The 144,179-nt window shown below is 48.8% G+C and overlaps 1 protein-coding gene and 1 long non-coding RNA gene across 2 annotated transcripts; both read right to left on the bottom strand.

Moving 5' to 3' along the window:
- Nucleotides 1-37,333: 37,333 nt before the first annotated feature.
- On the bottom strand, nucleotides 37,334-44,070 carry LOC123928331. The gene is made up of 2 exons (XR_006815666.1): nucleotides 44,016-44,070; nucleotides 37,334-37,914 (listed from the first exon to the last, which is right to left on the bottom strand). It is a non-coding gene; the product is annotated as an uncharacterized LOC123928331 (long non-coding RNA).
- A 6,737-nt stretch (nucleotides 44,071-50,807) lies between these two features.
- UCK2 (uridine-cytidine kinase 2) lies at nucleotides 50,808-125,394 on the bottom strand. Its single transcript, XM_045983151.1, has 7 exons — nucleotides 125,071-125,394; nucleotides 70,531-70,690; nucleotides 69,416-69,512; nucleotides 64,657-64,799; nucleotides 58,391-58,488; nucleotides 56,189-56,237; nucleotides 50,808-54,627 (listed from the first exon to the last, which is right to left on the bottom strand). Exons 1-7 carry the CDS (start codon nucleotides 125,167-125,169, stop codon nucleotides 54,488-54,490), a joined length of 786 nt encoding a protein of 261 aa, XP_045839107.1. The 5' UTR covers nucleotides 125,170-125,394; the 3' UTR covers nucleotides 50,808-54,487.
- Between the last annotated feature and the right edge of the window lie 18,785 nt (nucleotides 125,395-144,179).

Raw genomic sequence — 144,179 nt, 5'->3', positions numbered from 1 at the left:
TTCTTCTATGCAAAGCTATATATCTGAGCTCATGCAGGACCCCTCTGTGGGGTCTTTTTGCCCCCAAGTCTCCCCCTGGCTATACCTGCACTTTTGCTTCCTCATCAAGTTTCTGTATCTGAGATATTCTGTGATCTTTTTTTGTTAAAATGCTAGAGTTTCTTTATTGATTCTCTGTACCCTGCATATCACTAGATCTGTACATGAGATCATAGTTACTGTCCATGTCACACCTCCCCATTTCTGCCTCCTTAGAACAGCTGTACATGGGGTGCCCGGGTGGCTCAGTGGGTTAAAGCCTCTGCCTTCGGCTCGGGTCATGATCTCGGGGTCCTGGGATCAAGCCCCACATCAGGCTCTCAGCTCAGCGGGGAGCCTGCTTCCTCCTTTCTCTGCCTACCTATGATCTCTCTCTGTCAAAAAAAAAAAAAAAAAAAAAGAACAGCTGTACACTTCCACTCTTCTTCCTTCAGGGTCAGGACCCTTATTCTCTACAGTTAACAATTGGTAGTCTGGTATTTTGCTCTTTATCCCCAAGTTTTTAAAGCCTCCTTAGTCAGGTGAACAATTGTCTTGCAAAACACGTTCTTCCTCACCCTCCAAGCGTCTTCAGCTGCTGAGTAAGTGGTGAGCAGGTGGGATGCTCGGAGCATGCACAATGGGTCAGCTGTCCATGTGGACAACCCTTGTAAAATCCCCTCACCCCTCCAAAGACCTCAGGTTCATTGTCTGTAACATGCGCAACTACCTACTTCCTACTTCTTGTCATTTTGTGACAATTAAATCAGGAGAAATCTATAACCATCTATACAAATGTTCCCACGAGTCCATCTGTCTCTCTCTGCCATTCACCCCAGGCCTGTCAGTTCTTGCTTCATCCTACTTCGTGGATTTCTAAACTGCCCTCTTCTCTCTGACACTGTATCTACACAGCTAGAATTTCATACAGGTCTGGGCTTCTAGGCCTGCTTTGTTACTGTTATACTGAGGGAGAAGGAAACAGGCAGGAATAAAGGGCTGCCCCAGGGCCTGGATTTTTTCTCAGAGTTCCAAATTCTGATGTCAGCTGCTCTTGCAGGAAGTCCCAGGGACCTTCCTCATGGGCGAAAAGGGAAAGCCGGTCTTTCCTAGATGAACGTCATCTAGGGACACGGGTTCTTCAGAGAGCAGGCACCTGACCTGGGGCCAAAAGTCTCGGGGCATAGTCTCCACTCAGACCCTTAAAAACTACTATAATGCTGTAGGGAGATGCCAAAGGCAAACACGTCACCTGCAGAGATGTCTAGGAGGATACAGGGTTTGCTCATGGCCATCGTGGAAGAGAGAGGCCAACCTTCCACCCTTTGTGTTTTTGTGCCATTTGAGATCTATGTGTCAGGGCAAGCACATGGAGATCAGGGTTCTGCGACGACTGGCTGTGACCCTTGGCAGGGAGGTCCCTCTCAGCCCAATGCAGTGGTGGCTGGGATCAGAATGGCAGTTTATAAACTCTCCTGTGAGAACTGAGCTGATATTTCTGCAAAACCACTCACTGAATACTTAGGTACTGTGCTTAGGGCCTCACCTCAGTCGGCTTTCATGACAAGTGTGAGAAGACGGTGGCGGCACTCCAGGTTTACAGATGAAGAAGCCTCTGCTTGGTGAGGTTAAGTAACAGCGTGTGGCAAGACACAGGTTTGAACAGACACCTCTCCACTTCCAGAACGGATTGTGTTAGCCACTTCTCTAGCTATGCTGCCTCCTCCCCAGCCCGAATCCTTACCCCCTATACACACATATACATAAACACACACACACACACACACACACACACACGTACCATCACCAACACCATCATCAGCCCTCCATCTCAAAGTGATGTTTGAGAGTGATTGCAGGTGACCAGGGAGTGGCTTAAACACCGTAGACACTCGTCCACAGGTGGAAAAACAGCTGCCCCCAGCCCAACTAATGTCTCTGGAGGGTGAGAGGAGTTTGGTGAAGATGTCTAACCAAAGGGCTGTCTTTCAAGAGACTGGTTTCCACACCGCCCTGCTGCTCAGCGGGGGATGCTGCTGGGGTCGAAGTCCTGCCCTGGTGTGGCGCCTTCTCAAGCTTCTTACCCTGTTTGTCTGCTTCCCAAACACATGCTGTGTGATTTTTCAGAGGCCACCTCCTCTGAGCCAGCATTCCATCAGTTGTAAAACAAGAAGTGTCATACCACGTGACCACTAAGAACCTTCCAGAGCTCCCCAGCTCCTCTTTTCTAAATTCGAGCCTTCATCCTGAGGAAGGACAATGGCTATCTGAGCACCCAGGTCCTTTGGTTTTCTCTTCAGGAGCCACCTTGGGGGGCATCTGCCCAGGTAACAACCCCTCTCTGAGAAGCCGGTCTGAGGCACAGTGTCTCTCTGTGGGCAAGGACCAAGGCTTGGAATACTTTAGTATCAAGGAGGCAGAGTGGTCAAGGGGGAGGACGCTGGAGTCAGAAAGACCTGCATGCAAGTCCCAGTGCTGCCTCTTCCTAGCTGGGTGACCTTGAACACATTATTCAAACTCTCTGAGCTTCAGCTTCCTCATCAGTAAATTGGGCATAACATCCCTATTCCACAGAACTGTGAAAATTAAGTGAGAATATGCATGTAGTTAATTAACTGACATGCTTAGAGCCTGGCATGTGCATACACAAATACATACAGACACTCAATGAACTGAGCTATTCTTCCTCAGGTTCCTTGCTGGGAGGGAAGCAGAGTAGATGGGTAATTCTGCTTCTTTGGTCCATTCTTGTGCTTCAGGCTCTAGGTCCAGCAGAGAAAGTGTGGTTGAATGCCCCTCCCCCAACATTGTTACTCTAGTGAGATTTGGCCAACACTGATGGGTCCAGACGGGAAGGTGGAGGTGGTGGGAAGGAAAGAGGGAAGCTCTCACTAGTCACAGACACCTCTTGGTCAAAAGACAAACACAGAGAAATCCTAAAATGGTCATCCTCTCACACCCCGCCCCAAAAGCAGAAATGGTCAGTTCAGCAAGTTGACCAAGAGGAGGCCCAACAGGCACACTATTACACAAGTGAAATAGTGAGCGATCTCAGCATGTCCACCTTTTCCATTACTGGAGGCCTCAGGGTCTCGGCTAAGCCAACATTTCCCGGCATTGTGGTCATTATACAGAACGTGGGGATAGAAAGGGTGCCATGAGTTTGTATCAACTGAAAGGTCAGTTCAGTGAAACTCCATGTGCTGTCCTCCACTCATGCACGGTCCACATCAGAAGCCCCTGTTCTGTTATTTTCCTCTAGTTTATGAGACAAGCCTTGGCCTTAAATTCAGTCAGAGTGAGGAATGGCTCTGCAGAGAATATATTGTTTGAATCCAGGTGCTGAAATGTGGCAGTTTGCAAATAATGAGTTGATTTGCTCTAGAGAATACACTGAAATTTGCCCAGGATGAAAGCCCAGGCTCCACCAGCTACATGGAGTTCGAACACCTTTCCTCTTCCAAGTTGTAAATGATTGTAACAAAATTCCAGGAAACACCACAAACTGGGTGTTTCTTTGTCACATGTGGTGGTCCCAATCATCTCTGACCATCACCTTCCCATTCCCAGAAGAGTCCCCATGTTCCCCACTGACTGGCTCTATGGTCCTGTCCCACATGATCTAAGAAGGCTGACAGTCTGCCTTCATGTTGTCCCATTCCTTCCTTCCCTTAGTTCAAACTGGCAGTGTCTTTGCTGGCATAATCCCAGCGCTATTCCTGGCTTCTGCCGAAATGGCTGATTAAGTCTGTGAGTCACACCCATGACTTGTTATCAAATGGTTGTTCAGCCACACTCTTCTCTTCACAAACTTTCTCAGTTTCTGCAAGATCGATAGGCTGAGAATTTTCCAAATCTCCAAGTTCCAGCTCCCTTTTGTTGAAAAGTTCCTTCTTTAATTCACCTCTTTCCTCTCCCTTTCACTCTAGGCATTCAGGGGGAACAAAGCTGTTTCTTGAGCACTTTGCAAAGTAATCTCAGCTAAATATCCAGTTCCATTGCTCCCCAGATCTACCTTCCACAAAACACTAGGACATCATTCAGCCAAGTTCTTTAACACTTCATAACAAGGATTGCTTTTCCTCCAATTTCCAACATGTTCCTCTTTTCTGAGAAGCCACTAGAATCACCTTTAACATTTCTACAGTACACCTCTAGGGCACCTGGATGGCTCAGGAGTCAAGTGTCTGACTTTGGCTCAGGCTCTGAACTCAGGGTCCTGGGATCAAGCCCCACATCAAGCCTTACATCAGGCTCCACACTGAGTGGGGAATTTGCTTCTCCCTCTCCCTCTGCCCCGCTCCTGCTCATACGTATTCTTTCTCTCAAATAAATAAATAAAATCTTTTTTAAAAAATGTCTATAGCAGGGGCACCTGGGTGGCTCAGTGGGTTAAAGCCTCTGCCTTCAACTCAGGTCATGATCTCAGGGTCCTGGGGTTGAGCCCCAAATCGGGCTCTCTGCTAAGCAGGGAGCCTGCTTCCTCCTCTCTCTCTGCCTGCCTCTCTGCCTACTCGTGATCTCTATCTCTCAAATAAATAAAATCTATAAAAATAATAATAATAATAAAAATGTCTATAGCATGCCTCAGAACTCTTCTAGCCTCTACCTGATACCCCATTCCAAATCTGCTTCCATAGGTTTAGGTGTTCGTTACAAGAGCACCCATCTTTTTGGTACCGAAGTCTGTACTAGTCAGATAGGGATGCTATAACAAAACACCACAGGTCAGGTGGTTTAAATAGCAGACATTTACTTCTCATAGTTCTGGATACTGGAAGTCCAAGATCAAGATGCTGCCAATTTCAGCTCCTGGTAAAAGCCCTCTTCCTGGCTTGTAGATGACCACTTTCTTGCTGCGTCCTCACATGGTAGAATAATATCTCCTTCTTTCTTCCACTGCTAATAAAGCTATTAATCCCATCATGAGGGCCCCATCCTTAGGACCTTGTCTGATCTTAACTTCTTCCCAGAGGCCCCATCTCCCAATACCATCACATTGGGGGTTGGGGCTTCTGCATAGGAAATTTAGGGATGGGGGCAACAATTTAGCCCATGGCAATAATTTAACAGCTATTTTTTAATAAATCTTCACCTGGTCTTAGGACCCTCTCCCCATACTATTTGATACCCATGAGTATTCTTAAGGAAAAGCAAGAATAGCTGTGCCTCCCACTCTCCCCCATCCCTCTTTCTCTAATTCCTAAATATTCAGTCAAATGATAACCGCTAGCATTTGTTGAGGACTTACCATGTGCCAGGCACTGCTTTAAGGAACTTACAGATATCACCCATCCTCATAACAACCCTGAGATACATATTATTAATAATCACATTTGACTTGAGGAAACTGAGGCAGAGAAAGTTACGTATCCTGAGCTGTCTATCTTCAGATTCAGGACCCTTAACCATCACGTCGTATGTCTCTGTGCCTGTTAGATGCTGCCACACTTCTGTGCCTTTGTCCGTGTTGTTCTGTCTGAACTTTTCTTGCTCCCGTTGCCCATTTAGCAAGTGACTCCTGCTCCACTGTGAATGTAGCTCACATGTCTGTCCTCCGCAACCAGGAGAGACCAAAGATCCACAGCCACAGGCCTAAGTAGTCTTCATCTCTGCAACCCGAAACCGAGCACCTGGGGTTTAGCATCTTACTGCCATTTTAAAAACTGCTGAAATTAAATTTAAAGAGGAATATGTAGTAATAACTGTTTGAATTCAGCAAACGTAGACTATTTGAGTTCAAGATCTGACTGTCGTAATGAAACAGCAGGCATCTAACGTTTCTGCGGCAAATTTGCCAAGGATGAAATAGGATCCGGGGTCCTGTCAACTACTGGAAAATATCTGTCCCTCCCCTTTGCCACCACCTTCCTCAGCTCTTTTTTTTTTTTTAAGATTTTATCCATTTATTTGACAGAGAGATCACAGGTAGGCAGAGAGGCAGGCAGAGAGGCAGGCTCCCTGCTGAGCAGAGGGCACAATGTGGGGCTCGATCCCAGGACCCCAAGATCGTGACGCGAGCCAAGGGTAGAGGCCCAACCCACTGAGCCACCCAGTCACCCCCTTCCTCAGCTCATGACTGAAGAATTGCAACGTGCTCCTCCTGGGCTTCTGGTGTCTTGTCTTAGCCTTTCCAGTTCCCCCTCAGCAACACCAGAATGATTTGCATCAACAGATCCAATCATGTCATTTCCTACCATCCCTTCAACATCCCCTCCTTGCCTTCCACTTCCACACACCCATGGGTAACCATCACACTCTGCTGTGGGAAAGTGTGGTCCACTCATGCAGCTACAGAGATGAGTTTTGAAATATTTAAATTATATCACATTTCAACACTGGAATGCAGGGTTGAGGGAAGATGCTGAGGTCATCTTGTGGGCTCAGAGTGGAGAAATTTTTAAACTCATTGGTTTTCCATGCTGATCAAGTTCTATTCAGCTGGAAGCAAACAAATCAATCGCATCATTTTTTACTTAATTAGCCTTGAAGCTGCTGGCCTGGGCATTCTCCCTGCCAAGACAGCACAGGCCATGCCTGCATCATTCCCCTCCCCATTAGTCAGCAGGAGGCGTCACCCCTCTACAGTTAGCTCCCAGCCCTGCAGCACATCGCCATGACTCCTGTAGCTCTTTGCTCGTGTCTATAACAGGAAGCTTCTCTCAGTCTGCTTCCTGGACTCGCTGTCTGTCTCTCCACCAGGTTCTGAATTCTGAAGGGGCAAGGACAATGCTCACTCATGATATATCCCCAGGACCTGGCATAGAGCTGGGGCCCAATTAATTTTCAACAAAGGATATCACATCCTGAAGTGAAATTCCCAAGAGGCATGCTTAAGAATTAAATTTAGATTTCTCATTCCACTAGAAGAACTTGATAAGGGTCTTGCTGGTCAACAGCGCAGGTACTCTCTCAAGCTTTTCTCTTTCAGTAGGTACACATACTCTCTCTGTGTCTAGCTACCCAAAGTTATAGCCACACCCTAGCATCTGACTGGTATGTCCTCCTCAGTCCATGTGGATAAACTCCTCCTTGGGTTGTTAAAAAAAATTAGTAACCAGTCCAAGACCTTTCTGGTCTTAGGGGCAGTCAGAGAGTTAGAGGACAATTATAATAGGTATCATGCAGGATATGAATACTCTTTTTATGGTCAGAGGTTTTGGATGTTCCAAGAAGAATGCAACTCAGAGCTCCTCCTTGATCCTAGTCTGCACATGAACCCATGGTTGCCAACAATAAGTCAATTTGCACTCCTAATCTAAAGCCAAGCTTCCATTTTTGCAGTGGATCCTATTCCTTGTCACTTATGGAAGGACATCGCTCTAGCAATTTTCCTTATTCTCTCCTGTATCATTATATTTTTCTCTTTACTGGATCATTCTCATCATTATATAAAAGCACTGTAATAGCTCCTATATTTAAAAAAGAAAATCCTCCCCTCACCCCATGTCTCCTTCTAGCTTTATTGTCATCACAAAGCAAGACTTGAAAGAGTTATCTATATGCATGGTCTCTACTTCTTTTCATCCTCTTATATTCAACCCATTCTGATTGAGTTAATACCCAACATCACACCAAAACTGTACTAATCAAAATCACTAAAGACCTCCATATTGTCCAAAGCAATGCCACTTCTCAGTCTTCGCTGACAAGACCCACCAGCAGCACTCAACCTAGTTGATTACTCCCTCCTTCCTGAAATTTTTCTCACTTCACTTTTGGGATACTTGGCTTTCCTCCCCCATCACTAGTCACTTCTTAGTGACCTCCCAGCCTCATTTGCTACTCCTCCTCACCTCCCTACTTGTGCATATTCCACAGCCTCAAGGATCAGTCCTTAGACCCCTCATCTGCCTTATCTACATGCATTCCCTTAATGATCCCATTCTGTCCCATGGTTTTAAGTACCATGTAGTACTGATTAATGTATCTCGTATTCTATATCCTCCTTAAGCTTCAGACCCATCTAACCAGCTGACTACTAGACATCTCCCCTTGAATATCCAAATAGAACATTCCAAACCTCATATGATATTGGTAACTGACTTAAGCCTATTTAGTCACATACAACACTCTGTTTCTCTTTGGAAAAAAAAAATTACACATCAGCATGAAATGATAGGAAATTCGGGGGTACCTGGGTGGCTCAGTGGGTTAAAGCCTCTGCTTTCAGCTCAGGTCATGATCCCGGGGTCCTGGAATCAAGCCCTGCATTGGGCTCCCTGCACAGCAAGGAGCCTGCTTCTCCATCTCCCTCTGCCTGGTGCTCTGCCTACTTGTGCTCTCTATCTCTCTAGTAAATAAATAAAATCTTGAAAGAAAGAAAGAGACTATCAGGAAAGAAGAAACAACTTTAGGAGAAAAATAAAGGGAACCATTTAAAATTTTTTTTAAAAATTACATAAAGGGGCACATGGGTGGCTCAGTAAGTTAAGCATCTGACTCTGGATTTCAGTTCAGGTCATGGTCTCAAGGTTGTGGGATCAAGCCCTGCGTCAGGCTCCATGCTCAGCACAGCATCTGCTTGCACCTATCCCTCTGCTCCTCCCTGAGTTCTCACTCTCTCTAAAATAAATAAAGAAGATCTTTTTTAAAAATAAGAAACTACTGCAGCAACCTCTTCGACCTCAGCCGCAGCAACATCTTCCTAGGAACATCGGCAAAGGCAAGGGAAGCAAGGGCAAAAATGAACTATTGGGATTTCATCAAGATCAAAAGCTTTTGCACAGCAAAGGAAACAGTTAACAAAACCAACAGACAACTGACAGAATGGGAGAAGATATTTGCAAACGACATATCAGATAAAGGGCTAGTATCCAAAATTTATAAGGAACTTAGCAAACTCAACACCCAAAGAACAAATAATCCAGTCAAGAAATGGGCAGAGGACATGAATAGACATTTCTGCAAAGAAGACATCCAGATGGCCAACAGACACATGAAAAAGTGCTCCACGTCACTCGACATCAGGGAAATACAAATCAAAACCACAATGAGATATCACCTCACACCAGTCAGAATGGCTAAAATTAACAAGTCAGGAAATGACAGATGCTGGCGAGGATGTGGAGAAAGGGGAACCCTCCTCCACTGTTGGTGGGAATGCAAGCTGGTGCAACCACTCTGGAAAACAGCATGGAGGTTCCTCAAAATGTTGAAAATAGAACTACCCTATGACCCAGCAATTGCACTACTGGGTATTTACCCTAAAGATACAAATGCAGTGATCCGAAGGGGCACGTGTACCCGAATGTTTATAGCAGCAATGTCTACAATAGCCAAACTATGGAAAGAACCTAGATGTCCATCAACAGATGAATGGATAAAGAAGATGTGGTATATATACACAATGGAATACTATGCAGCCATCAAAAGAAATGAAATCTTGCCATTTGCGAAGACGTGGATGGAACTAGAGGGTATCATGCTTAGTGAAATAAGTCAATCGGAGAAAGACAACTGTCATATGATCTCCCTGATATGAGGACATGGAGATGCAACATGGGGGGTTAGGGGGAATAGGAGAAGAATAAATGAAACAAGATGGGATTGGGAGGGAGACAAACCATAAATGACTCTTAATCTCACAAAACAAACTGGGGGTTACTGGGGGGAGGGTGGGGTTGGGAGAGGGGGAGGGGGTTATGGACATTGGGGAGGGTATGTGCTATCGTGAGTGCTGTGAAGTGTGTAAACCTGGTGATTCACAGACCTGTACCCCTGGGGATAAAAATACATTATATGTTTATAAAAAAAAAAAATTGGAAGGGGAGGTGAACCATAAGAGACTATGGACTCTGAAAAACAACGTGAGGGTTTTGAAGGGGCGGGGGTGGGAGGTTGGGGGAACCAGGTGGTGGGTAATAGGGAGGGCACGTATTGCATGGAGCACTGGGTGTTGTGCAAAAACAATGAATACTGTTACGCTGAAAAAAAAATAAATTTAATTAAAAAAATAAGAAACTATTAGGAAAGAAGAAACAACTTTAAGGGGGGGAGAACAAATGGAGCCACTTAAAAATTTTAAAAATACATAAAGGGGCATCTGTGTGGCTCAGTCAGTTGGGCGTCTGCCTTCAGCTTGGGTCATGGTCCCAGCATCCTGGGGTTGAGCCCTGCACAGGGCTGAGCAGGGGGCCTATTTCTCCCTCTCCCTCTGCCATTCCCTCTGTTTGTGTTCTCTCTCTGTTTGTCAAATAAATAAACAAAATCTCTTTTAAAAATACATAAAATCAAAATCTCAGAAGACTGGTGAAAACAGCAGTTTAGATGCAATTTGGGAGAGACTTAGTGAAGAGGAAGATATCCAAAGAAATGCCAGAATATGGAAAAGATAAATGAAGAGGAAGAAAATATGAAAGAGGACCTCGGAGGCATTGAGAATAGAATGAGAAAGTCTAACTGGTGTGCAATTGAAATTCCAGGAGGAGAGAATGAAGGAGGGCAATATTTAAATTGACGATGACTCCACAAATTTGAGCTAATGATAAGTATTGATCCCAAAATTCAGGAAGCAAAACATCCGAATTATGATAAATAAAAGGAAATCCACTCCTAGCATAGCAGTAAAACTGCATAACACAAAAGGCAAAGACAAGATCTTGAAAGCAGCCTGGCAATGAGCTGACTTACAAGGAAGTGGTCATGAGAAAGACAGCTGACTTCTCCATGGCAACAAAAGAAATGAGAAACAGTGGAGTCACAACTTAAAGAGGTTGAGAGGAAACAGCAGACAATTTAAAGTATATACTCAGGGGCACCTGGGTGGCTTAGTCAATTAAGTGTCCAACTCTTGATTTTGGCTCAGGTCATGAGATCTAACCCCACGTAAGGTATGGAGCCTGCTTAAGATTCTCTCTCTTGGGGCACCTGGGTGGCTCAGTGGGTTAAGCCTCTGCTTTCGGCTCAGGTCATGATCTCAGGGTCCTGGGATCGAGCCCCACATCGGGCTCTCTTCTCAGTGGGGAGCCTGCTTCCCCTACTCTCTCTGCCTGCCTCTCTGCCTACTTGTGACCTCTCTCTTTCTGTCAAATAAATAAAAACAAAATCTTAAAAAAAAAAAATTCTCTCTCTCCCTCTGCCCTTCACTACCCTCCCACTCACACTCTTTATCTATCTCTAAAAAAAAAAAAAAAAAGTATGCACCCAGAAAAATTATCTTTAAAGAAAGAGAATAAAAGAATAACACAGAGAAACAAACTGGGAGAGTTTACTACTAAAAAACTAAAGGACATTCTTCAAAAAAAAAAAGAGAGAAAGAAAGAAAGAAAAGAAGGAAAACTTAGATGCAAAAAAGAATGGAGAGCAAAGAAAACAATAGACATAGACAAATTAAAACAAATACTGTCTAAGTAAAATAACAATCATGTCTAATTTGTAAGATTAAAAAGGTTAGAACTTTTTAAAAAATGAACAATAATAATATATAAGTTGATGGGCAAAGGTTAGAAATCCTTACAATATTTGGAAACTGGGATCAAGATATTATTCAATTTGTTTTAATGATGCAAGAGCGGCAAGATTGGAAGAGGGGAGACGTGGGAAGAGGTCATTGCAGAGGTCCAGAAGAGAAATAAGGGTTTCCTGGACTAAGACATGACAGTGAAGATGAAAGGAAACAATTTCAAGATATATTTTTAAAAGAAAAGGAGAAGGAGAACCCAAGGATAACTTGTAAATTTGCGCTGAGTCACTGGGTGGATGGTGATACTGAGTGAGATGGAGAACCTGGGGTCAGCAGGGTAGGTGAGGGAGAGGAAGTCAAGTGTCCCCCTCAAACATGATTAAAGACATCTGTGTCATGGGGGCACCTGGGTGGCTCAGTGGGTTGGGTGTCTGCCTTCGGCTCAGGTCATGGTCTCAGGGTCCTGGGATCGAGCCCTGCATTGGGCTCTCTGCTCAGCAGGGAGTCTGCTTCCCCCCTCCCCGCCTGCTTGTGATCTCTCTCTCTGCATCAAATGAATAAATAAAATCTTTTTTAAAAAAAGAAATCTGTGAGATGATCAAGAAAGTGGGTAATGGGAAATTATGAAGTTTTAAGCAGAATTCTGAGCTGGGGAGGCCAATTTGGTCATCGTCGGCATAGAGATGTCTTTTTATTTTTATTTTTACTTTTTTTGAGAGTGAGAGAGTGCATAAGCAGGGGAGGGGGCAGAAGGAGAGGGGGAGAGAGAGAATCTAAAGCAGGCTCCATGCTCATTGTGGGGCCCAACATGAGGCCCAATCTTACAACGATGAGATCATGACCTGAGCCGAAATCAAGAGTTGGACACTTTACCAATTGAGCCTCCCAGGTGCCCTAAGATGTCTTTTTAAATATATGGAACTGGACAAAATTATTTAGAGAAAGAATTTAGAGAGAGATTGGGAAATAACCCAAGGCATGTCCTAAAGTTCACTGGCATCTAGAGGTCAGGTAGAGCAGAAAGAGTCAGAAAATAGACAGGTGGGGAACAAGTATGGGAAGAGGAAAAGGGAAGAGAGTGGATGACAGCACCTGTTTTCTCAATTTGGCATGAGGTCCATGATCACCTGGGGTGAGGAGGAAGAAGCTACAAGTAGTTAGGGGGGGAAAGGTTCCCTTCTATATCTCAGCCCTCCATTTATACTCTTTGTGGTAGTTATAACAATCTCCAAGAATTTTGTTTATTTTGGCATTTACTCCCTTATTATCTGCCTCCTCTACTAAAACAGAAGCTCCCAGAAGGGCAGGAACCAGAAATGCCTTGTCCAATCAGGCCCAATGCCTAGCAAAGCGCCCAGCACACAGTGCATCCTGGAATATTAGCTGAGAGCTGAGTGAATAAACGTATTTGTGTATCCATGCTCAGTGACTACTAGAGAATAAAACACTGCCTCATGGGGGCTGTCGTTCTGCTGAGCCCTTAACCACAGCAGCTTTGCTACCAGGCAGAACAGCTGGGATCCTGCTCAGGCTGCCAAGAAGCAGACAGTGACATGGACCGTGACATGGGCACCCCAAGCAGGACAACTGCCTTGACTGAAACCAAATTACCCTCCCCGGGAGCCAGAGAGGGGATTCATACCCCTGTCTCCACCTGACCCTGCCCGGCAGCCTCTGCCTGCCCTGAGTGGGAAGGAAGAGAAGCCACTAATTGCATCAGGACCCTTTAATCCAGTCACAATCTAATCAGGCTTGGGATGTCAGCAACAATGCAGCTTTCAAAAGACACTTTGATCTCCTGAGCTGTCCCTGCCAGAGCTGCCCCCATCAATCTCTCCAGAGCCAGAAGCTAGCAGACTCATGTACCCATTAGACCAGGGACTGGCAAGGAGGCCAGCATTCCAGACACACCAGACCAGATGGGAAGAGTCCCCAGATGATGAAATTGGGTGTAGGCCCCTTCGGGAAGCGCCTGATGAGAGGAGCAAGCAGCTCTCTTCTGCCTCCAGGAAACAATTATTTTGCTTGATTTCTAACTATTAGCATGGCCATATACACTAGAAATGACAAAATGTTTCCCAATAAAAAGGCAGGACAATTCTAAGGAAGAATGTCTTCCTTTCTTTAAACTTAAACAGGACAAGTACAGTGACTCACCTCCCCAGGCTTCAATTTACCCTCTCTCTAATCTATCCTTCAAAAAATAAATTAACTTGTCTACCTAACAAATCCCGTTTGAGCATCCATGGACCATTGAGGGACAAGATGAATAAGACCCGTAAACCAACATGGAGCAGACCATTCAGTGTAATATGGGCAACAATGGGCATGAGAACTTCGGACACCCAGGAAGTTCAGACGGTCATGACACCTCCCTGTCCAAAAGGTTACAAGCACATCCCATGTCCTCCCTAACTCCCTTCTCTTCACCACGGGGCACCAGGGTGACTCAGTCTTGTGTCTGGCTTCGGCTCGGGTCATGATCTTGGGGTCCTGGGATTGAGCCCTGCATTGAGCTCTCTGCTCAGCAGGGAGCCAGCTTCTCCCTTTCCCACTCCCGCTGCTTGTATTCCTTCTGTGACTCTCTCTCTCTCTCTCTCTCTCTCTCTCTCTGTGTGTCAAATAAATAAGATTCTCTTCACCAATATCCCTGTTCTCTTCTTTCCATGTCCACAGTGACATTGTTCCTCCCTGCCCTCTCCATGACCATACGACTTCCTCGGATCAATAAAATGTGAGTGGAAGTAACAGGTTACTTTTGAGTGGAAGCCTTTAAGCAATGATGTACAAATTTCCATGTTCCCATGTACAACGACAAGGCTAAATGGTGGGAGCTCTATCACCATCACGAGCCAGAGTGAGGAGGACAGGGAGCAGGTTCCCTGATGACTTGAGATCATTTGTAGCATGAGTTAAAATGAAGCTTTGTTGATTCAAAGTCTCCACAATTTTAGCCTGTTTATCCCTGCAGCAGAGTGCAGTCCATCCAAACTCCTTAGGCTGGCATCGAAGGCCTCCCTGTGTGTCAGAGCACCTACCCTTCCAGGCTTTTCTTTCACAATATTTACATGAATTCTATACTCCAGCCAAACTGGTCTATTTATGACTCTCCAAACCTATCCAGCAGCATCTGACAAGCAGGCCATTTCTCATACTCATCACCTTGCCTGAAATGTCATCTTCCCATCTCAATCCTACCAGCTTATAAAATCCAAATAGCAACTCCTTCATCGAGAGGCCCTCCTGGATGAGCAGAGTTAGAAATGAGTCCTCCTGTGGATTCCTGTAACCCCTTCGGTGTCCTGTTCATGGATATTTATTTTATGGAGTTTTCTAGAATCTTTGGTCATTTGTTGACTGTGTTCCTGCTAGACTGTGAACTCCTTAAGAACAGGGCTTTGGGTCTCATTGATCTTTTGGACCCACACTCTGTGTAACCCGCACTTTGAGTGCCTTCCCCATCACCTGCACAGGCTGTCTGTGTGTATGTATAGAAAACATGGTGAGCTCTCTCAGTCCCATTATAAATCTAAGCCACTACTAAACTCTACCATCCAGTCTTTATCTCAAAGTTCTATTGTCTGGTCCACTGTCTTAACCTTTACTTTTGCCTCCATCCTCAACACTAGGTGTTGCTTTCTCTCAAAGAGACCATTTTTCATCAAGACGCCAAGCATTATCATTTAATGATTAGGACTCCTTGCTGGGTGGAGGTGTGGGCACAGAGCAGTGAGAGAGCCTCCCTCACTGGCTGAGGGACTCCCTCCGCACCCAGCCTCACAGACTCTGCCTCCACAACACCATAGATTGCCACACCCCATGGACCTCCAGGTTGTTCCAGAATTGCTAAACTGTAAGTGATAAATACTGTAATTCTCACCTTGCAGGGTTCTTGTGAGGATCAGAAAATAGTCTGAGCCATTCCTAGTACACAACAGGTACTCAAGTGACAAGTGATAGCCATTATTGTTACAAGGTAGGCTCCATCAGGCCACAGGTGGACACACAGGTACTCTAACCTAGTGACAATGATGGGATGTAAGGATGATCAGTAAGGCCTCTCTGCCTTCTCACCATGCCCCTCTAGCACTGGCGCTCTCTCACTCTCGCTCTCTCTCTCTCTCTCTCTCACACACACACACACACACATGCTAGTTGCCCGCATTCCCTGTATAGTATCTGCAATTCCAACACTAGAAATTCTATCCCTATGTTTGGAAACATTCTATCTCTCCAAGAAAGGCCAGAAGCAAACCTAGGAAATGGGGCATAGGATTAGGCCCACATGCCATTGTTGGGATAATGGGGAGAGAGACCCAGAAATATGGAAAGAGAATCATTAGACCTCAAAGAGGACAGCTGACCTTAGAAGTCCTTTCAGTCAACCTCTCATCACATCTGTGAGGACCCTGAGTCCCAGAGATGTGAAGGAATTTGTCCACAGTCCATTAACAAGAATGTGGATTCCCCGTCCAAGACCTCCTGACCCCATTTTGTTTTTTAAGATTTTGCTTATCTGACAGGGAGAGAGAGCGCACAAGCAGGGGGAGCAGCAGCAGAGGGAGAGGGAGAAGTAGACTCCCCACTGAGCAAGGAGCCCAATGTGGAACTCGATCCCAGGACCCTGGGATCATGACCTGAGCCAAAGGCAGATGCTTAACTGTCTGAGCCACCAGGCGCGCCTGCTCCCCACCCCCCCCCTTTTATTGCTCTTCCTATACCGTGCATCTCCCAGAGACTGAGATGGAAGGCCTCAAAGGCCGTTTTGCGGGGCCCATCTTGCACCACCATCCAATCTCCCTCCCCTTGCCCTCGGTGTCCTCATCCTACAAAAGTTCACACTCCCACAGCAATCTCCTTTCCTATCTTATCATCATTGTCAGAAAATTCCAGTAATTCAGAACGGAAAGAAAGTTGGGAGGGAGTGGGGAGAAATGAAGAAGGGGCATCACACATGTACAAAGCCCTGGCAGACCCCCAGGAATATACGGCAGCTCTCACTTTCTGATCTGAGCTATTAGCAGGAATTCCAGAAATTCAGCTGCTAACAGCAGCAGCGGAAGTCTTGTCTGCTCAGCCTCCCACATCTGCTCCCCGGCTCCAGAAGGGGGAGAGGAGCCCAGCCCGGGAGGCCTCCGAGCAGATGGCAGCTCTGCACCCTGCGGATGACTTCACCGGGGTAATTACGGCTGATGAGGGTGTTGGGGAGCCTCCTTGCTGAGGATAATTAGTCAGGATAAATAAACTGAGCTCTGCTCAGAAGTCTGGGAGAGCATAAACTATTAATGGTAGTAGCTGCTGGTCATGGAGCACCTACTAAGCACAGGCATTTTACAGACCTTTTTATGGTTAATCCTCCCTGCAACCCCATGAGGTGTAGGTTTTGCAACCCCCATTTTACATGGGAAAAAAAATGAAAGCCCAGAAAATACTAAATCGACATACCTGAGACCACACAAGCAGTAGATAGCAGCATCAAGATTCAAACCTTAGTCTGACCAAAGGGAGAACCCATGGGTTTTCTGGGGACATACACCATGTTGTCATGATGGTCTAATAATGTCTCTTTAACCAACACAAATCTAGTCTCTGTCCTGTGACGGACACTAAGATGGCCCTGAGCATCCAAAGACAAATAAGACACCATCCCTCTCCCAGGGGCTCACAGTCTAGAGGAAAAATTAAAAAAAGGCATCAAGAGTAATTAGGAAAAAAAAAAAGAATAATTGTACCAGCAGGTGGGAAATTCCTTCACAGAGGTGGGTGGTCACCTGAATGACTTTTTTTTAGTTTGCTTCTTTTCCAATGTCCCCAAGATCCTAAAGCACCATTAGGGCAATGGATAACTAATAAAATGTTTTGTGAGATAAAGGAAGAAATTCATAATAAATGCAGGAAAGAAAAAAGAGAAAAGGAAATACTATATGTGTGAGCACAGGAATTCCCAAACTAAGCTCAGAAGATATAAGAGGGCACTAGTCACAGCCACTCAGGTCCTGGGAAAACTGGCTACAATAACCAATGGTTCCTGCCCAGCTCAAAAACACTCATGGCATGTAAAACATAACTTGGGTCAGATATTTGCCTCCCTAATTTGACAACAGACCCTACGGCTTAACTCGTGTCTTCCTACCATTAGTCTCAGAAAGTCCTCGCTCTTCCCATTGCAATATTCTTTCCTGCTGAAGAGTTAGAAAGGAAGTAGAGCAATTTCATACACTTGTCAGCTCCTAGAAAGATCTGCAAAGGTGGGACGGTCATCTTCCAGGATGGAACAGCAAGCTTCCTACACTGAACATGTCCAAGGATTAAATAATCTATAAGGTCCCGTTACACTCTGAAGGTCTTGTGCTATGTAAAGTGATCCCAGTCAAAGGAAAAGATGACAAGAAAACCAGTCAAGGCTTTGCAGTTATTGAAAGATGACAATGGACTAAAAGAGAAAAGGTCAAGAATACAATAGGCCACCTGCACCTGTGAATCTATTGACTGAGTGCCCATCATTTGCCAGTCAGCAGTTCCTAGGAGCAGTGACCAGTACAGATCAGAAATATTCACTGTCAAGGCACACACATTTTAGTGGGAGGAGACAGACAATCAGCACATAAACAAACAAAAAATGCAATAAAGTCATTTCAGACACTACTAAATTCCAAGAAGAAAATAAAGTAGAAGGATATAGAGGAACTGAGAAGCTGCCTAGCCAGAAAGCTCAGGAATCCATTCTCTAAGAAGGTTACGTTTGAGTTGGATTATGACTGATGAGAAAGATGTAGCTCAGAAGAAATTTGGGGGAAGAATATGGCCCAGGACAGAGAAATATTAGCATGTTTAAAACCAGTGCTGCTGGGGCACCTAGGTGGCTCAGTTGGTTAAGCATCTGCCTTCAGCTCAGGTCATGATCTCAGAGTTCCTGTATTAAGCCTCACATCCAGCTCCCAGCTCAGTGGGGAGTCTGCTTCTCCCTCTCACTCTGCCTCTCCCCCTGCTTGTGCTCTCTCTCTCCTCCTCTTTAAAAAACAAAAACAAAAACAAAACAACACTGCTGAACTAGGAAACAAGGGGGAACGTGGAGAGAGAGTTAGGTGGGAATTAAACAATAAGTGGTCTTACAGGTTAAGATAAAGAGTTTTATTTTAGGGGCACCTGGGTGGCTCAGTGGGTTAAAGCCTCTGCCTTCAGTTCCGGTCATGATCCCAGGGTCCTGGGATCGAGCCCTGCACCGGGCTCTCTGCTCAGCAGGAAGCCTGCTTCCCTTCCTCTCTCTCTCCCTGCCTCTCTGCCTGCTTGTGATCTCCATCTGTCAAATAAATAAATAAAAATCTTTTTTAAAAAGGAGTTTTATTTTATTCCCATTACAATGGAATGCTAGAAGTGTTTAAGAAGGAGAGCAACATGATGTGACTTATGCTATACAAAGATAATTCTGGCTGTTTTGTGCAGTTTGGACCTCAAGAGTAGAGGCAGGAGGACAAATTAAAATATTACAAAGGGAATTTAGTACATTAAAAAATAATCCTCAGTAATAAAGCAAAGCTTATCCCATAAACATAAGGATAGTCCAACATTAACAAATCTATGAGTATATCATATCGCCAGTTACATATGACAAAAGGTGTGAAAAAGGCATTTGATAAAATTTGGATACATTCTAAATAAACATTTTAAAATGTGAGACTAGATGTGTTGTTTCACAATAGGATAAAAAGATCCTATTTCCACCATCTGTACCCCAATGTTTATTGCAGCAATGGCTACGGTCGCCAAACTGTGGAAAGAACCAAGATGCCCTTCAACGGATGAATGGATAAGGAAGATGTGGTACATATACACAATGGAGTATTATGCCTCCATCAGAAAGGATGAATACCCAACTTTTGTAGCAACATGGATGAGACTGGAAGAGATTATGCTGAGCGAAATAAGTCAAGCAGAGAGAGTCAAGTATCATATGGTCTCACTTATTTGTGGAGCATAACAAATAACATGGAGGACATGGGGAGATGGAGAGGAGAGGGAGTTGAGGGAAACTGGAAGGGGAGATGAACCATGAGAGACTATGGACTCTGAAAAACAACCAGAGGGTTTTGAAGGGGCGGGGGTGGGGGGTGGGAGGTTGAGGAACCAGGTGGTGGGTAATAGGGAGGGCACGTACTGCATGGAGCACTGGGTGTGATGCCAAAACAATGAACACTGTTATGCTGTAAATAAACAAATAAAAAAAATAATAAAATTTTTTTAAAAGATCCTATTTCCAACTGACATAATTGTTGTGTATAAATACTAGAAGCCCTAAACAAAGATGCCCACCATTTTCATTATAGTTTATTATTTTGTTCATAAAGTTCTAGAAAATTCAATAAGCATGAAACAGAAATAAAAAGCATCCATTTGAGAAGAAATTCATCATTATTGATAGAGAGTATATTTATTCTCCTGCTGAGAATCTAGCTCTTGACAGAAGCCTGTGTTCCAGGTGCTTTTGATATGCAAGCTCTCTGACTCCCACAACATGGTAGGGGTGACATCTTTCTTCACATAGGTAAAGATAAGTAATCTTCCTCACTATAAAGCAGGGAAACTGAGATTTGAAAATAAGTTTATGATTACAAGGTTCTCACACCATGTTGTTCTTACACCATGTTGCCAAAACATAAAAAGATAAAGCGAGAAGCTGCCAGCACTTTCTCTTTCCTGTGGTCCCAGAGCTGTGGAAATTTCAGCTCACCTGCAGGATCAAGGTAGGAGCTACAGCCCACCAGCATCACAGAAGTCTTAGTGCCAGAGGAAGATGATATAGCTGGCAGTTGCTTCCTCCCCTGCAACCCATGGGACATTCCAACTGGGAAGAGGCCCCAGAACTTCAGCTGCTCAGGATAAATAATGCTGAGGAACTTCATTCAAGTGTGAGTCTTGGCCCTTCCAGGAAAATATTTAAATTTTAAAGGAAGAACATTTTTTACCCAGATAAATCTATAATCGGTTGAGTTGTGGGAAAAATATTTTAATGGGGGTGGGCTTAGGGTGGGGGCAGGTTTCTGGGGTCTTTGCAGTTTCTACTGCCTCTTCCAAGTGGCTGCCAAAGTCACTTCCTTTCTACACTAGAAGAGGGTATAATCTTGCCCCCATCTTTGGATGTGTGCCAACCCTGCCCAGAAGTCACACGTTGCTGCATAAGGTGACTTGAAGAAAGAGCCCAGACCCGTAAGCTATGACTGCACAACCTGCTTGGTCTCTTCAGACCCCACAGAGGCTCAGCCCAACTCTTAGAAACCCAGGGATCCTAAGAGTTGTCCTAAACCAAGGAAGTCTGCTGCCCAAAACTCTAAGTTCCAGCCATGACCACAGAATTAACTTTATCTTTCCATTTCTGATGACATCAGAGTAAAGAATATCTCTTCCCATTTTCAAATTAAAACCTCAGTTTAAGGAAGTGAGGCCTATTGAATGGACTGACAGGTCTACATTTTCCTTATTTCTAATAAAATGCCAGTGTCAGGGGCAACAGGCATTCCACCCACTTCCTCATATCTGCCTGAGTTCAAAGTTGGCAAGCCCAAACTGGCCTCTTCCCAGTTGCCAGTCACTTTGAAGATTTTCTATTTCTCTTGGATCTTTTCTTTCCTCCCACCCTGAACAACACAATACCCACCTGCAGGCAGCTGCCTGGCCCTTCTCCTATTTTAGCCCTCCAGCATGTAGCCAGTGTGAAGCTTGGGTATGGTAAAAAGATGGGAGGGACAGATAGAGCATGGGGAGGGAAAGGGAAAAAAGAGGAGAAAGGGGAAGGAGGAGCATCTGGAGAAGGGCCAAGAGGGCACCAACAGAAACCTCTGAATCCACCGGGTGGCACGCAGCACCAGCTGTGTCTTAGAAACACAGGTTGTATAAGTTTCTCTGTCAGAGCCTAAAGCACCTGTTGCTGCACCATAAGGGCCAAACTGTTGCCAGTTGCCTCAATTCAAATTCCAACCAAGCAGCTGAGCACTGAGGAATGTGGTACTCTACCCTCCTGGAACTTAAGGAAATCTGCCCTCCAGGAGGGCTCCCATTTCCTCCTGAACAAATCTTGCCGAGCACCCTGGAAGGGAGGCCCACAGCACCTGAGCAGCCCCTGGCCGCTACATCCAGTACCATGGACAGCTCCCAACCGCCATGCCTCCCATTCTTTCAGATTTTCAACAAAGCTAGGCAGTTTGCTTCTCTTGGAGTCCAGCCACATAAACAATAAAGACAGACAGACTTTAGAAAATAAATTTGGGGCCACCTAACCCACAGGCAGGGTTGGTTATTCTGCAGAAGAAGTCTTTAAACATGGCTCCCACGTCCCCCTCGAGTTGCCCCGTTTATCATTTATGACAAGATATTTATTAGCAGCAGAGCAGTAAACGGTGAGTGAACATCTGAAAACAGGGCTATAAAATCCTGTAAATCACAAGTGTGTGCAGGCAGCCAGCAGCACTGAGACAATCCCTCCCTGACTCTGGAAACCATGGCAGACCTCCATCTGTACTGGAGTCATTTACCCTGCTCAGATGCTGTGTGGTATGATGTGGATGGTTTTTTCCTAGGTGGATTCACTTTGTCTCCTCACTTTTGTCTACAGAGCCCCTACTCTGCGTCAGATGCTGCACTCAGGGTCAGGACCTGGAAAGGGCCTCAGCTTTCCAGGAGCTAATAAGCCATAAGCAAGAGGGAGAGAGCCAATACCACAGCTGTATGCTTTGCTCTCAGAGGGACCCTATCCCTGCTTCTTTCTGTCTCCCATTAACCACCAGGTCCTCTTCATCAGCACGGGCAACTGGACTCACTGCTGCAGCTGCTTCTGGTCTCCCATGTTGCTCCAGGCTTGATAGGGCAGTGTCACTCATGTCTTACGTGTCATGTCCCATGCCTCATGCATCCCAACCCCCACATGCAGCACTCACTGAGTCTCCCTGAGCCACTGTGCATACACACTGGCTGGCTCACAGCCTTTTGCTATAGGCAGGCAGGGAGGGAGGTGTGCTGCTGACTCACACCACAACCACTTATGTCATGGGCTCTGGCTTCCCCAGCAGCTGCCCACAGGGGCAGGTAACACAGCCTGAGAGTACAAAGGAATTAAGGCCTCATGGGAGAATTTTGACTGGTCAGAGCAGGAAGACAGGAAGGAGACAGTGGATCAATTCTTCTCCTTTCTTCCTCCCAACTACTACTAGATTCAGTATTTCTTTTTCATCACTATCATCATCATTATTATTATTTAAAATATTTATTTATTTAATAGAGGGGAGGGGAGGGGCAGGTGGGAGAGAGGAGGACAAGTAGACTCCTTGCTAAACACAGAGCCTGACACAGGGCTCAATCCTGTGAGATCATGACCTGAGCCAAAATCAAGGGTCAGATGTTCAACTGACTGAGCCATCCCAGTGCCCCAGACTCAGAATTTCTGTACAACTCATCCAGGGGCCTCCCATTTGATGAATCAATAGTAATGCTTCTTGGTTAAACTCTAACCAGTTTGGTAACACTCCTCCTCATATTTGCTTTCCCTCCCTCCTTGCATCATTTTGTTTCCCCTCACTCTAACTTCCCTGGAGTTGCATTCCTGCACCCCGTGAGCATTAGCTCATAAGTTTTGCCTCAGGCTCTGTTTCCTAGGGAACTCAGGCCAAAATCCTTCTCAATCATAAATGACCAAAAATAACTTCCTGACAACCTCCTAGCTGCCCTGTTCAACCTGTCTCCACAAAGCCTGCTTCAGACTTTGCCTCAGAGCCAGTTCCCAGCTACAGGGTAGAGAGGAAACCAGGAACTTTCCCAACGGAGTCACAATGGAAGGTGAAGAAAGTTTACTCTTTGATAAATAGAGTAAAAGGCTTTCTCAGCCAGGCTGAGACGCCAGGCTCCTCGCGTCCCAAGTTAGGAAAGCTAGCTTATGACTTACACACAAACTGCTACCTTAAGTTCTCAGGGAAGATGATGGTGTCTGTGGGGGGAGAAGACAGGGAAGCTATGAGGTTCCCTTCAATTTAGACCACCAGGAGAAGCCACTTCTGAGCTGGCCTCTGCTGGAACAGTGCTTACATCAGGGGGTCCTTATGACACACTGGGCCCTCTACTGAAGATACAACAATAAGATTGTTCCTGACTTTTAGGAGCTTACATTTCAGTAGAGTGCATCGAACTTCAAAATCAGCTATCCTTTGCATACACTCCCCAAAACTTATCAAACTGATTCAGACCATTGTCTTGTCAAGCTCCTCTTGTGATAAATGGCATGCGCTTGCAGTACAACTGCCCAAGATACAAGGTGAGGAGTTCGTCCGTGAAATGGCCCACTGACCGAGGTAAGGTAAAGGTCACATTTGCAACATGAACCTATTTTTAAAACATGTATTCTGTGCTTACTCTATACCAGCACTCTAGAGGCTAAAAAATACCATGATAAATAAGACCAGGATCCTGACTTCAAAAGTTTAAGTCTGGGGACACCTGCGTGGCTCATTTGGCTAAGCATCAGCCTTCGGCTCAGGTCATGATCCCAGGGTCCTGGGATCAAGCCCTACAATGGGCTCCCTGCTCTTTAAAAAAAAAAAAAGTTTAAGTCTGTTCCAGGGTACCAACACATTCAGTTTCAGTATGATAGGCTATCATAATGGAAATTCATAGTGGGAATAAAAAAGGAGGCTCTCTGGTGTAATCAGAAATGCTGAACTAAGTCTTGAGGGATATGTAAGAGGCAGTCTGATAAGAGGTGACACAGAACAAGGGAATGGTCTATAAAAAGACTTGGAAGAATTAAGCCTTTCCAGAATCTCCTACCAAACACTGCTCCCCGTGTTCCCCATTTAGGAGCCCCTTGCTGCAGCTGGCAGTGTTGTTACTACCCTACCACCAGTCACAATCTACCATTACATCATCTATCAAATCTATTAGGGACACCACTTATTTCTGGCCATTTCTCCCAAAGCCTTCATGAGGATTTACTCTACCCGTACACGGACTAGCGGACGGATCAGGCAGATACATAAGCAGCCTCCCACATTCCTGTCTGCAGCCCTGGCTCCTCGCGCAATGACTGCCAGCCTTGGGGGGAGAGGGGTGGCACAGGGGACAAGGCAAGATATTGGACCATGTGAAGTATTAAAAGAAAATCTGAGGGGGTTTACTAGAAGGCTGTGGGACTTGCTGAGAAGATAGAAAAGTTCTATATGATAAGGCTCTATATGATATGTTCTATATCTAATGATAAAGTTCTATATGATAATGATAAGGTTGGGGGCCACAGGGGTTTATCTATCTGTCAAAATTGAACAGATAAAATTGATGCATTTCAATGTATATAAGTCTTATGACTGTAAAAAGATAAAAATGAAGTGTAACTTGAGGAGCAGGTAGAGGAATGGATGAAACAAGGGTGACAAAATGTCGATAATTTTTGACACTGGATGATGGGCGCACATAGACTATTTTGTTCACTGTGTATACGTCAAGACTGTATTCTCTGTCATGTGACCACTGATGTCTGTTCTGTTGGCTTAGTGCTTAGCTAGTGATCTGACAGAGATGTCCTTAAACACCTGGAGGCAAAAAAGTAAAGTAAAAAAAAAAAAACTGCAGGGCATCAGTCAGTTAAATGGCTCAGTCGGTTAAATGTCCAACTCTTGATTTCAGCTCAGGTTGTGATCTCAGAGCTATGAGACTGAGCACCATGTTGGGGCTCGGTGAGGAGTCTGCTTGAGATTCTCTCCTGTTCCCTCTGCCCCTCCCCCCACTGTGTGTGTGTGTGTGCGTGTGCGCGCGTGTGTGTGTGCGTGTGTGTGCATGCGCGTGCACATTCACATGCTCTCTCACTCTCTCTCTCTAAAAAATAAATAAATAAAATATTTTTTAAATGATCCTGATTTTTGCATATTGGCTGTGTGTTACTCCTTCCATTCTTAGCCAGGCATTTACAACTCTGCCTTAGCCTTCTCTTCCTGTAGGAGGGAACCTAAAGGTTATGCAGAGGTGAAAGCTTACGGTCTTCTCAGGTCTTCTCTGACCATGTGTCCAGCCACGGGCATGCGTGTGGCCTTCTAGGTGCCCTGGTTTACAGGAGCTTTTCAAAGCCTTTATTTTGTATCTCCTTCCCCAGCTTTTTCCTTTCTGGGATTTCCTGTCTGTCCCTGCCTGTCTTCATGGTCACCTCTTGCAGCAGGTGGCTGCAGCTAGTGTATTTGCCTTTCAGTGCTTTCAACAAACACCACCTAGGGAAACTGCTTCAGTCCTGAGAAAGCTCGAAAGCAGAAAAAACAAAGCAAGCCATTCAGCCTATCTTCAGGAGGCCACCACCAGACAGGTCAAAACACACACCATGACACTTTGAAAATAAGGTCCGCAGGAGCGCCAGGATGGCATAGTCGGTTGAGTGTCCAACTCGTAGCTTCATCTCAGCTCATGATCTCAGAGTCGTGAGACTGAGCCCCGGGTCAGGCTCTGCACTCAGCAGGGATCCTGCTTGAGATTCTCTCTCCCTTGCCCTCTGGCCCTCCTGCTCATGTATGCTCTCTCTCCCACTCTCTATAAAATAAACAAATCTTAAAGAAAGAAAAGAAGGAAGGAAGGAAGGAAGGAAGGAGGGGGGAGGGAAGAAAGAGAGAAAAAGGAAGGAAGAAAGAAGGTCTGCGCTGCTCCCTCTAGTACCAGCAGACCAGTTGAGGAGTGGGGGTTGGGAAGTGGTTAACTCTTCCCAAAATTCAGCAGTTTCTTTCTTCATTAAGGCCTCCCCTAGTCATTGTCAGTTTTTTATTAAGTTTCCAGAATTCTGAAAAAGTTGATCCTGACAGTTTTTGCCTACTTGGTCATTGCTTTCATAAAGAAACAGTGTTTGGGTTCTCTATTCTGTCATTTTGGATGACATCACTCCTGTTCATCCTGTAGGTATTTCCATTTTTCTATAATAAAAAGGTTTTTTGTAAAACCTTCAGGTAACTGATGAATTATAACCACTTTCCCTCATCCAAGCTTCCAAAACTCACAGTTTATTTTTTTCTTTCTTTTTCTTTTTTATTTCTTTTCAGTGTTCCAGAAATCATTGTTTATGCACCACACCCAGTGCTCCATGCAATACGTGCCCTCCATAATACCCACCACCAGGCTCACCCAACCCCCCATCCCCCTCCCCTCCCAAACCCTCAGTTTGTTTCTCAGAGTCCACAGTCTCAAAACTCACTAGATTAAATGAATTCTGCCTTTCTCTTTTTTGGTTTGAGAAACTTTAACTCACTGCCCCACTTGGTTGTTTGGGGCTACTGAACCCTAGAACCGCTAGTCATCAGTGCCCCCTCCCAAGTGTCCAGGCACCTCATGTTACCCTCTGGGTGGACCAGGACACCCTAGGTCAGTCAGCTCTGCTGGCTCATCCGCAGTACAGAGGATCAGAAGTGACGAGGCATTACACAGAGCACATGCACCGGGACTGATGGCCCAGTTTTCTTCCCTCCCAGTGCTGAGCACCCCAGATGCAGCCTTCCTCTGCCCTCTGTCTTTCTTCTCTTGGGAGAAGCAGCACACAAGAGGAAAATGAGGAAACTGTCCTACGGTAGCACATCTATAATCCCAAGGACTATTCATTGCTAAACAGGGTTTAGTTGTGTTGTTATGTTGTTTTGGTTTGCATCAGTATGGATGTTACTCACTCCAACTTCCCAGAAACCCCACCAGACCTTTGGCAGATAGGCACCGAAGGGATTGGGCATTTCTCCTCTTGAACACACTCAGCAGAAATCTTTTCTAACAGCCACAAACACTCCCAAGCAGCTAAGCACTTTTGAATGCTTTCTTTGGCTTTTTCTTTCTTTCTTTCTTTCTTTTTTTAAAGATTTTATTTATTTATTTGACAGACAGAGATCACAAGTAGGCAGAGAGGCAGGCAGAGAGAGAGGAGGAAGCAGGCTCCCCGCCGAGCAGAGAGCCCGATGAAGGGCTCGATCCCAGGACCCTGAGATCATGACCCAAGCTGAAAGCAGAGGCTTTAACCCACTGAGCCACCCAGGCACTCCTCTTTCTTTCTTTCTTTTTTTTTTTCTCTTTTTCATTTAACCATTACAGGGGCTGTTTCTGACCACCTAGAGGAACTCAGGAACAAACAGTTCTCCATGTGCTTGGTTTTCCTAAGCCAGATGCACGCAGCACCTGGCAGTTGAGTGAATTGGGGAAAACAGCTTCTCGTCACACCTCTCTGCACTCCACAGCCCAGGGAATCACGAGGGATTTCAGAAATGGCGGCGCGGAGCTTGACTTGGCCACTTCCTCCTTTTCACAGAAATATGAGGAATGTGAGACACCGCCATCCTTTTCCTTGCGTACAGCTTCTTGGTTTCGTCTCAGAATGAGATGGGAGTCCATTCCTTCTCACTTGTTAATTAACGTATAACCCTATACATCATGCGACTCTGTGCCTAGAAGAAACTTCCGATGCTGCCCCATTGCCAGCAAACTCAATCCAACATCTTTTCAGGTCTCACACAAGCTGAACTTGACTTATTTTTCTAATTCCATTTCATTTTGCATAGGGTGCTGTAATCCAGACACCCAGATCACTCATTTTCTGAACTTGTCCTTCATTATTCCTCCTGAGCAATTTCACTCGGGCCAGCCCTGCGCCCCCGGTACCTTCAAGCACCCTTTGCCTACTGAGCATCCAGCCATCTCGTTCTGGAGGCGGAGCTAACCCCCGGCCAAGCCAGAGCTCCCTCTGCCTGACTTGCACAGCACTCGAGGTGAGGGGTGGGGGTGCTCGCTGACTTCCACATCCCATCTCAAGTGCGGTTCCTACACCCTAATCCATCTGGATCCTTCCCTGGGTTAAACATTTCCACCAGTTAGGGAAGGCACTAGAGCCCCTTTCGTTAGTGACCTCACCTTGTGTGAACTAGGCACTCAAAACTGCCCTTGCGAATGAAGAAATGTTCACTGGAGGGAGAACGAAAGAGCATGTCCGTTGTCTCTCTTGGGCATCAAGCAGCCCCCAAGTAAAACTACACCAGCATCTGCCTCCTTGCAGTAATCTACTTAGTGCCTGCGAAGCTGCTGATTTTAGTTCCCCATCGAAGTCCTGACCAGCCGGCACAGCACTCGTGGGATGGACTGATCAATGCCTAAGGGACTAGAAAAACTCCTTCCCAGATGCACGGCCTCCTCTCTTGCTAATTATCTTCAGTGTCTCCTGAGCAAATTGGCTTCCTAATCAGTAACTTCATCGTCTGCAGGGAGGGAGCCTGGGTCTAACTTAAGATGTCTGAAAGCAAGCTCTGTCCTCTCCCACCTCCACCAGGGACAGGGGGGCAATCGACAGCCCCGAGAACAGGGCCCTGGCTCTGTGGGCTGGGCACACAGAAAGGAAGGCTGTAGGAGCCCACAAGGAACTCTGAGACTCTCCGGCCCAGTGCTCTCCTTTAGGCACCAGGAAAGCGAAGGTGGAGGCTAGGGGTGGAGGGGCCCTTTCCCAAGGTCATATGACTCTGTAAGGGTGGAAATGGGACCAACAGCACCCTGGAGTCCCAATTCCTGGGACTCCTCTTGCCAATCACTATGCCAGTGTTCTCCCAAATCTGTATGGCACACAAATCACCCAGCATTTTTTTTAAGAAGAAAGAATCACCAAAACTTGGTTACCACTGAGTTATGGATGATGAAGAATGCAGGCCGAAAAGTGACTGAGGTTTCACGCTTAGGGGACTGGAAAGGAAGAGGGCTTTAAACAGAACAAGAAACCACAGGCTGATGCTGAATTAGAGGGGAGAAGAGAGGAGCTCAGTGTTGGACACGTTGGCAGTTGCCAACCAAGCCCCAAGCTGGACACTGCAGGCAACCCAGAAGGGCTGCAAAATGTTTTATGATCTAATTGTCAAAAATTAGATGACGGCACGCCATGCCAGTGGCTCGGAGCAGAGCACCTCTGACATTTGGAGGAGAAAAAACGAGCACGCTTACTGAATGATTAGCAAAGGCTTCTTGGAGGAGGAGGCAATGCTTGAGCGAAACCTTGAAGGAAGAGCACATTTCTGGGGTGTGGCAGGAGTGAGGAGCTGGAGCAGTGGGCATCTGAGAGAAGCCATTTCCCACCAGCAGTCAGGGAGACTTGAGAAAAATGTTAGAATGTTTCTCTTCCAGTTGTCTCATCCCTCCCCTCCTCCTCGTACTGCTTACATGGTTCTGCACGCCAGCTTTCCCCACCCACGTCACCCAGTGCCTGCTCTCAATACCGCCCCATTTGTACCTGTCCTGCTCTAGACAACACCTGTATTCCCGACCTTCTTAGTCCCTCTCCCGCATAAACCAGACCCACTCCACTTCTGATCACCAATGTGGGGTGCCTGGGTGGCTCAGTGGGTTAAGCCTCTGCCTTTAGCTTGGGTCATGATCCCAGGGTTCTGGGATCGAACCCCGCATCAGGCTCTCTGCTCAGCAGAGAGCCCGCTTCCCCATCTCTCTCTGCCTACTTGTGATCTCTGTCTGTCAAATAAATAAATAAAATCTTTAAAAAAAATACTAATACCAATGTGTTGGCGAAGAGAGTACCTCAGCATTCCAGTGGTAACTAGTTAGCAATTACCGAGGGCTTCCCATGCCCATGCCAGGCCAGCGCGGGGCCCAAACAAAAGACACACATGATCTAGCAGTTTAGAGCTCATGATTTAGGGGGCACCTGAATGGCCCAGTCAGTTAAGTGTCCAACTCTTGATTTCAGCTCAGGTCATGACCTCAGGGTCCTGAGATCCAGCCCTGTGTCAGGCTCCATGCTGGGCATGGAACCTGCCTGAGATTCTCTCTACCCCGCTCTGGCCCTCCCACCTCCCTCTGTAAAGAAAGAAAGAAAGAAAGAACTCACAATTTGGTGCCTATAGTAGATATTATTATCATTATCACTGCTGTTAAACAGAAGACTAAATCAGATGTGGTAACCCAAAGAATGCCCCAAAGATGCCCACATCCCAATTCCCAGCACATATCGATCTGCCTCCTCGCCTGGCAGAAAGGACTCTGCAGATGTGACTAGGCACCTTGGGGTGGGGGGATTCTCCTGGATTCGTTGAGTGGGCCCAGAGGAATCACAAGTGTCCTTCCAAGAATGAGGTAGAAACATCCGAGTCAGGGAGGAGAAGTGACGGCAGAAACAGGGGCTGGAAGAGTGTCCCTTGAAAGGGAAGAAAGGGGCTGTGAGCCAACGAAGGCAGGCCGCCCTGGACGCTGAAAAGGCAAGGGATTTGATTCTCCTTGAACCACCAGCAGGATCAAAGCCCCACTGACACCCCGATTTGGCCCCAAGAGACCCATTTCAGCTTCTGACCCTCAGACTGTAAGGATAATAAATTCGCATAACTGTAAGCAATGAGGTGTGTGCGACCTCACTATGCAGCCACAGAAAACTGATACACTGAGTTCATACAACACCGGCACTTGAACAGAAATCTTTACTATCTTAACTCAGTGCCCTTTCTTCCAACAGAGGACATTTTTGTCAAATCTGTCGGGCCAGTAGGGGAGACGAGTGTGTCTGGGGCCTGTCTTGTGGGTGTGAGCAGGAGCGTGTTGTAAGGAGGGGCTGGTGGAGTGCTTGGATATGCGTTGAAATGCCAACAGTCTGTTCTACTGCAGAGAATTCCCCAGGGCGGTTCACACGGCACCCGGGACGCAATTCCGACCCGCGTGCCTAAGGAGACCTCACTCTCCACGGGGCTTTCTGGTCCTCTCACCCCCTTTCCACAGGAACCCACCGCTGCCGCCTTTGCTCTGCAGGAGCCTGTGGTCAACCTGCCTAATCAGGATGGGGCAGTGATCAGAAACGGGAACCTGAAAGGGGAACAGCCAAGCGGCTGGCTGCTCATTAGAGAAGGGCCGTGCCCATCGCTCCCCACGAATGAGGGAAAGGTGGGACTGGGTCAAGCCTCAGCCCTAACGGGGCATGGCTGCTCTCACTGGCCGTGGGAGCCTCTGGGCAGAAGATGCTGGAACACCGCGAGAGCACGTTAACATACAAGACATGCTTTGCATCAACAAGGCAAAGTCAAGTCGCTCCGCTGGTGGGTAGCAGGCGGGCGGGGAGGGGGTGCGGTGTTGCAGGTACATGAGCATTTTGCTTTTTGGAAAATATAATCAGTTATTGGGAAAAAGAAGTAAAATCTACCCTCTGACATGATGAGAGGTAAGTGACTCTTTACCCTGTGGTTTCCCCCCAAGCCATATCCCAGTCTCATAAGAAAAACATCAGACAAATCCCAACTGAGGGACGACAGTGTACAAAATATCGAACCCGATCTCAAAATCGCTATATATACCAGCCACTACGGACAGTGCTGTGACGAAGATCTGGTCACAGCTAGAGGTGCCTCTGCGCCCAGAGCCTCCAAAATCTGTGGCCTCAGGATCCAGGTGGTCCATTCTCCTAACTTCAGAAATAACCAAAGAAAATCAGCACCTAGTCATGATCTTGGATCACGAGGAGGTCATTTCCTTTAGAGTGCCGTGTCCCCATCTGTCACACGAGGCAGTGAGTTCAGGTCAGCGTCTGTCAATCTCCAACTGCAGACGAGTCACCTGAGGACCTTGTTCGGGGCAGATTCCGATTCAGGATATGTGGGGTGGGGCCTGCGTCTTCGTTTCTACTGCGTTCCTAGGTGAGGCCAATGCTACAGGACCACTGGCCACATTTTGAGAAGCAAGGATCTGGGTCCATAGTTCTCAAAGGGACCATTCTGGCTCAGAGGGCACATTTGACAATATCTGGGGACACTTTTGGTCTTCACAGCTGGAGGGGGGGTACTATCGGCCTCGAGTGGGGAGAAGCCAGGGATGTTGTGAAACGTCCTACAGCGCACAGAACAGCCCCCACGACAAAGAACTGTCTAGCCCAGAAAGTCAGTGGTGCTGATGTTGAGAGACACTGGTGTGGATGAGTGTGGTCCAGGCCAAGCTTCGGTGCGTAAATCCTGCTTATGACACGGAGGACTTGTCCACACAGAGAGAGCGGGGCCCTCCCCAGAGCTTCAGATTTGGCAAGCCGGGGGTGGGACCTGAGGCTCTGCTTCTAGAACAAGTTCCCGGGGGGGGGGGGGTGTTGGCGCAGCCGGTCTCAGCGAACGCTCCGGGAACCATGGCCCATGCTCTACCCTCCAGCAATGCCATGCCTTGCTTCTCCCCGGCCTCACACTGGAGGCCGCGAGCCCCAATCTACAACGCCCCAGCGCCCGCAGAATGTGCCGGTTCCCAGGCAGGAACGGCCTGGTGACCCGAGACAGCGTTCGCTCCAAAGGGAAGGCCAAATTCAGAGGCTGGAGGGGCTCCGCTCCATCTTGAAGAATATTCCAGATGGATCCGGCCTCGTGCTTAGGGAGGTCCACTTTTGAGAGAAACCGAGGACAGTGCTGCTCCTCAGGCTACAGCCAAAGTGTCAGGAGGCCAGTGTACCCCCACTTCCTGCTCGCTCCAGCTGTGTTCCCCCCAGGGTGTGCAGGGACTCGGCTCCCCGGCAGAGGTGGCTGACCTCGGCGTCCCGCCTGCGACAGGGAACGGTACAGATACTTCGTGGGGCCCTGGTGGGGGCTGGCATCTGGGGGGGCACGTTCTGGATCCCCTCCTGTGTGCCACCACCGTCGCCAGCATTGGGGCCACAGCCAGGAACAAATCAGACAAAAATTCCTGCCGGGCTGGCCCAGCGGAGGCCCTCCAAGTTTTCTGGTGAATTTACCCAAGGAAGATGAATGGGGGCAGTAAGAGAGCCATCAAACACGGCCTCCGATCCACGCACAAAGTAAAGCTCTGACAGGCGAGGCAGCTAAGACAGAGACCACGGAGCCCAGCGAGGCCTTCTCCGGGATGGTTTATCTTTAGCTCCATATGGTACAGCGTTGTGGCTCTCGGAGCTCAAACATTCAGGGTTCCGTTATGACTACTTCATTACCCCAAGCAGTCCACTGTAAGAGACAAGTGGCTCGGTGTGACCAAGGCAGGAGGTGCGGCTGGCTGGGGTCGGAGGGCTGGACCTGCCGGGACCTGTCGAGAGCACCTGGAGGGCAGGGCCGAGTCTCCGGTGGAGCGGGTCCCGCTTTGTGCCGGGCACTGCCAGCTCTGTGATCACAGGACACTCTGGGAATGGAGCGGCCCCAGGACCACGGAGAGCCTTAGTCTTTTCTGGATAAAGTCTTCTAGAAGATGGCCGTGAGCTTCTGGCCAGTCAACGTAGCCGATCGCTCCCTGGCCTCTGCAGGTCCCATATCACAGGTTCAGTTCATGGGGCCAGGAGCCCAGCCTTGTCTGCCTCTGGTTCTCCACCACCACGCCCCTTCCAGGGCTTCACCCGGCCCCGCCACGCGGCTTCTCCCTTACCTCTTTCTTCTAAGACTTCTAAGACTTCTCCTGTGTTCCAGGCCTTTCTAGCCAGATCTTTTGACGCTTACTCAGTCCGTGTCTTGCTCTCTGTCCACTCCCTGCTGTCTGTAGCTAACTAGGTGGGCTCAGCTACCCTAGTGTGGGGTCGGGGACGCAGGTGACCAGTGCGGCCCCTCCTTGCAATGCTGACTCAGAAAACATGGCTAGAACTCATCGAGAGATCCTCTGGAGACCATTTCTGAAGCCAAGGAAACAACAAATGTGAAAATCTACAGCATCATGTAAAAAATGTAGGGGGAATGAAGGCAGGTTATATGGGGGTGGGGGGGCTGGAGATGCAGGATATGGGGGTGGAGAGCTGGAGATGCAGGACATGAGGGTCGGGGGCTGGAGATGCAGGATATGGGGAAGGTCTGGCGATGTAGGATGTGGCAGGAGGCCTGGAGACACAAGGCTGCCCCAACTCCACTCCTGAATTCACTTTTGCCCCTAAACCCCGAGGCCGTATTCTGTGGCATGGAGCTGAAGTAATCAGAGGAAGAGAAGCAGGGAAGCAGGTTCTCTGCCAGGAACCACAGCCCGCATCCAGGGAACGACCCCATCTGAGAGCTCGCGGGGTCCAAACCAGCCCCACCTAGGACAGCTGGCCCTCTGGAGTGCCCCCCCGTCCCGCGCCGCCCTGGGCAGGGGTGAGGGGGGCCTGCCGAAGCTCTCCTGGCCGAGTGAAGCCTGTTTCAGCAGCACAGCGGGCCATGGCTGGAAATGTCAGCCCTCCTGGGCCACAGCGGCAGCCTGGCAGCCATCCTCTCGCTGCCACACTGGGGAAATGGGGACGCATCTGAGAGAGAAGCAGGGCCTCTCCTACGCCCAGCAAAGTTTTTGATGCCCCAAGTGCTCTTTTTCTGTTTCTTCCACAAGACTTCCCATTAAGGCTGCCTCTCATTTCTTGCCTGTTGGCGGTGGGACGGACTGGCTGGCTTCAGGGCCCCCTGCCTGTCTCTTTTCAGCCAGGCAGCTTAGCCTCAGCTGGGGCTCCGGCTAATGGGCTCCCCTGGCTCTTTCCCCAGCCTGGGCTGAAAGGCTGGGAGGTGCCCCTAGTGTCCTTTCTGCTGCCTCCCTCCCCCCAACTCTGGCCACCCTCCTCCACCCCAGCGCCGTGTCACTCCTCCGCAAACTGGATTTCTGCCTCTCGGACCCGATACCTTTGACGACTGCGCCCCAGACTGAGCACACGTGTGAAGCGCCCTCCTCTGTGCCCTCCCCGGATGCATGGGATGACGTATCACCCACACGTGTCCGTGACAAAATGGAAACGGCCTTGGGCTCAGAGCCAGCTGGTTCAGTGTGGCTCCAGCTCTGCCGTTTGTAAACCGTGTGGCCTGACCCAGGACGCGCCATCCCCAAGCCTCACCTGAGAAAGGGGTAGGAAACGAACAGCTCCCTCTCTCGTGGAGTTGCTGGGAAGGTCAAACAGGATCATGCACTGGGGGGCAAGTAAATAACACCCCTCCTAAGTTCAGAACTAATGAGAAAAAAAAAAGACAAAGATGAAACAGTTTTGTTTTTAAGTCAGATTTACTGGCAGAGCTGAGTTGGAGAGTAAGACTGAATTTACGGCCAACAGTGGGGGCCTGACTACATCCCGACTGTGTCCCTCCTGAAGGAGACGCGGAGGTGCAAGGAACCCATTAGTGGCCGGGGCTGGGCTGCTTCTGTCTCCTAGCGTCCCTGACCGGCCCCGAGGCAGGCAGGACTGGCGCTGAGCTACTGATGAGGGGACAAAGGCCCCGAGACCTGGTAGCTTCTCTAAGCTCACCTAGGGAGCAAGTCGCAGAGCTGGGGGCCCTGGCCCACACTTCCACCGCTGCCCGGGAGAAACCAGGGCCCAATCTGCAGGGCACAGCACTAGCCCCGGAGGTAGAGGCACAGACAACAACCCCCAGCGAGGGGTGATGCTTCACCTTTCGGGGCGACTCACACGCAGTCTCCATGCGCGCCTTCACCCGCTCAGGAAATGCGTACCGAGCGTGGCAGTGGGCCAGACAGTCTCCCCGACTCAGAGGATACAGCAGGAAACCCTACAAAGTCCCTGAACGCAAAACTTCCGTGCGAGTGAGGAGACGGACCCCACAGAATTAGCCGCGCAGAAGGAAAGGTAGGCAGACGGAGCGAGAGCTGCGCGTCGAGACAATCTCGGTTTTAAAATGAGAGCAGGGCTGGAGACAGGCTGAGCGGTCAGGGATGGCTGCTCGGGGTATCACCTCCGGCAGAGAGCCAAATGAGGCCAGAAAACGGGACTCTCGGGGAAGAACGTTCCAGGCAGAGGGAAGAGCCAGGGCCAAGTTCCCAAGAAGGGAGCAGTGCAGGGATGTAGCAGGAGCAAGTAAGCCACGGCTGAAAACTAGCAAGAAGGCGGGTGGCCGAGGATGAGGTCTTAGAGCTGGGCGCTGTCGGAGGGGGGCCAGGGTGAGCCGCGGGATAGTCACAGAACACATCTGAGGTTTTATTCTTAAGTGTGTCGAGAACTGGAGGATTATGGGACCAGTGAGTGGTTTGATTTGACATATACTCTTTTTAAAAAATATTTTCTTTATTTGAGAGAGCGAGAGCAGGAGCAGGGGCAGGGCAGAGAGAGAGGGAGAAGCCGACTCCCCACTGAGCAGGGAGCCCGATGTGGGGCTCAATCCCAGGACCTGGAGATCATGACCTGAGCTGAAGGCAGACTCTAAACCAACTGAGCCACCCAAGCACCCCTTGACTTATATTCTTAAAATATGGAGCTGGCTATTACGGAGGGACAGGCTGTAAAGGGCAAGAATGGGAGCAGGGAGCCCAGTCCGGCGACGAAGCTGCGGGAGTGCCGCACCTGCCCTGGGCTCCCCAGCCCTCCCCGTCAAGATGGCAGGCCAGATGCACCATCTAGCACTTGCTGTGTGTTTCAGATGACATTTCCCCAGCAGTGAAAACACAGCATGCCACTTGAATGCAAGACGTGGAACAAAGGCATGACTCCAGGGGAGGCTCCTCAAATCCCTCCCATTCGGGAGCCGGGCCTTATGTCCCACTGGGAAGCTGATGACGCTGCATTTCACTACACTCCCCCGAGGGCACCTGCTCGCCAGGGCTGGCTGCGGCGCCAAGCAGTGCCTCACCGGGCGCTGGGCTCTGAAGTCCGTGGCTTCAGGCGGGGAGGCCTGGCAGGGCCCCAGGAGAAAAAGCAAGGATGGATCCAGGGCGGAGGGAAAGGGACCAGGTAAAGGTGTTCGGTGTGTGCCCTGAACAGGATTTGGTGATGGTGGGTAGGGAGGGGGCGATCGGGCAGGACCATGTGTGACGGGAGGAACGAGATGTGAACGCAAAGCGCAGGGCAGCCCAGGGCCCAGGGGCTGGTGTAGCCTGAGCACCCGCAGCCGCGACAGGAACAGCTCCTGTTTGCTGAGTGACGCTGAGAAGAACCTGTTTGCTCAGCATCCTCAGGGCGCCGGAGGCAGTGTGAGCAAACCCAGGCTCGGAGGGTGTAAGGGACTGACCAGACCACGCGGCCAGCACAGGAAGGAATGGAGATTTTTTTTCTTTAATAAATGTTTTTACTGACGTACGACACACACAGAAAAGATCCCACCCCCCAAGTGTGTAGCTGGGTGCGTTCTCACAAAGCAGGCACACGGAGAAAGCACACCCCAGGTCAAGAAACAGACCTTCCCAGTCTTAACCTGCTCCTGCTCCCCCCATCCCTCCCCTCCCCTTCCCGAGGCCAAGCCTCTCCATCTCTCCAGACTTATGACTCCACAGGTGTGTTTCCAGGGTCAAGATCTGCACACAGGTGTGCGGGTGAGAACGGGATTTGTTGCAGGCACGGAAACAACAGTCTGGTCGGGTCTGCACGCCATTGCCGGCATCGTTTTCCCAACCACATCTCCGTCTGGGCCGAGCTCCTCGCGCACTCCTCGCTGGCTAGCGGCAGACCCATGACCGCTCTGAAGAGAGTTCTGGAAACCAGTGCGCGAGCCTCCTGCGGCCTGTCTGAGAAGCGCCTTCCTGTGCTCAGGGCCACGGCTGTGCGCTAGACCGCGGGTCAGCGGGTTCCCCCACTTCGCGCCTTCAGGAAAATGTGATCTGATGACAAGGATGTCCTTCTGGAGGGAGGAAATCAACAGCCCCAAGCAATGTCCTTGAACAGATTTAACCATCTTCTCAGAGCTAAGCGTTTTAGTGTGTGAGAAGTAAAGAAAGCGCCACATGGCAAAATAAAACACAAAGATCCCAGTTCCTCAGCTGGATAATAAGATGCATCCCCTCCTCCCCACCCCCCCCACCCCCACCCCCCACCGTCTGTGTTCTCGTACGAACCTAGAAACACAAAACAGAAAGGCATGAACTTTGCTGAGAACATGATTAGCCCGGGTTCTTCCGAAGTCCTGGGCAACACGAGCCCTAACCTCTCTGCTCCCTTCACCCCCAGACACGGCTCAGCCAAACCCGCAGCTCTCAGTCCACTGGGCCTGGCCTCTGCCGGCCACTCTGCTCGCAGCAAACCTCATCTTTCCCAAGTCCTTCCACGCAGGACAAGATCGACCCTTGACTTTCTCAGGCAGCACCATCCAGGCCCTGCTCCCGACTGGGTACTGTGTGTGGGAAACGGTCAGAGGAGTAACCCCCGTCCTTGCAGACTGCTGGGGTCCCAGGAGCGGCCCCCAAAGGGGCCCAGCACTCAGCTCGGACCCAGTTAGAAGACAGGCGCTGGAGCTGGAGAAGTCAGCGATGAGGCCTGCGTGACGCAGACAAGAACACTCCCGTCCCAGATGGGGATGCTACATGGGGACCCGAGGCCTGGCTGGGAGCCCGAGGAGATGATCACCAGCTGGGGAGGGGAGCAGCGGCCTCGGAGGGGGACTAGCTCCGTGGGGGTCAGGGCCCTTGGAAGGACATCCAGGTGGGAGAGCATGGGAACCAGCACTCGGTCTTTGGGACAGCAGGACACAGAGGGGGTGGCCAGGAGTGAGGGGGAGAGTTTAGGCTTTGCAGTCGGCAAAGAGCAGGTCGAATTCCAGCTTCTCCGTGCATTGCCGACTCCGTATCAGTTACTTGACCTTTCCTAAACCTCCATCCCTTTCACAGGAAATGAGGGAATACAATCCACTTCAGGGAAGTCAAGTGCAGTTTGAAACTAATGAATTTCAGTGCACACATACAGTAGGCGCGGGTGCAGAACCGTTGGGGAATGGAAGGACTGGGAGAATTTCCAGTTATGCCCCCTGGTGGGGTCTTGAAGCCTAACACGTTGGAGAATGAAAGGAGCGTTCAGGAGATGGTGTGACTTACCGGGTGTGTTGAGGCCAACACACACTCACACGCGCACGCTCACGCATGCACACTCACATGCACGCACACTCTCACGCATGTGTGTTCATACATGCATACTCACACTCACACATGCGCACACATGCAGTCACGCGCCTGCACACTCACACACATGTGCATGTATGCGCTCACGCATGTCCACGTGCACATGCACTCACACACATGCACGCTCTCGCACATGCACACACACGTGTGTTCATACATGCACGCCCATACACACACTCTCGCACATACACTCATACACACACACTCACATTGTCACACACGTTCTCACTCTCTCTCTCATACACAAACACACAGAAGCTACCCCTCCGCCAGGTCCCCCTCGACGCCACAGCAGCAAACAGGCGACCGTGTGCTAACCACTTCTCCCAGGGCTCACACACACAAAATGCAGCCAAGAGGAAAGGGTCTGGATCTGAGTGTGTCCGGAAGCCACGTTACGGAATGTGTGTTAGAACTGGAGGCCGCTGCTGCTGACGGGCTGGTCCCTGCAAGAACAAAAAATCTCTAACATGAAGCTGCTCAGAACCGTCGTGAAGCTGCCCAGAACAGTCTCAGAGGAAACGCTCTCCGGACACAGACTTTCCTTCGGCGCCCGCTCCCGTCCCAGCAGCCCGCTACACACTCGCACTCACACCAAAGTGTCTGCGTGGAAACGTCCCTTTAAGTGAGGTTTCAAAACCCTGGTGGCGATCTTATCGATAGACTGTTTTGGGAAGAGACTCTGGTGGCAGAAGGACTAGCAGTCTCACTGGAATGTTCTCGTCTGGGGCAGGAAGGTAAGCGCGGGGACCTCTCTCCAGGCTGTCCTCCTCTCCCCCCTTCCTCCCAGGCGCCTTGCACCGGGACCTGAAACTCCCAGCAGCTGGAGAAGGAGTCTCCCTCCCTCAAGAGTGAGCAGGGATGGGAAGGTCCCCACCAGCCAGCTGGCCCTTGTCACTCTGGTCCTGAAAGGTGACTGTGGCTTTTCTTGCTGGGAGCTTGTTTCAGGAACTTGGGCCCCCTCCCCCGTGCCCTTACAGCCTGACTGCACCCCATCTCCCCTTCCTCCAGGGCCCTGCCTGGGCCTGACACAGGAGCTCCCGCCGCGGGAGACACACCGCCTCCTGGATGCCGGGCTAGATCCCTCCCGGGGAGCATCGGTTCCTGACGCTAATCCCAGCTTGTCAATGCCACGGCTCTTCTCTCCACTCCGAGGCTGGCCAGAACCAGCCTGGTATGCATCGGTGGGTTCTGGGCCTCCTCTTTCAGGAGAGTTTACATTCTAATCAACTCAACAAATGCCCATAATGGCCCCAGCCAGCCTGGAAGAAATTTTAGGGAAATGGAGATGAACAATTATCTTAATGCCCCCTAAATGGATGGCCCTGATGACTGTTCCAAGCGTGAACCTCTATGAATTAAATATGACACAAGCCCCTGGAGCAGCAAGGACCAATCCTGTCATCCAAAAATAAAGAAACGGGGTCGGAGGAAATTGCTGATCCAGGGTCAAGCCACTGGTCACTTGCAAAGCCAGGCCTCGGAGGCTCTAGCAGGAAACGCTAATGGGAATGCCAAGACACGTTCACATGCAACAACCACTTGAGGGGTTGGGTGAGACAGAGGTGGTGACCCAGGTGCTGGAGGCTTCCTTCTTACCCACCAGTCTGGTTCCCTGGGAAAGTGTCAAGGCTTTCTCCCTGCGACCCCCTACGTCCAGGAGCCAGAATCATCCCTCTTTGTGGATGCTCCATTCTGCTCCACGGGAGTGCTGTGTCTATATGGGAGTGGCCCCTGGCCATGTGTGAGGTCCCCGAGGGCTGGAGGCTTTGGCGCAGGGCCTGGCACACAGTAAACAGTCGGCATTCTTGAACCAACTGTCCTCCAGCTGTTCTGAAGGTGAAAGCCGGACCTGACTGGGCTGTGGCTCACTGCTGCCATCTCGTGGCCAGCTCTGAGAAACAGCGGACAGATGGCACCTGCCACACCCAGCACCCCCATCTGCCAGCACGGCCACCCTGGGGCAACAGCCCACCCTTCTGCTTAGGACCAACTCATACACAAATTTCCGCAACATTCTTAAACAATTTATGGGCATCTCGGGCGCCTGGGTGGCTCAGTCAGTTAGGCGTCTGCCTTCTGCTCGGGTCGTGATCCTGGGGTCCTGAGATCGAGTCCCATTTCCAGCTCCCTGCTCAGCAGGGAGTCTGCTTTTCCCTCTGGCCCCTCCCCCCTGCTCATTCTCGTTCGCTCTCTCTCAAAAATAAATAAATAAAATCTTTTAAAAAAATAAAAATGTAAGGAAATCATCCAACTGCTCCGCATAGATTATGTGGACAAGCATGCCCTAGAGTACATTAAAATGCAGGAGAAGCGCATTTCGTAATTCCTGACCTTAAGGAGCTTACAGTTTAATCTGCAGTCATAACACTCCACAGCACTGACATCCCAGAACACCCCACACACTGAGAGCACTGGAAGCCTGGGACTCCCAGGTGACATTTGACCCAGAAGTCAAAGCAAAAACTTTCTGGAGCAAAACATTTGAGAGAACGAATGGCATACTTTTATTTTTTTTTCCCCCACTAGGATGATTCAGATAACCAGAAAGCCCTCTTGCTACAAAATACTTAGAAATTCTAGATAAAATATTTTAAAGCCCCGCTTAATACAGAGGGGAGCAAACAAGAAAATGAAGATATTTTACAGCAGCCAAGAATGGGAATTGAAACATAAGGATAAGGCACTAGAAAAATCAACGAGCAGACTTGTAACATGATGAAGTAGTTTTCCTGAAAGCTAAAAATAAAGTCAATGAAATTAAAAACTTGATGGCTACGTTTTAGATGGCAGACTAAACATGGCTAAAGAGATAATAAGAAACTGGAAATAGATCGGAGAAACTTTGCAAAAATGCAGCCTTGAGAAGCTAAAAACGTGAAAAATAAAAAAAAGTAAGAGACTCAGGGGAGAGAATAAAGGGTCCTACATCCACATAACTACAGCTCTAGAGGGAGAGAACAGAGAAAGGTGAGCAGACGACAGCTGTGATTTTCTAGACTAGAGGAAACACGTAGATCTTGCTAACTAGAAAGCACAAGGAGGAAATTAAAAATACATCTGCACCGCAACCCTTCACAACACACGCTGAAAATCAGAGACAAAGAGAAGTCTTTCAAACAAAAAGACGGGAGAAAGTAGAAAATGTATTCGAAACGTTGGGAGAAAATACATAGCTAAATTACCACGCAAAGGTGAAGTAAGGGCACCTGGTCTGCTCAGTCAGTAGACTGTGCGGTTCTTCATCTTGGGTTGTAAGTTCAAGCCCCACATTGGGGGCAGAAATTATCTAAGAATAAAATCTTTAAAAAAAATTTTTTAGGTGAAGGTGAAATAAAGACATCTGCAACAAAGCATAGACCACTGACACCCTCTGTGAGGGGACTGCATCAAGAATGTCCTGTAAGGGGGTGCCTGGGTGGCTCAGTGGGTTAAGCCTCTGCCTTTGGCTCAGGTCAAGATCTCAGGGTCCTGGGATCAAGTCCCGCATCGGACTCTCTGTTCAGCAGGGAGCCTGCTTCCCCACCCTCTCCTCTCTGCCTGCCTCTCAGCCTACTTGTGATCTCTGTCAAATAAATAAAAATAAAATCTTTAAAAAAAAAAAAGAATGTACTGTAGGAAGGAAACTGAATCCGGTACTAAGACTAATGCAAAATGACATGGGAAGTAAAGGCAGTAGCAAAATTCTGGGTAAATCAAACGAGAACTGACAGCATACAGCAGTAACCAGTAATGACAATGAACTTGAGGGATATAAAAGAGCGAGGTGGAACTAAAATGCTTTAGCAACATGAACGTGTAGGATGGACAGTGTGATGAGAGTTGAGGCTTTCTAAAGCTCTTATATTGTTTGGGAGGAGGTGAAGGATTTTGTCAAGTCAAGTATGCTAATGCTTGTACATTAATTTTAAAAGATAACCACAGAAGAAAAATATGTGTAATTTCCAAACCTGTAGAGAGGATACAAGTGAATATAGAAATCTTGAGAACTTCTGGTTAAACACAGTAGATAAAACCACTGTTCTATCTCTGCTTACTCCTGAAAACACTCTAAAGATAATATTGCCACAGGGAGTTCCACAAGACAAAAGACCGGTATACCAAAATCATGTGCATTTCCATATGCTAGCAACAACATCGAAACTTGGAATTCTAAAAAAACACTATTTACCATGCATCAAAAAATACAAGATACAGGGGCGCCTGGGTGGCTCAATGGGTTAAGCCTCTGCCTTCCGCTCAGGTCATGATCCCAGGGTCCTGGGATCGAGCCCCACATCGGGCTCTCTGCTCAGCAGGGAGCCTGCTTCCCTTCCTCTCTCTCTCTGCCTGCCTTTCTGCCTGCTTGTGATCTCTGTCTGTCAAACAAATAAATAAAATCTTTAAAAATAAATACAAGATACATAAAGACAAATCTGACAAAAGATGCACAAGATCCATAAACTGAAAACTACAAACATTACAGAGACAAATCAAAGAAGACCAAGGAAAATGGAGCGACAGACTTTGTTCTGGGGTCAAAAGACACAACGCTGTTAAGATGACAACGGTCCCCAAACTAACCTGGGGATTCAACACCATCCCAAGTATAGCCTCAGCAGGACAGTTTCTGAAAACTGACAAGCGGATTCTAAAATGCATATAGAAATGCAAAGGACTTATAATAGCCAAAACTATGTTGAAAAAGAACAACAAAGTTAGAGGACAAATGCTCCCTGATTTCAAGACTTAAGATAAAGCTGCAGTAATCGAGACAGTGTAGACGCCAAAATAGACAAAAAGACCAGCGGAGCAGAGTCCAGAAACAGACCCACAAATGCAAACAGCTGACCTTCCAGAAAGGTGCAAAACCAATTCAAAGATGAGAGTCTTTTCGACAATGCCGCTGGGACGAAAGGATATCGCATGCAAAATAGTGAACTTCTATCTACAGCTTACACCATAAAGAAAAATTAACAGGAAATGGATCATAAACCACTTTGGCCAGAGGGAAAGAAATGAACACTTGTCTTCCTGCTTGCGGCCGGGTCATGGACGCTGTCCTGGAGCCACAGTCTCTGAGTGGCTGCTACAGGCTTTGATCCCAGAAACCCCCTTCACTGTCTTCATCTGCTCTACCCTCCTTTCTGGCTCTGCACAGACACCTTATTTTCCTCGCCAACACTTGGCCTGAGTCAAAGTTGATCATTTCTAAGTAGCGCTTTGGCCTTGTTACACTTTGCACTGAAAATAAATAACATGCTTTATGTTTATATGATAGTTTTTACAGTTTCTAATTCAGGTTCTATCTACTCTCTCCCATCATGTACTAAAACCATTAAGTGGAGAAGGGCAGAAATTACAGTCTCCTTTCCCAGATGGAGCGGCTGGCAGGATGAGCGATAGGACCTGCCAACATCATGGGCAAGTTCAGACCAGAGCGAGACCGCCTGACCCCGTGTCCATCCTGCACCGCCTGCCCCATGCCAGGGCAGAGGCCTGGCTCGCTTAAGACACGTAGTGAAAGGGAACACTTTTGTCTACCCCCATCACCAGTGACTTGGAAGATCTGGATCTCAGCCAGGGGTTCTTAGTCTGAGGAGTAAGGACAGAATGACAGAAGGTCAAAATTCAGGCAGTCCATGAATTTAAAACTTCATGTTCACCAGCCCGTGAAATGTGTGCATTCCCTTGCGTTATGAATGTAGGCAACACACCACAGGAATACTAGCCGTATTTGTACTTGTTTATGGGCAGTAGAAATCAGTCGTTTTCATAACATATTATAGTTGTCAACAGAATTTCAAAATATTAGGTTCATTAATTCTACATAATTGTGGTAGTTCTGAGACCTGACACGGGATCTTGTTACTTGACGGGTTAATAAAGAAGCACATGCCTTACCCTATCAGCCATTCATTTCCACATTTCGGTAACTGTGTTTCAGTAGAATTCATTTCCTGCGGCACCTGAGTGTTGACTTCGGCTTGTATCATGATCCCGGGGTCCTGGGATGGGCCCCGTGTCAGGCTCCGTGCTCAGCACAGGGTCTGAGTGAGAGTCTCTCTCTCCCTCTGCCCTTCCCTTGCTCATGCACATGCTCTCTCTCTCGCAAATAAATAAAATGAGTATCTTTAAATATATATATATATATATATATATATATATATATATATATATATGGCCATCTGGGTGGCCCAGTCGGTTGAGCATCTGCCTTTGGCTCAGGTCATGATCCCGGGGTCCTGGGATTGAGCCCCGCATCCAGCTGGAGGCTCCCTACTCGTGGGGAGCCTGACTCTCCCTCTCCCTCTGCCCCCCTCACTTCTGCTCACACCCTCTCTCAAATAAGTAAAATCTTAAAAACTAAATAAATTTTAAAATTAAAAAATACACATATACATATATGTATATATATATATATATTTAATTCTTTTCCTTCGGTTTTTTTAAAATTTTATTTATTTATTTGACAGAGAGAGAGAGAGAGCGCACAAACAGGCAGAGTGGCAGGCAGAGTGGGAGGGAGAAGCAGGCTTCCCGCTGAGCAGGGACACCCCCCCGCAAATCAGAGTACGATCCCAGGACCCTGGGATCATGACCTGAGCTGAAGGCAGCCACTTAACCAACTGAGCCACCCAGGCGTCCCTCCACTGATGTTCTGAGGTGTTATTTCATGAAGGTAAAAACATTATCCTGAGAGGGGGTGCTCAGAAGGCACAGTGCTAGAGGGACTTAGGGACAAAAAGAAATTAAAAACCCTAATCGAGAAAAGAGAGGTGCTTTCATCAGCCCGGGTACATCCTGCGGGAGAGGGACACCGTCCTGAAGGGCGTTCCAGGCCCAACCCAGGCTGTCCCACTGAAGATGCCCAGCGCCCCCTCAGCTTGTCCACCTGACGGACAGACTCTTCAGCTACAGAACCGGAGGACAAGATATCCGACCCCTTCGTTTTGATGCCAGGACTGTCCAATACTCACTATTTTGAGGTCTTAAAGAGCACACCATTACGTTTTCGGATCCATTTTAAATTACCAGCTAACACCAACAGAGATGTCTTTCCTGACTCCGTCCCTCTCTCATCACAGCGGCATCAGAGTTGAGGAGACACCCAGAAAGGGCTGAGTCTGCGCTGGGGGGCTCACAGCCCTGGGGCATGTCTCCACAGCAGGACAGCCTACTCGGGTTTGGCTAAAGCCTCCCCGGTCAGTAGAGGAGGGTACCCTTGGGGCAGGAATTGAGCAACATGTGCAGAGAATTCTAGTTCAGGGGCTTTCCCGCACCCAACCAGCCTCTCCCAGGTTGCCTGAGCTCCAGAGAAGAAATGGCCTTTCTAGAACTCGGGCTCGTCTGCGCAGCCCGATCCCCGGAGCACACAAACAGCCACCACTCACCAGGCACCTGACCCCAGGCACAGTCATGCCTTTGCCTGCACACGTTCCTTCAGTACTCTGGGCCAAGCAGGGGTCTCCGGCCCTGGGTTACAGCCTGCCCGAGACCAGCCAGCTGTTCTGCGAAGGAGCCAACACTTCAAGCCAGGTCTGCTGACCCCCGAGTTCTTTACCCCAACAGGCAGTCTCTCCTGGTAGCGAACTAGAGGATACAGCAATCACTGAACACAGGTGAAGCCCCTTTCACAAAACCCAACTGACACTAACTCACTAAACGTAATCTTTTTTATTTTTTTTAATATTTTATTTCTTTGACACAGAGAGATCACAAGTAGGTAGAGAGGTAGGCAGAGAGAGAGGGGGAAGCAGGCTCCCTGCCAAGGAGAGCCTGATGCGGGGCTCGATCCCAGGACCCGAGATCATGACCTGAACGAAAGGCAGAGGCTTTAACCCACTGAGCCATCCAGGCACACCTAAACTTAATCTTTTGAAAAGGCATTCAACTTTCCCTCCTCATTCTACTGCCTTCTGCCGACCAAGTGAGTCTGACTTAGGTCTTTCTTCCTGCTAAAAAGGATCAGTTCAAGAGCAGAGATCCACCCCAACTTTTGTCAACAATGCTGCCCCTGGCGAAGCTCCAAGATGAAACCCAGAAGGGAACTCTCTTTTGTAAAGCCCAAATCAGTCCACTGCAGACCCAGTGCCCAGGTGGGAGGATCCTGACCAGTCGCTTTGCCTCTAGACCCTGGTTTCCTCATCTGTAAAATGAAAGGCTCGGATTCCTGGATTCCAGGAAAACTCAGAATTCCTGAGGACATCCTGAGGGACTCTCCCAGGGCAGCCGTAGCTTAGCATCACCTGGGCTAGAGGTCAGGGTGGGAGGTCTTGCAACCTGAGAGGGTAGTGCTGAACTTGAATGGGCTTAAGAGCAGACTTAAACCTTCTTTCCAGTCCTCACACAGGCAGAGAGGAGCCTTACAGCACAGACAACATTTCTGGGAGAAATGGGCCCCCCCAGTGCAATGAACACCACAGATCCAAATGGTCTTACAATGAAATCTACAAGACCTCTGGTTTCCAGCCCTGCCTATGCATCTGATTCACCTGCACAGCTTGTCATGAAAGATCTTCTCCCCAGACCTACAGAATCAGAATTCCCAGGAATCACAGTGATCTTTTTCAACGAACTTCCACTGACCGTGATGACCAGCTCAGAGAACCACTTCCAATAGGTTACTGCAACAGAGAAACCAAGAAGGTCATTTCTGATCGGCCCTAATGAAGGCTCTCATTAAAGACCCTCCAGGAAGAAACAAAAGAAGAATCACATCAGCAGTCAGAAGTCTGGGGACCCTCTGACACTCTCTTAAAACCACAGAAGTCAAGCAAAGGACATCGGCCCAGCGCCAGGTCCAAATCCCACCACTAGAGGGCAGACACGCACCAGACAGCCTTACCTGGCAGGAGGCCTCCTTCCCAGCAGGTCCGGGTTAAATCGTCCGCTCTGGAGAAGTCCGAAGGGAGCACAGCCATGAAAATCGGGAATTTCACGACCTGAAAAGAAAGTGCACGGCGCTGATAAAGAGGAATCTTGAAACATCATCCACAGCTGTTACTACCTTACATTAGAGAATCCTGGACTTTTCAGAATAAAACCACAGAGATATGTGAGATTGGAAGGCAGAGGCCATCTGGCTTCCCCTGGTCAGCAGTAACACTGCACCGAACCCCAGGCCACGGTCATTCTGCAGACATCAGAGGAAGCCCTGATCTAGACAAGCAAACCCTCAATATCCTGGGAACGAGGGCCAAGCAGGACCTGGACTGTAGGAAGGTGAGTTTGTGTCAAGTTTCATGTCCTCCTGCCCCTCCCTCTCCACTCATTTAACTGAGAATCGCTGTCTGTCTGGGTTTAGTCCTAACTCAAGGGGATTTATTCGGCTGTTATCTTGGGCTCACAGTTGACTGAAAAAACGTTAAGTATATAGAGAGGCATAGCCCAAGATTTAGCAAGTGAGTTAACTGCATTCTAGGTTAACTTTATTCTAGCAAGTGATCTGTTGAAACTCAGTTTCAAAAATATAAATCTTAAAAAAACAAAACGGCCACAACAGCAAAACTGGGCATCCGGTGGCTCCGTCAGTTTCGTACCTGACTCCTGATTTTGGCACAGGTTGTGAGATCAGCACGGACTCTACTTGAGATTCTCTCCCTCCCTCTCTACCCCTCCCACCACACCGGCACACTCTCTCCAATTTTTTTCTTTTTTTTTCTTTTTTTAAGCAAAAAATTCTAAACATCTTCCACCACCAGATGATGATAGAATTGTGAACTTCCCCATCTCCCAGGGCCCCTTCTCCACCCGACCCCTTCCGTAGAACCTTTACGCAGGTGCCAACAGGTTTCTTTGCATCTGAACGGAAGGAGGGTTTGGCCAAAGCAGCACCAGTGCAGTGGGCGTGTCCAGGCCGAGGAGCAGAAGGATGGATGGGAGGATGTTGTGACACAGGGTGCTGAGGGCCTCACTGGCCGGCCCCATTGTCCTCCCACTTACAAGGGAGAGGAACTGAAATCTGAGGAACGAGCTGAGTCCCAAGCAAAGCACCAGCTCCAGGGGTGGTCCACCAAGGACTGGGGGTGGGGGAGGAAGGCAAAGGGGAACACAGCTAAGCCGGCTCGCACAACCACTACCTGTGCGACACCACGCAAGGCGCTTCTCTGCGACTGATCATGTCTTCACTGGCCTGAAGAGGACGGTCATGCCGGACGATAATAGCAGCCGTGGTAGAGGCACCTGGGTGTGATTTTAAAACACAGCAGCCTTCTGAGGGTGGATCCTCTCAAATGAAGGTTCCCTCGGATCGCTACAGTCCTCGATGGGTTTGCACGTATGCATGAAACGAGCATCTGGAAACAGCGGGGTGGCTCTACACTGTTAGCCTTAAAATTAAAACGGCCAGTTATTTGACCAGCAAAGGACGGATTTACTGGGATGAGCAAACACTCGCAAACCGGAAGCAGCCAACTACTGGGACAAAGCACAGGTGCCGGCTTTTATAGAGGAAAACGGAAGTGGGGAAGGCTGTTACAAACAAGTCCATTGGAGTAAACTGGCGGTGGGAAGTATCGAGGCCTCTCATTGGCTGAGCTGTGCGGGAGTCTCATTGGCTGAGCTGTGCGGGTCTCCCATTGGCTGGCGGGAGAGGAGGGTAAGGAAGCCTTTTTTCCTCCATGGGGGTATCCCAATGTCAAGTAGTATCCCTGTGCAGGGTCGTCTCTTTGCAGCTGACAAGGAGTGGCTCGTCGGTGGGGAGCAAGAACACCTGGCCAGACCTCCTGGCCCTATTTTAGCGAGGTTTCCCTTTATGAATTTCCACTGCACGGTGGTGAGGGTGCTTGGCTGTCTGGCAGGCAGTGGTTAAGGGATGGAGGCCGAGAAGCCACAGGGCTGGTGGGGGACTGGCGGCTGAGAACAGCACAAAGGCCAGTTATTTTCCAGTCTTTGGCGGTGGGTGACTAGGCCTTTTCAAAACAGACAGGGACGGGGCGCCTGGGTGGCTCAGTCCATAGGGCATCTGACTCTCAGTTTTGGTTCAGGTCATGACCCTGGTTTCTGCGATGGAGCCCAGAGTCAGGCTTTGTGCTCAGCAGGGAGCCTGCTGGAGATTGTCTCCCTCTGTCCCTCCCCTGGCTCACATGCACGCTTTCTCTCAGAATCTTTCCAAAAGGAAAAAAATAGGGAGATGTATGAATATCTGCATTATGTATCAATATATTGAGTAATATCACACTCACACACACACACCAGCTCTCTTGTTCACACTGTCAATGTACACTTCCTCCACCCACCTCCGTGAAGTTTTCTTCCTCTAGAAGGTTGCTTGGGGTTTCAATGGAGTTCAGGAAGGGGTGGTGAATGCTCCAGGGTAGGAATTGAGGGAGGTGCTGGCATTGATTGGGCGACTCGGAGCCAGAACCTCATGGAGATCGGAAGCCTCCCAGAAACCTTAGCCCTGGCTTTTGGGGACAGAAACAGGGACAGACGAGAAGTGCACAAATGCGCGTCTCACCAACATTCCAGGACAACTGAGGTCCGGGGGGTCCAGCCCCGCACGGTGAGGTTTAGTGATAGGAGGCTGCGTGCATTCAGCCTCCTAGTCACATCCAGAGTGGCTGAGCCCTCAGGACCGCTGGCCTCAGTCACTGCTCCTCCTGCCCAAACACCACAAGGGAGACAAGAATTGGCTCTTTCTTTGTCCAGTCTTTATTTACAGCAAAGTACATAGTATGTGGTCATTTTTGTAACTACTAACAATAAAGGCAGGGTGGTAGAAAGGAAGGAGGAAGAGCAAGCATCTGAAAGAAAGAAAAAAAAAAAAGCCTACGTCTTTATGTAGCTACTCACCCTGTTCCTGAGGCAGGACCAGCTAGGCACTCACCGCCTCTAAGAGCAGCAAGGAAGCTGATCTAATACCAGCCACCTGGCCTAAGGAGGGCAGCACGGGGCCCAGAGACAAAAGATCGAAGGGGACTCTGAGCTCCAGACCAACCCCAGTGCTTTTCTCAACATGTTCTCTGCCTTGTTGTACCGGACACCAAGCCCGTTTCCCCCACTTCACCCTGAGACAGGGTGAAAGGGAGTGAGGGAAGCCCAGCCAGTCCTCTCTGGCAGCACAGTGCTGCCATGAAGAACCTTCCCTAGCCAGCCTAATCCAACACGGGTCTTTGGTGCTGGAATCCTTGACAGGAAGGTATGAGACTCCAGAGCAGAAAATACCACCCTGTCAGAGGCGACTGCCTCCCTCCGCTGGCCTCAGGTGCTAGCACAGGTCAAGGCTGCTAATCAAGGGAGCGGAACAAGGACAGCAAAGGAGCAGATACAGAAACCAACTGGGCTCCAGTCCCTCCTGCTTTCCAACCATGCCAAGGAGCACGCGAGCCTTCACAGCCTGACCTAGTGGCCTCATGAGAGACTGGCAGTCTACCCCGGGCACAGAGACAAGTGTCCAGTGCCGAGCCCAGGCGAGGCAGGACGGCGGCATCCACATGACCACGGCAGCCAAGACCAGAGCGGGTTATTGGAATGATGGACTCTGAAGGAGGAACTGGAGACCTTCCCCTGCCACCCCCCCTCAGCCTGTCCTTCAGGGAGCCCCTGTCTAACCACTGCCTCTTCAAGGGCCTACCCTATCCGCCCCAAACCAAAGTTCCAGACACTCGTGAGTTCCTCCTACAGAATCCAATCTCTCTGCCCCTACTGGCCTCAGGCTGCCCAAGAAAAAGAAACCTGGGTCAGCACAAGTTCCATTAGCATGAAGGAGTGTGAGGTCAGGCCTTCCCATGACAAAAAGTGTGGATACTTGTTCCCTACACTCTCGGTCTATGGGTAACACCTGGGCAGGGGTGGGGAAGCAGCAAGAACCACTGGGCAGCTCAGAAGTCACGGGACTCCCACGCACACATGACCGACATCACCCCACCCTGCTTGCTGTACCTCCCCGCTGGACCACAGAGAGGACCCAGCAGCCTCAGGTCATGGTTTCTGGCCCAACGATCCTACCGCTGACTCTCCATTGGAATCAGAGACCTAATGACTCAAAATACCAAGTCCAGGATTTGTCAAATAGAAAGCTCAAGTTCAGAGAGTTGGCTAAATGCTGAGGGGGCCGCACAGGGACAGAGCTTCTCGTCCCTTCCTTGCCCAGACAGTGTGTCACAGAACCAAGGGAGTTGTCAGCATTGCCCAGTGGGCACAGCCCAGTGCCCCAAGCCAAGCCACCAAGAACTGGGGATGGTTTTTACCAGGAGGCAAGGCAGCCCTAGAGCCGTTTCCCAGCAACTGGGCTACTGAGAGACACTGGAGGCTTGGTCCCAACACCACAGGTAGATGAGGAAGCAGGTGAGGACATCAAGGCTCAGAGATGAGAAGACTCCATCTTCCAGGGCAGTGGGACAGACAGCCAAGGCACTAAATGGTTTGGCACCTGGGAGCTTCAAGTAAAGTTCAATGTGCTACCCACTGAAAGGCCAAGCCTCCCCCAGACAGGGGTGGGCTGCCCCTGAGCACAGAGAGGCCCCATCCAGGCCAAGAGGCCTTGGGTCCTCAGGATCCTAACCCAGGCCTGCCACCCACCCTTCATCTGAGAACCGTGCAAGGCATGACGAGAGAGAGAATACGGATGCTGCAGCATTCCAGAACGTACTCATCCCGGGGAGCACCGGCCTCAGATGCAGGCCCCTCAGGAGCCTTCCCTCGCTCCTACCCTAGGGAGCTCCCCCGCAGGCCCGCAGCTGTCTCCTGAGTGTCTCAGGGGCGGCAAAGCTCTGCTGGGGAGGAGGTCGGACTTTTTCAAACAGCCGCACAGGGTGAGAGTCCCATCAAGTCCAGAAAGGGGGAATCAAAACTGGACGGCAATGAGTCTGCGGGACAATTCGGTGTGACTAGAGAGACGCGGTGTCAGATGTACCTGAATGGCTCCAGGGGCTGGGAAAGCAATGGGGGGAGAAGGTCCCCCAAATGCTTCAGGCGGCGGAAAGGCTGCGGGCATGGCCTGCAGAGCACGGAGACGGTCAACGGAGAAGGAAAGGGCTCCTACTCGTCTGCGGTTAATCGCGGAGGCTTCAGGACCCTCGCGTCACCCCTCCTGGGTCTCACTTGGTCCCGCCACTTCCTCCACCAAGGATCTTCAGGGATCTGTGCTCCTCCCAAAGAGGGAGCCCTCAGGAGAGGTGGGCCTCTCCCTGGAGCCTGGCCGTCTGCTTGGCTGGTACGCTGCTGGCAAGCGCTGCCGCTGACAGGTGCGTACTATCCTCACCACACCGCCAGGCCCTGCTTCTCAGTGACAGGAACGACCACTCACTCCCCCTGCCACCCTGCGAAGGGCTGTCGGCTGTCCTTCCGCCAGCAGAAGTCCTCAACCAAAGCCCAGACTCAAGGGGCCACCGTGCGAGCTACCCTCTGGCACAAGACCCAAGGAATCTGATCGCGGACTTCCCTCAGTGTTTCCTCGGACACAACACCAGATCCCGTTCGACTCTCTCCTTCCCCCCCCCTTGGCAGAAGAGAGCCCGTCACATGCCCGTCAGGGAAGGAGAGAGGGGCAGCTCTGGCTTGTGGAGAAGCAGGCGGGTCAGGAAGGAGTGGCTGAGCGACCCGGGCAGCCGCGAGGGGGAGGGGGCAGCACTGGGCAAGAAGAAAACACAGATTTGTTCTCCTTAGTGGGCCTCTTCCCTGAGTTTGATTTTTGAGCTGAGGTCTTGCCTAATTTCAACTCATTAAAAAAAAAAAGGAAAAAAGAAAGAAAGAAAGAAAAAAGAAGAAAAGAAAGGAGTATCTCTTGTGAACACATGATTAAGCTCCGGCTCAAAGGCAGCCCCTGGCAGGGGAGGGGCGAGCCAAGGCTCCCAGCTCCACTGTCCTCCAGCTGCACAGGCACGAGAGCCCTGAGCCGGGACCCCCTTCTCCACTGCCCGCCTCCCGCACCCATGCCTGAGCCTGCCACCCCGCCCCCCCGGCCCCGCGGAACACAGCGGCGACCGCCCGTCGGTGAGATTCCAGCTCGAGCCCGGACACTCAAGTACAGGCCCTCCTGCACAATACTTACAGCAAACAGCTTTACAGTATTTGTACATTTACACAAAAATAGATCCTTTTATATATATATGTATTTATAACTGGTTACACGCGGGATTCGGAATTAGGCATCACCCGTAGTAGTTGGCACAGTTTGTCATTTAAGCTCAGGGTCAAATTCGGTTGCGTTTCACCGCTCCAAAGCACAAAAAAAAAAAGGAAAAACAAAGGCATGTCATCTCCATGGTGTGTTCTTAAATACAGTAATGTCCTAGGAAAGCACATGTACGAATGAACAGTGCCTTCTGATCCCTCCTCCTGTCTCTTGAAGAGAGGGGCCGGGCCGGAAGGAGACAGGGGTCAATGGGGCCGGCTGCTGGACTCCGACGGCTGCCTCTTGCGTGAAGGGATGTAGCCGTTGAGATAGCCATTGGTCTGCCGTTTGGAGAGCCCTCCATTCAGGATGTCCTGAATGTGTTGCACAATGAGGTTGATGGCCACTGTGGGGCAGAGAGCGGCCGTGTTAGGGACGGTGCTGGGAGGAGACAAGCCTTTCCACCAGGGAACCCACCAGCCCCCCATCCCAAGTAGACTGATCCCTGCAGAAGGCTCTTTCCTCCAAAGGAAATGTTAACATGGGGACTCTCCGTTCTTAGCGTTAGAAATAAACGGTTCATCAGATGAACCCAAATTAAGGGCCATTCTACAAAACGACGGGCCTGCACGCCTCAAGTCTGTCAAAGGAAATTGTATCAATCTTGACTTCTCTGGATGGAATGGCTGTTCTGTAGCCAGGAATGAAAATGCCCTTCTCTTTAAGAAATACACAGCGAGGGGCGCCTGGGTGGCTCAGTGGATTAAGCCGCTGCCTTCAGCTCGGGTCGTGATCTCAGGGTCCTGAGATCAAGCCCCGCATCGGGCTCTCTGCTCCACAGGGAGCCTGCTTCCTCCTCTCTCTCTGCCTGCCTCTCTGCCTACTTGTGATCTCTCTCTGTCAAATACATAAAATAAAATCTTTAAAAAAAAAAAAAAAAGAAATACACAGCGAGGGGGCGCCTAGGTGGCTCAGTGGGTTAAGCCTCTGCCTTTGGCTCAGGTCATGATCTCAGGGTCCTGGGATCGAGTCCTGCATGGGACTCTCTGCTCGGTGGGGAGCCTGCTTCCTCCTCTCTCTCTCTGCCTGCCTCTCTGCCTACTTGTGATCTTTCTCTGTCAAGTAAACAAATAAATTCTTTAAAAAAAAAAAAAAAAGGAAAAAATACACAGTGAGGGGCACCTGGGTGGCTCAGTCGGTTGGGCATCCGACCCCTGGTTTCAGCTCAGGTCATGATCCCAGGGTCCTGAGACCGAGCCCTCATCAGGCTCCGCACTCAGTGGGGAGCCTGCCTGCAATTCTCTCCATCTCCCTCTGCCTCTCCCCCTTTTCTCTCTAAAATAAACTAAATCTTTTTTTAAAAAATTAAGAAATACACAGTGAAATATTCATTGCTATGACAGACTCCCAAATGACTCAGCAAAAAAAAATTAACTGTTTAAATGGGAAAAAGTTGAAATTAATTAAAAAGAGAATGAGAAGGTAGGGACTTCTCACAGATCATGCCTCAGTCTGCCACAGCCCAGAGGTACCTCTACTTCTCAGACACGCTGAAACCAATAAATAAATAAATGCAACCAGCTCCCTTTCAGGAGGGCTACCTTGATGGCAGGTCATTCTAAGTTAAATTAAGAAGAAAGTGTGTTTTTGCTAAAAGATGGCCTTGGATGCAAGGCCTCTCTAAGTGTCATCGCTGGGAGTGACAGCAAAGGCCAGTCTCCAGCCCTCTGGTTTCTGTTAGAGAAGTATGAGTTCCTGTTTGTGACCATGGCCATACACACACGTACACAAGGGCCTGTTCCCAAGGCCAACTATGTAAGCAGAAATTCCTTTCTGGCTCCCAGGAACAGACCAGTGGTTCAGCCATGTCCATGAAACCTTGCTTGGTCACCACATCCTGTCTCAAAGTATGACTGACATAGGGTAGAAGTCATGCCTCCACCGGATGACTCCCCACCAGGACTCACCTAGATTATCTGCACCTCTAGGAATGATCACATCAGCGTATTTCTTTGTCTGTGGAGAAAGAAATTCACAACGCATTAAAGAAGAAACAAACTGGTCCATGCCCCTCTTGAGGGGCCATGAGAAAGGGTCAGCCTTCCTACCACTGACCCCAGAGGGTGACAGCTTGAGGCTGCCAACACAGCATTTTTTTAAGCTCCTTTATCTAAATTACAATAAATCAGCTCTTGATCTTTCATTATTAATGGTTTAATACTATTTAAGCTTAGGACCTGCACTGAGAATGTGGTCTTTGAAACCAAACTCGTAACTGCCTCCTTCCTACTAAGAAAAATATGAATCAGAAAAACCCAAATTGAAAAGGGAAGTGGCTCACCTTGGACTCCTATACACAGTCTGAAAGTTGACACCCACGGATCCTAACACAAGGGTAAATCCAAGAAAAATAATCCCCCTGATGACCATTTGCATGGTCATTTTGTTACCACACTTTAAAAAAAAAAGTAAAGCCACAATTAGATACATTCCCTTTTCTATTTTCTTATTTCACTGGGATTTTGTGGACCACTTTACAAGTAACTGTGTTCTGGGGTGGGACCCAGCTTACATCTAGCGTAAGACAGCTCCATCTAACAATGCCTTCAGCACATGGGCATCTCGTGTACTAAAACCATTCAAATGCAACTGTGTCAGGCCCAAACCCAATCTGAACTAGGCAGGCAATTTATCAGATCTGAGCTCCTGGCTTACACAGGAATGACCTGATCTTCCCTGAGCAGAGTGGCTGGACAGTGGGAACAAACAGAAATCACCCAGAAAAATGTGCAGACCTTTAAGCTCTGTTATAACTAAGTGAAACAACCAAAAAGTGGCAGTTAACTCTAGTTCGTGTCCGGTAAGTTTACCTTGCACTATTATTACGGTAAAAAGAGGAGTTGTTGTCCTCAGATAGATAGACGGATGGATCGAATTTCCTGGCTTCTCCACTCCCTCTGCCCTCTGCCTGGAAACCTAATCCTGTGACCCAGTCCTCTCCAGGGGAATGAGCAGGCCATCAGCGTTACTCAGGCTGACTCAGAAAGTCCACCTGTCCCCAGTCTGAAACAACAGAAGTCTGGTCTGGTTTGGCGCAAAACCTACTAACAGACTTGAAGGACAGACAGTTGGAGATTACACTTTTCCAGGAGAAAGAAAGAAGTTCATTACTCAGAGAAACAGAAATTCCCACACTCAGCCTCACTCTACACCTCTTCTCCATGCCCTCAGCTTCCAGTCTCCCAGAAGAGATCACCCAAGATCAGGCTAAGTCCCAATGTCTCCCCACTCTCACTCAGAGCTTCATTGTAAGTCGTTAGGCAATTAGACCATGGTGAGGTCAACCTGGTGAGGACACACGACACAGATGCAGGCATCTCCTGAGTTAATCTAACGCTTCTTCTCAAACGACATCATCTCCTACCTCTTCCTCTACCACTACCCCTGCCCCCCCACGCAACCACTACAACCACCGCACCTCTTGTCCCTGGTGGGCCTCCCTCAGCACTCACCTCTCTTGTCCCCTGAAACCGAGAGTGTTTCCTGTGCTGAGGGCCGACTCACTGAACACTGAAAATTCCCCATATCCCCAACCTCCCTTCTCTGAAAGCCACCTCCCAGAGAGTTCCCAGCTGCCACAGGAGGAATGATGAGCCTGTGCCATGGCAGAAGTAAGGAAGCTTATTCCAACATGGCAGGACACTTCCCATTGGGGAACGTATCCAGGGGCCAAAGACAAGCTCAAAGGGGCGGGGTGGGGGGAGGGCCTCCATGCAGTAGCAGAAGAAATTCAGAAGGAAATACCCTATCGCTGAGCCCTCCCTACACCAATACTACAACCATCACAGACCTTTTGAAGATCCCAATGGCCAAGTCTATGCTTAGGTATGGCGCACCCTCACACTGTGAGCCCACCAAACAAGGAGTGCAGAGTTTGCTGGAGTCAGACAGCGGGACCCTGAAGGACCATTCTGACAAAGATGGCGGCCAACAGCTCCCAGAGAGCACAAAGTCTCAAAGGCTGCCCTTCCTTGGGACTGGAGGACAGAGGATCATTCAGAGAGAAATGAAATTCAGGCCAGGGGCTCCATCGGCTTACATACCTGTATGTGTGAGATTCAGTTTTAAATGCTAAATTCAACAAAAAACAAACCAAGAACACAACTCACTGGCAAGCAGAATTCCTCAAAGGCAGGCTTGACGAACGTAATGTACTGAGATAAAATCTGCTCAAGGTCCCTCCCTCTTTCGCTGATGTCCCTTAATACTATAAGAAAAGGAAAAACAAGAATCAAGAAAATGGTGCATGAGCCAACCCATGTCCGCCCTTCGTGAGGCAGACCAGGCTCACTCGGGCTCTGCGGTTACTCTGGATGATTCACAAGCTGGATTCCTGAGAGACTTGACCAAGAGCAGGTCAGCAGCAGCTTCAAGAAAAACAAGTTACATTTTTATTGCTATCGTCGAATTGGGCGATGACATAAGGATCTTCTGAAGCAAAAGACTGTCCAGCCTCAGCCAACAGTCTTCCGGTTTCAAGCAGCATTTGACCCAAATAAAATTTCAGTGTGAACAACATAAAAAAGCAGGACGGTCCTGCAGGGCTCGTAACAGGGAGCAGACGGGGCCCAGAGAGGAGGTGCGGCTCCTGGACAGTGTCCCCTTGCAGCTACTTACCTGCGTGCGGCCCGCAGACCTGCTGCTGACGCACCACCTTATCACGCCTGACCCTCCCCCCCAACTCCAGCCCCTACAGGGGCAGAGGCCAGGCAGACAGTCCCACTGTGGCCAGCCACTCCTGCCGACCTCAAGCATGGGGCCTTGCAGATAGAAAACACCTCATGTGAGGGGACACCACCCTGGTTTGGAAACAGTGGGCTGCACTCCCCATCTCCGACCTTCTCCCCCTGGCGTGGTATCATTCAAGGGCTTTCAACCCAACACCTTTATTATTTTAAGTCTTTCGTCAAAAACAGAAAAAGGGTCTGACCATCAAAGGGACTAGGATCCTGGCTCTGCCACTCTGCACTAACCTCCCTGAGCCTCAGCCTCCCCCCAAACTCAGCAGTGAGAACTTGGGAGGAGATTCTCTCCATCAAAACAGCGCCTCCCTGTGGGTGTTGCTGTAAATCTTAGCCCCATGGCTGCCAGATCCTCCATCCTGACCCCGAGAGGGTACCCTGTCCATCAGCAACCATTCGTGAAGGCCCTTTGGCTCCTCAGCAGGGGATGAACCTCACTGCAAACGCACCAGGGCACACTTGCGAGTGAATTTCCCGACAGCCACGTCTCTAGATAATTCCGTCTCTAGATAATTCCATGTGTCCGCACACACACGCACGCACCCACGCACGCACGCACACAGGCAGGGGCAGGAAAGAGGGAGGCTGTGGTGGTTAAGATTCGGGCTGGTGTGGAATGTGTGAGATTAGATGGAGAGAGGACCACATTCCAGAGGGTCAGGTGACACGGCCAGACCTCCTGACTCTCCCAGCAGTGCCTGCATTTACAAGACATCTCCGCAGGAACCCTGGTCTTGGGCAGTTGGGCAATGGCAGGTTGCAGATGGGTCAGGGCTTGGCCCGTGGCCCCTCCCGGCCCCAGGACCAGCAGAGGCGCCTCCCCTGGCCAGGAAATGGTGTTCCCGGGCATTCTGACATGGGGCCAGCGGCTCTGCCAGGGAGTCCGGCTGCCACGTGGCTCGCAGCCCCCCTCCAGCCTCCGGAGCCCTGGCCCGCCGGCGACCAGGCTCCCCTGGACCAAAACACACAGCCAGGGTGGCCTCCAATTTCTCCACGTTCCCAGATAAACTACAAAGGGAAAAGGAAGCCAAGGCAAAGGGTATCGGAGCTGGGGGAAAAAACAAACACACGGCCACACTCGGGCAGCTTTTGCTTAAAAGCTGTGCAGAAGCCTGATGTGTGTTTCACAAGACACGCTCTGCACACGAGTGCGGCTGGCGTGCATGGCGTGGGCCCCTCTTTCCTTCCCCCGGCACGCACACACGGGCACGTGGGCTCCCCAGGGATTCTCCCACTGCCCCCGGCCCCAGCCAGCAGCTCCCTTGTCATCTGCGCCTACACCACTGCGTGCGGAAGGCGCAGGGCTGGGGGCAAGTACGGGGAGCAGGAGAGTCACCCCGGGGCTGCTTTAGGCCCTGGGCCCGCCACCTGGAGCAACGCAGGCAGAACCCACCGAGGTTGGAATCCTGATCCCACTCTTAACCTCTGTGACCTTAGAAAGGTTACTCGACCTCTGTGAATCTCATTTTCCTTAACTGTAAAATAGAGACATGATACACAGAGACTTTTTCATAAGATTATTACTCCAGAATACAGGGGGATGGGCTTAAAGTCTTCAGCGCTGTGGCTGGTGCATGGGACGGATTCGACAAACCTTGACTTTCTACCACCCATGAGGGCGGTAACCGAATCTGGGAAGCTTCAGGAGAAGGACAGCTCCCTGACAGAGCAGGGGGCCCCTGCGAGGGCAGCATCCGTGAATTCAGAGGAACTCAGGGGAGCTCAGGGGAGCAGGCTGGACCCAGCCGAGAGCCGGGGGCCCGCGGAGCAGCTGGAAAGGTGGGAGTGGGGGGAGCTGTGCGGGAGGGACCAGAGGGCACGAAGGCTCAGGAAGACACGGTGGAGGGAGAAACAGGGAAGGCAGGGAGGAGCCACCCTACAGTTTCTACCCTGGGAAGGGAAGCAGGAAATGGGGGAGAACGTTGCCCAGACACTGCGAACGTGCAAAACCAAACGGCATCACCCACCTCTGCTCCCTGAGAGCCTTCCACTGAGTTACCACCTCCAACAGCCCGAGACCCCACCTCGAGCCAAGGACAACACAAAGCCAGCCAGTTCGTGGCACCAAAGTGCCCGGCTCCTCGGGCGAAGTCAGGAAACAGGGTCAAGCCAAGGACTGAATCAGTACAAGGTCTTGGCACAAACCGGAAAATCCAGGGACTCAATACCGGCTCCCTGATCACCACTCTGACCTGGCACCTTTGCTTGGAAAGGAAAAGGTCCTTTCAGAAGAGGGGGAAAGGGCAGGAATCGACACGTCTGCCCACCTTCCCTGCTTGGCTCTCACGGCCGCCCTTCCAAAGCCACCAGGGTTCCTCTGGTCAGCCAAAGTCAAGAACGAAATTTAGAAGGACCCAGAGTAAATACGATTCCTCAATGGTTCAGCCAATTTAATTTAAAAATTAGTCGAGGAAATGTGCTACTCTAGTAATAGACTAACCATCTCAAGGTCTGCTGGAGCCCTGACGCTGTGGGGACTGGACAGAGAATTACAGCAGAAAAGAGAGTAGGTGTCAGCCTCTTTGGTCCCTGGTCTCAGTTCTTCCCTGTCCCCCAATTCAGGGGTGGGTTAGAGTAAATAACACACATGGCAGGAAGGTGAAAGCTGGAGAAGCCAATACCCCCGAGTATGAGGGGTTCCCGTGATGGAGGTGCTTCAAGGCTGCACGGCTCAAAGGCAAAGCCCCCATCCCACACGATGGTCAACTGTGACCGCGAGGGTCACGGGCCCGGTGACACGCAGAAGGGCAAAACCATGGCACTCCCTCCAGTCTCCAGGAATGTTCTGACGCCCAGCAGCTGCTCCTGACTAACTCACCCTCCCACCCCACAAAGCACATGCCAGGCATGTTTTCTGTCCTACAAGGACAGAGAATGAACTTGTCGAAGCAGCATGTGGAAAGGCCCCGCAAGTCCGCCAGCAAAGTGACTCACCAGCAGGCGACACAAGGCAGAGGTCTGAGAGGGAAAGCCACAGCCTCCCTGAGAAACCCCACAGAAAGCCACCACCACCTCCTGTCTTCCCCTCGTTTTGCACAAGAATCCCAGGACAAGAGCAAGGGAGAATTCTGTGTGCCGCCAGAGCCATGATGATCCGTTTGATTAGAGGCCAAGAGCGTCTGGTTTTCAAGGATTCTGAATTCCAGGTTTCTCAAATTTGGTTCTCGCATGCCCTCTTCCCTCAAGCATTTAACTGCACCGCCCCCCCCCCCCCCCACCGGGACTTCAGTACCAGGCGCTGACCTGATGATGGGATCAGACCAGCGTCCCCGTTCCCGAGGATGAGAGGACCACTCGGAGGTTCTGACCAGTCCTGATGGAAAACTCAGGGAAACAGAACATCTACCATCTCAGACAAAGCAGACCCGACCTAACACACGGACGGTTATCAGCTAACACACCGCCAGGCATTTAACCTGCCTACAGCTCCTCCCCACAACCCAGGGGTACTACTGATCGATACGTCATCAACCAACCCACATATCCCTAATGTGGGACTGAGAGGTTACAACATAAACTGCCCAAGGTCAGACATCGAGTAAATGGTGAAATCAGGATTTAAGTCCAATTCTTCTGACTCCAATTCCACCCACCCGCCCATGCCCGCCCCAGGTCATTATGCTGCCTCCCAGACAGACGGACGGAGACATGGAGGAGATCGACCATGGCAGGACCTGGGTTTGGGGACTAAGGTGACAGATACACCAGGCCCTGGGGCGGGTACAGAAGGCAATACCAGGCTGGGGCCTTGATGATCTATTAAAAAAACCACGCAACTAGGGTGCCTGGGTGGCTCAGTGGGTTGAGCCGCTGCCTTCGGCTCAGGTCATGATCTCGGGGTCCTGGGATCAAGTCCCACATAGGGCTCTCTGCTCAGCAGGGAGCCTGCTTCCCTCTCTCTCTCTCTCTCTGCCTGCCTCTCTATCTACTTGTGATCTGTCTCTGTCAAATAAATGTTTAGAAAAAAAAAAAACAAAAAAAAAACCACGCAACTATTTCCTGGCCCAAGTCATGACTCTATAAACAGGCCTGTCTCCTTCACCTTATCCATAAAGAAACCCAAGCCCGGGAGGTCACGCGAGTCCCAAGATCCCACCAAAGTCACCAAGCTAGCTGGACACTGTGGGACTAGAGTACGGGCCTCCCACTCTCCTTTCTTCCACTGAGTTCTACCCAACGCCCACGCCCCCTCGGAGTGGAAGTGGAGGAACAACTCACTTAACAGAGCGTAGGCATTATTCCTTGGGAGGACAAAATCCAAGGTCTCATTTCTCTCTATTCTGCTGGTTCCATTGATAGTTCTTGCAAAGAGGGCTTAAGTGGAGAAAGCACAAATTTGTTTCATGAACTGAGAAGAGAACATGTTATAGGCTTTGAGGTCAGAAGGCTTTGGGCTGGAACTTAGAAAATTCCAATCAGCCGGGGCGCCTGGGCAGCTCAGTCAGTGAAGCATCTGCCTTAGGCTCAGGTCTTGGGATCAAGCCCCGCCGCTGGGCTCCCTGCTCAGCGGGGAACCTGAGTCTCCCTCTGTCTGCCGCTCCCCTGCTTATACACATTCACTCTCTCTCTTTCCCTCACAAACAAATAAATAAAGTCTATTTTTTTTTTTTAAATTCCAATCTGCCCAAGATTTGCTCTGTCACTCCCAGGGTCTCATTCCTGTTCCATGTGACGAAGACTGCCTTGCTCGCTTTCCTCATACCCACAGCCCCTATACGGGGGGCTGCCATTTTCTGACTCTGCTGGTACCCTCTCACCCCTGCTGCCTCCTACAGCAGCCCTACCTACCGTCTTCACTCCCATGCCCTCCAGCAGACTCCCCTCCCAACAGAGAGCCGAGGCCCTTTCGTTGGCCCTACTCAAAACCCTTTGGTAGCTCTCCCTCATGGACCAGGGACCAAACGGGAAGCCACGGTCCCCATAATCTGCCTCACGCGATTTCCAGCGTCTCTCTAGACAGCCATCTAGGAACTCCAGCCACCTGCTTTCTGGAACAAGCCCTGTGTGTCTGTGTTTGCACCGTGTGATTTCTTGCATTGTCTACGTCATCTCCCTGCCACACCCCCTGTGACGTCTCCTGATCCCGCAGGTGGAAGCAATGGGCTCCACTCCATATCCTGCCAGGCTGAATCATGGGCTCTGCTCCCCACCAAAGGACAGCTGTCCCTCAGGACACCAGGCACGGAGACCTACACAGGCACACCCTCAGTAAGGCCTGCGGAGGAAATGACCGAGCAACTGTGCCGATGCTGGCGGGACAGAGGGACCAAACCTCCATAGAGCTTTCTGGAAAATAAAAACCAGAGAAGCAGGCTGGTGGGACCAGCTGCCCAGCGCTGTGGGCACTAGGGATTCCTGCCCCCAGACATCCTAGTTTTAGTTCCTATCTTGATGACGATGCCTGTGGGAAAACCACACAGAACTGGGCATTTAATCCAACTTTTCCCCCCACAAAACCACAACATAAACTTCTGACTTCATCGGCGTGACCTCACAAGCCTTTCATTATCCAACACAGTGACGAATCCCTTCTCAGATGCCACCAGGTGTTTGAGCAGCAGGACACCCTGGGGCTGAACTGGCTTAGCTGGACTGGACCACCAACAGGACCGCTGGAGGCCTTCAGAACCCACCTCTGCGGGAGAGCCGGGTGTCCGCATCTGTGTCCACGAAGAGCTTCATCTGGAACAGGTCTCGCACCTCCTGGGAGTAGAAGGCCAGGATCCCTTCAAAGAGCACCACATCCGCGGGGTACACGGTGACTGTCTCCTCCTTCCTACAAAGCACAGAGCAGATGATAGGCCGAACCAGGCAGGGTGAGCAAAGCGTGGAGGACAGCAGCATTTGCCTGGGGGTCTGGGGCCCCCTCCCTGCAGACCTATAGCAGGAACGAAAGGGGGACGCTACCGCCGCCTTGCAGAGCCCTCGGACCTCCACTGATGGCCAACCAAAAGGGCCATCGTGATGGGGGCAAACGTCTCCTCTGAGATCTCACCATAAAGCAAAAACAGAAGGCAGTCGTCCCTCTCCTTGGGATTTAAAAAAAAAATAATAAAAGAAAAAGAAAACCATGCTGCTGAACGCACAACAGAGAAAGACAGAAGCAGATGTGATTCCTTCTTTTTTCTGGAGGCGTCTCCAGGAATGCTCTCAGGCATTTATGGAAGCTGCGGCTGAACTTTCACAAACAGAAACTCAGTCTTCTCCCAAGGGCCCCAACCCCTCCCCCATCCGGAGGCAACTGACGGAGGCAGAAAAAGGAAGTTGCAGAGGAGAGGAAGCTCCTACAGGGAGGGAGAGCCTCCCGAGCTCCATCTGGTCCAGCTCCACAAGAAAGCAGCGGTGTGTCTGTGGTCCGGGGCTGAAGGTGCTCTCCTCCTCCTCCTCAGGGAGGCAGGGATGCATGATCTCTCCACGCGCCCTGCAGGGTCACCATCCGCTTCTGTCCTAACACCATCTATGGCCTCTTGCCCCAAAGTCACGGAAGGCAAGGTAAGTGCAAGGTTTACTACTCACGTGCACATTGAGGAATAAAACCAGATAAAACAATGTAAAATAAAACAATTTTTTAATTTTTAACAATTTTTAAACCCTTAAGACAATGGGTTTATCTGTGCAAACACAGGGAAGTCGGCAGCTGCCCAGGCGAGAGGATGCACAGAACTTCCCTCCCATAAACACTCTCTGATTCCTTATTCCCTCAGACCTGGGGGTTCCTGGGCAAATTCTAAGGCAGGCAACTGTTGGGAGCCACCACCCAAGGGCCAGAAGAAGAGGTAGAAAAGGCAACCAAAGAGGACCGGGTAAGATTAGGAGATTCTCCAGAGCGGTGATTAATTCTGGATGCACACAGGACCATCTGGGGAGCTTTAAAAAAGTATGTATGCCTGGCAGCATCTGGGAGGCTCAGTCTGCTAAGAGACAACTCTCAGTTTCAGCTCAGGTCATGATCTCAGGGTCCTGAGACTGAGCCTCTGTGCCGAGCGTGGAATCTGCCAAAGATTCTCTCTCCCTGTCCCTCAGCACCACTCCCCCACCACACATGTGCACCCACGCATGTGTGCTCTCTCTCTCTCAAATAAATAAAGTCTTAAAAAATATATGCCTGGGATGCCTGGGTGGCTCAGAGTGGGTTAAGCGTCTGCCCTCGGCCCAGGTCATGATCCCAGAGTCCTGGGACTGAACCCAGCATCGGGCTCCCTGCTCAGTGAGGAGCCTGCTTCTCCCTCTGCCTGTGCTCGCTCTCTGTCAAATACATAAATAAAATCTTTAGAAGGAAAAAATGTATGCCTGGGCCCCACCCCTCGGGGCTCTGATTCCGTTCATCTTGGGTAGAGCCCGAGCGCTGGTATTTTATAAAACCACTCCAGGTGTTGCTAACGTGCAGCCAGGGGTGAGGAGCACCGGTCTGGAGGAGTGTCAGCTACCAGAAAACAGGGAGCCCCCTGTGGTTTAGGATAACGAACCTAACTGGACAGAGCTCAGAAGGGAAACGGGAGCCGCTCTGGGCAAGTGCCCTGCACGAAGGAGGGTGGGAAGTCTCTGCTGGGAAATGGAAATGTTCCTGTTTGCGTGGGGAAGGGGGACTCCCAGGGCTCCGTCTGGAAAACACACAGCCGGAGAGCACTGTGACCGTGCTAGGTGTACGTGCGCCAACACCAGATCCAGCGCGATCAGGACGCCTCGCTGATAAGCATGAACAAGGAACAGGTGGTTTTCCAACTCAATAAACACGCCTCTTCCATCCCAGGAAAGCAAGGAAAACATCGCTGTCCGTGCTCTTGTTGCTGCCCCAAGAAGCTGGAATTGATCCCTTCCCACGTGTGCACGTACATCCAGAGAGGAGAACCCTCCCGACAGCCCACAGCTAAGAACAACATCTACTGAGCAACTGCCAGCCCAGAACAAGCGAGGAGCCTCGCCTGGTGCAATATTCCGGGAAGAAGTTCGGAGTCTGGCTGCGAAGTCCACACACGACACCGAGACGATCAGAGCATTTGAGAGAACCTAAATCCAAGCTTCTTGGGTGGCTTATGAGGAGAGGCAAGGCCAGAGAAGGATATTTACAGCAAACAAAACTTCTCGGTCTTAGCCCAACATCTGTTTGTACATCACCATGAAAGGCCCGCGGACACATCAGGAGCCGTAAGCTCGGGACAGCTGGGTCCCTGACGAGTGGCCCTTGAGAGCGGAGGGACTGCTGCGGCCAAAAGTGGTCCGGAGAAGTTTCACAAAGAGATGGGCTATGGGCCACTAAAGAGAGGGGCTATCCAGTGTATGGTGTGAAAGGAATCGGGGCTGGGGGGAGGGCATCACGTCCAGACGGGAATTCTACTGGGGTTTCGCTGCTGAATGCATGAACCGGATGGAGCTCACGCAGCTCCATCCACACTACCCTACCCCTCCGTCCGGTCAGATCCTGCCTGCCGGCCACGCGGCCTTCCATCGCCTGATGGGAGGCTCTCGGCTGGGCTACTACTCCAAGGACTTCATAAATAGCATCGTGATCCTCTCTTGCTGACACCAGAACCATCCGCTCCCACCCAACGGCCGTCTGTGACCCCCTACTGCCAACACATTCGCGATCTGGCCCTGGTGTCCCCGGCCTCTCCTCTCCGGGGCTGGCCTGCCTCCAGGCACTCTTCCCTCACACTCACCCCCAACCGGCCCCTCCTAACCAGCTGTGACTCCCCACCAAGCTCATCCTTGAACTGCTTCTCTACCCATTACCTAGAAAACCCTCTTCCCCGACGACTTCTTACGCTTTCCAATACACAGTTTAAAATCACCTCCTCTGTTCAACCTGCTCTAAGTACTCCAACCCTTCCTCCCTCCTTCACCCTCCTCCTTAGGCCCTTACTTTAGTTCTTGGGCTGCATTTTACTTCTGTAGCACTGCCCTGCCCTGGACCTGAGAGCCGGTGGGCTCCCTTGTCTCCCATACACAGGACATCACCACCACTTCCTGCTAAGGCTAAAAACTGCAATTCCCAGAATCCTTTTCCCTCTGGGGTTGCAGGATGCTTTGCCAACGGGAAATGTAGAAGATGAAACAAAACCCACATAATTTTTAAGGAACCTTAATAGCCACACAAGGCTACTTCGCAGACACTCTCTAAGTGGCCCCCCTTGGAGGCTGGGGCTCGGATGTGGCAGCTTCTTAGACTTGCCATGGACACTGGCTTCTTCTCCAGTGCCTCAGACCACAGCCTCCCAGATCTTAGCTCTCCCAGCACCTGCCTCAACACTCTCACTAGCTCCAATTCCTATACCAAACCCCTTGCACCTCGCTGAGTTTTCGGCACAGGAGCATCTGGTCCTTAGTAGGACAAGCCTAAGATACTGGGGAGGGATGAGGGCAAGGCGCTGAGCAGCCCGGCTTCTCGGGCACACTGTGTTCACTCTCCTCCTCCTCCAGCCCAACTCTGCCACACCCTCCAGTTCTGGGAAAGGCACAGAACATGGGAGGAATCCCGCAAAGGCTGGCTGAGATAGTACTAAAGGAGCACACAGGGAGACAGAGATGGGCTTTTAATTATAGAGACATTTGGTAGCAAAAGATGCATGAAATCTAATTTCCCATTAAAAAAAAAAAAAAAATTCCACTTGAGAGAATGAAAAGAAAGCAACCAAGAGGGAAGGATGAAAAGCAAGTGGGAGAAACTTTCAAAACAGCGCCGCGCTGAAAACACTTACTGAGTAATTACTAGCCAAGAAAAAGGAGCAACGACGCATGCTTGAAATGCCATTCAGAAGTTTAGAGTCTGCCTGGGAAGTCAGTCCCAAGGACACAGAGTGAGCAGAGTCCTGGGAGGCTCGAGAGAGCTTGGGAGCCTGGCCAGCAGGCATCGTGAAGTCCTCTAGAAGCCTCGGGCAACCACTCAGAGGGAAACAAGATGAGCCCCTCCTGTACACCTAATCAGGAGCATAAACACAGATCAGCAGAAAGGACATGACTGAGGAACTCTCCTGAGAGTTGTGCATCTGGTCTCTGGTGACCTTAGTGCCCTCACACCTCTCTTCGAGGTTCAGCCAGCAGAGAAGAAAGAACAGTTTTCTTTGTTCAGCCTCCCGTGTCCTCTGCCCAGCCCGTTCACATCTGATTCCAGGAATAACAGCTCGGAGCTGGGAATCAGGACAAGTGTATCGTTCCTCACCTGAGCCCCAATTCATGAACTTGTCCTTTCAGAGTCAAGAAAAGGTGATGAGCAGACTGTTCCAGGAAGCACCAGGTAAACTCCCCAATGCATGCACACCCATGGTGCACACTGCTGCCGCGCACACACAGGTGACCGTGGGCACAGGGCAGGGGAGGTCCCAGCCTGCGGCCTGGGAACTGGGACGGTTCTGGGAGCTTCGAGGAGCAACGCGTCGTCCAGACGAGCTCACTTACCGGGAATGGGAGACAAAGTCATACACAGGAATCTGCACCGTCTTCCCTTCGGTGATTTCTTTGAGTGTTTTGAAGATGAGTTCATTGTCAAAGGCATCTGAAGGAAATCAGACTGTTTAAATGTTGCTGAATTTTAAAATGACTTCCCCTATAATCATCCACATCTATTTCGTGGACGTATACCACACCCTAGAGGAGTACATACACTCCCACTGAAAAAAGCCAGACCTCTACCCAAAACAGACGGCAAATTCCCTGGATCTCAAAACAGAATGTATGAATGCGTTCTGAGGGACTCACTTTTTTCTACCTTTCTGTTCCCCGCCCCCCGGGCCCAGCCACCTCTCTCCTCCAAGTTCAGCTGCTGTCTTGGCAGTTGGCATATGTTAACCTGGAAAAGTATACACACAACTAGGGGAGTGTAACGGGCACCAGGTTTGGATTCCAATTGTTATAAGAACCAAAACCAGGGGGTGCCTGGGTGGCTCAGTGGGTTAAGCCTCTGCCTTTGGCTCAGGGCATGATCTCAGGGTCCGATCTCGGGGCATCGGGTTTCCTGCTCCGCAGGGAGTCTGCTTCTCCCTCTGCCTACTGCCTCCCCCTGCTTGCGCTCTCTTTGTCTCTGACAAATAAAATCTTAAAAAAAAAAAAAAAAAAACAGCTGAAGGGCAATGCACTGATCTGGGACTGTCAAGGCAAAAGTCACACAAGCAGACATCCCGGGCCCTCCACAGTCCATTCCGCCAGTCGGTGAGTGTAACAGCCTGCCATGGGCACGCGTGTGTGGGATGGGAGGCGGGGGTGGGGGGCACAACTTGCTTCATTTCAGAGAAGGCAGAAGAGCCAGCTATGCCTGTGCCAATCTCAAGTAACAGGCTCACACAGTACCCTCGTTCAGACGCAAGCCCTAGTCACTAGGCCATGCAACTGTGTGATGCATTTCAAAACTCCTTCTTCAGGCCTCACCATAACCCCATAAAGTCATCCATTCATCCCCATGTTATCCACAGAAATAGATTCCAAGGGGTCAAACAAGGTCCTCAGTGAACCAGCAAGTGCGTGCACAGACAGACAGACAGACACACGCACACACACCCCCTCAGCCGCTGACTCACCCGGGTGATCAAAATTGAACTGGCCCTTCAGGGCTTTGGCCTTCTGCTCTGACGTGAGGACGCGGTAGAAGCTATCCTGGCTCAGGATGACCACCTGCTTCTGGCGACAGTCCACCTCATTCTGTCCCAGGAGCTGCACGATCTTTGCGCAGACGGACGACTGCAGGAGAGAAGAGGAGGTCGAGGATTAAAGGGGCTCAGGATCACTCCCGCATGCGCACGCCCTCCGCTAGGGGCTTCTGGAAGAAGACTCCATAGGCTACCATCTTGTAGGATGGATCAGAAGGCGCTAAAGGAGAAAGCCGGTCTGCTGGGGGGGGGGGGGGGGTACAGAGTCTCTTTCCCCACTTCCTTAAAACAGCTTCCAGGATCTGCGGGGGCCGCGGCGGGGAGCAGGGCCGTAATGCCTACTCCTCTTCCTCGCGGTCCCTTCTAAAGCTGCTACTGCAAAGCAACAGGAATGTATGCATCCCTGCTTGTGCCCTGGTCCGGACACTCAAGGAACAGCAGAAAGTGGAAAGAATGCACCCTGGTGATGTGCTGATGGCCCAGGGGGCCTCTGAGCACAAAGGGACCAAGCCCTTGTGGAATCCAAAGCCAGGGCCAGAGGACTTGACCAGTTAGCAGTTAAGGTCAAGGTCACGGCTTGCATCCTGCTTGCGTGGCTTCCTTCTGCTGTAGTGCCTGGCCCTGGTCTTGTCCGCACTCACACTCACAGTAAACCAAATATATACCACCACTGACGAGCTGGGGTGACACGGGTCACAAAACACGACCAACACCTAAACCAACATGGGGTTTCCCTGCCGCAAAAAGGACAGCCTGTTCCGGATGAACTCAAACCTACACGCTTTGGGTCCAGGCAACACACACTTACCGGTGATGTTGTGAAAATGGGAAATGCGTATTTAGTCCTCCTCGCATTTCTGGCGGAGTTCTTAAAACCCCTGAATTTCCTAAGTAAGGAGAGCTGTGCACCGGTCTTTGTTATGTTAAGGAGGAGGCTTCTGGAAAGCACCTAAGGATTGGAGCTGGTTGCCAGGGGAACCAACCCTGGTGCTGAGAGGGTTAGAACTTCCAACCCTCCCACCCTGACCTCCAGGAAGGGGAGGAGCTGGAGGCTGAATCCCGGGCCAACACCAACGATATAACCAAAAACGGGATGTCATGAAGCCTCCACACAGACCCAAGACGATGAGGTTTGGTGAGCTTCCTGGCTGGCGAACACGTGGAGTGTGGGGAGAGCAGCCGGCTCTGAGAGCGCCGACAGTCCACTCTGAGAACCTGCGCTACATGGCATCTCTCCCACCTGGCTGGTCCTGCCTTACACTCTTTTACGATCAATTTTTTTTTTTTAAAGATTTATTTATTTGACAGATAGAGATCACAAGTAGGCAGAGAGGCAGGCAGAGAGAGAGGGAGGAGGAAGCAGGCTCTCCGCTAAGCAGAGAGCCCGATGCGGGGCTTGATCCCAGGACCCTGAGATCATGACCTGAGCCGAAGGCAGAGGCTTTAACCCATTGAGCCACCCAGGCGCCCCCTCAACCGGTAACCTTTTAAGTAAAATGTCCACGTTGTGTGTGCTGCTCTAGCAAATTAATCAAACCCACAGACGGGACAGCTGGAACCTTCAATCTATGTCCAGTCAGCCAGCAGCACAGGTGACAACAGGGGCTTTCGGGGGACACGGGATGTCAGGGCAGAAGGGGTGGGGGGCAGTCTTTCAGGACCGAGCCCTACCCGTGGGAATTAATGCGATCTCTAGGTGGTGTCAGAATTATTAGGGTGAATTCTCGGATACCCTGCTCGTGTGCGAGAATTACTCATTGATATGGGGAAGCCCCTCCGCCACCGCCCCCACGCACTAGAATTGGAACTGGGTACAGAAAATCTACCTCTTTTTCCTCTCCCATAGTACATACTCTTCATAAAAAGAAAAGCGTTAAAAAAGAAATGCTCTTAAAAGAATGATAGTGAAGGCCCGTATTTACCAAATAACTCATTTTTTTCATCGTATACAGATTAGTTTAAAAGTAAGAATGTCTACATTACAAGACCCCTACAAGCCTTCCCCAGCCTTACGGAGCCGGCTGACCTAATTACAAGGGATGATAAAAGTGGCGCAGTTAGAGGTTTCCTGGGCTCTGTCTCGGGAGCTTGCTTCACTATGGAACTTACTTTACCAACAGGTTTTATCAAGGAAAAACCAGGACACTTGGTAAAGTTACATTTCACATAAGCTCCGGATTTGATCTGTCCAAGCCTAAGGAAAACTGGACATTCCTGTTGCCCCAGTCAATCCCCATGAGACTATTTGCACAATAGTTCCTGTTGCACAAACTGAGACACACAACCAAGTAAGGATCTTTGGAGGAACAATATTTTGACTTAATTGTTAAATTGTCTGGAAACTCTGGAGGCACCTGGGTGGCTCAGTCAGTCAAGCGTCTGCCTCCAGCTCAGGTCAAAATCCCAGGGTCCTGGGATAGAGCCCCGCATCGGTCTCCCTGCTCAGCAGAGAACCTGCTTCTCCCTCTCCCTCTGCCTGCCACTCCCCCTGCTTGTGCTCTCTCTCTCGATCTGTGTCAAATAAATAAATAAAATCTTCAAGGAAAACAGAACACTACTTTACTTTTCTGACATTTTCATGTATTAACAGAAAAGCATTTAAAACAGGATTTTTGGAACAGCAGTTAGGCCAGGAAAAAAAGTCAAAGAAAGATAAAACTTGTACATGACTTATGCTAGATTCAAAAATGAAAATACCCAAAAGAATCAAAGCCTCTATACGATTATAAACTATACATTTTTAAACAGGTTCAAGCCCATTATTTCATTTTCCTAACTTCCATCTTGTTCCACATCCTAAGGCTATGCAGGGCAAAGTCTACATCAGTACCTTTTATGAGCAGAGAGAAATACATCTAGAAGTCCAAAGAAAGAACAAAAATGAAGAGGGCTTCATGGAGCCAAAGGTATTTAATCTACTTGATCACTGAAATCATGATATTTTTATTTCTAGTTAAAACCCATGAAGTTTTTTTTATATGAAGACCAATCTCTACCAAAAAAGTGCATATAAATAAAGTAGTTATATTACCTAATTTTGCAGGTAAACAATCATTTCCCTTAACCCAGGTACAACCCAGGACAAATGGATACAATGGCCAATAAAATCGGGTTACTGAGCACATCTCGAAAGCCAGTGTTCATCACAATTTCTTAACCAAGGGTAAACCTGGCTGTTTTGCTGGTCCACAGCTGTATGTCTTGGCTCCACGTTTTCAGGGCCTGTTTGGTGATACTACTTTCTTTCTTTTCCTTTTTTTTTTTTTTGTTTTGTTTTGTTTTAAAGGTTTTATTTATTTATTTGACAGAGATCACAAATAGGCAGAGGCAGGCAGAGATAAAGGAAGGGAAGCAGGCTCCCTGCTGAGCAGAGAGCCTGATGCAGGGCTCCATCCCAGGACGCTGGGATCATGACCTGAGCTGAAGGCAGAGGCTTAACCCACTGAGCCACCCAGGCGCCACGATCCTGCTTTCTACAACCACACAACCATCACCTATTACTGATTTAGTAAGTCAGGCGCAGGCCAAGTGCTCCATGACAACCACCCTCCTGAGTCCCAAGTGCCATCCTTCGCAGATGTGGAAACGGGGTAAAATGACTCGCCTACAATCCTGTTTCCTTTCATCCTCAGCCTAAGGGGTAGTCAGAACTCCCAAGGCAGAAGCCCTTTATCATGGAGATAAACACCACCACATGAACAAGCAAAGAAAACACCTGTCTCCAGGTCAGTCTAGGTTTTTCTAGTCTTTTCTTCCTCCTGGAACTTGTCAAAGTGGCCTCTAAAACAATGTAGCCAGCTGTTGAACTGGGGGCAAGAGGTACACAGGAGTCCATTATGCCATTCCTCTCCTTGAAGAGAGGTTTGAATTTTCACACAATCGGAGGAAGGAGCCCTACAGAGACTCTGCTGTCCCACGAGTGAATGGTCTTTGCCCTATTTCATGTCCTCTTCTTAGGGCTCCTTCACTTTAATTTCCCTTTCCCCGAATCCCACCCTCTTCAACAGGATGATATGGGACTCACAAGGTATCTCGTTTCCTCAAGAAAGGAAATAATGCGACAATGACCATGGCTGGAGAAGGCAGACAGTCTTGAGCTTACAGAAAACGCTAAGAGCGGGCAAGGGTGCGATCAGGAGTCGGGGGCTGATTTAAAATAATTATGTCACAGGAAGACAAACACTGTAGGACTCCACTTAAAGGTCTCTAGACTAGTCAGATTCACAGAAACAAATCAGAATAGAGGTTGCCAGGGGCTGGGGGAGGGGGGAAAGTGAGGAGTTGTTCAAGGGATATAGTTTCACTTTTACATAAGAAAGTTCTGGAGAACGGTCACCCAACGATGTGACTGTACTTGATACTACAGAAATGTACACCTAAACACAGCTAAGGTGGTGAATGTCACCAAAAGTGTTTATTACCACAATTAAAAGCAAGCATTATTATTGTAACAAAATCAAAACGGGCAGTTTCTTCCTAGTTGGTACTAGGCTCGGTATTTTAAAATGATCTCATGTCTTTACGAGAATCCTATGTGACAGAAATGATTATCATACCCATTCCACTGACATGAAGACTGAGGTGTTAAATGACTTGTTAATGGTTAAATGACTTGCGCAGGGCACAGGCAGCAGAGCCAGGACTCAACCCAAGGGATCCAAACCCCAGAGCTCACCTCCTTACTGGCTGCACCTCACAGACAAACCAGCTTTAGCCCACCGGAGCTGCAGCGGGGCTTAGTTTCATGCGGCATCTCCGTATTCGGTGCAACGCATCCAAATACATTCTGCTCCCGCCACTTGCAGAACATTTTTCTAGAGGGCAAGAGGGGTGGAAAATAAGCCATCTAGGACTGTGGGCTGCTGTCTGAATACAAAGGGAAGGCCAGGTCAACATGTGGTTATCTTTAGGAAGGGGACGGACACACACACACACACACGCGCGCGCGCACGGACCAACCAGTAAAGGGGATTTGCAGTTTCTTCACCTGCCTGGTCCAGGAAGACGCCAACTCCTTTAACTCCATGACAACAAGATGTTACTATTTTCTCTCTTTTTTACGGAATGAGGAGCCCGAAGCTTGGAGCCCATCAGTTAAATGCCTTGTTCAAGCTCCCACAGCTGAATCTCAAACGACACCTCTTCTAGCTTCAAATGCTCCAAAATGCCCCAGTTCTCTTCGGTATTCCAGAACTAGAGCCCTGATGTTCTCCATAAATAGACTCCACTTCCAGAGATCAGTGATGGGGAAAAGGAGACACGGAGGGAACTGGTTGGGAATAGAACAAGGGTTGGTCCCACTGCATCGCGAGAGTCAACAGAAGGGTACACGTCATACAATTTCAGAGAACTACAGGCTGACCAAGTGATCTGCGTATCGAAAAGAAGCTGAAGGCACACGCACACACACACGCGCACACACACACACACACACACACACACACACGTTCAAGATACCCGTAACCTAAATCTGGAGTCTGTTCGAAAGAACCTAGCTGTTAGAAGCCAGTAACGGGGAGCCCTAAAGCTCTGCAGTTCTGAGAACATGCCAGCATTTGACCCCACGATCGGCCAGTCCCCCAGATGTGCTGAACAACGAGCCAGCCTCGTCCCTCAGAGAGACACACTTCCTATTCGGGAAGCCCCAGAAGCAAGCAGGCAGCAGCACCCCCCCAGCTGGCCCTTCTAACAGGGAGGCTGAGTGGGCCACAGATTCCTGTCCTGCCACAGAAGTGTGATTTCTCTAAAGTGGTTCTCACGTAGGAGGCGGCTTGGACAGCCCGGAGCCCATCTAACTGTGCGGATGCTGGTGTGCGTCTGCTCCACACACACATCCTTCGGGTCCTCTGCCCAGTTCCAGTATTGCTGCCGTAAAACTTGTTAACAAACAGGGCATTGGGGCTCTGGGTGGCTTCTTTGTTGAAAACCCTCAACACTCAGCTGCTGAGAAGCCGGTCGGAGGCCAACAGAGAGCCCAGGAGGCCTCCAGGCTGGGTGTGTCCCTAGAGCAATGGATTAGTATTTGGTAAGCGCAGCCTTCTGGAAGAACACAGAGGAAGGGAACTGCTGCCCCACATTCAGGGGTCCCATCCAGGTGCCTGTCCCACTCTCAGTAAGCTGCTTCAGGATCTGGCGGAGGGCTGTGGAGATGGAGAAAAGCCTAGCAACCCCCCAATCCCCCCAATCTAGGGCTGGAAAGAGCCAGCCAGCCCAGGTCAAGTGCGGAGACTCATCATGTCCTCCCCGGCCTTGGGAATGGGTTGTGGACATCCCATAACACCTGCCCTGAACTCGCCACCACCACTAGCTAACAGCGCAAGAAGGCCAGATGCTCAGCCTCTTCAAGCAGGGGGACCCCCTCTAGCTCCGTCACTCTGGGAGTATTTGCAAGTTACCCCAATTACTCTGGACAGCGACTTTCACTGTCTCTAGCATTAAGTAAGGAATACACCGCTGATACGTCCAGCACCGGCCCCCAGACATTACATCACTCCTCTGGGGGCAGGGGTTGCCTTCCCCCATCCCACCCCACCCCACCCCCCGGCTCTGAAGCTCTGATTTACAGGCACAGGAAAACTAAAGCGCCAGTCCTTTGTCCTAGATGAGCTAATACAGAGCTCAAACGTGCTGACGGGATTCCCCATCAAACAGATGGCATGGCAGCAACGGGGAGGGCTCTGGTAATATCTGTAAGGCCATCAGTCTTAGGGGCCTGGATGCCCCAGAACCCATGCACTGCAAGTGGGTTCTCCCAGCCAAAATACAATTACCACCACCCTCCCCCCCCCCCACATACAAAAATACCTAAGTTGGAAACTCACTAAATTGTTATGTAATAAACGCGTCTTAGGTACCAAAAAGCAGCCACAGGACAATCCAATAACCTACAACCCCTGGAGCAGAGAGACCAGCTGTGACTCAGCATCTGCTCCCCACTCCTGGCAGGATCGGGCACCTGCAGGGCTCACTCAAATGTATGTCATGATTACCAAAAGAATGTCTGAATTCATCCAGCAGACCCCAGCAGACCTCCCTTTCTTCAGACCTGCTTATTTCATTTTTAACGATTTTACTTATTCATTTGAGAGAGAGTGAACAGAGAGAGAGGGAGAAGCGGACTTCCTACTGAGGGGGAAGCCGGACACAGGACTTGAACCCAGGACCCTGAGAACACGACCTGAGCCAACAGCAGACACTTAACTGACTGAGCCACCCAGGCGCCCCCAGACCTGGTATTTGTAAAAGCAAACCTTATTCTGCTCATTAGCACGAGCCTCCATTCCATGATAAAGAACTCAGGCAGGGACAGCTAGCTGTGCACCTCAATCTCAGTCCCCAGAGTTTTAGCTGGGCACCTGATCCTGCTTCCCAGCCTCCCTTGCTGCTCCCGGTGACTGTGCTAAGTTCTAACCAAACCGATAGGCAGGAGTGTGGAGTGGCAGCTTCCTGGAATCTCCTTAAACATCGGGATCCCTGCCGACTCTCCTTCCTATTAGCTGGAATGCAGACTGGATAGCTGGAGCACAAGCAGCCACTTTGCAGCCCTGGCATCATGAGACTAAAGGTAGTGAAGCAACTAAATCAAGGGAATCCCAGACTCCAAAGATCACAGAGCTGAGAGAGGAAGGACAATGAGATATAACTTGTCTTGTTTAAACACTGTCACGTGGTTTTTTTGTCCTCTCCAACCGAAACGACCCTAATACTGAGGTCAACCCTCACATACCTAGTATACCTCAGTGCAAACGTTCTCTCAAAAGCTGGAATGATTCCCGTGTCCTGGGCCATAAGGCTGCCTTACTCTTCATAGAAGTCAAGAATATCTCATCAGCCAAATCATGTCCAAATCACTTGCCCAACCAAGGTCCCGAGACCACTGGGCAACTCCCCCGCCACTGTCTGTTTATCTACCCTGAGCTGCCACAGCAGAATTCACCATCCTCCCCACCGCCATCAGTACTTGGCTTGAGTTACAGGCTAAGCTCCACAGAGGAAGCAGTATCTAGGGGGGAAACCCAGCACAGAAACACTGCCAGAGAAGAAACTCCCCAAAACAGAAGTTCTCAGTTTTAATTCCTGATACATATGCTGGGAATGCAAAGGCAGTTTAGCCTAGAAAAACCCAGGTATTTGCATGAAAAAAATCCTCACTGATCAACAGTCATCAACACAAACATGGTGCCAGGACTTTTCCACCAACTGCCCATCTCATTAAGCTCCGGTTCCTAGGAAAGACATTTCTAGAGCGCACTTCTGGGTTCATAAAATTATGTGTTTGGCCCTGCTCTTTTTTAGTCGGGAGCGCTTACTGAAAAACCCGGTCACGGAGCACTTAACTCATCAGCTTCAACTGCTTGAGAATCAACTGGGGAATAATGAGCAAAAGGAACACTTAAGAGCTACACAGAAGGGGCGCCTGGGGGGCTCAGTCTGTTAAGCGTCTTAGACTCGGGTCATGAACTCAGGGTCCTGGGATCAATCCCCGCATCAGGCTTTCTGCACAGCAGGGAGCCTGCTTCCCTTCCTCTCTCTGCCTGCCTCTCTGCCTACTTGTGATCTCTGTCTGTCAAATAAATAAGTAAAATCTTAAATAAATAAAAATAAAAAATTAAAATTAAAATTAAATTTATTTTCAAAAGCTACACAGAACGCACCAAATGCCAGCAACTATTTGTAAGACTCTGCGGATCCTCCCTTACTTAGTCCTCAACCAGCCCCTTAGGAGGTGGGTGTTCTCATCATCCCCACTGACACAGCAGGGAATGGGCACAGGGAGGCGCGAGACCTAACAGCCAGGACGCAGCTGAGCCGCTCTTCAAACCTGGGCGGGCCGGCCTCAGGACACACGCTCTGGGCACGACATGCGCTGCCTTGCCTTGCCACAGGAGAGGTGGAGACCCCCTCCCTTCCCTCGAGTCACAAGGACCCTGCACATGCAGGAGCGCCAGCACCGGGGACACAGGAACTGCCAGGAGCAGAACATTCTCCCCAGGGCTCTGCGATGTGTTCTCTGTGGGCTTCGCAACGCGCAGGCTTCCTTCCAGGGTAATTTTTCTGACAAACGATTTACTAGGAAGAGGGCAAGACAAACCACTTGTGATCCCCTACAATTCGCTCTTTGGGGGAGAAAACGGTATTTAAATGCTAGTTAAAGGAGGCAGGACGGATGCTCTGGGAAACCGGGGAGCCCCTGCAGGTGTGTCTGAGCAGAAACAAGCAGAGGCCTCGCCGGTTACAGCAGATGCACACACGTGGAGAAACCCTTCCAGAAAGTGCGGAGAAAGCACAGTTAACATTCCTACTCTCTGACCAGGCATCACACTCACAGTGGGATCGGGGAAGGACACAGGACGATGATGATGTGTAAACGTGTAAGCAGGGAAGAGAACACAGACCTGGTGTGCTTGCAAGGACCAGAACCATGTAACCAAAGGGGAAACAGGACGGGGGAAATCTGGAAGGCAAACCCGTCCAAAGTGAAAACTGATGTAGTTCTTCGACATTCTCTTAAAGAAAAAAAAGGGGGGGGGTGCCCACGCTCCTCCCACAAAGCCAAGCTCACATTTCATCCGCGGCCTGGTAAACAGCTGCAGCCAAACAAAGGCCAAACAGCGGGCAAGACAGGATTGTGCTTGTCCCCAAGCAGCCACGAGCCCTCACAACTGGATTAAAATGATTCAGGACAAACAGGGAGGGATCCCGGGCTCCGCACGCTGATTCTGAGCCTGAATATGGAATCTGTGAGTATGTCTTTGGACTCCCTACAGGATAAGCACCAAAGGCACCGCCCAGCCCATACACACACACTCTGGAAAGCATCTGGGATTACCGCGAGCTTCGAGCTTCGATGACTCTGCGGGCGCAAAGAGGAAGTCGGCGGGAGGGTCAATTCTTAGCCTCGTGGCAGCAAGTCAAGTTGGAATTTTTCCTCCCCAACCCCCCACCTTTTTTTTTTTTTCCACTTGAGGGCTAGGAGGCTGGTTGAGAGGGTAAGACCCAGCAAACCAAGCCCCTTGTCTTAGGAACAGACAAGTGTGTCTTTGGACAAGGCATACCATACCCAAAGCCACGCACCTGCTGCCAGCTGGCTTACGGGGCGACAATCATATGCCCAGCACGGAAATGACCGCCCAGGACTCTAAGTCCCTCTGAGGGAGAGACACAAAAAGAAAGTTGACTTTCTCCCCCAGTTTAAAAAAATAATTAAAAATAAAATAAATGGGATAAAGGAGAGCCCAGGGTGCCAGCTGGATCCTCTGCTGAATCTTTCCAAATTGAAGGCCACACACAGGGCAGCTGTTGCCTGAAGCCTTAACAGCACGGGGAGCTTTGCAGTTCCTCGTCCTTCCCAGGCAATCCTTACCCACGCTACTGAAACCCGGAGGCCAAACTATCTGGTTATCAAAAGATGTTTTGTTTTTTTTTTTTTAATTTCCTCTTTAGGTCTCCTCCAGCACCCAGGCCTAAACACAGAGCAGCAGGGAAAGGAAACGGAAAACACTGTGCCCAGCACCCACTTCCCTTCCTTTCTGAAAGTCCTGTAGTGTCTTTGAAAACTCAACTTAGTATTTATTCTTCCTGGCCTTGAAGAAAGGGGTTCAAGGGCTCTATGAGCAGACTTCATCCTTTTGCGGTGTCCCTTCTAGGTGTCGATGGAGTTATCATTTATCAACCACCTCCTAGGCCCCCCAAACTCCTCTAGAATCCAAAAATAGATGAAAGAACTCCCAGAGCAACACAGACCACGTGACTCTGGAAAGGACAGCAAGCTGACCACACTCAAAGTCATCATCAGTTCGCAGGGCTCATCCATGCTAGTGACTAAGAGGAATTAAAGTAAATATCCTTTCAAGAGAATGATTTTCTTTCCTTAAATTGTGGAACCAAAGCTACTATCAGTAAACACAGGCCGAACTCATTCTGCAACCACACAAGTATGTCCAACTGACCTGACGAAGGCACAAAGGCAATTCCACAGAGGACAGGGAGCCTTTTCAAGAAAGGGTGCTGGAGCTAGGGGACGTCCAGAGGTAAAACTATGAACCTGGACCTGAACTTCACACTTTATGTAAGAAGTAACTCAAAATGGACCACAGGTTGGAGCACCTGGGTGGCTCAGTCAATTAGGCCACCAACTCTTGATTCCGGCTCAGGTCGTGGCCTTGGGGTCCTGGGATCAAGCCTATGTCAGTCCCTGCATTCAGGGCAGAGTCCACTTAAGGATTCTCTCCGCCCCCTTCCCTCTCCCCACTCACACTCTCTCCCTAATAAATAAATAAATCTTTAAAAAAAAAAGAAAGAAAGAAAGAACGAGCCAGGGGTGCCTGGGTGGATGATTAAGCATTTACCTTCAGCTCAGGTCATGATCTCAGGGTCCTGGGATCAAGTTCCGCATCGGGCTCCTTGCTCAGAGGGGAGCCTGCTTCTCCCTCTGCCTGATGCTCGCCCTGCTTGTGCTCTCTCTGACAAATAATCTTTTTAAAAAAAATCAAATCAAAATGAAGCACAGGCAAAAATCTACCAAATTTGAGGCACCTCAGTGGCTCAGTTGGTTAAGTATCTGACTTCGGCTCAAGTCATGATCACAGGGTCCTGGGATCGAGCCCCCTTAATGGACTTCCCACTCAGTGGAGGGTCTGCTTATCCCCCCGCTCTTCCTCCCACTCATGTGCTCCCCTACCCTTAAATAAATAAATAAAATCTTTAAAGAAAATCTATCACATTTATTAAGGAAAAAACATAGGAGAAACTCTTCAGGATCTAGGGCTTAGCAACATTTTCTTAAGCTTGATACCAAAAGCATTACCTATAAAAGGGGAAGCTGATAAAATTAATTTCATCAAAAATAAAAAGTGCTCTGTGAAACATTCTCTCTTAGAATGAACACACAAGGGGCACCTGGGTGGCTCAGTGGGTTAAAGCCTCTGCCTTTGGCTCAGGTCATGATCCCAGGGTCCTGAGATAGCGCACCACATTGGGCTCTCTGCTCAGCGGGGAGCCTGCTTCCCTTCCTTTTTCTCTGCCTGCCTCTGCCTACCTGTGACCTCTGTCAAATAAATAAATAAAATCTTTAAAAAAAAAAAAGAATGAGGGGCGCCCGGGTGGCTCAGTGGGTTAAGCCGCTGCCTTCGGCTCAGGTCATGATCTCAGTGTCCTGGGATGGAGTCCCGCATCGGGCTCTCTGCTCAGCAGCGAGCCTGCTTCCCTCTCTCTCTCTGCCTGCCTCTCTGTCTACTTGTGATCTCTCTCTGTCAAATAAATAAATAAAATCTTAAAAAAAAAAAAAAAAGAATGAACACACAAGCTACAGATGAGAAAAAAACAGTTGTAAAACTCATGTCCAACAAAAAATTAGTATCTAGAATATATAATGAATTCTCAAAACTCAACAGTAAAAAAACAAATAATCAATCCCAATTAGAGTATGGGCAAAAGACATGAAGAGACATTTCACCCAAGAGGATACACAGCTGGCAAATAAGCTCATGAAGACAGACACAACGTCTTTAGCCATTAGGGAAATGTAAATTCAAATCAAGATGACGCCTCACTACACACCCATCAGAATAGCCAAAAGAAAAGAGAGTGACAACACCAAATGCTGGTGACAACAGGGAGAAAAGATCAGTCAAACACTGCTGGTAGACATGCACAGTTCGTCTACTCAAGAGAACAATCTGGCATTCATTCATTCATTCCATTCTCTACACCCAGTGTGAGGCTCGAACTCACAACCCAAGATCCAGCATCATATACTCTACAGACACAGGCAGGTGGCCCCAACAATTTGGCACTTTCTTAAAAAACTAAATACGCAACTACCATATGACCCTGAAAATTGTACTGCTGGGCATTTATCCCAAAGAAATGAACACATGCTCACCCTAGAACGTGTACGCAAATGCTCACAGAAGCCTTATGCTGAACAGCCAAAACTGGAGACCACTCAAATGTTCTTCAAGGGGTAAACAGTTAAACAAATTGTGATGCGTCCATACCACGGAACACTCCTTAGCAATGAAAAGGAACAGACCACCTCCTGTACAGACTCCCAGATAATTCTGCTAAGGGAAACGAAGGCAATCCCAGTAGGGTATATATACTGTAGGATTCCATTCATATCACATTTTAGAAATGACAGCTATGGAAATGGAGAGCAGGTTAGTGATTGGCAGGGACTAGGGACCAGGGGGAATGGGAGTGCAGAGAAGGTAGGGCAGGCAAACGCAGGGCAGCCTGAGGGAGGGACCCCTCAGTGATGAAAATGTTCTGTATCTTCACTGTATCAATATCAATCCCCTGGGACACCTAGGTGGCTCAGGTGGTTGAGCAACTGCCTTCGGCTCAGGTCATGATGCCGGAGTCCCGGATCAAGTCCTGCATCGGGCTCCCAGCTCCGCGGGGAGTCTGCTTCTCCCTCTGACCTTTTCCCCTCTCATGCTCTCTCTCACTGCCTCTCTCTCTCTCAAATAAATAAATAAATAAATAAAATCTTTTTTTTTTTTTTTTTTTTTTTAATGTATCAATCCCCTGGTTGTGTTTTTAAGCCACTGCCATCGTGGAAACTAAGGAAAAGGTCCACGGGATCCCTCTCTATTACTTCTGCAACTGTATATGAATTGACAATGATCTTAAGGGAAAAAAAAAAAAGATTAATGACTATCCATCTTCTCCAATACCAGAAATTCAGGCTCTCCCCTCTCAAAATTCTTTTTTCCTCACAAACCCCCAATAACTAATTGCTATGGAATGAATGTATTCTGCATGTGGGACAGACGTGACTGGGGGGCAGGGGCACAAAAGAACAGACTGTTACGGATTGAATGGTGGCCCCCAAGAGCACTGGACTATGTCCCAACCTTCAGAACCTCAGCATGTGACCTTATTTGGAATGAAGGTCTTTGCAGATGTAACTAAGGTTAAGGACCTTGAGGTCATGCCAGACTAGGACGGGTACTAAACCCACTGACAAGTGTCTTTAGAAGAAACAGAAAAGGAGAAAACACGGACACACAGGCAGTGCCATGTCAGGACGGGGGTGGGGGCCAGATCTAAACCAAGGAGCCCCACCAGCGCTAGGAGAGAAGCGTGGATCTGCCTTCAGAGCCTCCACAGGAAACCAACCCTGCCAAACGCCTAGATCTGGGGCTCCTGGCCTCCAGGACAGTAAGAAAGTAAGCATTTCCTTTTTCACACACATTTGTGGCAACTTCTTACTGCGGCCCCAGCAAGCGAATGCACCTGTCATGATTTAGTGGGCTCGATTTCTCTCTTTTTCATCACAGAGGATGTGAGCACTTTCTTCAGCTTCTGTCTTTATAAACTCCTGGACACATTTTTTCTTCTTCTTCCAGAGGATATCCCTAAGGATGCACCATTTCACTTTATAATCTTTTCCTGCGGAATTTTTCCTGGTGTTTCTGTTTGCTCCCAGAGTAGACTGTCGCTGGCTGGCATTATCAAGTGTCGGCTTCCTCAAACATCCTGGTTAATCATTATCAGGCACCCGCAACAGTTTCTGAAGTCTTCGGCCATACTTACAAGCACTTGTAAGTGCTCGGCACTGAACTTCACTTACGGTTTGCCTGGTGACCAAGAGGTTGCTTCTGGGTCTGGCTATGTGCTTCAGGGCCTTTAAAATGAGAATCAGGGATGCCTGGGTGGCTCAGTGGGTTACGCGTCTGCCTCCCCTCCAGGTCATGATCCCGAGATCCTGGGGTCGAGCCCCACATGGGGCTCCCTGCGCCTCTGCCTGCCCTTCCTCCAGCTTGTACTCTCTCTCTCTCTGACAAATAAATAAAACCTTAAAAAAATAAAACCTTTAAAAAATAAAAACTAAGGGGCGCCTGGGTGGCTCAGTGGGTTAAAGCCTCTGCCTTCCGCTCAGGTCATGATCCCAGGGTCCTGGGATCCAGCCCCGCATCCGGCTCTCTGCTCAGCAGGGAGCCTGCTTCCTCCTCTCTCTCTCTGCCTGCCTCTCTGCCTACTTGTGATCTCTATCTGTCAAATAAATAAAATCTTAAAAAATAAATAAATAAAAACTAAAACAAGCTTTCTACAAGTAGGACAAGTTTCTAGTACTAGATTTGCTAAGGCAAAGAATATGCATTTTTTTTTAATTTCCATGCATAAGGCCACAGAGCCCCCATCAGTGATCCACCATACCTACTTCCTCAAACTCTTTAAGAGTATCTAACTGCACGCAAGCTATCTAATTTACCACTGTTTTAAATGAGAATAAATACATTTTATATGCCCAAAAAGCCTTCTGTTTTTGTTTTTCTGAAACCACGCTGCTGATACCCTACCCACACTTCTCTTCCTCCTGATCCTCAAAAGCTCTTATACATAAAAGAAAATGGGCTGTCTCTCATTGCTATCACCCATGTATTTTCCAGTTTACCGTCTTTTTACTTTGAAGTGGTGTTTCCTGATGAAAAATTTTATTTATGTAAATGGATACTTTTTCTAAAGTTTCTTTATAATGTTATAGTTAGAAAAGACTCCCTTACACAGAAATTTATACCGAATTCCCGTACGGTATCTTCTCCTCCATGATCTTCACACCCTTGCTTTTGCCTTCAACTCCCAAGATCCCGCCTGGATTGAGGGAGGACCACGAGAGGGCACGCGGGCTCCCGGCCAGGGGCCCTCTGCGCCAGGAGCTTCCAGCCAGACGCGGACGGCGAGCAACGGAACGGAAATGAGATGTGGAGCTGTGGGCTGTAAGGAACTTCCTGTGCACATACAAACAGTTAGAGAAAAACCTGCAGCTGCGTCCCTCTGGAATTCCTCCGGAAAGAGACATGGGCTCCAGCCCTCAGGCCCACAGCTGCACACAGGCTAGGGGACCAGGCTGTGGCCCCAGGAGAGCAGGAATCCCACAGCAAGTGTGGAGTACGTCACAGACGAAGGCCATGCATCAAGTTACCTTTCTTTATGAGATGTATTTTTCCCACCCCATGCAGGATATGCTGGTAAGACTATGAAATCCTGTTTCTCCCCAACATGGCAAACACCTAAAATAAGCACACACACTCCCACCAAAACAAAACAAAACCAAAAAACACACAAACTAAAGATTCATGGGGAGTTTTGGTCCAAACAAGCCTTTTATTAATGATGCATCCACAACTGAAGACAGGAAAATAAGAAGCACATTGCACACCAAGTGTTTGTAATCTTACCTTGACGATCTCCCTCTCCAACTCCCCATCTCACTTGAAATGGCTCCCACACATTTCCAGGAAACAGTACTCAGTTCCCTTGGGGAAGCGTCCTGTAAGTGTGCCGCCTCTCCAGAACGCAGCGAGAGGCTTGCCATCTCTCCCTACATCATTCAAACAGAACCCTCCTGCCAGAGACTGGCTCAGTAACCCCTGTGAGTAGCAGCTAAGCATCTTCTCTCATATATTAAAATTATCTCTAAAATTGTATTAGGAAAACTGGATATCCACATTAAAAAAAAAAATGAGGCTGGAACCCCACATGTCACAATATACAAAAATTAACTCAAAATGGATCAAAAGCCTAAATGTAAGAGCTAAAACTGTAAAACTCCCAGAGGAAAACACAGGAGGAAAGCACAATGGCATTGGATTTGGCAATGATCTTTTTGGGTATGATGCCAAAAACACAGACAACGAAAAGAAAAAATAAATGAGATGGACCTCATCAAAAATTAAAAGCTTTTAGGGACCAAAGGATACTATCAACAGAGTAAAAAACCAAACTAAGGAATGGGAGAAAATATCTGCAAATCTAATATCCAACCGTACCCACAATATATAAAGAACTCCTACGAGTCAACAACAGCAGCAAACCAATTAAAAAACTGACAAAAGACTTGAACAGACACTTCACCCAAGAAATATAGACAGCAGCTGAAAGATCTTAACATCATTAATCACTAGGGAAATGCAAATCAAACCCATGGTAAGATACCTCTTCATACCAATTTAGGATGGCTACTATCAGGGGGGAAAAAAACCACAGAAAATAATAATAATAATAATAATAATAATTAGTGAGGATATGGAGAACTGGAACCCTGTGTATGACTGGTAGAAAACAATATGGCAACTCCTCAGAACATTAAACACAGAATTACCACAGAGCCAGCAATTCCACTTGTAGGTAGATACCCAAAAGAATCGAAAGCAGGAACAGATTATTTGCATACTTGTATTCACAGCAGCATTATTCCCAAGAGCGAAAAGATGGAAGCAAACCAAGTCTACTGACGGATGACTAAACAAAATGTGGTATATACATACAAAAGATACATACAAAAGGTATATACATAAAAAAGAAGGAAATTCTGACTCATGCAATACCATGGATGAACCTTGAGAGAATTCCCCAAAGAATTAAGTCAAATGAAACAAGTCAATCACAGAAGGACAAATACTATTCGATTCCACTTCCACGAGGCACTGAGAGTAGTCAAATCCATACAGACAGAAGGTAGAATGGTGGTTTCCAGGGGCTAGAGGGTGGGGAAAATGAGGTGTTATTGTTTAACAAGTACGGAGTTTAAAATGGAGAAGACGAGAAAGTTCTGGAGATGGATGGTAGCAATAGTTGTACAAGGGGTGCCTGGGTGGCTCAGTGGGTTAAAGCCTCTGCCTTCGGCTCAGGTCATGATCCCAGAGTCCTGGGATGGGGCCCCGCATCGGGCTCTCCGCTTGGCAGGGAGCCTGCTTCCCTCTCTCTCTGCCTGCCTCTCTGCCTACTTGTGATCTCTGTCTGTGAAATAAATAAATAAAATCTTTAAAAAAAAAAAAAAAAAGAATGTGAGCGCACGTAATGCCACAGAACTTTACACTTAAAAATGGCTCCAATGGTAAACTTATGCCATATGGTATGTTTACCACAATGAAACAATTATTTATATTCCTACTCTCTTCTCTACCACTAAATCAGGGCAAGGATCTCATCTCATTAATCTGTGTACATCTATCCAAGTGCCAACCGTTCAATACAAGTATTCTGAACCTAAGTCACATTTCTCACGCAGAGTTTCTAAAACCAATATGCCCTCCAGGGTCCGGGTCCGAGGACTGAAACACAGCACCTAAAACCATGACAGAGGGGGCACCTGGGTGGCTCAGTGGGTTAAAGCCTCTGCCTTCGGCTCAGGTCATGATCCCAGAGTCCTGGGATGGGGCCCCGCATCGGGCTCTCTGCTTGGCGGGGAGCCTGCTTCCCTCTCTCTCTGCCTGCCTCTCTGCCTACTTGTGATCTCTGTCTGTGAAATAAATAAATAAAATCTTTAAAAAAAAAAAAAAAAGAATGTGAGCGCACGTAATGCCACAGAACTTTACACTTAAAAATGGCTCCAATGGTAAACTTATGCCATATGGTATGTTTACCACAATGAAACAATTATTTATATTCCTACTCTCTTCTCTACCACTAAATCAGGACAAGGATCTCATCTCATTAATCTGTGTACATCTATCCAAGTGCCAACCGTTCAATACAAGTATTCTGAACCTAAGTCACATTTCTCACGCAGAGTTTCTAAAACCAATATGCCCTCCAGGGTCCGGGTCCGAGGACTGAAACACAGCACCTAAAACCATGACAGAGGGGGCACCTGGGTGGCTCAATGGGTTAAAGCCTCTGCCTTCGGCTCAGGTCATGATCTCAGGGTCCTGAGATCGAGCCCGGCATCGGGCTCTCTGCTCAGCAGGGAGCCTGCTTCGCCCCTCCCCCCGCCTCTCGGCCTACTTGTGATCTCTCTCTGCATCAAATAAATAAAATCTTTAAAAAAAATAACAGAGGCAGGAGGGAGAGGAGGAAAGACCTTGTGATACCACCTTTTCCCTCAGTTACAGAAATCAATTCCTTCATTAACAAACACCTAATTAAAAGAAATCAATAGCCTATATTACTAGTTACCAACGTCAAGCCACATTGTTAGGGGGTACTTACTTCCCCGTATAGGAAAAACACAAGCATATATTTAATCTCCCAGAGGTAACTTCCTCTTCCAGGAAGACTAATTGATTGACTGACTGAAATATTTATTTATTTTAGACTTTATTTATTTATTTGACAGAGACACAGTGAGAGAGGAACACAAGCAGGGGGAGTGGGAGAGGGAGAAGCAGGCTTCCAGCTTAGCCGGGAGCCCAAGGGAGGACTCGAACCCAGGACGGTGGGATCATGACCTAAGCGGAAGGCAGAAGCTTAACAACTGAGTCACACAGGTGCCCCACTCTTCCAGGAAGATTTAGAAGCCTGCCCCTTGCAAGTACCTTTGCTCCTAGCCCTCCTTTTTTTCCTCTCCCTGCTCCCCATACGAGCCAACCACTCCCTTTCCAGCCACACACGAAATATGTGTGAGAGAAACAGTGAAGGAGAACCAGAGCTTTCTGCTACGCAGGTGGAAGCATTAAGTTTGGTCTCATCTTTTTTTAAATTTTTATTTAGTTATTTGACAGACAGAGATCACAAGTAGGCAGGCGAGAGAGAGAGGAAGGGAAGCAGGGTCCCCACTTAGCAGAGAGCCTGATGCGGGGCTCGATCCCAGGACTCTGGGATCATGACCTGAGCTGAAGACAGAGGCTTTAACCCACTGAGCCACCCAGGTGTCCCTGGTCTCATCTTTACAGAACCAAGAATCCCCGCATGACTTCTGTCACCACTGATGGGAGCTGAGTCTGATTATGGATACTCTGTAATTAGTTATTACAACCAGGGATATCCTCGTTAACCACGCCCCTTCCTTCTCCGAGTGTGCTCATGGGGTCCCCGGGGACCATCACTAGTGTGCCCGTTTCAAATCACCCTTATGATGCTCTCACAGCACACCCTTTGAAGAGCTGCTCACCGAAATGGAACGCAGGCCAGTGCCTGCCCTTTTTATGTGGGAGAGGTTTAAAAAGACAATATAATACAAGCCTTTCTTTTCACACTAAAAAAGAAAAAAAAAAATGTAAGGAATATACAAATAAAAGAAAGCCAAGCCCCCTTCTCCAAATAAATAAATAAATAAATAAATAAATAAATAAATAAAAGGCAAGAACAGGGACCCCCTGGGTGGCTCAGCCAGTTAAACGTCTACCTTCGATTCAGGTCATGGTCCCAGGGTCCTAGGATCGAGTCCCATTATCAGGCTCCTCACTCAGCGGGGAGCCTGCTTTTCCCTCTGCCTGTGGTTCTCCCTGCTTGTGGCCTCTCTCTCTCTCTGGCAAAAAATGAAATCTAAAAAAAACAAAAAAAAGGCAAGAGCAGAACACGTGAGGAACCACAGTTCTCCGAGCGTTTTCTCCAGTGGCCCTCACGGCCTTGCCACCCTAGCAACCCCCCCCCCCCGCCCCCGTGTCTGGGACCCAGCCGTCCTGGGAAACCACTTGGAGCGCTGCCAACAGCAAGCACCGAGAATTCTGCCCACCAGGCAAGAGTATGAAAAACGTGCATCCTTCTTACCAATAATTCAACTTTTAGGACTCGATCTTAAGGGAATAACCAGACAAACCAAGTGTCCATGCCTACAAAAACACTGGATGACAACCTACACAGTCAAACAACGGGCAGGGGGTGGGGGGGTGGTTTGTTAAATACGTCCTGGTACACACGAAACACTACTGAGTCGTGTTTGCGTAGAATACTGTAATATGGCGGCAGCGGGGTGGCTCAGTCAGTTAAGCGTCTGACTTTGGCTTAGGTCATGACCTCAGGGTCCTGAGATCGAGCCCCACATCAAGCTCTGTGCTCTCGGGGAGTCTGCTTGGGATTCTCTCTCTCCCTATGCCCCTTCCCCCCAGGTTGGGGAACATGACTTCCCTCAAATAAATCAATTTAAAAAAAAAAAAAAAGAAGAAGAAGAAGAAGATTTGTTAATATGGGAAAACGCTCAGGAGACATGATAGAAGACTATTTTTTTCTCAGTCTCATCCAAAGCTTCACGGATGTATATATATTAAAGCTCAAAAAGAAATATAACAGTTTGGGGCGCCTGGGTGGCTCAGTGGGTTAAGCCTCTGCCTTCGGCTCAGGTCATGATCTCAGGGTCCTGGGATCAAGCCCTGCATCAGGCTCTCTGCTCGGCAGGGAATCTGCTTCCCCCTCTCTCTCTGCCTGCCTCTCTGACTACTGTGCTCTCTCTGTCAAATAAATAAAATCTTAAAAAAAAAAAAAAAAAAGAAATATAACAGTTTCAACAAAGATTAGGTCTGGGTGAAGGTTTAAGTTGCTTCTTTCTTTATACTCTTCTAATTATTTTTTATATACCAAGTGAGATGGCTGAGGCAGCAAGAAGTCCAACCCAAAACCCCACACACGGGATCCTGATACGCATGCAAATCACTAAATGTCATTTGTGTCTGAAATGTTATTTTAAAAAATCAGGCTGTTTACAACCCTTTAAAATGACTGCTAAGAGGAAAATGACTGCTAAGCCGAGCTCTCTGGGGAGGTTTACCATCTATTATCATTAGGATGCATGGTGCTTGGGCGGAGATGGGAAAATGTGTGTGGTTTCCCACTCTCATCTGGCACCCTCAGTTTGACCGCTACAGAAGCCAAAGAATGTACAAAAACAGGTGGTAGATCCAGAACCGTGATTATGTGGGGCTACTTACCTGGTAATTAGAAAAATCAAGAACTATTAAAAAATAAATGACATGACTCTTTATCATACATACAAAGCGACTGCCATGTTCAACAAACACAATGTAACTGACATATCATAAAGGCTATCTTTTTTTTTTTAAGATTTATTTATCTGAGAGGGACAGCAAGTAAAAGAGCACTGGCAGGGGAGAGGCAGAAGGACAAGCAGACCCCCCCGCGGAGCAGGGAGCCCAATGTGGGACTCCATCCCAGGACCCTGAGATCAAGACCTGGGCCAAAGTCAGATGCTTAACTGACTGAGTCACCCAGGCACCCCCTCCTTAATGTGCTTTCTGTAGACATTTTGAAGAATCTGATCTTTTTCTTTAAAGATTTATTTATTTATTTGACAGACAGATCACAAGCGGGCAGAGAGGCAGGCAGAGAGAGAGAGGGGAAGGGAAGCAGGCTCCCCGCTGAGCAGAGAGCCCGATGCGGGGCTCAGTCCCAGGACCCTGAGATCATGACCTGAGCCGAAGGCAGAGGCTTTAACCCACTGAACCACCCAGGCGCCCCTGGAGAATCTAATCTTTATCAACGACGGAACAAGTCTTCAATCCAGCAGTCAGGAAGACCAGATGATCACCATGCCTCCAACACTCCTCATTTCTAGAACATCCGGTCTGAGCTATTTAGGCTCGGCCCTATCAAGGTCAATTCCAAAACTAATTTAGCGGCACTTGGGTGGCTCAGTCAGTTAGGTGCTCAACTCTTGATCTCAGCTCAAGTCTCGATCCCAGGGTCATGAGTTCATGACTGTGTTGGGTTCCACGCTGGGTGTGATCCCTACTTAAAAACAAAACCCCCCAAAACCAATTTCAAGTACACTTTTTTAGCCTCTGGTTCCAGTGACAACTCCCCTATAGCCCACGGAAGGCCCTGGCTTGACAAGGTTTCCTTCTTTACACATAGCAAATAGCACAACTCACAAACACGCAGCCATCAGGAAGTTCCCCAGCTGTGCAAAGGCAGGAACACATCTTTCCATGCGCATGAGTAAGGGTGAGGTTCCCAGCGTAGCTTCTGATGTCAGCTTGACATGTACTGCTGACAAAATACTGACCATCTGTCTACAACACAGAGAAAACCATGTCGCCGCAGTCATCAAATGTGAGGAAAAAAGAGTATCGGTGCAAGTGAGTAAATGCTGGTGCTTGGGGACAGAGAAAAGCTATTTCTATTTCTGAAGCTTTTTTCTTCGATGTGGCTTGTTCGACACACAACCGGCCACCTCCCTCTAGACTGCTCTACTCCGTGCCTCTCTGCAGTGGCATTTTTCTGTGCATCTCCCACGGGGACACCCTTAAGTGCATCACACCCCTTAGGATCAACAGGCAAAGCAGACCTCTGGAACCGCTAGTGCCAGGCACAGGAAAAGGCAGTACCCTGGGAATGGGTATCTGTGCCTCTCTTCTCTGTGCATCTCTCTTCTTGGACCCCAGAGGCTTGCATGGAATTACACGTTTCCTAGGTTCCAGATCTGACTGGAGCAGCTAAGAACCAGACTGTTTAAAAAAAAAAAAAAAAATCCTCTAAATAGCCAAACACCTATCAAGTCCCTAATTTAAATAAAGCTTTTGGTTTTTTTCCTACCCAGGGAGATCCTCAATTAGAGGTTATTTATGCGTCATTTTTATATGCAAACAAGCTGCTCTTCCAGATCTAAGTGAAAGGGAAGGGAACAATGTTGAGTATCTCCGTAGAACACTATTTTATTCTCATTGAAGATTTAAGCATCGTGTCAAGGCCACTCAGCAATGACATTAAGACCTGAGCTGAAACTAGACCCCACCTGGCTGGTGCTCAAGTCAGCAGCAGCAGAGCCATGGCCAGCAGCCAGCAGCCAGCAGCCACCTGTACAATTAAGGCAGTAAATAAAAAGAGGCTGCTAAGGTGCCTGGATGGCTCAGTAGGTTAAGCATCTGCCTTTGGCTCAGGTCAGGATCTCAGAGTCTGGGGATCGAGCCCCTCATCGGGCTCCCTGCTCAGCAGGGAGTCTGCTTCTCCCTCTCCCTCTGCACCAATCCCCCATTCGTGCTCTGTCTCTGAAAGAAATAAAAAAAAAAGAGAGAGAGAGAAAGAGATAGACAGAAGCTGACCTAAGTCTCAGACTGTAGCTATCCCATTCACTGAAAGGTGCTTGGAATCCTTTTCAATCATTTCTCTTTACAGCTAAGTCTCCGAGGGTGTCAGGACTTGAAAGAGGCTTATCTGAAACCCGATGGCCTTGAGGTTCCAGGGTGATGGGGGTTTTCCTCCAGAAGATCTCAGAGTAGTGTGGCTGTGGCCGGAAGACAGACTGGGGACATTTTCAGTCGTGGCCGGGGGCTGCCTTAGCAAAGCGAAGAGTGTTCGGGAAGCCAGAGGAAGACCCACTCCAGAGCACAGTGCAAGGCTTAGCTTCCTGGACTTTGCTCTCTGAGACCGCTCGGAAGGAAGATGGAGAGTAAGAGATTGAACGTGACCAGAGAGACTGCTCGGAGCACAGAGTGGGGGATTCTCCTGTTCCATTCAAGTATTTCATGAGTTTAATGAGGATCTCTGCCAAGGCTGACGGGAGGACTTAGGACTTTCCTTCCTACGAGCAACGACCTTCAAGTGGGAGTCACTACAGAAAAAAAAAACGATGCAGACCTTCAGCCCAACCCCTTCTCTTCCCCACGGGCCACCGGAAAACTTATCAGTTTACCGAAAATGTGGCACAGTTTACTGAAATGATACAAGTGGTATCATGAAATCGGCATTATTTCCCTGGAGGAAGGAGAGCGTGACGAAGAGAAACTCGGGTGGAGTTCCACGGATCTGTATTCCATCAGATGTAGCCAGGTAACCCAGAGCCCAGTGGTTAACCTCCTTTGGCCCAAGTTTCTCCTAAGATGGCCAAGTAGGGGACAGCTAGCTTCCAGGCCGGTGTAAATGACATCTTCAGTGGTCAATAAACAACAGCTAATCCCACCACTGCCTGTTGCTGACAAACTGTTTTGGGGATGGGTCTCCTGCTTTCCATCCAGGTGACCCTGTTAACAGGGTACTACCGAGGTCAGAAACGCAGGGGAAGGTTCAGAGATGAGACCCAGAGAACAGATAACAGTTGCCTGAATGTTCGGACACACAGAACAAGGAGAGCCAGTAAGAGGTGGCGGGGGGGGGGGGGGGTGGGGGGGGGGGCCTGGGTGGCTCAGTGGTTAAGCGTCTGCCTTTAGCTCAGGTCACGAGCCCAGGGTCCTGGGATCGAGCCCTGCACTGGACTCCCTGCTCGACTGGAAACCTGCTTCTCCCTCTCCCACTCCCCTGCTGGTATTCCCGCTCTCGCTGTGTCCCTCTCTGTCAAATAAATAACATCTTTTTTAAAAAAAAAAAAAAGGCAGCAGCAGAGAGCAGCTGAGGTTGACCAATTCAGACAGCAGCTAAGGACGGAGGCTAAGATTCTCCAACAGAGGAGGACAGCGACAGTGACCAGCCTCTCCCTAGACATTGCATGAATTCAGGAGTAGCCACCGGTCTCAAACTCCACTCCCCAATCAGCAGCCGCCTCCTCCTCAGGAGGATGGCATCCACCTGAACACCTGTCCCAGGATGCTCCACATGCACGTGAAGAACACGGCCCTGGGGTGCCTGGGTGGCTCAGTCGGTTTAGCCTCGGACTCGACCTCAGGTCAGGTCTTGATCTCAGGGTGGTGCATTCAAGCCCCACAAACAAGGCCTCTTTGCACAGACCGCATATAGTCCTTCACTCCCGTGTCCGAACTCAGTGAACTATCTTACCTCGTTCATCCCTCAAAACGGATGGTTAGTAAACACGTCAGATGGTTAATAAACACGTCGTAGGAACGAAAAGCAACCTCGGCAGAAGTCACCCAGCAGAGGCCAATCCAGAGGACAGATTGTCGGTTTACTCAGCCCCTTTCCACCCTCGCTTTCATAACCGCCAATCCCTGAAGGCCTCAGACAGGTGAGTCCAGAATCCAGCACTGGCTCCCACGGTCATCTTCTGTTGCTCTGAACACAGCTGGAATGCCTAGGTCACCCTCGCCCCATCGGCCATTCATCTGTTCTTGCCTGGCTTGGACTCCATGAACACCTTCTCGAAGGTAAGGAAAGGAAGGAAGGGAACACTCCTCCAGTAAAGTCTCTGAAGCTCTCCCTACCGCCGGTGGCCCTCTCCTGGGCTGAGGGAGGAGCACCAGGCACGGAGCCAGCAAAGGAACCACCTGCACCCTTCCTTGCAGAACGGGTGATGGAGCAGGTACTGCTGACTCAGCAGCTCCCCCGACATGCCCAGACACTTCTGCTGCAAAGCCTGATGGAACCTTCTCAGACTTGGCCAGTCTCCCCAGGGACCAGTTCCCAGGCCTGCTCGCTTGTTCATGTGTCTGCAAAACTGAGCAAGGCTGCCAAGGGGGCAGACAGGGAACCGCAGTCACTCACTGCATGACACCCAGCGCAATGCCAACAGACCAATGACACATGCACGAGGTGCAGGAGACACACAGGAAGAACTGGACAGACCCACATGTCAAGGCTTGGTTCCACCCCTCCTTGGCCGAGCCACGTCGAGCAGATTACTTTACCTCTCTGAGCCTCCACTCCCTCTCCTGAACAGAAGACCGATGCCTCATACCTCAGGACAGAAGTAAATGGGCACCTTTTAAAAGATTTATTTATTTGACAGAGAGAGAACAAGCAGGCAGCGCAGCAGACAGAGGGAAAGGGAGAAGCAGGTTCCCCTGCTGAGCAGAGAGCCCAATGTGGGGCTTGATCCCAGGACCCTGAGATATAACCTGAGCTCAAGGCACACACTCAACCGACTGAGCCACCCCGGCGTCCCAAATGGGCACCTTTTAATCTGTATGTGCACCTGGCAAGAGTGGCTCAAGGCTCAGTACATGCTGGTGGTGTCATTTATGCCTGCCTCGCACGCAAACCTGGATATCGCCTCCCTCGAGATTTTTTTGTAATGGTCTGGAGGGACCCCTTTTCTCCAGTCCTCTGATCGCTAATTCTAGAGGCCATGATCCTCAGAACTCTCCGACCGCTCTCTCAGTCCCTCCAGCAGAAATACACACAGGGAAGCTGCTCCAGATGACAGGGTTGGCCGGTGGGAGCATCTTGCCCTTCAATAGTAACCCTTTATGGTTTTAAGACTTATTTCTTTTAGGGGCACCTGGATGGCTCAGTGGGTTAAAGCCTCTATCTTCGGCTCAGGTCATGATCCCAGGGTCCTGGGATTGAGCCCCGCATCGGGCTCTCTGCTCTGCAGGAAGCCTGCTTCCTTCTCTCTCTGACTGCCTCTCTGCCTACTTGTGGTCTCTGTCTGTCAAATAAATAAAATCTTAAAAAAAAAAAAAAAGACATTTCTTTTAGAGAGAGAGAGAGAGACAGCACAAGCCACGGGAGGGGCAGAGGCGGAGGAAGAAGCAGACTCCCGCTGAGCTTGGAGTCCGACGCGGGGCTCGAACCCACCACCCTGAGATCACCACCTGAGCCAAAATAAAAGTGAGACGCTTAACCGACTGAGCCACCCAGGCGCCCCCAGTACGAACCCTTTAATACATGACGCTGGCAGCCTAAGGCAGAAGCCGAGAGGTAAAAAGGGCAAGGAGAGCTCAGGGGTAGGGGGTGGGTACACGGAAGGACAGTCAGATGGCAGCCAGAGCAGGAGGTGAAGGACGTGTGAAGGACATGCTTCAAGCACCGCGGCTTGGCACACCGGCCTGTCCAGCGGGGCCGGCGCTGCCGTTCCTGCCTCTCAGCCCCGCTGCGGACCAGTGCTCATCCCTCCTCCTCCGGCTCGGACATCCCCTCAGTCGCCGGCCGTCCCGGCTGCTCACCCCTGCGACTCTGTGTCCCCCGGGGGCTCCCAGCATACACCGTGCTGCGTGTCACACGGGGTACTCAGCCGCGCGGCCACCGTCCCCATCTCTGGATGAGGGTACAGCAGGCACTCCGGGCTGGCCGAATGCACCAGGGCCGCAGCCTGCCCCCACCAAAGGCGTCTCATGGGCTTCCCGCGGCCGGAGACTCAGGACAGGGTCAAGTACCAAGGGCTCGCTCTGTGCGCCTATGGAAGACACGGTCACTGCCGTGCCGCAGTTCGCCACAGAAGAGAAGTGAGGCCATCGACCTCACAGGGCTGTGGCTGACCTCAGGCTCACTGAAGAAAGCGGGGTCGAGAAGCTGGTTAACTGCCCGCGCTCTTCAGGGCCCAGTGCCTTCTCAGCCCCGGCGACCCCCGAGGGCTGTAGGTAACTTATTTATCCTTAATTCTCCGGCTCTGATACTGGTCCCCACGGACACGTGCGACGGCTGAAGGAGTGACGTTTGTTTGACTTTCAGAGCGTTTTCCAATTAACGCATCTATTACAGGCTTCCAGCTCCCGCTGGGGGAGCCCAAAACTGGAGCCGGGAAGGCCAACGTGAAGTCACCACCAGGACGAGCGAACACAAGCCAGCGACTCGTGTCACAACCCCTCGTCTGCTCACTGAAGTCACTCCAAGTCTCTTTTCCTAAGAGACACCCCTCTGGCCAGCTGTGGGATCAATAAATACACACAAGAATGTCAACCGAGAAAGTAAGACGAAGGAACACGGGTGGAGTGGTTACAAAGAGGAAGGTTGTTTTTTTTTAACGCCTTTAAAGCTCATTACCAGTTACCTAAGGGGACAAAATACAAAGAAACAAATAAAACTCACTTAGTACCTCAAATGTGAGATATGAGGGATACAAGAGGCACTCAATGTTTGCTGAAAGAATCAATGAGTTAACTCTAAGCTGCCTACTACTTCAGAGGACCCCAATCAGCAGAAACAAGGTTTCAAAGATGCAGGACCGGCTGTACCACACACGTAACACATGGTAAGACGTTTCTGGAGACTTCTTTTATCACCTATGAGAGGCAGGGATGGTTAAACAATTTCTGTAACATGTAACAAATTGGCCAGAACATTTAATATGCACTACCTTCTGCACCGGGAGACACACACCACTTTGCCAAGGGAGAGGCTTTATGAGTCAAAAATATTTCTGCACCGAGGCGCCTGGGTGGCTCAGTGGTTTAAGCCACTGCCTTCGGCTCAGGTCATGATCTCAGGGTCCTGGGATCGAGTTCCGCATCGGGCTCTCTGCTCGGCAGGGAGCCTGCTTCCCTCTCACTCTCTCTGCCTGCTTCTCTGCCTGCTTGTGATCTCTGTCTGTCAAATAAATAAAAATAAACAAAATCTTTTAAAAAAAAATACTTCTGCACCTCTTTCCACATTTTATTCTCTCAACACCTCGCTGCCAGGGACACCCTCCGTTTACAGCGAGGACTGAAAATCCTGTAGGCTGGCTGGCACCGGGACGCGCACAGGGCTGGGCAGGACAGTCACGGAATGCTGACTGCTCCACTCCGCCACGCTCACCCGCAAGGAAACAGACGTCTAGGTCTTCCCTGCCCAGGGTAGCTCGGGGACACTGCAGACTCTCCCTGCTCACTCCTGTACCCATCAGCCGTCCCGAAGCCTCCACGCTCTACCTCACATGTGGCCCCTGCTTTCTGCACACCACAGGGTCACACGCGGTGACTCCCCGCGGGCCACCCAAAGGCTCAGTGGTTTGGGCCACTGCCTTCGGCTCGGGTCATGATCTCGGGGTCCTGGGATCGAGTCCCGCATCGGGCTCTCTGCTCGGCGGGGAGCCTGCTTCCCTCTCACTCTCTCTGCTTGCCTCTCTGCCTACTTGTGATCTCTCTCTGTCAAATAAATAAATAAAATCTTAAAAAGAAATAAAATAAAATAAAATATTAAAAAAAAAAGAAAGTACACATTCTGGGGCACCTGGGTGGCTCAGTCAGGGAAGCGTCCGCCTTTGGCTCAGGTCATGATCTCAAGCTCCCCACTGAAGGGGGTGTGCCTGCTTCTCCTTCTCCCTCTGCCACCCCCCCCCCATCCCCACTTGTGCTCTCTGGCTCTCTCCATTTCTGTCAAATAAAAAAATAAAATCTTAAAAAAAAAAAAAAAGGTACATATTCTATCGCCCTGTGTGTGCAGGACAGCAAGAGAAGCTCAGCCAACAGAGGCTACGTGAGTCCCTGTTAGACAGGACAGAAGAAGCCAGAGATGAGGGCACCTGGGTGGCTCAGTGGATTAAGCCGCTGCCTTCGGCTCAGGCCATGATCTCAGGGTCCTGGGATCGAGCCCCACATCGGGCTCTCTGCTCCGCAGGGAGCCTGCTTCCTCCTCTCTCTCTGCCTGCCTCTCTGCCTACTTGTGATCTCTCTCTCTCTGTCAAATAAATGAATAAAATCTTAAAAAAAAAAAAAAAAAAAAAGAAGCCGGAGATGAAAAATGCAAGAACTGGGAAGAGCCAATACATATGCGAAGACGGTTTCACTTCCTACCCGGGTGGCTTCTGTGCCTGTTAAAATGTGTGAACAGTGAGCTGTTCTGAAACAACATGGCAGGGATGTCCGTTCTGTTGCTAGATGTAAGCGCCTTATTTCGGGACAGCTTTGCTGCGAAATAAACGGAGATTTAGACCGGGACTGGAAATAGGCACTCAGTGAGGATGAATTCAGGAAGCCTGACGCGTTACAGGTAACATTCACATCCTCAGGTCGGCTACTTCTGGAAAGACGTCCTCAAGAGAGCTAGCTGGACAGACCCTGCCAATTCCAATCTGGGTCATTCCAGAGAGAAAGAGTGTCCTTTTCACGTATTTATTTTACAAGTGTCCATCCAACCAGGTAGAACAGACCAAAACAAAGAAAAACACAGAGGCTGCCAAACACTGCACTACTTACTGTTCAAGGATAAAAAAAAAGGCAATCCTCACTTCCCCTCTCCATGAGACACTTTTCAGATTTCTGTCCCTTCTCTCTTCAGTGTGCATGTGTTCAAGTCATTTAGCAAATTATTAGTAACACCTGTTTAAAAAAGAAAACCACAGCCCCAAAATGGGTTCACTTGGGCCAGGCCCGGACACCAAATCCAGGCTTAAGACCTAACAGTGGTGGGGCGCCTGGGTGGCTCAGTGGGTTAAAGCCTCTGCCTTCGGCTCAGGTCATGGTCCCAGGGTCCTGGGATCGAGCCCCGCATCATCCGGCTCTCTGCTCAGCGGGGAGCCTGCTTCCTCCTCTCTCTCTGCCTGCCTCTCTGCCTACCTGTGCTCTCTGTCTGTCAAATAAATAAATAAAATCTTTAAAAAAAAAACAACCTGGGTGCCTGGGTGGCTCAGTGGGTTAAGCCGCTGCCTTCGGCTCAGGTCATGATCTCAGGGTCCTGGGATCAAGTCCCACATCGGGCTCTCTGCTCTCTCTCTTGCCTGCCTCTCTATCTACTTGTGATCTCTCTCTCTGTCAAATAAATAAGGGGCGCCTGGGTGGCTCAGTGGGTTAAGCCGCTGCCTTCGGCTCAGGTCATGATCTCGGGGTCCTGGGATCAAGTCCCACATCGGGCTCTCTGCTCGACAGGGAGCCTGCTTCCCTCTCTCTCTGCCTGCCTCTCTATCTACTTGTGATCTCTCTCTGTCAAATAAATAAATAAAATCTTTTAAAAAATAAATAAATAAATAAATTAAATCTTTAAAAAAAAAAAAAAAACCTAACAGTGGTTTCCACCTTCCCCAGAAATGTGGTCTTAGCCCAACAGTCACTGATTTTCTGATGAGCACCAATGAGAGAATGTGTCTCAGGGGCCTCCAGCCCCCCAAGGAAGTTGTGGTGTGACCCACCTAATTAAGACTCCCAGTCCTTCCCTTAAGGGAAGGTGACCTTGCCTGGAACAATGTTTTCTTTTCTCTTGCTAATAACTTCCTTGCCCTCACTCCTCAGTTCCTATTAAAAGAAAAAACCTTCCATTTTGTTCAACTCCCACAAAGATCCCCCCACCCGCAAAACGGGATGCTGCCTGATTCATGCATCATGTAATAAAGCGGATGAGATCTTCAAATCCACTTGGCTGAATTCTTGTTCAGAATCTGCAGAAGAGAACTGAACTTTTCAAACCCAGTTAAAATGTCCATCAGGTGCTCTGAAAGCAGGGTGTAAAAGTGTTAGGGAGCTATGGGAAACACAGAAGCCCAAAGGAAAGTGTTTGAGAACTGGAGTAAAGAAAGGTATTACCTACGGACTAGAAAAGATGTGGGGTAGTGAAGGCTAGTGGGGAGCAGCTTCAGTGTGAAAGACAGAACAAAAATGGACATAAATACAGGAAAAGGCAGATTTTTTTAATCTAAAGAGATTCAAAAATCACATGGAAGAAGACAGGACCGGGGTGCCTGGCAGGCTCAGTGACTGAAGACAGCGAGCCCCACACTGGGAGCAGAGATTACTTAAAATTGTTCTTTTTAGAGAGTGAGTGCCCCTCCACGAGCAAGGGAAGGTGGGTCCGAGAGAGGGAGAGAGAATCTTACGCAGGCTTCATGCCCAAGCAGCCTAAAATTAAAATCTCTTAGAAAGCAAAAAAACCAAAGGGTGCCTGGGTGGCTCAGTTGAGCATCGGTCTTGTGATTTCGACTCAGGTCATAAGGTCAGGGTCCTGATAAGAAAAGACAGGACAAAACAAAATAAAATAAAATACTGAGTGAGCCAGGAACTCTAAGAGCAGAAGTTAGGGCCCCGGGCTAGAGATACGGTTCACAGAAAAGGCTGCCAGCACGGTGCTGGGCATGGTGCTGTACGGGTATGACGCTAAAAGGCTCACAGGTAACACCACCTGCACACTGGCACAAGGCTGCACTGGTCAGGTCAGTAATGGGGGCTTAACACTACCATCAGTTCTCTGCTTTATTGGAGTGATCAGGTCCTAGAGAGAAAGCACAGTTCCCCTTCCCACGCCTGCGTGGAATTACCCGAATGGAGTGAATGGCCATCCCAGGCCCCCATGCCCAAGTTCCCATCCCCTCCTGCAGGGCTGGTTCAGAGGCCAGGCCCAGGCTTTCTGCGGGAGACAGCACAGGGATTCTCAGGTCTCCACGGCGCTCCAAGGTGCCGGGATAAAACCATTGCAGAATCCCCGGCTTCACTGCTTCCTGCCTCTCCCTCCAGGCCAAAGGGAAGGCAGCCGTGGAAGGGGCCTTAAGGTTCACAGCTTCCTGAGAGCATGGAATTCAGACTGCACTGGCGGCTGGCCAGGCTGGAGGAAGCTCAGGACCCCAGACGCCCCAACTGCTAAGGAAGACACTTTACAAGAGGAAACCTTACATTCAAGTGAACTCAGTCCAAACCTCTCATCAACAGACATTCCAGGGGCGCCTGGGTGGCTCAGTGGGTTAAGCCTCTGCCTTCGGCTCGGATCATGGTCCCAGGGTCCTGGGATGGAGCCCCGCATCGGGCTCTCTGCTCAGCGGGAAGCCTGCTTCCCTTCCCCTCTCTCTCTCTGCCTGCCTCTCTGCCCGCTTGTGATCTGTCTGTCAAATAAATAAATAAAATCTTAAAAAAAAAAAAAAAAACAAGACATTCCAGAAGCCCCATGTGGCTCCGCAGAGCCTTGAGTGCCAGTGAAGAGCTCCCAGGAAGGTGACTCATGCGTCCCAGGCTGTGAAATACCCAAGGGAGACATAGTTAGGGTGCGGGGAGGAAAATGACGACAGCGTGTGCCACTGCTGGTCCCGCCACCTGGTAAGCACCCGGTGACTGTTCTACACGGAGAGATGGCAGGTTCTCTGCCCTTCCTACCATTTCCGGGTCCCCCCACACCGACTCTCTCCCCTGTGAGCCAGTCCACCTCTGAGTCGCGGTGCTGCTCATCACACTTAGTCTACGCAGAAGATGACGGGGGGTGCACAAGCTTACGACTCGCAGCAGCTGTTCAGCAAGACCCGGTCACAGGCTGGGTGGAAATGCGGAGTGGGGGCACCACACGAGAGCAGGAACGCACAGAAAAACAACCTCGAACAAGAAAAGTCTCTGCGACTCACTCCAAGGGACAGGTTTTCCTGTCGAAAACTAGCTTTTCCAGTTTTTACAGATCTTCCAGATTCCCTCACTACCATCACCCTATAAAACTGGCCATTAGCTCCCGACACAAATTTTTAAAGCCCGAGATGGGGAAAGGAACGGACGGTCTGATGCAGGAGTTCATCTAATTTTCCTGTCCACGTTGGCTCTCATAATTTTGTTTAAAACTATACCTAGTAAAAAATAAATTAATTAATTAAATTAAACTATAGCTGGTATGCAAGCACTGGGTTTCTCCTCTCACTGCTGCACCACCTCCCGACCACCATACCCTGCCCTCTTCCCTGGGAATCTCCGAGGCCAGAAAGTCCCAGAACCCAGTTGCCTCGAGGACCGCCACCGACATTAGTGCCATTACTGTGGCTGCAGAGGGAAACTCCGCTTTGTTCTGGGTTTCCCCCACTCCTTCCCAGATACGGAACACAAGGCTTTGCCTCCCGTTGTGACTCTCTCAGAGCAGGACACCTGACCTCCTCCATCGGGTTCACTGGTAAACACAAGGGAACCACAAAACCACAAACTCCACCTTTTTCCTTATTCCCCGCCCCTCCCCCCACCCCGGTAACCTGTACCAAGTAAATCAATACTGACTTCCACCAACGGGAATCTGCCTAGTCCTCCCGCGGAGGGCACTTTTAAGAAAACTGCTCCTCCCCATTATCGTTCTTACTTTCCATAACCACGTTCACCTGCCTTTTCCCACACTGGGCTTATTTTGTTCCACCTCCACGGAGACAGCAGTCCCCTCTCTGTGCCTTGCTGTCACCCACCGTGGAGCTTTCTAGCCACAGATGACAGCAGCCTAAGGGCAAGAACATGAAGGGCAGCCAGTCCCAAAAGCTGACACAGACCTAAGGATCGTGCACTGCTACCCCAAATTCCAGGTCTGTCTTAACTGTCGCATTTCTTCCAGGAGCTTGTGTCACAGAATAAACCTGAACAGACCGCAACCACATGGCCGGCTTTAACTTCACTCGTAACTAAAGGCAAATCAACGATTCCCCATTCTGGTTTTCTTCAACTCAGAGCTGCAGTTCGAATGTTCCGTAACATCCAACACTCCCGGCACATGTGATCCCGTGACTCGGTTGTGAACAGTGTTTATGTGATCGTAACGTAGAACACTGCATGTCACTCGAACCCGCTGTGACAGAGTCATAGCAGACTAAGAGGAAGACGTGCAGGGAAGGGAACAATGTCCCTTAAACCTAATCACCTCCCACAGGAAGTCAATAATGAATGCCTGGTATTGAGAGAGGGAAATCAGGGGCGCCCAGGTGGCTCAGTCGGTTAAGCATCTGCCTTCGGCTCAGGTCATGATCCCAGGGTCCTGGGATGGAGCCCTGTGTCCCGCTCCCTGCTCAGCGGGGAGCCTGCTTCTCTCTCTTCCACAACCCCTGCTTGCATTCCCTCTCACTGTATCTCTGTCAAATAAATAAATAAATAAGAGGAGGGGGATCAGATTAATGCCACGTGAATGTGATAAATAAGAGGAGGAAAGAACAAGAGTGGAAAGTGGCAGTGTCTGGAAAACGGGATGGGATGGAGGAGGGCCCACTGGTTTCTGGCCTCACGGCGGGGGGAGGGGGGGGTCCCTGACTGTCATGATCTTCATAACAACTAACACTGATTGGCTATTTCCCACTGACCAAACAGCATATCAATTGCTTTCTCTGTATTACTTCCTATAATCCTTCCAACCCTTTGTGAGGCAGGCTACTATTCTGTACCCATCTTACAGATGAGGAAAATGGGGCACACAGCCAAGTTACTTGTACTAGAAGTGGCAGAGCTGAGACAATATTATCACTGTTTTTTTTTTTAAGATTTTGTTTATGTGACACAGAGTACAAGCAGGCAGAGCGGCAGGCAGAAGGAGAGGGAGAAGCAGGCTCTCCACCGAGCAGGGAGCCCGATGCAGGCAGGGCTTGACCCCAGGACTCTGGGATCATGACCTTAGCCAAAGGCAGACACTTAACCAACAGAGCCACCCAATACTATCTTTTTACACCATATACTTTTTAATTTTTTTTTATTTTTAAAGATTTTATTTATTTAATTTATTTAAAGATTTTATTTATTTGAGAGAGAACAGGTAGAGACAAGAACAGAGGGAGAAGCAGACTCCCTGCTGAGAGGGGAGCCCATGTGCGACTCCATCCCAGGACCCTGAGATCATGACCTGAGCCAAAGTCAGACACTTAACCGATGAAGCCACCCAGGCGCCCACCAAAGATTTTATATATTTATCTGAGGGTGGGGGAGCACAAGCAGGGGGAGGAGTATTGGGAGAGGCAGAAGCAGACACTTTAAGGAGCAGGAAGCTTGACATGGGGGTCGATCCCAGGACCCTGCAATCGAGCGGAAGGCAGACACTTAACTGACTGAGCCACCCAGGCGTCCCACTATATACTTTTTAAAATGTCTACCAAAGTATAAAAATAGTGTAAAAGTTAAATCTTTTTTTTTAAGAGAGAGGGAGGGGCAGACATGAGGCTCGATCTCACAATCTTGACATCATGACCTGAGTCAAATTCAAGAGTCAGACACCTAACCAACTGAGCCACCCAGGTGCCCCAGGTTAAAAATTTTTAATCATGTACTTGCACACAAGCAGCAGCAAGTGGAAATAAGAGGGGCCAGTTAGACATGAGGGTAGGAGTTATTTCCAGTCCCCATGACAGAAAACTCAGATTCGGACAGAGGCCACACCAAAACGTGATTATTTAATTTGAATAGGTGCCCTGCCCCCAGAACAGGCTGAGCCCATATATCCACCCAATTAGTGAGAACTCCTGTGTCCTAATGAAGAAAAGCCCAAACTGCCCTCTCCAGAATTTTAATCACACCACCTCATTTTATGAGACTGGGGGGGAAAAAAAGATTTCTAATCTTTAAATCGAGCCAGTTTTCAGGATTCTTGCAGCCTGGGACGGAGACTGTGTTAAAGCTCATATCAAAGACGGCTCTTTGCTGTCCTCACGGTTCTGGGCTTGACAAAAATCTGCACGCACGCCTCCAGAGCCTGACACCCTTCTGAAGCCCATCCACGCCCAGGCTGATGTAAGAACCCCTGCCCCATAGGACAACCCCGTGCTCCCGTTGGAGGGGAAAAAAAGGAAAGATAAGACTTAACCACCTTCCAAATATTACCATAAAATATTACAGAAAAAAATTTTAAGTGGTCTTTTCCTCATCCGCCCAATTCTAGGAACGTAGGAAAAAGATCACAGTCAGTACCAGGGTGCTCAGAATTCCAAGTAAGCCACGTGCTTAGAATTCAGTGACACAAACTTTCTTTACAGGGATGACATCTTACCTACCAGTAAAAATCAACAGCAAGACCTGGCAGCAGCCCCTCTGAAGCTCAGCCCTCTTCCCAGGACACCGCTGATGAGGCTAAAACGTTTCCCACATCTCAAGGAGACGGACATTTCGGTAACATAAATTGACCTCGGATCCTGTTAATTTTGCGGAGTTAAGATAATGTCACACCTCTAGGGAAGGGCCCCCCAGGGGGTCATGGAGGGAAAAAACTGTTTCCCAAGAGGAGCAAGACTCTATCTGTGAGCTGGCGTATGTTTGTGACTGAAAAGAAAGAGCTTTGGGCTGGGGAAGACAACCAGACTGTCCGAGGATCTGAGACGCAAGGTTACACGCGGACTCAGTAGAGGGGAGTGGACTCCAGCGAGCGAGGCCGCTCTGTTTTAAAGCTCAGTCCCACCACTTAGCGCTGCCTGCGCCAGACAGCTGCTTCGCTTCCCTGGGCGGCAATCGCCTCATCTGGGAATTGGAGACAATCCTAGTAATTTAGCCGTTGGGGCTTTTGAGGAATTAAAGGAGCCAGAACGCAGGAGAACTGCACCAAGGACAGGGTGGGTGCTCGGGGAGTGAGCTGTTAGCAGCAGGCAGATTTTTAAAGGAAACGGGTAATGAACACACATATAAATACTCTCGGGTGGCATTAAATAAGGAAATAAAATAAGGCAGTGGGATGCCGAGGGGATCCACTAGAATTATGTCAACATTTTGCAAGAGCAGGTATCACTTTTGATTGAGAAAGAAAATGGGCAAAACACGATGAAAGTTATTTCCACTAAATTAAAAATCTGCGCCACGCCTCAAAACACCTCCATTCAAACCTGAAACTCAAACATCTGCCTAAAAGCCTGACAGCTCTGGTTTTGCTACACATGCAGGGTTCACTTAAAGCTGAGTATTCCACACTGAAATACAAGAACTCTTCACATACACTAAGAGATTTTAACCTCACCAGGTCTTTCTGCACTAGTCCTGTGTTCCAAAGCAACACAAACTAGTCCGTCTGCCATCCCTCCGCCCACGCCTACCCCCCCCCCACCCTCCACACACCTACACCCTCGTGGGTGGGGCCCAACTCAGGAGACAGTCAAGGCAGAGGGCAGACCGTTCCCAACATAAACAGGCGTGCCTCCCGCCAGAGCCCTTCTCACCCACGCGAGCCTCATGTTCAACTCCAGGGAGAACCACCACCGTGACGATCAGAAAAGCATTATCCACCAAGAACCGCAGATGTGAGATTAACTTTTCAGATCTCAAATTCAGATGAAAAGCCTGAGACAAACAAAATAAAAGCAAAAAAACAAAAAACAAAACAACAACAACAAAAAAAAAACCACCAAAAAAAAAAGCCAGATGAACTCCGTATGTGACCCCCATCCTGCAGCTCATGGCAAAAAAAGAAAACAAACACCTCTTCACCCTCCCTCAAGTACTTCTGAGTATCTATGATATTCTAAGCACGGTGGGTAGAGATGAAAGACACTACTCTTGGGGCACCTGGGAGGCTCAGTCGGTTCTGTGACTGCCTCCAGCTCCAGCCATGAGCCCAGGGTCCTGGGATCGGGCCCCATATCTGGCTCCCTGCTCAACACCGGGAGGCACCTTCTCCCCCTCCCATGCTCATGCTGTCTCTCTCTTGCTCACTCTCTCTCAAATAAATAAAATCTTTTTTTTAATGTTTTATTTATTTATTTGACAGAGAAAGATCGCAAGTAGGCAGAGAGGAGAGGGAGGAAGCAGGATCCCCCCTGAGTCGAGAGCCCCATGTGGGGCTCGATCCCAGGACCCTGAGATCATGACCTGAGCTGAAGGCAGAGGCATAACCCACTGAGCCACTCAGGCGCCCCAAATAAAATCTTTTTTTAAAAATTTTAAAAATAAAAAAAAAAAGGCAGCTGCTCTTAAAACTCTCAGTCTCCTGGAAAGACAAACAGTGGCCGGCAACACTTGGGGCTGCAGGGGGGAAAACACAGGACAGGCCCGTGGGTTCAGAGAGCAGGGGACTGACAGACACTTCCTCGGGCTTTGAAGTGACCAGACAAAAGGGGAGGGGACAGCATGTCAATGAAGCAGAAGCAGCAACATGTCCAGAGGTATGGAGGTGAGCGCTGACATCTGGGAACAGGAAGGAGCTGACAATGAGTTTTGGGAAAGGACAGGATGGCACAGGGAGGGCGGCAGGAAGGAAGGCTGGAGAGACTAAGCTAGAAGGCGGGCGTGGGCGTGGGGGTTGGGGGGGCCAGGCAGTGCTGACGACAAGACTGAAGGTGAAGGAGAACCACCCAGAGAAGCTTAGGGGAGTGACAGGCTTGATCGCAGCTGCATTGTCGCAAAAGACTGCTCTGCTCCAACAGCAACGTGGACAATGTTTTTGAAAAAGGTCCAGACCGGCAGCTGGGAAACTGGCCACTGGAGAGTTACCGGGACAAGAAATGATGGATGTAGGGAAGAGAGATGAATTTCAGGAGAAAGTGAGAAAGTGGAACTGACTGGACCCAGGCGGGGGGCGGGGGGAGGCAGGGTGGATCAGAGAAGATACAGAAGCGCTGGCAGGAACCCGGGTTTCCAAGCCGAGCCTTTGTCTGAGACACAACCTAGACAGTGCAGGTCTGTGCATGCTACCAGGTGAGGTGACACAGGACGGCTGGATGGATGAGACAGGAGCCCAGGAAAGAACTCGGGCCAGGAAATAATGTGGGAGTCATCGAGAGAGGGAGGACCCAGAGATGGAGCTGGAGAAAACCACTGACCTGAGCAGGACATCCTGAGGCAGGACTCAATCACAGGTAGACAAGAACCCAAAGAGAAAAAATAGGGAGCGAGGCAGAAAGCCAGCCAAGAGTGGGGAAGTAAATAAAGTTTCCTGGAGGAAATGGTCATTGTCAAATGTTACAGAAAAGTGAACTCCTCATCAAGGGCTTTAACAGGACTTGGGGACTGGGGACTTACTGGTGACTTTGGCAAGAAAAGCTTTACAGCAGCTGTTAACACGTTCCCTCCTCCTGGCCCCTGACAGTGCTTACTGACTACACGCTTACAGGGCCCTTGTCACGCCTTTGATAACCAGAACGATGTCCTTTCTGTGCACAAGGCTAAAGATACACAGAAGGAGTGGCCTGTCGTGCAGGACCCGGGGATGCAGCCACCGATCTGCCAGCCGCCCACGGACGAATGCTACCGGAGAATGAGGAGAGACTGTTCCGTTGGGCTTGGCAGACGTTGCATTAAACACCCACCACGTGGTCAGGTGCTATGCTGGACCCTGGGTTAGCAGACATGAGTCAGACCCAGCCACGCAGCCCCATGAGGTCACCGGCTTTATCTACTGCACTGCCCTATTCCCAGCACCTAGCTGGGCGCCTGGCACTTCGTAAGCAATTGAGCATTTACTGGATGAACAAATGAATGGAGGAGGACATGACCTATTGTTTCCAGGAGCAGATAAGGGCAAAGTCTTTTTTTTTATTTAAGATTTATTTAAGAGAGAGAAAGAGAAAACAAGCAGGGGCAGAGGGAGAGAATCTCAAGCAGACTCCCTGCTGAGCGCACAGCCCCACACGGGGCTCTATTCAAGGAACCCCCGAGATCATGACCTGAGCCAAAACCAAGAGCTAGAAGCTCAACCCACTGAGCCACCCAGGCATCCCCAAGGGTAAATCCCCAAGGGCAAATGCTTTAGGGGACATCTGTGATCTGGATTTGACAAGCAGCAGGATTCTGCTAGGCACATGATGACTGAATTTTTTATAATGTATCTTCTATACAAGACCAAGTTCCTAGAATCACACAAGTCTTCGTGACCCCAGAGCCATAAAACAGGCCTTATCTCTCTTCCAGGTCATCAGTGAAGGCAGTGATGAACACACGGGCTGCCCACAGTGCTGGGCACACTCGAGTCCTTGACTCGGCGAGGGCTTCCAAAGGTGTGTTCACGTTGGGATAATCCACTGAACCATTGAATACACTTAAAATGTGCAACTTTCCCACAGGTTCCATTTTTCATTAGGAGGGTTTTAAAAAAGGAGTGCTAGGAAGCAACCCGTACTTCCCCTAACAAGTTCACTTAACTCTTTTCAAGAAAAGCTCCAACTTGACACGTGCAGAAAAGGACTGGTAAGGCCTCCAGCAAGCTGGTAAGGAGAGAAGAGTGACCTCGGCCCCTGGCAGGAAGTGGCCAGTATCTGACCATCTGGGCACCCGCCGTCAGCAAAGGGCCACTGCCTCCAGCAAGTAACATCACAAGCGGAAGTGGAAATCAAACCATCCCAACAGGTTCTCATCACTATCAGTGACACCACACCGGGACACGCCAGGCTCCAGTGTCCAGGAAGCTGAGCTGGTTGGAAGGACAGACAGCAGGACGGCCACACACTAGCCCAGAGCACAGACGGCGGTCCCACCAGCTGCAGAAACGTCACAATGGAGAAAATTGCGTGACTTTTCTCACGGCATCCTCCCAGCCACTCTCCAAACCAGACAGTATCTGCTTTTCACAGATGTAGAAATGGGCTCAGGAGAAAACAGATTAAAGTGGGGGCAACTGGGTGATTCACTCAGTTCAGCGTCTGCCTTCGGCTCAGGTCAGGATCCCAGGGTCCTGGGATGGAGCCCCGCATGCCTCTCCTCCTGCCCCTCCCCCCGGCTCCTGCTCTCTTATGCTCTGTCTCAATTAAATAAATAACATCGAAAAAAACAAAAAAGTGCTCGAGCTGGGATGTTGGATACAAGCATGGCGGACTCTGAAGCCGGTCTCCGTCCCACCCCATCAAGCTGTCTGGACTTACCGCAAGAAAGCATTTTCCAGAGGAGGCCTCCTAACGCCTCGATGCTGTCACACCACTCAGACCTTAAACCCCACCAAGACCACAAAAGGAGCCTCCTAGCAGGCCTGATGCAGCTCTTCGCAGAGGACACCTGCACAACACAAGCTTTATGACCTCAAGCGAGACTTCTCCTGATCCCAGTCTCTAGAAACCTCTAGAAACCAAACAGCCCATCCAGCACGCAGGCCCTCAGGGCTGTGTCCTTCATCGGGAACCAAGCAGAGTGCTAAGGCCCACATTTCCTTCCAGAGGAGTACTCACTGCCTCTCGTTCAAATACTCTGTGTTCCGTACTATGTGTCAAATACTATTTTGTCCTGTCTATCTTCGAATATTTACTCTCTCTACCAAGGAAGTGGAGAAAAATAAAGCCAAAAACTCGTCAAAACAGCATGTTTTGCCTCAGTAGAAAAATCAATAGGCCACCGGGAGACAGGTCTCCCCCTGAACAGCAAGGCTCTTGGCCAATCTCCTCACCCGACTCAACGCGTGGGGAAAGTTCTCTCAGACAACCAGTAGGCCACCCAGGAGAAACACACCCTGGGAAGCCCCCAGAGACAACCGCAGTCATGTCACAGCTGCTGTGGTGAGCGACCACTGGTTCCAAGGCAGCTGTTGGTGGAGATGCCAACCCGGGAGCACCCAGATGGTGCCGGCCACCCCCGGCGGCCCCCCTGGGTATACGCCCCGGTTCTGAGTTCTAGTCCCGCTCAGAACTGCGTCTCATTGCCAATCCCGTCATAAACCGACTTGAACAGTTAAGACCATTAATAACTCCAGTTCACTGTGTTTGCATTCCTTTGGTAAAAAAAAAAAAAAAAAATGTTTTAAAAGGCAGCATCTCAGCTCTTAATACTGCTGTTTTATAACAGAAACTGAAGTTTTATAATACATGTAATTATGTATCATCTGTGTTGAGGAAGAAGAACATTAATAATCCCAACAGGACAAGAGCTTCAGAAAGTGTCTTTTTTTTTAATTTTTTAATTTTTTTTAAAGATTTGATTTACTTATTTGACAGACAGAGATCACAAGTAGGCAGAGAGGCAGAGCAGAGAGAGGAGGGGAAACAGGCTCCCTGCGGAGCAGAGAGCCCGATGTGGGGCTTGATCCCAGGACCCTGAGATCATGACCAAGAGGCTTTAACCCACTGAGTCACTCAGGCGCCCCTTTAATTTTTTAATTTTGACAGAGAGAGAGGTCACAAGTAGGCAGAGAGGCAGGCAGAGAGAGCCTGGGGAAGCAGGCTCCCTGCTGAGCAGAGAGCCCCATGCGGGCTTCGATCCCAGGACCCTGAGATCATCACCTGAGCCCAAGGCAGAGGCTTAATCCACTGAGCCACCCAGGTGCCCTGGAAACTGTCTTTGTCCAGTCGAATCTCTACAACTCAACTAGGATATATCCTATTGCCTACAAGTCACACTAAACTCAGAAGCTGAAAAGCGCCCATGCCCCCACCGGTGGCTTTCCTCAGCACTTCCCGGCTCCAACCCAAGCTACAGAAGGCCTGGTAGTCACACTAAGGTGAGCTGCCCCCAAGTAGAGACAGCTTTTCTCCAGAGATGATGGATCTGTCTTCCCCTAACATAGGAAGATGACCATTTTGGCTTCAAAGATCAACTCCTCTAGGGATGCCTGGGTGGCTCAGTCAGTGAAGCGTCTGCCTTCGGCTCAGGGCATGATCCCAGAGTCCTGGGATCCAGCCCCATGTCAGGCTTCCTGCTCAGTGGGGAGTCTGCGCCTTCCTCTCCTCCCCACTCATGCTGTTTCTCTCTCAAATAAGTAAGTATTTTTACAGCATTTCTTGAGTGAAAGTAAAGATCCGGTTCATATTAACAAGCATCCAATGTGACATCCGTAATAAGAATTTGGTAAGATGTAAAAGTTAGCCTCCAGCTGATTTCATATTTTTACAAATGCACCATTAAACAGGAACCTAAGCCTACACTGAGCTCTGAGACTGGCAATGTGCCAGGAATCCTACCCACGTAAAGGGACTTAAAGGAGTACAAACAGGAACAGCCAAGGGACAACTATCCACATCTCCCAGCAACCGCCAAAGCAAGCAGGTTTGAACAATGAAAACCAGTATTAGAAGAGATAACTGAGCAAAGGAGGAATGCATTCTTCAACCATTTATTCAACAAGTAACTGAGTGCCTACTATGTGCGATTTTTTTTTAAAGATTTTATTTATGTATTTATTTGAGAGAGAGAAAGAGAGAGAGCACAAGCAGGAGGGAGAGGGAGACTCAGACAGACTCCACGCTGAACGCAGAGCCCCACATGAGGCTCGATCCTATGACCTTGAGATCAGGACCTGAGCCCAAACCGAGAAGCAGACACTCCGCTGCCTGAGCTACCCAGGACCCCCTGCAATTTTACACGATGTGACCATGAAAAGCTGAGAGACCCAACCATACCGGTATCTGGGGGAAGGGCTATCCTGGCAGAAGGAACAACCCGTGCAAAGCAGTCTTGAGGACCCTGTGGATCTCTGCAAGGACTCTAGCTTCTCTGTTGGGAGTAAAACAGGAAAACTACTGCAGGGTTTTAAGCAGAGCAGAGCAATTATTCTTCAACCTTGACTTGAACAGGATCACTCCGGCTGCTGTGAGGACAGCAGAACGTACAAGGACAGAGGCAGGAGAGGGAGCCAGCAATGACCCAACTCTGAGCTGTTGGTGGCTTGGACCAGGGGGAAGCAGTGACAGCGAACAGGGGCAGACTGGGAACGTGCTGTGATGGGAGACTCAGCAAGCCCTCTTCATGGACTGGAAACCAACGGAAGAGAGAGTCAAGAATGACTCCCAAGATTTAAGTCTGCGCAACCAGAGGGATGAAGCTGTCAGCAGCTGGGCCGGGAAGGCAGCAGGTTGAACACAGGGGAGGGTAAGATCAGAGTTAAATACTGGCCATACTGAGATTCCGGTTGAGATCCCAAGAGAAAATGGCAAGGAGTCTGAGAAAGGGGTCCTTAATATTTGGCTATTCAACAAATATTTATCGAGGACCTACCTAGGCTTTCTGGCCCGTGTGCCAGCCTCGGGGAACAGTGAGGGAAAACAAAGTCTCTGACGCTGAGACTCAGTCGAGAGAGGAAGACAGACTCGACAAGCCAGCGGGACTGAAATCCTACGACTGAGGTCTACTAAGATGCTTCAGCCACACAGAAGAGGGTCACCCAAGCGTGCCCAGGAGGACTTCCCGAGAGAGACCAAGCGAGAACACACACAGAAAGATGAGCAGGGGTTACCCAGGTAAGGAAAAGGCAGGTAGGTAAAGGGAGGGACGCTAGGAAAAGCAGCAACATCTATGAGAGGGAGATACAGGGTCCCAGGATCTACGAGAAACCCAGTTAATATCCAGTGGAAGTGGATGCTGGCACCGGGCAGGGAAACAGCCTTTCCGGACCCCACCACAAGATCACAAATCCCAAGTGCGTTACGCTGGTTCGGATGGAAGAAGTACTTGGTGTGTGACCAATGGTGCGAAGACAATCAGAGGACACATGAGGCTAGCTACAGAATCGAGAAATGTTAAGGGATGACAGGAGCCTCTCCTGGAGATGCATATTAACACACAGCTAGCAAAGTAATGACAAAGCCAGGCCAGAACCCGTGTTCCCTACATCGGTGGCCACACAAAGGGGCAATGTGAAATACAAGTGCTGATACTAAAAAGCGAATGGCTCATGATGTAACAAAATCCTTTTACAAATCTGGAGGTCTCCAGCTTCCTGCTTTTGACAAAATTACAGGAGGTGGGTGGCAAGGCTGATTCATCAAAAGATACTGGGTTCTGACATGTATTTTGAAAGGTACAAACTGAGTGACCTTGACATAACAAAAGCCCTTCCATTCCCATCCACTTATGTCAGCATGGCTTCTGGAAGCTTCTGTCTCTACAAGAGAAAAACCTTACTCTAGCATTAAGTCGTAATAACCCACAAGTACACATGAGTTGTACCGGGTGGAAAAGTCCATCTATCTCATCACGTTGTTTTCCAACCAATGTCTACCTTTTATGTCTAAGAATTCAGCAAAATGTTGGTCTACCTGTTCTGATTAGCTTATGGCAGTAACGACAGTAATATAATCTGAAAGAAATTAACACTGAAGAGACTTAGAACAGGAAATAAATCATTCCAATGTACACATACATTTTTGTTGCGTAAGGATGAGAGAATGAGCAACAGAAGATTTCCAAGCATAAAAATAGATGAGATTAAGCTAATACTTTGTGGGTAAAGTGGAACTGAAAGTGTGATTTCGTAGAGGAAAAAAAGAGAAAAAAACGAAGCTTTCTGGCTCAAATAAGAGCCTTTTCATGTATTTTTTAATGGATAACAATAGGCCAAATTATTACAGTATGCAGAGCCCACTAGACACACTTAGAAGATTGAAACAACCATTATTTCAGAGTGCCCATATTTACAATATAGCGAAAATATATCCTTTGCAACTCTTTAATCAGGGTGAAAAACACTTACGGCAAAAGCACGTGATGGGATAAGGGATTCTCCAGAACTTCTTTTAGCTGTTGAGAATGCAAACAGGTTTGAAGAGCAGAGAGCAATTCCAAGTCAGGACTCTTAGCATCCCGTTCTACCACAAGCTCGGTCTCTACAGCCCGAGACTTGCCAACCTGCACGGGACAGAGCTCTGCAGAGACAGAGCTACCCCTCCACCACAGGGATGGAGGCCATGCTAGAGACATCTGTAGGACTTGGGGCTTCCTAGAGGACAGACCGACAGCGGATGTGTGTTGGGATATGACAGAACGGCCCTTCAGCTAAGGGGAAAAAGGCCAAAATTTCAGACAAGAGACCACACTTAGGGACTGATTTAAAACAACAAAGAAGCACTACCCTACTTCACCTGCACACATAAAACTCTTCCAAAGTCCTCCAATGTTTCCACAAGTCACACAAACGGCATGTGGCCGAATCTTGTTATCACTACTGCTGTGAAGAGGAACACCACGAAAACGAGATGGGGAACCACACCAGGCAGGAATAAACCTGCGGGCCACCTGCTCCATGGGGTACTCAAGGTTACTATGCAGGGGAGTCAAGGTCACTGTAGGAAGTATAGGAGGTTCAGAGACACTCCTGATACTTTTCCTGCAGTTTCACGGCTTGTAACGCTATGGAAATAACTGCTTTTTCCTTGTACTATGGAAAGGCCATTTTTAATAGCCAGATAACAGAGCAAACCGATTTTTTTGGAATGATCACTTTCTCCCATCGTCATTCAAAATTTCTCAAAGCACCTGTGATCCACTTCAGAACCAATGTCCCCATATATAATCAAATTACTGCTTAGGAGAGGTCAGAAGGTTCAATGCTTTCTAGGATTCTTTTTTTTTTTTTTTTTTTAAGATTTTATTTATTTATTTGACAGAGAGAGACACAGTGAGAGAGGGAACACTAGCAGGGAGAATGGGAGAGGGAGGAGCAGGCTTCCCACCGAGCAGGAAGCCCGATGTGGGGCTCCATCCCAGGACCCTGGGATCATGACCTGAGACGAAGGCAGAGGCTTAACAACTGAGCCACCCAGGCGCCCCAATGCTTTCTAGGATTCTTCAGACTCTTCCAGTTATTATGTTAAGTAGTCTACTGATGGTAATTTTAGGACTATAAATGCTTTGGCTTTCTCTGTGTGCACTTTCCTGTTCACTTCACTTCTATGCATGTGACCTAAACACGGATTATTATTTTTTTGTCAACACCTGACAACTGTTATCCCTTTTGTCTTTTAGAAACTCCTCTCTTTGGGGCGCCTGGGTGGCTTTGCCCATTAAGTGTCTGCCTTGGCTCAGATCATGATCCCAGGATTCTGGGATCGAGCCCTGAATCAGGCTTCCTGCCCAGCAGAGACCGGGCTTCCCCCTCTCCAACTCCCCATGCTTGTGCTCTCTCCCTGTGTCCAAAAAAAAAAAAAAAAAAAGGCAAGCTAGAAACTCCTATCTTTCCCTTTTTATTTTCATGTAAACTTTGCAGTTATTTGTTCATTTAGAAATACTTCTCTTTCAAAAATAAGGTTCTGATTGGTGCCTGGGTGGCTCAGTCCATTAGGCATCTGCCTTTGGCTCAGGTCATGATCCCAGGGTCCTGAGATTGAATCCTGCAACAGGGCTTCTCCCTCTCCCTCTGCCTTTCTGCCTGCTCCTCCTCTCATTCTCTCTAATAAATAAATAAATTCTTTAAAGAAACCAAGTAAATAAAGTTTTTATGTTCTGGCTTTACCCTGGAGTGAAAGAAAACAAATACATTTATTAAAGTTAGATGACCAAATTATGTTAGAGATTTGAAAATGTTTCCACTGTTAAGCAACTCTGTTGCCAAAAATTATGTGTGCACCTACAAAACTTGTCAACAGAAACTTGTAAATACTTGTAAAATATTCCAAATAAGGACTTCCTGTAGAGTTTGAATCCACTAGTTAAAAACCTTTAAAGGGAGTACCTTGATTTGCAAAATCAGCTAAGAGATGACAAAAATTTTCTAGATGGTTTTATGGGAGTATTGTGATTTGGTAAACACTGCAAATGGGGAGTTTCTTGTTCCTGGATCTTTTAAGGAGATAACTTTTTCAAAGGTGATGATCTTTAAATCAGGATCAAACGGACTAAACATAGAACTAAACCTTCAGCTTTGTAGTCAGCAAGACTAATATCACGAAGATCTTCCAAGTTCCATGAATCACCATGTATGAAACAAGATTTTTAAAAATAAAACACTCTTCAGTCACAAATAAAAAATATTTTAATAACAATCAAAAGGTTGGGATGCCTGGGTGGCTCAGTCGCTTGAGCTGCTGCCTTCGGCTTAGGTCATGATCCCAGGGTTCTGGGATCGAGCCCCACAACTGGCTCCCTACTCAGCAGGGAGCCTGCCTCTCCCTCTCCTGCCTGTCACTCTGTCTACTTGTGCTCTGTATCTCTCCGTCAAATAAATTTTTTTTAAATTCTTAAAAAAAAAAATCAAAAGGTTTTATACCATTAAAGAAACCACCATTTATATTTTTAAGATTTTATTTATTCATTTGAGAGAGACACAGTGAGAGAGGGAACACAAGCAGGGGAGTGGGAGAGGGAGAAGCAGGCTTCCCGCGCAGAGCAGTGAGCCAGATGCGGGACTCGATCCCAGGACGCTGGGATCATGATCTGAGCCAAAGGCAGACGGTCAATGACTGAGTCACCCAGCACCCCAGAAACTACCATTTTCAGTGTTTATTTCATTTTTCTCAGTTTTGTAATTCCAATTTTTATTTTAGAGAGATTATACTTATATAATTCCTATATACGTATACATTACGTATGATGATAAAGAGATGATCGCATGATGGGCAAGAAAGTGAGCACGCATGCACTGACCTAGAGTACACCCTCCAAGCTTTCTCACTGGCTTCAAACACTGAGACACACATCTAAAAGACCTCCCGGATCTAGAACAGTCCAACAGCACCATCTCAGAGCCCACTGGCAAGAAGGGTCAGGCCCTCAACAGTGAAACTCCCCTAACAATCTGTCCCCAGCCCAGAACTTCATAAAAGCAAGACTCAACAAAGGAAATGAGGACATCCAGGCAGAAGATCTCAGCAAATGCCACAGAGCTGGAGTCGGGTGACCACAGAGAGCGAGCATCAGAAGCCACGCTTCAAAGACATGCTAGGCAAGGAGTGAAAGAGAAGGCAGCTGACACAGGCACAGCTGGGGGAAAACAAGCAGCAGAAGAGGAACACACTTGACTCCTCTGGACCTGCTGTTTCTTCTTCCCTCTGCCGGGCACGGTACTAGGCGCTGGCACACCGAACAGGAGAATTTCCCCGCAGAGAAGAAATTCCTGGGGCGGGGTGGGGGGGGAAGCCAGGCGCACGAGGCAGCCGATATGGCTGCAACAGAGAGAGCAAGGGGGAGAGGGGCAAGAGGTCTGCAGGGCCAGGTTACACCGTGGCAGCAGTCTGAGGTGACAGAAAGCACACAGCACCAGCTCCGAGAAAAACAGCAGGACCAAACCAGTCCCTTGGTTCTGGGAGTACCTCACAGAAGGAGGGTGTGGAACAAACAGGCTGGCCGGATGGGGATGGCTGCTGAGGTCTCAGGAACAGGGTGATGGAGCCAAGGAGAGGCAGGCCCACGGCACATTCCAGAGTGCTCCAAAAGCCGATGCTGAGTCACGGCCAAGCCGAGCCAAGGTGACAGCCCACACCTCCAGGGGACTGCAGTTTTCCTCTCTTGGTCTGTATTACTCATACACACTCGGGCCAACCTCCCCCAAAATACCTCAGAGGACTGGCTGCTGCTTGTGGAGACAGCTCAGAACAGCACAGATTTCGGAAAACTCTGGCCTCCAATCCGAGTCGTATCACTTACCAGCCTGTGACATCAGGCACGTCAAAAATTCGCCTAACCTCATCTTCCACCATTCTCCATGAATGGGAAACACACCTGCCTAACCTCAAGGGAAGAGATAATCCAACACTTTTAAGATAAACCGGCTTGGGGGCACCTGGCTGGCTCAATCAGCAGAGCAAGCAACTCTTGATCTCAGGGTTACAGGTTCGAGCCCAACCTTGGGTATAGAAATTACTTCCGAGAAAAAAAAAGAAAGAGAGAGAGATCTTTTAAAAATAAATAAATAAATAAACTGGCTTGATGGTGAAAGTGGTTTACGCAAGTTTTAACTGTAAATTAAGAGACTTTCTCTCAGGTATCCTCATATCCCAACTTCTCCTCAAAAGCACTTCATATAGTGTGCCTGGGTGGCTCAGTCAGCTAAGCATTTGCCTTCAGCTCAAATGATCCCAGGGTCCTGGGACTGAGCCCCACGTGACATCAGGCTTGCCCCACTCCATGCTCCCTCTCTCTCAAATAAATAAAATCTTAAAAAAAAAACCCACTTAATACAGTATTCTGCACAATGACATTCATTTATCAAGTAACTACTAGGCTCTGAATAAGCAATACCAATGTATTAGGGTTTGGGGAGCTCTTAATATCTGGGTCATTGCAACATGAATAACAGAGTTAAACAGGGTTTCCACTGTGGCTTCAAATCCTAGTTCAAATAGTTTTGTGAATTAAATAATAAAAGAGTCATTACAAATTTTGGTCTGCCTAACTCAGCCCAACAAACACAACACCAATGCTGTTATCAAACACTGAAACGGGCAGAAGGCACAGATAAGGAATATGGGAGATGCTCTTACAGAACTTCTTTTTTGGGGGGGGGGGGTCAGCAGGTAACCTACACTACTAGGCAACCACATTACAAGGCAAAATGTGAAACTATAGGAAGCATTAGAAACACAAAGTTAATTCTGACTAAGGAAATGAGAACAGAGTTCCCTGGAGGACATATTTTGCAGAAGTAAAGGCTTAAAAGGATGATAGGTTATTCTGGACAAGACCCAGAGCAAAAATGTAAGTGAAAGCAGCGCTATAGATGTGTCTGGGGGGGGGGAGCGGGGGATGACAAGGAGAGGGGGAAATGTTCACTAAACAGTCTGCGACCACACTGGGGGGTCAAGGGCATGTGCGCTGTGCTGAAATGTTTGACCAGCTGTCTGGACGATGGAGAGCGGCCCAAGGTTTCCAGACAAGACAGTGACACAGTCAGAACCAGAGCCAAGGAAGCCCACTCTCAAGGCAGTGTGGAGAAGCAGATGGAGAAGCTATTTTAATCAGCCAAGGAAGAAGTCACAGCAAGAAGAGGGAATGGCTCCCGCTTGTCACAGCCATACAGGCAGGCAGAGAAGTTTACACTACTTTTTCCCCTCTTCCAATGTGACTTTCTGCTCTCTGCACACCCATCCTTTAGGGGAAAGGTGGGAACCTGGTTTTTAACACAGATCAGAACAACTTTCTCAACCCACTACAATTTTTAGACGAGTTTTTAACAATGACTTGCCAAGTCAGCCTGGTGAAGCTTATCTCCAGTTCTAACGCCTGCTCACTTATAAAACAAACTGGAAAACGGGATCTACGGAGCTGCAATCACTATTTTCGCCTTGTACAACTAAAATAATTTAGTCTGAGAGACAATCCTTGTACTTAGGGCAGCCACAACATTAACACAAATTAGAACCCTCAAGAGAAAGTTAACTGAGAGCTGTTTTTTCCTTACAAAGGAAGGATGGGGGAGGGGGCTCCAGATCTACAGGGCCAGGCCCAGGGTACAAAGCAATCTGCATTTCTATTTCCCTTTGAATCAAGCACTTCTGAAACCATTCCTCAGTCATTTCCAAGCAGCCCCCTTCCAAGGTGAAGGTTGTAAACAAGTGTCCCTCCCCACCCCCTAGCACCTTAGTCTTCCTTTTCCTTAGTTAGGTCTCCCTTAACAAAGCAACAGCAGACAACAGAGAGCACCAGCCTAGAGCCCTAAAATATGACCTGAATACATTATTTGCCTCATCTGTAAGTGATGAGACTAAGTGTTGGACTCTGAGGTTCCTTCTAGCTCTAAAATTGTCAGTTTTGATGATGTTCTTGGATCCTCTGGCTTCCTCCAAATTCTTTAAACAGGCGCATAATAAAAACCCAGGGAACAGAGGACCAATCTGGCTTCCAAATCCTCTTGCCCTACTATGCTCAGACTTCCAAAGGAGGTCCAGCCTGTTGATGCTGATTATCGTCTAAAAGGGGAAAAAAAAAAACTTGTAACTTTTTAATTCCTTGCAAGAAAGGCACTAAGGACTGGAATAAGCGAACCAAGGTAAAATTGCAGCAAATGGACTACAATATGGAATTCCAGAAGTCCAATGCCCCTTTGGACTTCTTTTATAATAACAAAAAAAAAATTGGTTAGTCTTAGACAGTGGCATAGTATTTATCAGTGCCCAAAGTGTACAACATGCTTTATGCTGTTTGCTTTTTTTCTCTTCCTTCCTTCCTTCTCTTTCTTTCTCTCTAGACCTGTCCATCTGGAAGAAATACAAGAATCTGGGTTTGAAGACAGACCCTTTCCTGAGAGTTTCTATCATCTTCCCCCTTGATGAGAATCCCAGGGACAACGGGTTACTGCTCCCATCATGGCTCACTACCAGCTCCCCACTTGACACATTACAGAAGTAACACTTAGGACTTACTGAGTATCAACTGAGACCAGGAAATGGCTGAGGGCCACAAAAACAAGGAGAATGGACTGATTTCCCCCTTTAGGGTCTCAGCTTCCCCCTCTATAATGACTTTACCATTTAGATGATTGCCAAGGACACTGTTTCTATATGCCACGGTCATCTGTCAATTTAAGTCTCCCTGCCCCCAGGAGGACGGACCTCAGGTAAGTATTTGGGACCAACTATGTGTCAGACTTCGTGCTAGGAGAGCTGGGACTGCCATGAAAAACAAAAAGGTCCCATACAACAGGCATGTGCTATGGAAGGAGGGAGGAAGGGTAATCCTAAGAGAACACGGAAAGCTTCCTCAAAGGGCTGGTCTGGGCATCGTGGGTTTTGCTTTTAAGTACTATTTGAAAAAAAAAAAAAAAAATTTACCCGGGGCAAATGCCACATCAGCTTTTGCGACCTAAAGCTGCCAGATTGCCAGCCCCGGGAGCCAGAGACAGGAGATTAAATTGATCAGTAAAGAAGTTTCGGAGCGCCAGCGGCCGGGTCCGCGCCCCACGCGCCAAGGTAGTCCAGACCTGGAGGGGGAAATGCAAAGCCAACATGGAGGAGGGGCTGGAGGAGTCGGCTCGGGCGCGAGAACCTCGTGGCTCGCTCCTCATGGCGCCAAGCAGCCTTCCTGCTCTGCTCTCCCGGGCCCTGGGAGGCAGCATCCCACGTCGCCAGACGCGGCGCGCACGGCCGCGGCCCGCAGGCTCGGCTGGAGGAGGGAGCTCGTGCTCCCGCCGCACCCCGAGGTCGCCAAACGCCCCGGGAAACAAGCACCCACATCTCAGGGGCATCGGGGGAGCAGAGAATGAAACATCTGGGAGGACTCCACCCTTCACCTGCAGAAAAAGCCCTGGGTAAAGCTAAAAAGCCATTCCCCTAGTTTCTCCTTGCCTGGCCGATAAGACAAAGAAAGGCACGTAGGGGAGTCGGACACCCAGAGGATGACCCCTTTCCGTGGACCCGAGACGCGCAAGCCCCGGACACCGAGGGGCCTGGAGCCGGTGCAACTTTCTCATTGAAGCCGGCCACGTTTCCTCTCAGAACCGTGAACACCAGAAGCCCCGGCGATTAGCATTCCGTCGATGTCACGGCACCTAGCCGGCGCTCGGGATTTTCCCCAGAAAGCCCTGCCATCCCCAGCCCACGACGGGCTCCCGGCCCCGGGACGCCGCTTCGCGCGTTCTCGCAGCCCGCCGGGTCCGGCTCCCCCGCTCGCCCCGCCCCGGGTCCCCGGGACCTCCGGGCGGGGCTGGGGGGTGGGGGGCGCACCGGGGACTCGCCGGCGACCGTGCCTAAAGCCCTCTCGCCCACCGTCCGACCCGCAGAGTAAGCATCCGCCTTCCCGGCCGGTGCCCCCATAGGAGCCGGGCCACGAGTTACCGCAGCGGAGAAGAAGAGCGAGCGGGAGCGCGCCAGCCCCGCGACCGGTGGTCGGCGGCAGCCCCCTCCCCGGGCCCCCCCAGGACCGGAACCCCCGCCCGCCCGGCCCGCAGTCGGCGCGGGGAAGACTGGGCGCTGGAGCGCGGCCAGGAGCGGAGGCGCGCGGGCCACGCGGTGGCTGCAGCAACTGACACGGCCCGCGGCCGCGCTACATGCTCCGCCGCCCGGCCCGGGCCCCGCAGCGCGGCGCCGCGACCCCGCCGTACCTTGCCGCTGGCCGTGCCCCCGCTGACGCCGATCAGGAAGGGCTCGCCGCCGTTGGGCTGCTGGTGGTTCTGCAGGGTCTGCTCGCTGTCCCCGGCCATGGCTGGCGCCGCCCCTCCTCCCGCTGCTGCCGACCGACGCACGCTCCCCGCCCGCGCCCGCGTCGGGCTCCCCCGCTCCCCGGGGCCGCCGCTGGGCGCTGCCCGGCTGCCTGCGAGCCGCCCGGAGCTCGGCCGTGGGGCTGCCTTTCCCGGAGGCGCCGACAGCCTGCCTCTGCCCGCAGCGGCCGGCTCGGTTTACAGCCCAGGCGGAGGTCAGCGTGATGCCGCTGCTCCAATCCGGGCGGGCAGCGCGCTGCTATTCGCCGAGGCGGAGGCGGCGGGGCGTCCTGCCCCAGCCTCCGCCCCTCCCGGGCTCCGCCGCCGCCGGAGGTCTCCCGGCGAGGTGTGAGCCCGGCCCTCCCTCCCCTCCCCCCCGCCCCCGCCGGGTTAACCCTTTCCCCCGGGACCCCCGGCCGATGGAGGGCACAGAAACATGCGCTCGGCGCTTTAATTGGGTGCGCTGCCCCCCCTCTTTCAAAGGGGCCACAGAGCTCGCAGGGCGGAATGCCAACGCCCCAGGTTTGGGAAGCAAAATTCGAACAAGCATGGAAGGTTAAGACGAAGCAAAGAGTTAAGGTCATTTGCCCATTATTCAGGCTAAAAACTTGTGTTTTCCCCAAATGAAAAATTTTCCCCCGCCGTTTGCCAAAATATGTCAGACTCTGGCTTTAAATATTTCCTCTCTCGGAAACACCATCCTCCTTAGTAGGCGACTCCCTAGAGTCCTTGTCCCTAGAGAAGGGTAATGGGGGGTGGGGGGTATCTGAAGGGCGCGCTCCCTCCAAAAAGCAAGGCCCTTTCAAACCATAGTTTGAAATCACAAAGACTGAGGTTCCTGTGGAATTAGGATTTCTGGAAGCATTGAAATAGTAATTAATGCCGTTTTGACCCATTAATACCCTTAAGTGAACTGGTTTTTCAGAGATGGGCCATTAGAGAGAAAGGCCGGATCCGACGGGGACTCAGAGCAGCCGCCACCTCTGGAGGCGGATTTCTCCATTCACATGCAGTTGCACAAGCGAGTTACATAAGCTCCCTGCGCCTCAGTGTTCTCATCTGTTACATGGGAATAAAAATGGCACCTCCGTCCTAGGATTGTTGCATTAAATGAATTCTTATAAAGTTCTTAGAATAGGGGCGCCTGGGTGGCGCAGTTCTTGAGCGTCTGCCTTCCACTGGGGTCATGATCCCAGTGACCTGGGGTGGAGCCCCCTGCATCGGGCTCCTGCTTCGCCCTTTCCCACTCCCCCCTGCTTGTGTGTTCCCTCTCTCCCAGTCTCTCTCTGCCAAATAAATAAAATCTTTTTTTTTTTTTTTTAAAGTTCTTAAGATAGCTGCTGTCACAATCTAGGCCCTATGTAAGAGATGGAAGAAAACAGGCTCCTACAAGGCTGGGACCCCAGAGGGAACTTTTGTTGAGGCACAGAGGGGGAGAGGTAGGACTAGATCAGTAGCTTCCAGCCTCTGCCCCTGTGAATCTGGAACTGATGAGCTGATGTGCTCCTACAGGCTAAAAGAGAGCGTAAGTCAACAGCATTATTTTCAAACTTAGGTACCTTAAATTCAGAATTTTTTTAACTGCTGAAGAAAATTAAGAACATTAGAAAGCACCAATGTTCTTTTCACTTCTGAAATATTTCGTGTCCCCACCCAAAACCGAACTGCACAGAAGCTCAGACAGGAGGCTAAGGTGGAGAGAGTGGCTACCTGGTTGGGGGAGGTCAGCTAGAAGGAGGGCGCCTTGCCACATGGCTGTGGGGTGTGTGGGTTTTAGCCGAGTCATAAGGCTGCCTCTTCTCCCCAATGTCTTTTCTCCACTAAAGAGATCTAACAGTCTTCAAAGACTTTTGCAGAGCTCTTTATAGCCCAAGATAAAGCCTGTTGGAACTTAGACGTTGGGATGGACCCAGAGCTAAGGAGATAGAAAAAGAAGAGGAGGGTAAGATAATGCTGCATCCTCTATGAACTTTGCCCCAATCTCCACCTTCCTTCTTTCTCTAGCTTTTTTTCCATGATATTTCATCATAAAAATTTTCAAATATTGAAAAAAATTTTTCAAACATTGAAATATTTTACAGTGAACACTGATATAACCACCAGCTGCATTCTGCCGTGAACACTGTACCATACTCATCACACGAGTCATCTACCCATCCCTCTACCCAGCACATTTTGCCTGGAGTACTTTTTTGCCTTTCCCTTGTTCATTGGAAATGGCTTACTCCAAACTGGTTTATACTTTCCTTGCTATTTTTTTTTTTAATTACTATATTCCCAGCACCTAGAACAGTTTCTGGCACATGTAGGGCCTTCACAAATATTTGTCGAACAAATGAAGAAAGGCCATGTTTCGTTTCCACATTCGCAAGGCCCACTGAGCAGAGAGGCAGGCCTGCAAGAAGCACTAACGACATGTTCACTGAGAGTGAATCAACAAAGACTACAGAAGAGGTCAAAAGTACCAACAAGTCAAGTTCACTGCCACCGTTTTGGAATGAAAGGTGGTATTCCCTAGATGGTATTTACATGGTTACTGCTCTTAATTCCAAATGGTCTCTTGTCCTGGCATTCCAAGTGACTGTCTACAGCTGGTCTTGATTGTGCGTCTGTGAACTAGTTGAACCAACCCATTAACTGAGCTAACTCATTACACTTATCTGTACCTTGTTTAAAGATTTTATTTATTCATTTCAAGATTTCATTTATTTCTTTAATGTAATCTCCACTCTCAATGTGGGGCTTGAACTCACAGCCTCGACCAAGATCAAGAGTCAACATGCAGTACTGAGTCAGCCAGGCACCCCTCTGTACCTTGTTTAATAATTCTGACCTCTGTGCATAAGTTAATATACATGAAAGTGCCCTGAAAAAAAAAAAAAAAAAACACAAAAGCTGTCTATATAAAGGTAAGGCCTAATTAGCAAGGACACCCAGCTGCAGTCTGCACTCCCTGTTTTCACTCTCTTCCGTCCCTAGGGCTGCCTTACCTACAGGTAAGGAAGTTACCCTAGTCCGTTTAAATTAAGAGTATTGTGAGCACTGGTGACCTCGACAAGGACTTTTGCGTCTCTGCTCCTATAAAGCCAGCCAGGCTGTCTGTGCTATTCCCTGTGCTGTGCTGTGTCATCCTCTCTCAGGAGCCTGGTCACCAAATCCCATAGCTGGGGACGTTCAAATCACGTTTGAGTCTCCTGGAGAAATTACACTGCAGATTCTGAATTAAGTGATTTCCAACTGTCCTCCCTCCCCTCCTACCAGGGGAAAAAAAAATCAAATGTGTTCAATAAAATCCAGAGTGAGAACAGATTCAAGGAAATACTATTTTCTAGGTATCTGTGATCATTTTCATTTATATTTAGATTTCCGTCTGATCAAGTTCTGGCCTCGTCAACATATGGCAATGAAGTCAGCATGAGTGTGCAGCTATCGCCAAAGAATGAGAGAGAGGAACGCTCACAGGCCTCATCTGCCTGCCTTCCCTCTAAGTGGCTGTAGGTCCGCATCAGACAGGGAACACTACATTTTGTCTCCATCAGAAAAGTTCTACCTCTAGGTGCCTCACAAACCATGGCTAATTCTCTAATTGCTTATCCCATTTCCAAACCAGGAAAAAAAAAAAAAAAAGGTTATCAAAACTTTAGCTTGTCTCTGAAACATTGGAGTTGCCTGTATTGCCTTTTATCAATCAGTAATTGCTTGGACAGATCATAAATACTGTCCTGAAAAGACGACCAGATGATACAGGGGAGCTGCTTACATCTAGCTCTGTGATCTTAATCACATTCTTAGATGCTGTTGGCTGCCAAGATGGAACCGTCTCAACCCCCAGCAGCAGCAGCAGCAGCTGGGAATACAAAAGCTTGGACCCCATCCCACAGCTAAAGAATCCAAAACTTCATGGGCAGAGCCCAACAATCTGGGTTGCACAAGCCCTCCTGGTACCTCTTAGCCCCCACCTAAGCTTGAGTATCACTGATGTAGTGGAAAGAAGACAATGACCTCTAGTTGGGAAGGCAAGGTTTACACCCCTGTGTTCTTGCTACTTTGTAACCTTTGGCAAGTTACTTCATTTTTATGGACTTCAGTTTCTTCAGCCTTTAAATGATACAGGGCTTGCAGGATGCTTGTGACAATAAAGACTATATCTGGGTCTATAGCAGTTGTCAAATGCCATTTCTTTCCCCTTCTATTCAATCACAGATCACAGCTCTTCCCATAGAAGTCCCACCATTTAGGGATTAGGAGCGCCAAAGTTAAGAATTCCGAATCCCCAAGGTCACTTTAAGGTTAAAAAAAAAAAAAGGAAAAGAAAAAAAAAATAGGTAATATCCAGAACACACAAATCTACAGATAGAAAGTAGATTGGTAGTTGCCTACAGCTAGGGAGGTTAGGAAGGAAATGGGGCGTGGCTGCTAAAGGAGTCCGGGATTTCTTTTTATTTATTTATTTATTTATTCAAATAGCCTCCACGCCCCACTCAGGACGCTGACATCAACAGTCAGTGTTCTACAGGCCTGCTACACCTGAATCAGCCGGTGCCCCCAGGATTTCTTTTTAATTTTTAAATTTTTTTAAAGATTTCTTTACTTATTCTTTTCGAGAGAGAATGCAGGGAAGAGCAGAGGAAGGGCAGGAGAATCTCGAGCAGACTCCCTGCAGGGTGCAGAGCCCGAGGTGGGGTTCCTTCTCACAACCCTGAGATCACGACCTGAGCCAAAATCAGGAGTCTGCATATAACCCACTGAGCTACCCAGGCCTCCCTCTCTTTATTCTTCTTTTTAAAATTTCTTTTAGAGAGACAGAGAGCACAAGCAGGGGATGGGACAGAGGGAAAGAAGCTTAAGCAGGCTCCATGCTCAGCACGGGTCCCAATATGGGGCTCTGTCCCATGACGCTGAAATCATGACCTGAGCCAAAATCAAGAGTCAGATGCTTAACTGATTGAGCCACCCAGGTGTCCCCCTCTTTTTAGGTAAATGTTCTAAAATTGACTATCTTGGTGACTGCACAACTTTGATTATCATAAGAACCACTGAATTGTAGAATTTATATTGATGAATTATACAGAATGTGAATTGTATCTCAATAAAGCTGTTTAAAAAATGGGTTTCAACCAGCAGGCTGGAAGAGGAAAGAGATTTTTAGGAACTGGGAGCAGAAATGAACAAAGGCACAGACAGACTGAGAATTAAAAAGAGTATCAGAAGACTTTACAACCTCTGAAATGTTACATAAATGCAAATTTTGTTAATTTCATTAAATTCAACATACTGATTTTTGTGCATATAGCTCTCCCCTGCAAGATAAGAGTCATATGAGGGCCTTTATTTTGGGGGGGCAGGGGAAGGGCAGAGGGAGAGAGCATCTGAAGCAGGCTCCACTCCCAGTACAGAGCCAACACGGGGCTCAATCAATGTCATGATCCCGAGATCACGACCTGAGCCGGAATCTAGAGTCCCAGACTTAGAACTGTTAACATACGGATTTTTGTTCCATAGAGATTTCCAATTTTTGCCTCCTGTCCCCATACTAGGATATATTTTCTAGCAAGATGCTATGAAAGTAGGACTATCATCAGGGGTTTAGGGGTCTCGCCCAGACGCTACCAGGCGCCCAGTAAGAGCAAGCTCCTGGCAACCCCATTTTGTTCACTCGCCGCATTCTAAGCCTTTTAGCTTCATCCTGTTCCCAGGGCTTCTCCCAGACCTGCGTCTGACCCTTCGTTTCTTTTCCTGTCCCCAGACTAAACCTCTGCTCTCCTGCTCTTCTGCAGTGGCTTCCTTCGCTTCCCCCAGTGAGCTCGTAGGTCATCATCTCTGTAAATGCCCCATCCCCCGCTCCCTGGGGCCCCGCCTCCCCCTGGCACGAACGCTCTTTCCGTCACACCATAAGTGATGCACTGGAGTTGGTGATGCACAGAGGTGGGACGAGGGTTTGACAAGGGAGACCCCGACGGTGCAAAACGTAAGGAGGCTCTGACTTCCAGATGGAGCAAGGGCCGGTGCAGGGGCAGCCTTGAGAACAAGCCCCTCCTCATGGGTTGGCTCTAAGGGCCTTCCTCGCTTCACCCCAGTCCCAACCCTGGTGAGTAGCCAAAGGCGAAGCAGAGTGTGGTGCTGCTGATGGCACCGTCTCCGAGGAGTAGTTCACTCTGGTCCAGTAGCTTGTACGAGTCGGGTGGCCCAGGATGGCCGGTCTGACTGTCCTTGAGATGATGGCCTGAAGCTCCAAATGGTGTTGGAGGCCAAAGCTGATGAGCAGATCCGGCAGATTAGTCTTTGCTCAGGGTTCAACTGGTCTGTCTTTCTCTTTCTTTCTCTCTCTCTCTCTTTCTTTCTTTTTAAGTGGTATTTCTCTGTAGAGTTATTTTGGTGTGCCAAAGTGAACTCTCCCCAGGTCATTAGGAGGGAAAATTAGTTCAATTCTGCTTTGTAATGAAATTACAGCTGTTCCCCGGGGGAAGGAGGCCTAAGGCTTAATGGGAGGAAAGCTAGTGTTTCGGAAATATTTTTAGTCACAGACTAAAAAAAACTAACAAAAGCAACAGATTCCCCAGGAAAACATGTGCCCACGCATGCACACAAGTAGAATTTTGAGTATAACTTACTCAGACCCTACGTCACCCCAGTTGTCAGTCTGGTAGCCAGGAGAGGAAGTAGCGGTGAGGGCAGCTTCCGAGGAGAGTGTCTCAGAAGTGTTAGCTCGTCTTAGGGACTATGGGCCGCCTCTGCAAGCACAGAGGGGCTGGGGGCATGACTGTTGCACAGGCAGTGTGTTCAAGCGCATCCATCCGGGTTTCCCATATTTTAGGACCCTCAATTTTTGTCATGAAGGCCCTGACGTTCTCCTAACCCTCCTGCCTTAGCTGACCAATGCAAACAGCGATGGAGCTCTAAGGCTCTCAGGGTTAGTTTTTTAGCCTGCCACTCAAACATGCCTGCCCTTCTACTGCAAGAGATCAGGGCCTCTTTGGAAGCTACCAGAAGTGTTCTGACTCTCACTTAACGCTGACTCCTTCCTAACAGAAGAGTATCACTACAACTTTAAAACAAGCCAACTCCACTGTCTTTGGAGGATTTGGTCCTCCATATATATATATTTTTTAAGATTTTATTTATTTATTTGACAGAGAGAGCACAAGCAGGGAGAGCAGCAGGCAGAGGGAGAAACAGACTCCCCACTAAGCAGGGGGCCCAATGCGGAACTCGATCCTAGGACCCTCAGATTATGACCTGAGCAGAAGGCAGATGCTTCACTGACTAAGCCGCCCAGGTGCCCCAGGTCCCCATATTTTTGAAAGGCCTTAGCCTTTGCGCCTGCCACAAGCTCTCTTTTCTACCAGGACATCTTCCAAAGTCACCCCTAGGGAAATCTACCAGCTAGGTCACCACCTTGTACCGTGTCCCAACCAGGACAGCATTCTTCTCTTCAGAGATGAGCCAGTCCTAAATCCCCATCTGACCACCCATTTTCTTGGACCACTCTTCATACCATTTGTGGTAATCTGGGCACCCTAAGAAGCCTGTGCCAATAGGATTAAAGATGGGGGAGTGCCTGTGAGGGGAAATGGCTGTGAGAGGAAATAGAAGGAACCAGAAGAGCCTGGGAGAGAGATTCTTCAGACCACAATACGGGCTTGACCCCGAGTATGGCAGAGACACAGAGACAGGGAAGGGTGGGCGGAAGCATTCTAGACTACCACAGAGACTAAGAAGTTTCAGCAAAGCTGTTGTGAGTCCTTAAGTCAAAGCTGTTAGCAAACACAAGAACCTCCTATCTGCTAGGAATGGCCCCACCTTAGTAGTCCAAGGACACACAATCGGTGGCTCTGAGTAGCCCAGAGGAAGGATGGCTAGGGAACAAAGGCAGCCATCTATTTCAGGCACAAGAGCTGGGGCTCTTGGTCGATGATCTTTGTAGGCAGAGTTCTTGGAGGTATATCTTCCGGCCATCGCACACTGATAGTGAAGTACTAAAATATCCAACTGAAATTGTTGAATTATCTATTGGGGGATGCATTCAAAGATCCAGCCAGCTCTCAAGTCTCCCTTGTCTTTTGTTTTTTGTTTTTTGTTTTTTTTTAACGATCTTGAGGTCTTATTATTTTTTTTAAAGTAGGTAGGCTCCATGCCCAGTGTGGAACTCAACTTGGGACTTGAACTCACAACCCTGAGACCAAGACCTGAGCTAAGATCAAGAGTCGGTTGCTTGACCCCCTGAGCCCACCCGGCGCCCCTGTGTTGTTGTTGTTGTTGTTGTACCCAACAAGTTGGCTACTTGTACCCAAGTACCTTTCTCCTGGCCTTTCTTCTTTTTCTGATCATTTTCCTTCCCCGCTTCAGGACGCTAGCTTGGCTCTTTGAGTGATTAATATGCTCCAGATGTAACTTTATGCTCGTGGCAAGAATCTTGCCTTTCCTTTGCTTCTTTACAGCAATGCCAGCAGCACGCACGCTGGGCAACAGTTTTGACACGGCGCCACTTGTGGGGCGTTCCTTTTTGAACAGTGCCCATTCCCTCGCCGTCCACAGTATCCCCTTGTCGATTCGCACGTATGTGGCCAAAGGAACAGCTCTGTGTTTTCTAAAAGGTCTTGAGAACACGCAGCAGGTATCTCTCCTCTTTCCCTTTGTATTGGTCTTTTTGGCGAATTGCTGGAAGATGGCAGTTCTGGCCAAAAGACTGTCTTTTGCTTTTCCCTGGGCTCTTGTGGGTCTCTGAGGTCCCCTCGACCCATGTGTAATATCCGAGTCAGTCAAGAACGTGGGAGTTTACCTGAGCCACTCTGTGTCTCTCTCACTTCCAGGAATCCCCTCCTAAATTTCTGGCTGCTTCACCTCTTGTTCTGAAGGAGACCCTCATCTTCAGGCTGCCGGAGCTGCGTGAAGGATTTCCCCTCATCTGTGCCTCAGTCCCCTGCTCATTGCTGGCAAGCCTGTGAGGGGGCTTTGGCCCCCACACTCAATGGACTCTGACTCGTCTTGCAAAACTGAAAACTTTCCAGTGAAATAAAACCCAACAAAATAAGATTCCGGCTCCGATACTTTCCCCAGTGAATTCTCCCCAACATTCAAAGGAAGGTTAATACCAAGATTACACAGACTCTACCAGAGAGAAGAAAACCATGGAACACTTCACAACTCATTTTACAAGACCAGCATCGCTGTAACACGAACGTCTGACAACATGCTACAAAAACGGAAAATTAAAGGCCAGAGTCTCTTAGGAGAACATGTAAAAATCCCGAACACGATTTTGACAAACCAAATCTAATACTACACCACAGCCCCAGTTTTGTTCATTTAAAAAAAAGGAAGGTCCAGGGCGCCTAGGTGGCTCAGTGGGTTAAAGCCTCTGCCTTCGGCTCAGGTCATGATCCCTGGGATCGAGCCACCCCCCACCCCATAGGGCTCTCTGCTCAGCAGGGAGCCCGCTTCCCCCTCTCTCTCTGCCTGCCTCTCTGCCTACTTGTGATCTCTGTCTGTCAAAACAAAACAAAACAAAAATAAGGTCAGTTTAATATTTGAAAAATCTATACTTTAAAGATTTTATTTATTTATTTGACACACAGAGATCACAAGTAGGCAGAGAGGCAGGCAGAGAGAGAGGGAGAGGAGAAAGCAGGCTCCCTGCTGAGCAGAGAGCCTGGCTCGGGGCTGGATCCCAGCACCCTGGGATCATGACCCGAGCCAAAGGCAGAGGCCTTAACCCACTGAGCCACCCAGGCGCCCCGAAAAATCTATACTTTAAATATAGGTCTCGCTCAAAAACAATGTGCTATGATTCTTCTTCTTCTTTTTTTTTTTAAGATTTTGAGAGAGTCTGAGAGAGGGAGGGTGAGAGCATGAGTGAGGGGGTGGGGAGGGGAAGGAGCAGAGGGAGAGGGAGAAGCAGACTCCCCACTGAACATGGAGGCCCTCTCAGGGCTGGATCCCAGGACCCTGAGATCATGAGCTGAGCTGAAGGCAGATGCTTAAGGGACTGAACTATCCAGGCGCCCCAATCGTTGTATCTTTAGATATGGATAAATCCTATGCTAAGTAAGAAGGGGTAGGGCCCCTCATTACCCCTCACTATGAAAACAACTCTTTCCTGGGCATTTGCCTTCGGCTGGGGTCATGGTCCTGGGGTCCTGGGATCGGCCTGAATCCGGCTCCCTGCTTGGCAGAGAGCCTGCTTCTCCCTCTCCCTCTGACTGTTACTCTGCCTGCTTGTACTATCTCTCTGTCAAAAAAGGGGGGGGCACCTCAGTGGCTTAGTCATTAAGTGTCTGCCTTCAGCTCAGGTCATGATCTCAGGGTCCTGGGATCACCCCACATCGGGCTCCCTGCTCAGTGGGGAGTCTGCTTCTCTCTTTGCCTCTCCCCTCCACACACCACTCCTGCATGCTGTCACTCTCCAAAAAAAAAAAACAAAAACAAAAACAAAAAAAAACCCTTAAAAAGTCATTAAAAAAAAAAAAGAACTCTTTCTTGAACACCATAAAGCAGTATTTCCCAAAATATATGACTTGAAACAGTGGTTCTAGGAGGAAAAAAGATACTGGGACATCATAAGTTTGGAAAAACCTATGCACTGCTATGTTCCCACTTCACTTCTTGGAGAGCCCGATGTCCATCAGCATGCTTAGCGCCCTGGAATTACTGCACTTAAGAAACTTACCAAACCAGAGAATCCTTTTTTTTTCCAGTTTGCCTGTCACTAACGGGCAGAACCAGTGTATTGTGGAACTCACCTTAAGAAATGTTTCTCTATAGTAACCAAGTGTCAAAACAAGAAACTGTCTCTTACAAGGAAACAAACAGTATTCCACTACCTTGGAGAAGGTCCTAAGGGACCTATTTACATGGAGCAGGATATTTATTGACTTCAGCTTTATATTAGATAGATGTCTCATGTTTAATATACAGTCATTAATAATTTATTATAATTATTTTCTGGCTTAACAAAAATATGAAACAATACAGAGATTTTTTATAGAATGTGAATATCCTCTTTAATTCCCTCCCTATGAGCTAATCATTAACAGCAGTTTAGTGTTATTATTCAGTTTTGAATATTCTTTGCAAAGTTTTTTTAGAATGAATATTCACCTACGGAAGAATTGGGTCAGTTTCTGCTATCTCCTGAAAAATGCGTATATTAATATTGCAAAATCGCTTAAGCTTTCAAATAAATATGAAATAAATATTAGAGCTTTGAAAAAATATGTGGGAAAAGAGAATATTAAAAGTTAAATACAAAAGATTAAAGAAGAAACAAACCCTCAAAAAAAGGCTGAAGGCTGACATCTGCTAACTTTCAACAAGAAATAGGACACAACATGGATGTGAAACAAAGGGATAATGTATTTGTTTATTTTAGGATACTTAAAATATGTATCTTTTGAATGCTCTGACAGTATCACACAACAGTTTCCACAATGGGTATTATAAATCAAGACGCGCTTACACGGAAAAATATTCACAGGCCCAAAAGAGAAAACGAATAAAAGACACAGCAGTTGAGAGTTGTAACTGTGGGGGAGGGATCTCTCATCTGTTAACAACACAGGACTTGGAATGAAATGAAGATCAATAGAGGACGGGCCTCCAAGTGGGTCATTCTATGACCCAAAGCCCCACCGTTTGTCACCAGAGAAGGAAACAATTAGGCATTCATGTTCTCCTCTCCCTGGTGGTGATTTTAGGGATAAAGGGGGCTTTAAATGAGAAGAAAAAGAGTTTTGTAAATAAAACCATATGCGTGGAGGTGCCTGGGTGGCTCAGTGGGTTAAAGCCTCTGCCTTCGGCTCAGGTCATGATCTCAGGGTGCTGGGATCGAGCCCCACATTGGGCTCCCTGCTCAGTGGGGAGCCTGCTTTCCCCTCTCTCTCTGCCTACTTGTGATCTCTCTGTCAAATAGATAAATAAAATCTTTTTAAAACACTGTATGAATGAACATACTGGATTAGTTTCATGGATCATTTAATTCACGACAGAATGTCCGCCAGCAGCAGCCATGGCTATTTTGTGGACGGATCTCATTTTCCTCTACGCTGACAGCTTCAAGGTTTCAGGTGCAGTGCTAACGGTTAGACTTTCTGGTGACAGCTCAGTCTAAAACATCATGCCTTTGTCCTGTTCTCCAAGCTTCTGTCAGGTCAACTTCACTTCCGCCTAAGGCTCTTCTTTGGCTTCAGTGTATTCTTCCTGTGGTACGGACACGGAACTTCAGCTAGTACTCCAAATGTGAAATCTTGTTTTGTTTCATCTACAAGGCCATTCCTAACGATCCCCCATTTCTGTTGGTCTTTGTGGTTGAAGGACGACTCTGGACCAGCATGTTTGAAGAACAAGATTATCTCTGTTCTTCTTTCCCTAAACTTAGGTGATAGTCAATCTTTCCTGTAGTCTGGCGGAGAGAGAACTAGACTAGCAAACCAGGAGACCAGGCTCACAGTCTGGAATGATCCATAATAAACTATATGACCTTATTGGTTATTTAAATTGTATGATTTCAACTCATTCATCTTTTTTTTTTTAAAGATTTTATTTATTCATTTGACAGACAGAGATCACAAGTAGGCAGAGAGGCCGGCAGAGAGAGAGGAGGAAGCAGGCTCCCTGCTGAGCAGAGAGCCAATGCAGGGCTTGATCCCAGGACCCTGAGGTCATGACCCGAGCCAAATGCAGAGGCTTTAACCCACTGAACCACCCAGGCGCCCCTAGTCATCTTTTAATTGATTAAATTTATATAACTGTGACATTGTAGCCTGTCACTTTCTTTACATTCTTACTCCTCACAGGGACTTTTACTAGAATATTCTTTTTTTTTTTAAAGATTTTATTTATTTATTTGACAGAGAGAGATCACAATAGGCAGAGAGGCAGGCAGAGAGAGGAGGAAGCAGGCTCCCTGCGGAGCAGAGAACCCGATGCGGAGCTCGATCCCAGGACCCTGAGATCATGACCTGAGCCGAAGGCAGCGGCTTAATCCACTGAGCCACCCAGGCGCCCTACTAGAATATTCTTATCTTGGCATTTCACTTACTGCAATTGGTGTCAACTACAAACATAAATATTTCACCTTAAATCCAAATGTACCTTAAATGTAACAAGCACTTAAATCTTAAATGTAACATACACTTCTCTATCAATGTGTAAGGAATGTCTCTATTATGCTTTTAAAGCCCCTGCTCTTTATGTCCTAGCTCTAAGTTGGAACTGTATCCATCCCTTCATTTATACATTCTTTCATTAAATATTGAGTTTCTAGAGGTGCCTGGGTGGCTCAGTGAGTTAAAGCCTCTGCCTTCGGCTCAGGTCATGATCCCAGGGTCCTGGGATCAAGCCCGGCATCAGGCTCTCTGCTAAGTGGGGAGCCTGCTTCCCTTCCTCTCTCTGCCTGCCTCTCTGCCTAATTGTGATCTCTCTCTGTCAAATAAATAAATAAAATCTTAAAAATATATATTGAGTTTCTATTATGTGCCAGCAAGACAGATATCATTCCTACTCTCACTTAGCTTACAATCCAGAAAGAAAAGAAAACCAAGTCCTCGAATAAGCCATGACAAAAAGTGTGATGCTAAGGAAAGTACTAAGGAATATATAGAAGAGACATCTACCCATGCCAACTGAAGCCAAAATAACCTTTGGCTGAGGCGCCTGGGTGGTTCAGTCGGTTAACCCTCTGCCTTTGGCTCAGGTCATGATCTCAGGGTCCTGGGATCAAACTCCAGCATCAAGCTCTGCTCAGCGGGGAGCCTGCTTCCCCCTCTCTCCCTCTGCCTGCCTCTCTGCCTACTTGTGATCTCTGTCTGTCAAATAAGTACATCTTTAAAAAAATAAACTTTGGTTTCACTATTAGAAACTGGGAAAATTTATTTATTTATTTTTAAAAGATTTTATTTATTTATTTGACAGAGAGAGACACAGCAAGAGAGGGAACACAAGCAGGGCGAGAGGCAGGCAGGGGGAGAAGCAGGCTTCCCACAGAGCAGGGAGCCTGATGTTGACTCCATCCCAGGACCCCAGGATTATGACCTGAGTCAAAGGCAGACTCTTAACAACTGAGCTATCCAGGCGCCCAGAAACTGAGAAAATTTAAATAAGTTACATCTGCAGTTCTACTTTAATATAAAGTAATTTAACTAAGCAATAACATTTATAATTTCTCCTTTCCTTAGAAAAGTAGCTACACTCCAGCATTGCTATTATCAATAATACCTTACAACCCAGGAGATTTCCCAAATGGCTTTGTATTTCCTAACAGCTGGGAACTGCTTCCTTCCTTTCCTACAGTAGGTAGTAAACATCAAAACATTTTCTCCAACTGTTGTGCAAAAGTGCCCTGACACAGGTAAAATGAATCGAATCCACTGTTCACAGAAATGTTTCAGCAGTATTCTACATGAACTACCCCACAAACCAGTGTACTGCATTCCCTACAAAGGAACAGAATACCGACAACAGTGTTTTGTGTATTTAACAGCAACACTGTTGCTGTTATTGCTGAATACTTTTATTTTTAAAAAATATTTTATTTATTTGAGATAGAGGGAGAGAGAGCCCTGCATGCGTGGTGGGGGGGGGGGCAGAGGAAGAGGGAGAAGCAGGTTCTTCACTGAGTAGGAAGCCTGACACAGGGCTTGATCCCAGCACCCCGGGACTATGACCTGAAACAAAGGCAGAGGCTTAATCGACTTAGCAACCCAGGCGCCCCTGCTGAATACTTTTAAATCTTAAACATAATGGTTTTGACTTTTAGTATCTTCATTACATAATACAGACTTAGAGACAAATTAGAAATTCTTAAATGAGTAAAAAAGAAAACAATCAGTCTTAAAGTGTGAGTCAGAGATAACTACTATTAACAATCCAGTGTAAAATCTCTGGGCTGTTCCCCCCTTTCCTTTTATTTAACAGCCTTCAACTGCGCAGAGTTGAAATGATCATGACCCTTATAACCCATTCTCATCATTGACCCTCTTTATTTATTATTTATTTAATAGGCTAATAAACATCTGCTACCCTATGCAAGATCCAGAATATTGGCTATAAATCACAAGTTACTGTCAATATTCAAAATATCTTCCTGTGCATTATATACATATATATGCATTATATACATGTATATATTTCTCTCATATATACATAGAGAGTGTGAGAGAGAGAGTGCGTGCGTGCAAGCACACAAGATTGGGGGGAAGGGGATGCCTGGGTGGCTCAGTGGGTTAAGCCTCTGCCTTTGGCTCAGGTCATGATCTCAGGATCCTGGGATTGAGCCCTGCATCTGAGCAGAGAGCCTGCTTCCCCCTTTCTCAGCCCTGCTGAGCAGAGAGCCTGCTTCCCTCTCTCTCTCTGCCTACTTGTCATCTGTCAAATAGATAAATAAAATCTTAAAAAAAAAATGATGGGGCAGAGGAGTGGGCAGAGGAAGAGGGAGAAGCAGATGCCCTACTGAGCAGGGAGACCAACCACAGTCGGTGCTGGCATCATGACCTGAGCGGAAGGCAGACATGTAACTGACTGAGCCACCCAGGCACCCCTTCGCTAAAATCCTATTAGCCAAGTCCCCATAGTTAAGAGATTGCACTAAAATGCTAAGTTTGGGCGCCTGGGTAGCTCAGTCGATTAAACATCTGCCTTTGGCTCAGGTCATGATCCCAGGGTCCTGGGATCAAGCCCCATATTGGGCTACCTGCTCAGCAGACAGCCTGCTTCTCCCTCTCCCTCTGCCTGCCACTCTGCCTGCTTGTGCTCTCTCTGTCAAATATATAAAGAAAATCTCAAAATAAAATAAAATAAAATTCCAAGTTTGCCCTAATATATATCTACCAATGAACCAAGAGTCACACAATATATAGTAAACTTGCAGTGAAATCAATATACATTTTTTAAAAGATTTTATTTATTTATTTGACAGACAGAGACCACAAGAAGGCAGAGAGGCAGGCAGAGAGAGGAAGGGAAGCAGGCTCCCTGCTGAGCGGAAACCACAATGCAGGGCTCCATCCCAAGACCCCGAGATCATGACCTGAGCTGAAGGCAGAGGCTCTAATCCACTGAGTCAGCCAGGCGCCCCTCAATATACATTTATATAATTTTAAATACTGAACAGTATTCCATTCATACATTTGTTATAATATATTAAACAGTCCTCTTTTTTAGCATTTAGATATTGTGCTTTTTAAAAATGTTTAAATTTAACATTATGAAAACATCCTTAAAAATACTTCTTGGCCCATCCCGATTTTTTCCTATTGTTGGATCAAAGAGTATGCATATCTTTATTTTTTTTAAAGATTTTATTTATTAGAGAGAGAAAGAGAGAGAGAGAGCAAGCACAGGCAGACAGAGTTGCAGGCAGAGGCAGAGGGCGAAGCAGGCTCCCTTGCCAAGCAAGTAGCCCGATGTGGGACTCGATCCCAGGACGCTGGGATCATGACCTGAGCCAAAGGCAGCCGCTTAACCAACTGAGCCACCCAGGCGTCCCATATGCATATCTTTAAGGGCTTTGATACATTGACAAATCGCCTTTCAAGTTTAAACCCATTTAGACTCCAATGGCAGAGGCTCTTGGTGCCAGAAAACATCAGGCAGCTGGATGCTGGGAGAGTGAATACAACAGGTTAGACCCAAGGGCGGGCAGAACCCTGGTAGAATCCATTATGCTTTAGGAAGAAACTGTATATAGATAATTTAATTTGGGGTATTTTGGCATATTTTAGGTGTAGTGAAAGAGTAACCATAAAACCTATGATAAATGAGGGGCGCCTGGCTGGCTTAGTCAGTGGACTATGCGTCCCTTGACCCTGGGATTGTGAGTTTGAGCCCCATGCTGGATATGGAGATTACTTAAAAATAAAACCTTCAGGGGCAGCTGGGTGGCTCAGTGGGTTAAAGCCTCTACCTTCGGCTCAGGTCATGATCTCAGGGTCCTGGGATCGAGCCCCGCATCCGGCTCTCTGCTCAGCGGGGAGCCTGCTTCCTCCTCTCTCTCTCTCTGCCTGCCTCTCTGCCTGCTTGTGATCTGTCTGTCAAATAAATAAAATCTTTAAAAACATTTTTAAAAAACCTTCAAAAACATACACAAAAAACCCCCACGATGAACGAAAAGTCACAGAAACAAAACTTAATATAGCCAGAGATGAAAAGTTCTCTCAGAAAAACCAAATTATATGACAAAGTGTGTGGAAATCACTTAGAAAAACAGTTAAGTGTTAAATCCCATCCAGTTTTTACATATCTGTGATGTTTGGGCCAACTTGAAGTACGCTATATGTAAGCCTTTTACTTTATTATTTTTTAAAGATTTATTTATTTATTTGAGACAGAAAGAGAGAGCGTGCGCACATGAGCAGGGGAGAGAGCAGAAGGAGAGAGAGAAGTAAACTCCCTACTCAGCAGGGAGCCTGATGTGGGGCTCAATCCCAGGACCCTGAGACCACGACCTGAGCTGAAGGCAGACACCCAACAGACTGAGCCACCCAGGCACCCTGAAAAATTATTTTTAAACTCTTACATTCTTGTATATATGCATTTTTACATACTTCTCTAACTTGAATTAGTTATACCCCAACATCATTTCAGCCTTTCTGTTTACCCGTTATTTTAGGTTTCAGAAATGGTATAAACTTTGTAAAATAAAATTTATATTTATATATCTATGCCTACATAAAATAGGTAGTATAGGCACAAGGTAAAAAAAAAATAAGCAATTTGAAAAAGCATACAGTAAAAAAGTAAATTTTTTTTAAAGATTTTATTTATTTATTTGACAGAGAGAGACACAACAAGAGAGGGAACACAAGCAGATGGAGTGGGAGAGGGAGAAGCAGACTTCCTGTTGAGCAGGGAGCCTGATGCTGGGCTTGATCCCAGAACCCTGGGATCATGACCTGAACCAAAGGCAGCTGCTTAACAGCTGAGCCACCCAGGCGCCCCAAAAATTAAATCTTTACTATGTGTATTCCCAGTGTTGCTGCCCCGAAACAGTCACTCTTACTGGTTTTTCACATATGCTTAAGATAGTCTATGCATGGGCGCCTGGGTGGCTCAGTGGGTTAAGCCGCTGCCTTCGGCTCAGGTCATGATCTCAGGGTCCTGGGATCGAGTCCCGCATCGGGCTCTCTGCTCCATGGGGAGCCTGCTTCCCTCTCATTCTCTCTCTGCCTGCCTCTCTGCCTACTTGTGATCTCTCTCTGTCAAATAAATAAATAAAATCTTCCAAAAAAAAAAAAAAAAAGATAGTCTATGCATGGGGTGCCTGGGTGGCTCAGTGGGTTAAGCTTCTGCCTTTGGCTCAGGTCATGATTCCAGGGTCCTGGGATCAAGCCCCAGATAGGGCTTTCTGCTCAGCAGGAAGCCTGCATCCCACCCACCCCCCACCGCCCGCCTGCCTCTCTGCCTACTTGTGATCTCTGTCTGTCAAATAAATAAATAAAATCTTTAAAAAAGAAAAAAACAATAGTCTATTCTTAGGGGCACCTGGGTTGCTTAGTCAGTTAAGCATCTGCCTTTGGCTCATGTCATGATTTCAGGGTCCTGAGACTGAGCCCCACGTAGGGCTCCCTGCTGCACAGGGAGCCTGCCCCTTCTTCTCCCTCTGCCTGCTGCTTCCCCTGCTTGTGCACTCCCCCTCCCTCTGTCAAATAAATAAATAAAATCTTCTTTTAAAAAAAGTAGCATATGCTACAAACTGTTCTACATTTTGTTTTTATCATTGTATCTTGGGGAACATTCTGTATCAGTACAAAGGTATTTGCCTTGTTAAAAATTTTTTTAATTAAAGGCACAAAATAAAATAGCTTCATGGCCTAAAATAAATTTCTTTTGTGGAAGGCTAATAGATAATCTGAGATACGTTATCATAAAAAGAAAAAGACAAGGAAGGGGGGTTGAGTGAGCCTGGTGGTGGGTATTAAGGAGGGCACGTATTGCATGGAGCACTGGGTATGGTGCATAAACAATGAATTTTGGAACACTGAAAAGAAATAAAATAAAATAATGGAAAAAATAGTAAAAAA

The sequence above is a fragment of the Meles meles genome, chromosome 17 (genome assembly GCF_922984935.1).
Source record: "Meles meles chromosome 17, mMelMel3.1 paternal haplotype, whole genome shotgun sequence".
NCBI lineage: Eukaryota > Metazoa > Chordata > Mammalia > Carnivora > Mustelidae > Meles > Meles meles.
This window is presented reverse-complemented; position numbering and strand designations above follow the sequence as displayed.

Bases quoted from the DNA above. Each gene is read 5' to 3' on its own strand.
- UCK2 (XM_045983151.1), bottom strand. From the start codon at position 125,169: ATGGCCGGGGACAGCGAGCAGACCCTGCAGAACCACCAGCAGCCCAAC. The intron at 58,489-64,656 runs GTGGGTTCTGAA...CTTTTCTTATAG, and splicing joins CACCCGGCTCTCCCGCAGAG to TATTAAGGGACATCAGCGAA. The intron at 56,238-58,390 runs GTGAGTTGTGTT...CTTTCTCCACAG, and splicing joins TTGAGGAATTCTGCTTGCCA to ACAAAGAAATACGCTGATGT.